The sequence below is a fragment of the Sciurus carolinensis genome, chromosome 6, assembly GCF_902686445.1.
Source record: "Sciurus carolinensis chromosome 6, mSciCar1.2, whole genome shotgun sequence".
Taxonomy (NCBI): Eukaryota; Metazoa; Chordata; class Mammalia; order Rodentia; family Sciuridae; genus Sciurus; species Sciurus carolinensis.
Window position 1 is genome coordinate 46,309,206 of NC_062218.1, and position 144,179 is coordinate 46,453,384.

The window sequence follows — 144,179 nt, forward strand, 5'->3', positions numbered from 1 at the left end:
CTGTTCTAGCCAAAAGAGGCGATTCATTGGTTGAGCAAATAAAAGAGCTTTATTGAAGAAATTCCCTTCTCTCCCTCGCTCTTTGAACCTCCTCATGAATGTTTGGGCTGTGTGTATTATCTGCCATATGATATTCTGGATTAACAACAATAAAAACTGGCAAAACTGAGAAGTTTGTCATGCATAGTCCTTAGAATCCCTTAAAGGAAGTATTCATATCTGAAGAAATTCTTGCTGCTTCTGCCTGTCTCCTATTGCTCACCTCTCTCCTCTATTTTCTGTGACCTTGGAAACACTAAATATGTGACCTTGGCAAGACTTCACATCACAGCCACGAGGCTGGAGGGCAGAGGCTGGCAGGAGTAAAGTGTTGCATGTAGGAGGAAGAACTCTTGCTTAGAAACTAGGGCACAGAGAAGAAGCAGGGGTCGAGATGTGCTTTGCATCACGTTTTGTTGGTTACCCAGCTTAAGGTGCAGGGAGAGTTGGTGGCATAGTTCTCTATGCCCAATGAAGAGTCACAAAAACAGGGCAACCCCCGGGGGCCTCCTAGGGTTGAGCCTGCCAGGCATCTTCCATTCCTCCTTGCTTCTCTGAGGCTTTTCCCCCTGCTCCCAGCTGTGACTTGAATGGAAACATGCAAGAACATGACTTCTGGCAACCAAAAGAGAGATACTGGGCTCTCCCAACAATTACGTGAACTCCTTGGGGAAAGACCTTGGCCTGCCAGGGATTGGATACCTGCCCCTGGTATGCCGCCTTGTGGTCTCAGTGGGGGTTAGTTCAGTCCACCTGTGTCCAGAAGCATAGGGCCTATTTTCAGGAAGCCACCCTGATTTGGAGATGGTGTCCCTTTCCACAGAGAAAACAGGGGGCTCACTTTTATCTCCCTCGTATTGCTTCTATTCTTTGATCCAATAGCCCCCTTCCAGCTAGCAACACTCTGACCTCTGCTTCCACCACCCCTCCATCCTCATTTCCAACTCTCTCTTTTACTTACAAGGGCCTCTATGATAATATTTGGACTACCCCAATGATCCAGGATAATCTCCCAGCTGCAATTCTCTTTTGCCATGTAAAATGATGTAATCACAGGTTCTGAATATTGGGACATGCACATTTTTGGTCGGCGAGGGGAGGGCTTTATTTTGTCTACTACAGAGGGTTAGATTGTCTTGAAGTTCTCATCGAAGTCGAAAATTCCGCGGGTCGACTCGAGCCATGTCAGCACGATTTGTTTCATTTAATTACCAGCCTGACTCTGTGCTGTCATTGTGTTTCCTTGTGCTCCATGAAGAGACAACTTTGTGGAGTTCCAATTCCTTCTTTATATCTTGACCTTTGGGTTGCCACAGAAGGAGTCATGTGGGGGAATTAGAATATTCAACACTGAGGGTTTCAAAACCCAAGCTGTTTTTGTGATAAACACAACAGTAACTGAAGGACATCTTTTGTCTCCTGCTCAGTCACAAACCAAACCCTGAGCCTGCAGTCTTTCTCTACCTCTTAGATCGTGACCCATCTGTAGCAAACAAGGCTCGAACGGTTGGCTCAGAACACACTTGCACCAAGGTGGCTTGAACCAGCGTGGGGTAGTTGAAGGCAAAGAGGTGGGCTAAGTATGTCGCTGAGAGTGGAGCAGGCGACTGGGTGAGGGTGACTGGATTCTTAACCATTGCAAATAAGCAGAGGCAGTGGTGGTACTGATAATACTAAATGGCAGATATTTTGAAAATCATTAACATTCAGCTTTGAAATAAAATCTTTGTTTTTATGAAGTTTTAAATTTCAGAGTGACCTATTGCTTTGGCCACTTAAAATTAGGTGGTTTCCCCTCAGCCCAAGCCAAGGATGTGGGGCTGATGGGAGCTGATGGATGCTGGCCCAGAATTGAATAGTTGGCTAGAAATAAAATTCTCTTTGTGTGTGTGTGTTTTTAAGCTTCCCCTTATTGGCTTCTTCCTTTTTGTATTTAAACACAGTTATGGATACTGTGAGTTGCTTATCCAGCAGAATCTCTGGCCTCATCTTTCCTAACAGAATGCCAGTTCTTTCAGTTATCTACCCTCAGCTCTGGAAAAGGAAGCCTGATTGTCCAAGTGTAATCCCAACACCCTGGCCAGTGATTGGTTCCAGAAGGGGCATGCGGCCCAAATCTGTCTGATGGGACACAAGGAGAGTTTGCAGGTAGCCATGGAAAAGTGATTTGCTTTTTAAAAATTTGTTCTTTTTAGTTATACATGACAGTAGAATATATTTTGACATATTATATATACATGGAATAAAACTTCCCTTTCTTATTTGTACATGATGTGAAATTACATAGGTCATATATTCATATATGAACATAGGAAAGTAATGTCCAGTTCATTCTACTGTCTTTTCTCTTCCCATTCTTCCTCCCTTCCCTTCATTCCACTTTGCTTAATCCAAAGTACTTCTGTTCTTCCCTATACCCCCTCCCCTCCATTGTGAGTTAACATCCACGTATCAGAGAGAACATTTGACCTTTGATTTTTGGGGACTGGCTTGTTTCACTTAGCATGATATTCTCTAGTTCCATCCATTGACTGGCAAATGTCATAATTTCATTTCTCTTTGTGGCTGAGTAATATTCCATTGTGTATATGTAACACATTTTCTTTATCCATCTCTCTGTTGAAGGGTACCTAGGTTGGTTTCATAGCTTAGCTATTGTGAATTGAGTTTCTATAAACATTGATGTGGCCACATCACTATAGTATGCTGATTTTAAGTTCTTTGGGTATACGCCCAGGAGTGGGATAACTAGATCAAATGGTGGTTCCATTCCAAGTTTTCTGAGGAATATCCATACTGCTTTCCAGAGTGGCTGCACCAATTTGCAGTCCCACTGGCAATGTATGAGTGAACTGTTTTCCCACATCCTCGCCAACATTTATTACTACTTGTATTCTTGATAATTACCATTTCTTTTTCTCCCAAAGCTTTATCGAGGTAAAATTGAAGTACAATAAAATGCAAATATGCAATTTGATCAGTTTTTACATGTATGTAACCAATACAATTAATACACAAAGCGTTTCTATTCCTTTTTTAAAAATTTGAAATCATAGACTGGTTCCTGCATGATTCATTACATTAGAAATTAATCACCTTTCTAAGTGAAGTAAGATGAAATCTTAGAGTTGTTTTAATTTACATTTCTCTAATTACTAGAGATGCTGAACCCTTTTTCATATATTTATTAATTGCCTGTATGTCTTCTTCTGTAAAGTGTCTGTCCAGTTCCTTGACCCACTTATTGATTGGGTTCTTTGTATTTTTAGTGTAAAGTTTTATAAGTTCTTTATAAATTTTGGAGGTAAGTGCTCAATCTGAAGTGCATGTGGAAAAGATTTTCTCCCACTCCGTAGACTCTCTTTTCACATTATTGATTGTATCTTTTGCTGAGAAAAAGCTTTTTAGTCTGATTCCATCCCACTTATTGATTCTTGCTCTGATTTCTTGTGCTTTGGGAGTCTTGTTAAGGAAGTCTGATCCTAAGCCAACACGATGAAGATCTGGGTCTACTTTGTCTTCTATTAGGTGCAGGGTCTCTGGTCCCATTTCTAAGTCCTTGAACCATTTTGAGTTGAGATAGAAGCAAAATGATGTACTCCATTTGTGTACAATGAATTAAAATGCAGTGTTGTAAAAATTAAAAAAAAAAGAAATTAATCACCTTAAGATATATAGAGCCCCATCCCAACATGTCAACTATTTCAAAATTAAATGGCACACTTATAAATATCTCAGAGGTCAAGGAAGAAAGCACAAGAGAATAAATAAAAAGTGCTTTGAACTAAGTGATAATAACAGTTTAAAATATCAGGATGTCTGGGATGAAATAGTATTCAGATGAACATTTATATCTTAAAGCACTTGTATCAGAAAGAAGCTAGAATAACAAATTATTTTCAAATTATATAGTAGGAAGCAAAAAGTTAGGAACAGAAATATATTAAGTAGAGAAGAAATAATACAGATAAAATTTGATAAAAATCAAACACGTTTAATCATATTTTGTTGAGAACATTCAGTACTTCCTTAAAAAGACTCCTAAAGTACAAGAAGTAAAATCAAGAATCAATAAATGGGATGGAATCAAACTAACAAGCTTCTTCTCAGCAAAGGAAACAATCAATGACATGAAGAGAGAGACTAAAGAATGGGAGAAAATCTTTACCACACACACCTCAGATAGAGCACTGATCTCTAGGATATAAAAAGAACTCGAAAAACAAATAACCCAATCAAAAAATGGGCTAAGGAACAGAACAGACACTTCACAGAAGAAGAAATACAATTGATCAACAAATACATGAAAAAATGTTCAACACCTCTAGCAATTAGAGAAATGCAAATCAAAACTACTCTAATATTTCAGATGACTTCAGTCAGTATAGTTTTAATGTCCAAGCTATACCTATCTGCTGAGCTGTATGTCCACATGATAAATTGCTGACTAGTCTATACTCATTTGAATATCCTCCAGGCAGCTCAGACTCACCATTTGCACAACTGAATTAATTACTTCCCCTCCTCTAAACTGGACCCTGTGCCTTGTTTTCCATTTCACTAAATAATACAACCAGTCTTTCAGCTGACCAAATCTGAAACTCATATTCTAAGGTAAATCCCTCTCCCCCTCCCTTTCTCTTACCTTTCACATGTAATAATCTGCAAGTCCTTCTGATTCAAATTGTTGTATATCTTTATTATTCATATATTCCCCTCATTTCCAGCGCTACTGTTTTTTCTTTTCTCAGTTACTTAACCTCTGACTAGTTCTTTGCCCTCACTCTTCCTTCTGTCAATCCTTCTTGCGTTTACAGGAGACTTTCTCCAAAAGTACCAGTCAAGGGGTTTCTTTGGCTTACCTCCCTTGCAAATTATACAAGGTCCTCGTGGTCTGGCTTTGACTTTCCTCTCCCCTTTTTGCCCCCGTATCCTGTGTTCTCTTTACATTGATTTTGCAGTTCCTGTTGATCTTCTGGGTCTTTGTAGATGCTGTACCTCTGTCTTGGACAGTCTTTCTCCAACTTTCTTCTCCTGGCAAACTCTATTCTAGTAATTCTAAAACTTATAGGTTTACAACTTTTTTAAGCTGTAAAATTATTGGGGACCCCAAAGACCTTTTGGTAGAGGTTATATTATCAACAGTTGCAATATTAGAATCCGAAAGATAAAGATAAAAAAGTAGTTATCATTGATATCATTAATTAATTTTCAACGACAGTAGTGACAATACATAAATAACATGCTATAAAAATGACTGTATTTGACAAGACAAAACTGTAGTGAGAAGAGTAGTATTGCTTTGCATTTTTATAAATATCTTCAATGTTTGGCTCACCAGTAGATACCAGAGTCTCAGAGCTGCTTCTGAATTCAATCTTTGCAATATATTGTTTGGTTGAAGCACATTAAAAAGATCTGGCCTCAAACAGAAATGAAGTTAGGATATTATTTTGTTAGGATTGCTATAACACAGTGCCACAAACTGAGTGGCTGAAGCGATGGAAATGTATGGCCTTACAATTCCATAGTCTAGACGTCTGAAATCAAGGAGCCAGCAGTTGGTGCTTCCTCTGAAGGTGGGAGGTGAGACAGTCTTCTCTCCAAGATTCTGGTAGTTCCTTGGCTTGTGGCAGCATAACTTCAGTCTTTATGGGATCCTCTGGTTGTGGGTGTTTCTCAGTGTAAAAATTCCCCTTTTTCATAAGGATATCAGTCACATTTGATTGTGGACTATTTTAATAATCTCATTTTTAATTGATTACCTCTTTGAAGAACCTGTCTCCAAATAAGGTCACTGAGATACTGGGGATTAGGACTTAACCGTGTTTCTTTTGGAAGATAACAATCCAACATGAACCTATGGAAATAGCAGGACTTCTTAGGCCCCTTCTTCAGAGGGTCTCAGTCTCCCAGCTGTCCTTGGCTCATACTTTGAGAAACACTGCTCAAAGTCACCCTCTATGTCTCAGTGTAGGCATCCCTACTCTGCAAAGCCCTTTCTGACCCAAGCACATTTTGTTGCTTCTCCTGTGTACTCTGAAGTACCCCAGGCTTCCTCCCTTTTGTAGAGCATTTATCATGCTGGTTTAGGATTCCTTGTTAGGGGATCTCATCTCTCCTCTACTGGACCTAACCACAGAAATTGGCCAAAATTAATCAATGGTCAAGAATCATTATTTTTAAATTTTTATTTTGAGCAATATTGGCCAAATATAATTTAAATGGACTTTTGTAGGTTTTATCTTAAAAAATTTCTAAACTCTCTTCAAGAGATTATTTATAATCATCCTCTTAGTACAGAATTTTTCTGAGGTACATCCTTTTCAACAGTGGTAATTCAAAAGAGTAAATTCTTAATACATTTGTAAAAATGTGTTAAACCATCCTGTGGCAGATGTATTTGGCAGTCTTTATAAAAAGAAGTTTTATAGCTTCATTGGAAGTTCCTAAAATATAAGCTGCTTAGGGAAATGCAAAAATCTCTAGCTCTGAAAGGACTCTAATTTTGTATAAATCATTGGGATGTCTCATTGCTAAGATAATGTTTATGCATTTTGACTGTGGGCTAATGGACATTATAGACCCATGAAATAGAAGGACCATGGTTTGTCTATTCTGAACCAAAATGGTGGAAGAGATTTTGTCTGTATGTGTACAGTTAATGCTAAACATTCTAATCTTATTCTCTTGCTTCTCTTTTACTTTTGAATGTCAAAAGTAATTACATTTCCGTGGCAGCTCAGTTCATATAATGCAATGGCCACCCTCCTCCCCCACTGCATGCATGGGCCTGCCTGCCTTAGAGATAAAAGTCCAAGTGCTTTTTCCAAGCCAAGAATGTCAACATCAGTGAAGATCTATGAAAACACACTTTGATTAGAAACATATTTATTTTGAAGTGAACTTCAAGTGATTTAGAATTTGTTGGCTGTATTTGGCAAGATGGTCACTACTGAGGTTATAGCTCCTTGGCTGATGCCTTTTGAAGTCAGGATCCGTCCTTGTGGCTAATGGGGATGGAAGAACATTCTGCACTGTATCAATTCTAACTTTCAAGAGAGGAGTTTTAACACATGTGTTTATGATAGAATGTGGTACAGTACTCCATCTTGTCCACTGGATTGATTTGGATTCCTTTTTTGTTGCTGCAACCTACAAACATAACGGGGGAGAATTCTGGAAAAGATTCCATTAAATCCCTAAAGACTGAGTCATTACATATTCCCTCTCTTTTCTTCTCCACTTCAACTCCCTGTAATACTCTCTGGTATGTAAATTTCTTTTCTAAAAGTATTTGTTTCTCTATCTACTTGGAGAATGCCTGAATGTATGGCAATATGATATGGGTGATTTCTATTTTAGATGCTTGGATTTGGAAACATTTTTGGAATTCTTTTCTTGAACTTTTGAATTGGTTGAATTTAGAAAAACAACTAGAAAACTTAAATGTGTTTTTTTCAAGCAATATTTACTCTAAGTTACTTTATTATGTATGAGTCCTTGAGATTGGTTGGAGATATAAGCCATCTATACTTAGAAATATTGAGACTTACTAACCTATGATTTAGAAAGACTTAATGAGAATATTAAAGTAATTAAAGATAAAATAATAACCATGCAAATGGCAGTTAAAAAGATTTCCTCAGTCCTTTCGTGGGATTTTATTTATTTAATTTAGTAACAGCAATGATTATGATAAAATATGGTCCTTTATATAGAGTTCCTTTGGTGCTAGGCATAAAGGACCCACAACCATTTCCTGAGACATATTCTAGCATTCTGTCCATTGCACTCTGAGGCCGAGCACAGGGTGGTTAAGTGATTTGCTAAGGTCACACAGCTAGCAAATGGTAGGGCTGTGCTTTAAATCCCAACAGCTAGGCTCCAGAGTCAGTGAACTACTAGCAAACTATTAGGCATTCTCCAGAAGGACATTTGTAAGAGTTAAATTTTGTATTCAATACCTCATCATCTCAATTTTGGGGGTTCTTCCTTTTAAGTCTTTTCCTCCCCCCATGGATTAATCCCAGGAGTGTAGTTGCCTTATTATAAGACTCCAGTGAGTCGTAGTGGTGAAGTGCAGAGTCATGGAATGCTAGAGTTGAAGGACCTTTGGAGATCATTCTAGGCCTGTCACCAAACAGGAAAGTATTAGACTTGGAAGTTCAAGATGAACTGTGACTCTGGAGCTCCACTCCAGGAGTCCTCAGTGGACTCAGTTTATGTCAATACTTCTATGTTCTAAATGCCTTTATTTAAATTTTAACAGGATCTTCAAGTTTTTTAAAACTGAATAAACATTCATATCATCTCCCATGACTCTGATTTTCTTTGTCTGGGCTGAGAATAGGAAACTACTGTTAACAGGTCCAGGCAATTATAATGATTGGCATATGTTGGAAAACTGCCTTAAATTCAAAGGATAATTAGTAGCATTGTACATTTCAGCTAATGGACTGTACAGTTTTAGAAAATTGAGCTTTTCTAGCTCAAATTTGTCTACCCAAGAAGGCCTGTGTTGATTGTAAAACAGAAGTAGTTACTTCTTACTGAAAACTGGAAATTCAGAAGAGTTTCTGAAACTCAGAGGACACCCAGATAAGCATTTGTTGACATAGAAAATACTAACATAATCATGGAACTGGGTGAAAAGTGTCTTTCTAGCTTGATGTAGAATCCCTCATAAAGAAGGGGCCATCTTCGTTTAGAACCATATCTGGGTAAAGCACTTCAGGGAAAAGGTGAGAAGGAAGTTATGGAGGTTAACAAATCACTGTGCTTTGGAACAGGTTGGGAATTTCAGTTCAGGAAGAGCAAAGAAGAAAAGGGAGGAGAGAACAGGAAGAGAAAAATGATTAAACAATATGGTGAAGTGATAACCACCATCTTGAATAAGGTTCTTCACCTTCAATCTTCAGTTGTTTGTGTTGCTACAGTGTTAACTTCCCCACCTTCCTCAGACCTTCAGCAAAGTTTGCTTCACCCACAAGGGTTTTGCATTGCTTTTGTGGACACAGGACAGGAGAAATGTGCATCTACATTCATGTATGCAGAATATGTGAGGTTGTAAGATTTGGTGAAAGAGAAACAGAGTTTGGATTGAACGTGCTCATGGGTCACAGGGTTGACAGGCATTCTGTATACACAGAAGAGGCCTTTGTATTTCAGTAGATTGAATCAGGCCACCTAGATTATCTAGGATAAGCTTCCTAACTTAAATGCAACTGAGGATGGACTTTCATCACACTTACCAAATACCTTCTCAACCACACCTGGATGTGTTGGATTGAACAATCAGGTCTAAAGCCCAGCCAACAAGTGACCATCACACCCACTTCATACTTTTAGTCCTTTCCTAAAAGTCACATGCAGTTGCTAGACAGCAACTAGTCCAAAAAGAAAGAGGCCAGACATTGAGGCAACTTGGCTAAGGTGACTTATTGTTATCACTTTTTCAGCCTCTGTGATGACCCAGGAATGTCAGGGAGACTCAGGCCTGTCTTTCCAATTTGTGGTGGAAAGATGCAAGGAGAGAAGGAAAGACATACCAGGAAATAAGGGACAAAGAGCCAAGCTTCTTTCAGATCCTGTGGATTCTAGAAGAAATAGGTGCTGTGAAAGTAGTGAGACATCCATTTATATTCCTGTTTGGGCCGTTGGGTGTGAGGCCCTAGTTTCTTTTTATTTAAAACATACTTACGGGCTTCTTTCTTTAAAGCACAGGTGGTGATAATGAAATCAAGGTTGTGAGTGTGATTTCTCTGAGTCATTTAGCTTTAGGACTTCACAAGAACAGATTGCACCCCTAACCCTGTAGAGTCCGCTTAGAAACTGCCACAGCTGCTGGGTATGGAGGAATGCGAACAGCTCTATCCAAAATTTATTCCTACTGAATAAAAAGTCTTCCCCCTATTCACAGCCTGCTGATTATGTGCAGTCTTTGCAACATGAAAAATACCCTGGACCAAGAGTTAGGAGACATCAGTGCCTGTGTCTGGCTCCGTTATCAACTAGATGTGCCTTATATTCCTCATCAGCAAAATGGTGGAGGTGCTTGAATAGGGAGATCTCCTCTAACCAAAGGCTCCATGATTCTAAAGTGAAGGCTCTCCAGTCCTGTAAGACTTTAGGGTAAAGTGTGGCAAGGTGGTTTGTTGGCTCTTCAGATTTTTCTAAAGTCCTGGGTATGTGGCTAACAGAATTGTGGTTGGAGAAGCTACTGTTCAGCACAGGAATGAACTTGAAGGTAACAAGTTTCAGCTTTACTTTATATTTGAATAATAAAATTCTTGTCCAAACCTGGGACACCTGAGAGTGCAAGGAGAGTGCTTTTTTTAAGAATTGTTCTGGAACAATGGATGCAATTTGGAACAAACTGAAACTCAAGGTCACCTTCTATATAAACAAACCAGATAAATGTTTCTGGAGATATTTGGTCCTGAAACAGTTTTGATCAAGGGAAATATTTAGTTTTTTGTTTTTTTTTTTTCAGATTACTCCACTAAGTACATGAAAAAAATACACATTAACATGTGGTGAAACGAAGTATATGTACCAGTTCTGCTGAAGGAAGATTCATTTGCTGCCAAGTGTTAAATGAGTGGTGGGAGAAAAACCAGAGCCAAGAAGACCAATTAGAGACAAGCAGAAAAATCTAGGCAAGAGATGGTGGGGGGCAGGAGAAGGTCCAGGCATTACCGTTCTTCAGCAGTCATTAATAATGGTAGCAAGAAGGAAAACTGAGACCTACCTTGGGCATTCAAAAGAAAATCATTAGTTGAAGGTAATGAATTAACAGAGAACAGTCTGGTTATTATGAGCATTTAGTGACTCTAAATGCAGGTTTTGATTCTGTATTGCTCAGCAACACAAAAAAGGCACGGACTCTCTCAACCCTGAGATTCTGTGCTTGCCTCTTCTCAAAATAGGAGCCCTTGGTAGTTTTTTCAGCTGAATGACCTCATGTAAAGCCAGGCCTGTCTGGGAGATAAATCGGATAAATGTTTCTGGAGATATTTGGTCCTGGGGTTGTATCATTAGGACTTGTAAAGCATGTCTAATTTACCTAATGGATTATAATGTCTTGGAAATGGCTATAATGATCTATTTACAAAGAATGCCTGAGTGCACAGACCATTTGTATAAATAAGCAATTATGTTCCCTGCTGTCAGGATATTTTGGGTCTGCAGATCAGTTACCTGATGCTGTAGTCTAGAGTGTTAATTTGGGTAGTGATTATATCATGCATATTATAAATCTTCAAATAATCATTATGAATAGCAACAGCTTGAGTCTCAGCTGGTTTTGCCCAGATCTAAAAACCATTCGGCAAAATCTCATTTTTAAGATGGGAAGTAATATGGAGAAGAACATTCCCATGTGCAAAGTTGAACTTGACCTGAAGTATCTGTGGGTTCTTTTCTTTTTATGGAAAGGAATGGAAAACTTAGGCTGTAAATACTGTCAGTGCTAGAGATCATATCTGAGTATATTTGTCTTCAACCTGGGATTTTCCAAGTTTTAGTCATATTTCACTAGCATTTCTCCTTTACTATCTGTCTATAGTACTACCCAGAGAACCAATGGAGACCTTTGTACATCTCCCTCAAGAGTACAAAGGAGTACTCTTTCCTCTTACCTGACTGGTACACTTGCAGATACAACCTGACCTAATTAGAAAGAGGGTCATCCCAGTAATATGAAATTCACTTATGACTTCATTCAGTCTTGGGATATTTATCATTTATAACATTCTCTTCTTCCATTTTCTTCTGCTAGTAGCATCCATTATTGATCATTGATTGTCCATTCATTTATTTATACCCTAACTTGTTTGAAGAGGATCTTTATTTTTTTTTCTAAGTATGTATGATAAAGAACAAATAAATTTAAAGCAAGACATTCACGGAAAGGTAAAACAGGGGAGAAAAATACAACATATTCACAGAAGTGAGTTTAGACCACAAAGGGCATAACATAAAATTGTATACTATTATCAGAGATAGGACATGATTTGGGCCTCAGATCTTTTACCAAGCAACTGGAAAGGGGAAGCATAACCTGAACAAGCTTCACAGAATCCACTAGGAAAACATCAAACCAAACAGGTGGAACACAATTATTCCTGATAGTCAACTAAAAAATTCCCCTTGTGTGAGGTGGTAAAATGCAACTTTGATAACATTCTTATGCTCCATTACTGATAAATTATGTGCTTTACTGGACATCTAGTTTGTGCAGGAATTCTTATCATTCCAGAATTTATATATGGACCCCCACGTCTGTGCTCATTGAGACCTGGTGTTGAGACTGGTTGTCCCTGAATAAACAGGTCTCTTTTTCTACCCTTTCTGCTCCTCCTTGAGCACATGATGCTTTTTATTTTTCCATGAGCCTCTATAATTTCTTTTAGTGTTTTCTGCTCCCTAGTCTTTTATCCTCTTACTAGATCACCTTTGAAGGATGTATTAGCTCCTTGTTGCTGCTAAAAAAATTAGTTCAAATTTAGTCTTAAAACAATGCAAATTTATTATCATACAATTGTGAAGGTTGGAAATTCCAAATGGGTTTCACTGGGCTAAAATGAAGGTTTTGGGGGTGGGGGGAGCAGGCTTTGGAAACTCTAGGGATGAATCTGTTCCCTAGCCTTTTCCAGTTTCTAGAGGCCTCTTGCATTCCTTGGTTCCCAGACTTCTTCTAGCAACCACATCATTTTAAGCTTGGCTTCCATCATCACACCACCTTCTTTGTCTCTATCTTTCCTGCCTCCCTCTTTCATTTGTAAGGTACCTTGTGATTACACTAGATTACTTGGCTAATACAAGACAATCTCTACATCTCAAGACCCTTAATTTAATTGCATCTGTAAAGTTCTTTTCACCATGTAAACTAAGATGTTCACAGATTCCTGGATGTGTAGGATGTGGCTGTCTTGGGATTGGAGTGGAAATTATACAGTTTACCACACAAGAGAATTGAGAAAAGGAGGGATGGACTGTGTGCTCTACTATATTATATGAAACTTGCTAGGTAAGTATAACTATCATACGGGGTCCAGGAAGCAAAGTTGGGTGGTACCAGGTTGTTCAGTAGGGGGAACTGAACAAGGAAACCTAGTTACATAGAGAATGCAGAAGCTTAAAACAAAGGAAGGTGAGGCCACTCAGAGAGTCCTGCAAAAGGTGGTGTTACCTGAGCCCAGGGGTCAGGGTCTCCCTGCTGAAAGAATGGAGGAGGGATCTCTCTCTGGGAAGAGATGAGCTCATGGAAGAGGCCCAGCCACAGTGGAGATGCTGCCTCCCAGGAGGAAAGGGAGGGGGAAATACTCTGGCTTCTCCTCTTCTCCACTGCCCATCTCCCAGCAGAGCCTGCTATTCATTGGCTAACACAACCAAAACTAGTAGGTGAAAGAAAGTTGTAGTTTGTGGGTCCCTGTGAAACAATGACCATCAGTGGATGTATGAGGAAACAGGTAGAGGACCTGCCCATCTCAGGTGATGAGCCAGTGCAAATGAATATGACATCTGGCACCCTTTGCTTTGAGCTCATCTCTAAGCACTGCTGTGTCTGTGTTGAGGGGGGATGGGAGCAGAAGCAACTGATGTTGATGTGGTAGGAGTTCCCCAAGGAATAGATCTGAAAAGAATTTTAGCCACTATGAAAAGGACAAGAGTTTTTTCTTAATGAAATCCTATGTAATTGTTCTTCTGATCATTCATCTCGGGTTCCTCCTGCCTTTTCTCCCCCTCCCCTGTGCTTGCACATCTTCCCTTCTCTTTTCCCTTCCTCCCCCTTTGTTCCCTTCTGCCTCCTATTTCTCAAAGCTCCCATTGTACCCTTTCCTTCCACTCCTTCATCCTTTTCTTACATTCATTTCTCTCTCTCTTTTTGTGGTGCTGGGAATTGAAGCCAGGACCTTGTGCTTGCCTCGCAAGCACTCTACCAACTGAGCTATCTCCCCAGCCCCTTACATTTGTTTCTCCAAGCTTTTCTCAATCAACAGGCACATTCCTACAAGTGACAATTTTAGGTGACTGTCTCCTCCCTTCCTGCTCAACTGACGTCGACCATTCCCTTTGTTGATTACAGTATCATCAAGACCATAGGCTTCAGAATTATTTCAGCAGTATCTCTTGTTTTACATTTTCATCATTTTTAGGACCATTCTTAGGATCCAAATCAATATGTGGTATTGAACCCTCCTTAAACTCAGTTACCTACATTCCTCTCTACCTTTGAGTTCCTGTCATTTCTCCCGGACATTCCAAGGTGTCTTACTTGTTCTTGTGAGCCCCCATCTCTAGGGGACTTTATGGGGCTCATATGGAAGACTGCATACAGTAAAAGATCATGACTTTGATCTCACATAAAAGAGATGCACAAATAGAAGACGGCAGGTTTCTGCTGGGATTCTAATCATTGCTCAGCCTTTATTGTTTATGCATTTAATAGTGTTCATGCCGAGGGGAAACGAGGAAAATATTTTTCATAAAAGATGAGCTTCTGTTGGAAGAAACTGAGACCTTAGATGCAGTCAGCCTTGCTCAGATATCTGCATTTGATAACATATAAACCAATTGGTTGATTAGTTTTGGGACCCCGGGGCAGAGCTTTGAATTGGTTACATTCCTGAGCATCAGTATGGATGTTGAAATGACACCTCCCAGGGAGGCCACAGACTCTCATTCCAGATTTCCTAGGATTCAGTCCTGGCTCTACCACTTTCTAACTGTGTGACCTTGAGCAAGTTACTAAATCATTCTGTACTTCAGTTTCCTCAACTGTAAAATAGGGTTGGTAATAGCATTAGCCTCTTAGCACTGAGAGTATTAAGTAATTTAATATAAAGTACTTAGAGCAACGTCACGTACCTAGTAAGAGCTCTGAAAAAAAATTCTCATTCTTTTGCTTTCCCCCTTCCTTCCTGAGAGCCACTTCCTTAGGACCTGTTTTTTAATATGTTCATGTTCTTAAGTATGTATATATTCTTCTAAAATATGCAATGTGGATGTGTCTCTGTGTTTGACTTGGCCTTAGTCCACACATTTTGTATTGTTTCTTGCTTTATCACCCAGCACTGTATTTTTGAAAGGTATATGTCATCTGTATTTGCATCTGTTTCATTGTTTCCACCTGCCTCATGGTGCATCTGCCTCACAGTACGGTGCACATCTCTCACCTTTACTTAGCCACTGGCCTAGTGATGATCACCTATGTCACCTCCAGCTACCCACTACGAGCAATGCCATGGCAAGCACACGTGCATAGAAGGGGGATCACCATGTCCAAGAACATTCCCCATCTTCCTGTGAGGATGCCAAGCTGCTCTCCAGTACGACCGTGGTGGCGCACACTCCTACCCACAGTGCACCAGAGTTCCTGATTTGACACGTCTTTCCTATCTCTAGATATTAAATACTTCTCAAAATTGGGTGCAATGTGGTATTTAATCATATTCATTTTCAATTTTCTGATCATTTGTGAGATTCTACATGTGTCCTTTTACTCTTCAGCCAGTGGGTTTCCCCGTATGTAAATTGTTCACGTACTGTGAACTTCTGCTTTCAGCTACGGTGAGTGTCCACCCCCCAATGCTTAAAGAGATTTAGAAAAGGTTGATTAAAAAACACATGTGTATATGTTTAAAGGCTTTGGAGAGCTTCTGAGCAATTAATACTCAAGGGACAAAATCCCAGAAAATGGGGAGGTTAGTTATTGTTGTGTAGCAGCTTTTATATTTGGGGCATTTGGCAATTCTAAGTGTGGGGCAAGAGGTTGAAAATCTGGGAAAAATATCTTTCAGAGGGTTTTTACTAAGAGAGAGAAAACATCAGTCTAGTGGATCTTGAAAGGCAAAAAACCCCCCTTAGATCCTTGAGGGAACAGAATGATTTTTGGGAGGGAAGGGTACAGAGCACACTGCCAACGGTCCCCTGGGGGCATTTGTTGAGTACTAGTGCTAAGTGGGCAGGTTTCTGAGATATTTTCTTGAAGGAGAGTGTAGAAGGCAGTGTTCATCAGCCCTGTGGACTTAGAAGACAGGGTGCGGTTATTGGTGAACCAGTGGGGAGGCTCTGGAGAACACAACAGGCTTCTGCGTGGAGCTCCTGGGGTGCTGTACTGCTCTGCAGGGAAGGACAGAACGCCTAGTAACCAACCTTGATGACAGGACCGTGACAGCTAGCCTCTATTCACCTGCCTAGAGAAGAAAAGGGCCTATGCTCTCCGGAAGAAGACAACATGGTTCACAGGCTACACAGGTTTTTTTTTTTTTTTTCTTTAAAATATTTTTTTTATTTTTATTTTTTGCAGACTGCATTTTGATTCATCATACACAAATGGGGTACATCATTTTGTTTCTGTGGTTGTGCACAATGGAGATTCATACCATTCCTGTAATCATACACATTCATAGGGTCATGATGTCTGTCTCATTCCACCATTTTTCATACCCCCTCTCATTTCCCTCTATGTAATCTAAAGTTCCTCTATTGTTCTCTCACCCCCACCCCCCACCCCCATTATATATCATCATCCACTTATCAGGGAAAACATTCAGCCTTTGGTTTTTTGGGGATTGGTTTATTCTCCAGCTCCATCCATGTACCTGCAAATGCCATAATTTCTTTCTTTTTTAAAGCTGAGTAATATTCCATTGTGTATATATAACACAGTTTTTTTTTTTATCCAATCATCTGTTGAAGGGCATATAGGTTGGTTCCACAATCTAGCTATTGTGAATCGAGCTGCTATAAACATTGATGTGGCTGTGTTACTGTAGTATGCTGATTTTAATTCCTTTGGGTATAAACCGAGGAGTGGGATTTCTCAGTAAAGGATACAATCAAGAATGTGAAGAGAGAGCCTACAGAGTGGGAGAAAATCTTGTCCACACGCACTTCAGATAGAGCACTTATCTCCAAAATTTATAAAGAACTTACAAAACTTTACACCAAAAATACAAAGAACCCAGTCAATAAATGGGCCAAGGAACTGGACAGAACTTTACAGGAGAAGATATACAGGTAATTAGTAAATATATGAAAAAGTGTTCAATGTCTCTAGTAATTAGAGAAAGGCAAATTAAAACAGCTCTAAGATTTCATCTTACTCCAATTAGAATGGCTTTTATCAAGAACACAAACAATGATAGATGTTGGCCTTGATGTGGGGAAAAAGGCACACTTTTCCATTGCTGGTGGATTTGCAAATTGGTGCAGCCACTCTGGAAAGCAGTTTGGAGAATCCTCAGAAAACTTGGAACGAACCCACCTTGACCCAGTTATCCCACTCCTCGGTTTATACCCAAAGGAATTAAAATTAGCTAAACAGGTTTTTAGTACAGCATCTAAAGATCTAGCTTTCAACTGAAATTTACTGGGCACCCCATGAATCATGAATACATGATTTTGGGGGGAGAACATTGGAGGGTATATGCAAAATATCAGGAATTTCCTTCATGATATAAATGTAAATTACATTAACATAATTGAACTTTAATTTTTGCAGCCCAAGAGCTCAACTCTTGGTTAAAAGATTTAAGATATAGCTGGGTTATGGCAGAGTTAACTGAGATTGTCATCCTTTGGTGGATGCCTGAAGTAATCATTTTGGATTGGTTCCAAGAAGGAGTGGAGTATTCTAGAATTCATATGGAGCACTTAAATCTAAGATTGCTCCTGAGCTATATTCTGGATCCTGTTGCTGTGTTTGTAAAGTCTATGTAGCCACTAGGAGGAATATAAAAAGTAGAAGAAGCAAAAGAAGGAGAAAGAGGAAGAGGAGAGGAGAGGAGAGGAAGGAGAGGACAAGGAAATAGACTAGAACTGGATTTCATGTTTTCACTTCTGCTTTCCATGTCTGAAGGGGCATAGCCCTTCAGGAGGCCCTTTTCACATCCGCTCCCTATCTCAGCTTCTCCTTCCCTTTTTCTTTGCTCTAACATTTTCAAGAGTTGAGAACAATGCCATCGTACTCTTCTTACTACCTAAACCACTTTTAGTTATGTGGTCAGTGTTAGAATCTAAGAGCCCAGGTAGCGAAGGATACAGGGTGCTCAGATCCCTCTTCATGTCCAGATCAATGATTTCCCTTATGTTCTCTAACCTAATTGCTATGCAACTTCCATCAGAACAAACCACCTCCTATTCTCTAGCCAACTCAGAACTATTGACTACTTTTTTAAACCATCCCAAGGGTTTCATGATTATTCTACATCATCAATTCAGCTCTTACAGCACTTACCTAGAAACTTTGTTTTGCCCTTGTCTGTGAAACCAATTACACTTAAATATTTTTTGTAGAATTTGTTTAGACATTTATTTAGGAAACACTTTTTACTTTTGCAACTATGTACCAGGCTCTGCACCAGATCTCAAGATTCAGAGAGGTATAAGACAGACCTTGTAGTCAAGAGACCACAGTGAGCAGTCATGATCAATACAACATTGTTAGGGAGAGGCACTGGCTATCAAAAGCCCACAACCTTCTTTTGGATCAAGGGATTCAGAAAAGCCTCCTTGGGGTAGATGATGTTCAAGTGGAGTTTTGGAGAATGAAGGTGAAATATTCAAGTCAGAAGTAAGAAAGTGAACGAGGGGCATTCTAGGCAGAAGACCTGGAATAAAAATTGTGTTCTTGTGAGCATGCTAAAGGTATAAGGAAGAAGTGGTGTAAGTGGCCATTAAAGAGAGCCAGAGGTAAAGTTGGTACAGGGAGCTCTGGTGCTGAACCTGGGTTCAGAGAATCAGGGCAGGCAAAAGCTGAGGCCAAGCATCCTGCTCAGAACATGAAGGAAACAGCAAACAACTTTTCTTTGTCTGGAATATTAGTGAAAGGAGACAGTGAGATGTGAGGCAGGTGAGGTCCATTGAGACCAGATCAGGGAGTACATGTCCGTCCTGTGGAAGAACTTGGACTCTCGACTTATGGCCACAGAATCCCGAAAAAGGGTGAATAGGAGAGGAAATGGTCAACTTTGCATTTTAGAAACTCTCTCTGGCCACATGGTTTTGAGGCTAATGAGCTGGAGTGCAGAAGGTAAGTGTGAAGTGATGTGGGGCTGGATCAGGTGGCAGTGGCAGAGTTGGAGAGAAAATATTAAAAAATACACAGATAATGTGAAATTGGCACATGTGACCGGGAGTTTTATGCCGGGGTCTGAGGGCAAAGGGATCAAGCATGACCACCAAGGAGAGAAGAAGAGAGGTCCTGTGGGAGCAGTTCCAAAGCAGGATGGTTGAGATGGTTCAGGACCTAGGTAAACAGTTTGCCTCAAACAGGACAGTCAGTGCTGCCTTTGGGGTTCTACCCCTGTCCTTTCTCCTGCCTGGTCCCCTGATTGTGAGATAATGGCAGACTCTATTCTGTTTGCACATAGGAGCCCCAAGTCCTGTCTTTCTGATAAACTTGGATCTGCTTTTTATAAACCATATCTTGTTCTGCTTAGTCTCACATTATAGAACAGGGACTTGTGAATAGAACTTTTGGAGAAGTTTTAGTTTCATCTCTTTGTGGTCTGATTTGGGCTTTTTTGAGGGAGAACTGGTCAGGGCAGGATGAGGAAGAAGTTGGCAGGAGTGGACACAGCATTTGCCTATAGTTTCACTGCTATCTGGAACCAAAGAGCAAATAAAAAATTACATTCCTGTGAGTGTACTAAGGGTATATGGAAGAAGTTGTCTAAGTAGCCATTAAAGAAAGTTGACCCAAGGAGCTCTGGTACTGAACCTGTGTTCTGAGAACCATGGAAAGCTGGTCTCTCAGCCCAGGATAAGTGCCATGGGGGTGGGTAGATACAGGGCACCCTGTCTCTGGCAGTGTAATACATGGATACTATAGATCCTTTGCTGGATCAAAGACAGCAAGGTCATATAGAAAACCCTCCAAAATCCCAGGAATAGTATGAATGACCCATGGGTATGTCATCACTGGGATTCTTCAGCATGGTCTGGATGGTCCTGTACTGGGGTTATTGGAGAGGGCTCCATGTAGCAAGGTGAATGTTGAGACTTGATGACAATCGAGTCTCCACTGCAGAGAGATGATCTGATTGTTATGCTCCAGGAATAGCTCAGGGTGTGGCACTCACAGCATTATTGACTATTATTTCCTTTAGATCAGGGTTGTCACTAGAGACTGGCAGCAGAAATTTGGACTTGACTTTCCTTATAGCTTAGGAGGAGTTACATCAACTGAACTAAGCCTTAGTTCCTTAAATCAACATTAGTCTAACAGGAAAATAAAATGTTTTAGATTTGAAATTATGTATTCCAGAAGAACTCTTAACATTTGCTAGAAATGAGGATTTTTTAAAATTTTGGCTCTTCTGTCGGCATTACTTGAATTGCATTTACCAGAAGTGGAGATTGGAGTAAACGCTATGTTTAAAGAACATTACTGAGCTTTATTGCAATTTCTTAAAGTTAATGAGTTTATTTCATAGGTAGTTAGAGGTTTTAAATTTTTCAAAGTGTCTTTAAACTTCTGGGAAATTACTTAGCTAATTTATTGATTGCATAAACGTGCTGAAGCATTAATCCCTTAAGCCACTTGTGTGTGTGTGAATAAGTGTATCTTAAGTAACTCACCTTGTCCCATTAATTGAGATATTCTGATAAATGTGAAGAAAACACTTATTTACATCTAATGAAACTGGTAGTTAATCTTGAAAGATTATATATATGGTAATATTTATAAAAAGAAGCAAACATAAGATAAGCCCTTTACCTGAATGGTAACAAAAACAAGCTCAAGAAACTTTTGATCCAGAGACGTATTTGGGAGACTAATATTTTATAGCTAACTTGGAACACATTCTCATTCTTGTTAACTTGGCACAGAACACTATGGCCTCTGAGTATTATTTATTGTGCATTCTCTGACGATGTCACTGTATTAAGCAAGATGAAGGCATTAGAATTTTGTATCGGTCCTAATTCCCCTCCTCGAGGTACAGTGTTTGCCTCCTGGAGCAACATGACTGCCATGGTAGCACAAGAGCATTTGGCAGAGCTTAGAGACCTGTGCTCTCCAGTGAATTTGAATTATAAAACTCTCACTGAATTATGGCTCAATGAAGGGGAAAGTATGAGCCTAATTTGATTTGACATTTATATACTGAAAGTTTCTGAAATATGTCTCCTCCCTGTTGCCAATTCTGTTTTCACACAGAGGTGGTCCGATCTTTTCTGGAGTATGGAGATGCTATTGAAGCTTACCTTTCCTTCTGGTAATAAAATAAAAATTCCCTGTAACCAGAAACTTGTGTAAATCTGAGCTCTTCTGCATGCTGTTTGCTTTGGAGCATCAGTACTTATCCCTACGTTTGGATGTTGCAAGTCTGTCTTCTATGTGATTTTTATCTTTTTTGAGGACCCACCTACAAGCAAAAGTTCTGTGCTGCTTCAATAGGGGACTCATGCTCCAATCCACAGCTGTCTGAATGTTTACTTCAGCCTACATACAATTTCTCTCCATCTGTGTGAGACTGCTGAGTTAGCAAACATCTGTCATTCTATGAAGTTTCCAATAGGATTTGAATTGGTTTCTCCCAAATTCAGGTATTAAAACTTAATGACCAATATGCAGTGGGCCTTTAAGAGCAATTAGGTCAGGAGGGCCCTTCCCTGTGGTTGAGATTAAGGCCCTCCTTGAGGAGGCTTCATGCAGTATTCAGCTCTCTTGCTCTTCTGCCTTCTGCCACATGAGGATGCAGTGTTCTCCTCTGGAGCTTGTAGCAACAAGGTGCCATCTTGGAAAGAGAGAAGTCCTCACCAGATGACCAATTTTCTGGTGAGCTGATCTTAGACTTCCCAGTCCATGGAACTGTGAGCAATACATTTATGTTTTCCGTAAACTCCTCAGGTTGTGGTATTTTGCTATGGCAGCACACGTGGACTAATGCAGTTTATTCTCATTCTGATCTTCTCAACATTGGAGTGGACAGCTAAACTTGGAAGTACACACTAGACTTTAAAAGTTCTTACAAATATATGTGGTTCTTTTTCTTGCATTTGCTCATTTTCATTCTGTGACAAGAAATATTTGAACATGGCTACATGTTCTTTGAGTTTAATCAGTTTTGTTGATTCACCAGATTGATTTAAAGAGGTTAACACCTTTGCACAATTAATTATTCCCTTTAATTGCCTATTTAAATTAAGTTTCCTGATCTAAAATCCAGAGCAATAAGTATTAGTCCTCCTCATCTTTGAGCTCAACTGATTTATATAGGAAGAGTGTGTTTTGGTCAACCTTTTCATCACTGTGACCCAAAGACCTGACAAGAAAACTTAGAGGAAGAAAAGTTTACTTTGGCTCACAGTTTCAGAGGTTCAGTTCATGGTCAGCCAACTCCCTAGCTTTGGGCCCAAGGTAAGATAGAACATCATGGTAGAAGGGCGTGACAGAGGAAAGCAATTGAGGTCATGACAGCAAGGAAGCAGAGAGGGAGCTCCACTCACCAGGGACAAAATATAAACCCCAAACTCACGTCCCCAGTGACCTACTTCCTCTATCCACACCCCATCTGCCTATAGTTATTACCCAGTTAATCCAGATCAGTGGATTATTCCACTGATTAGGTAACAACTTTCAGAAACTAATCATTTCACATCTGAATATTCTTGCATTATCTTTCACATAAGCTTTTGGGGGATACCTCATATCTAAACCATAATTATGGAGATCATATTATATATTAAGGTTAGTAATACCATATCTTAGGACTCTAGAACCCCATTGTTAAGACCTCCTTTTCAAAATATGTTTCTGGAAGAATATAACTTTACCTATACTTCATATGCAAATTAATTAAAAATCCTTAGTATTGGGCTGGGGATGTTGCTCAGTTTGTTTAGTGCTTGCCTCCCATGCACAAGGCCCTGGGTTCAATCCCCAGCACCACACACACAAACAAAAAATATCCTTAGTATTGGACTTCACTTTCTGGTTCCTATATATAAGGAGCTTGGAAGTTGCCACTTTGTTCTGACAAGTGAAAAGTGAAACAATAAAAAATCAACTCTCCTTGGATCTATGAGAGGTCAGGACACAGGAAAAATCACTGCCACAAGACTAGAAAGACAGACTGGCCAATATAGGAGATCACAGCTTACCTGAGCAGAGGTCACAAGTGGAAATTGCTTTGGGAACCAGTGCTCAGGTAGAAAAACCTGAATTGTAATTAGCAAATTGCTGGAGGCTCAGTACGGTTAAAGATTCCAGGGAGAACTAGTCATAGGAGGTCACAGAAAATTTCCCTCTTTCTTCCAGTGGCAGCAGCTAGGGAGGGTGAGGTGGGAAGAACAATTTTGAAATATGCCAAAATACTGTTTTTTCTTAATAAGCTCTTCCCTCAGGAGAAAGCATTTAACCAGGAGTTAACCTGATGACCTTTATAAGAGAACTGACCTGGAGGGAAGGAAAACATCCAACTCCAGCCAGCTCTAGTCATCTGTTATGGTTTGGATGTCTAATATCCATGAAAATCTCATGTGCTTAGAAGTGGGGATTTGGGGAGGTGATTGGATCATGGGAGCTATGATTTCATAATTGGATTAATTGATTGATGGCCAAATGAACTTCTGAGAGGTGGAACCTAGTTGGAGGAATTGGTCACTGGAGGTGTGCCCAGGAAAAGTTTATCTCTTTTCAGTCTCTCCCTTCTCTCTGTTGCCTGGCTGACATGACTCGGGAAGCTTCCTCTGTCATGCCTTTTTGCCATGATGTTCTTCCTGACCTCAGGTCCAAAGCAATGGAGCCAGCTGACCATGCACTGAGACCTCTGAAACTGTAGGCTGAAATAAACTTTTTCACCTCTAAGTTGTTCTTGTCAGGTATTTTGGTCACAGCAATGAAAAGCTAGCTAACACACATCCTGTCCCACCTAAGGTAGGAAAACTAAGAAGCACTTATGAATTTAGCAGTCCAGAGACAGGTTCATTAAAACACTGAGTCTTGATTACTGAACTATAGAATGCTTCCCCTTTCCCATACCTACCTATAGGTGCCTAGGTAGCAGTTTCATCTACCTAATACATTATGCTCAGCTACCAAGAAAAATGTGACAAGGCTCACTAAAAGGCAAAATACATGATCTGAAAACATAGAAGAGGCATTGGAACCAGTCACACCAGGGATGTTAGAATAATCAGACCAGGAATTTAAAACAAGAGTGATTGATATGCTAAGTGTTCTAATAAAAAAGTAGATAGTATACAGAAAAGATGGACAATGAAACAGAAATATGGATATCATAAGAAAGAAGCAAAAAGAAACACTGGAGATTTAAAAAAAAAAGTAACAAATGAAAAATTTACTTGATGGGCTTATTGGTAGACTGGGCACAGTTGAGAAAAAAATAAATTTTTTTCTAAGCTTGAGGATATCTCAAAGAAGAACTTGCTAAACTGAAAATTAAAAAGAAGCAAAGACTGAAAACAAAAGAACAGACTACCTTAGAGCTGTGCAACAAATGCAAAAGCAACATCTTTTGTATAATGTATAATGGGAATACCAAGAGAAAAAAGAAATATTTTTTAAAAATAACATAATTTTTCCAAACTATAAGTCCTAATTTAGAAAATACCAAAAAAACTCATATAAAATTATATGTCCCGAAAATTCAGAAAACCTAAAGCAAGATATATGTCAAAAAAGGAAAAGAAAAATGACAAAAATAAATGAGAACAAAAAACAGAAACAAAACTTTACATACTACACTAATCATCATATTCAAACTTCAGCAAATCAAAGATAGAGCAAGAAAAAATATCCTGAATGAAGTCAGTGGAAATAAACATCTTGCCTATAAGGAAACAGAATTTGATCCCACTTTGAGCATCAATGGAGTAAATGCATCAATTAAAAGACACATATTGTCACACAGGATGAAAAAACCTGAATGATATGATGTCTAGAGAAAATCCACTTTAAATATGAACATATAAAAACTAAAAGTAAATGATGGAGAAAAACATACCCTGCTAACACTAATAAAAAGAAAGCAAGAGTAACTGTTAATTTTAAGGATGGAACTGACTTCATGCCAAGAAAAGTTATCAGCTATCTTCTTTAACAACTGGTGCTGGAAAAACTGGAAATCCATTGTAACAGAATGAAATTAGACCCCATCTCTCACCCTGTACAAAAATCAACTCTAAGTGGATCAAGAACCTAGGCATTAGACCAGAGACCCTGCACCTACTAGAAGAAAATGTAGACCCAACTCTCCATTATGTTGGCTTAGGAACCAAATTCCTCAACATGACTCCTAAAGCACAAGAAGTAAAATAAAAAATCAATAAATGGGATGGTATCAAACTAAAAATCAAGAATGTGAAGAGAGAGCCTACAGAAAGGGAGAAAATCTTTGCCACTTTCACCTCAGATAGAGAATTAATCTCCAGAATATATAAAGAACTCAAGGAACTTAACACCAGGAATGGGGTTGTGGCTCAGTGGCAGAGCAGTTGCCTAGCATGTGTGAAGTACTGGGTTTGATCCTCAGCACTGTATATAAATACATAAAATAAAGTTTCATTGTGAACTAAAAAAATAAAAAACAGCACCAAAAAACCAAATAACACAATCAATAAAGGGGCTAAGGAACTGAAAAGACACTTCACTGAAGAAGAAATGCAGTTGATCAACAAATATATGAAAAAAATGTTCAACATCAGTAGCAATTTAGAGAAATGCAAATTAAAACTACATTGAGATTCCATTTCACCCTGATCAGAATGGCAATTACAAAGAATACAAGTAAGAATAAATGTTGGCAAGGGTGTGGGAAAAACATACACTCATTACATTGCTGGTGGGACTGCAAATTGGTGCAACCACTATGGAAAGCAGTATGGAGAGTCCTCAGAAAACTTGGAATGGAACCACCATTTTACCCAGTTATCCCACTCCTTGGCCTATACCCAAAGGACTTATAATCAATGTACCATAGTGACGCCACATCCGTGTTTCCAGCAACTCAATTCACAATAGCCAAACTATGGAACAAACCTAGGTGCCCTTCAATAGATGAATGGGTAAATAAAATGTATATATGCACAATAGAATATTACCCAGCCATAAAGAAGAATGAAATTAAGGCATTTGCTGGTAAATGGATGGAAATGGAGACTATCATGCTAAGTGAAGTAAGCCAGTACCCCAAATCCAGAGGCAGATTGTTCTCTCTGATGTGCAGATGCTAACACACAATAATGGTGGGGAGGGAAGAACAGAAGTTCATTGAATTAGACAAAGGGGAAGGGATGGGGTTTGGGAATAGGAAAGAGAGTAGAATGAATTGGATATAACTTTCCTATGTTCATATATCAATACATGACCAGTGTAACTCCACATCTGTACAACCACAAAAATGGGAGATATACTCCATGTATGTATGATGACATATCAAAATACATTATTACATATATGATTACATGACTGATGTGATTCTATGTCTGTACAAACAGAAGAATGAGAAGTTTTTACTCCATTTATGTATGATGTGTTAAAATGCATTCTACTGTCATATAACTAATGAGAACAAATTAAAAAATATATTTTACTGTCATGTATAACTAAAAAGAACAAATAAAAAAGAGAAAAGCTATCAGGGATAAAGAGGAACATTACAAAAATATACAGGGGTCAATTCTCTGAGAAGACATAATATTCCTTAACATGTCTTTGCCTAACAATAGAACATCAAACTACATGAGGCAAAAACTGATAGAAGTACAAGAAGGAATACATGAATTCACTAGTAAAGTTGGAGACTTCAACATTCATCCCTCAGAAATGAACAGATCTAACAGGCAAAAAATCAATAAGGACATAGTTGAACTCAACACCACTACATTCAACTGTATGCAACGGACATGTGCAAGCTACATCCAATAATAGCAGAATGCATTTTTCTCAAGTTCACATGGAATCTTCACCAAGATAAAGCACATTCTGGGCTGTAAAACACACATTAACAAATTTAAAGTAATAGAAATCATACGATGTCTGTTCTCTGATCATAATGGAATTCAAATAGGAATCAATAACAGAAAGATAACTAGAAAAGACCAGAAATTATGGAAATTAAACAACACACTTCTAAATAACATGAGGTCAAAGGAGAAATTTATAAACATTTTTAACTAAATAAAAATGAAAACATGATTTATCATATTTGTAGGATGCAGCAAATTCAGACTTAGAGGAAAATTTACAGTACTGAACGCATATATTAAACCAAGAATCTAAGCTGCCACCTCAGGAAATTAGAAAAAGAAAAATAATTTGAATCAAAATTAAGCCCCAGAGAAGCAGTAAAAAAAAAAAATTAAGTCAGAACTCAGTAAAATAAAAATAGGAAATCAAAAGGGAAAATAAATGAAACCAATCAATAAAATTTATAAATATCTAGTCAGGTGCAGGAAAAGGAGAGTCTTTACTAATATTGGCAATGAAAGGGAGGACATCAATATAATTGTATGAATGTTAAAGGGATAAAAAAGAAATGTTATGAGCAACCCTATGCCCACAGTTTGATAATCCAGATGAAAGGGACTAATTCTTTGAGAGATGAAAAATCACCAAGACTCACATAAGAGATAGATGATCTGAATGGACATGTATCTGTTAAAGAAATTGAATTAATAATTACTTAGCATCCAAACAAAAAAACACCAGGTCCATATAATTTCACTGATGCATTCTACCAATAATTTAAGAAAGAATTATGCCAATTATCTACAATCTCTTTCAGAAGATAGAAGTAGGGGGAAGACTTCTTAACTAATTTTATGTGTCCATCATTGCCCTAATACAAAAACCAGAAAAAGTCATTAGGAGAAAACTACAGACCAAGTTGTCTCCTACACATAAGCACAAAAATCCTCAACAAAACATCAGCAGAGTAAATTCAACAATGCAAAAAAGAATTACTCACCATGCCCAATACACAAGGATGGTTCAGCATAATGTGAATCAATGTGATGGAGTCTATTGACAGAAGGAAGGATATACTCCACATGATCATCTCAATACATGTAGAAGACAATTCTGATCAAATTCAACACCTTTAATAATAAAATCTCTGAAGAAATTAAACATAGATGAAATATACCTCAGCATAATAAAGGCCATGGATGACTAACCCACAGGAAACACATGATGAACAGGGAAAAAAATGAAAGCTTTCTCTCTAATATCTGGAAAAAGGTGAAGGGCCCACTTTCAACATTTTCATTCAACATGGTACCGAAAGTCCAAACAAAGCAGAGGCAAGAGAAAGAAATAAAGACCCTTAAAATTCGAGAGGAAAAAAACAACTTGTCATTCTTTGCAAATGACATGAACTGATTTTATATACATATATGTATAAATATGGAAATACATAAAAATTATGTTACATATAATAGGAAAAATATATAATATATGAATATTTAAACATCCCTATGCCTTTTGATATATAATTATATAAAATATGACATGTAGAAATATATATCATATAAATATACATACATATATATATAGAGAGAGAGAAAGAGAAACTCCAAGAACTCCATAAAAATCTATTAGAACTAGTAAATTAATTTAGACCAAGATCTTATATTTTTCCCCCAAATTAACTCAAAATGGATCTTAGACCTAAACATAAAATACAAAAGTATAAAACTCCTAGAAAATAACATAGAAGAAAACCCAGGGGACCTTGGGAATTGTGGTGAATGTTTAGATGCAGCATCAAAAGCATGATGCATGAAATTAATAATTGATTAACTGAATATTATTGAAATTAAAAGTACTCTGTGAAAGCATCAAGAGAATGATAAGACAAGCCATAGACTGGGGAAAATATTTTCAAAAGTCAGATCTAAGGACAGTTAAGAACTCTAAAGACAACAATAGGAAGACAAGTCAGTTAGAAAAGGGGTGAAAGACTTGAACAGGCACTTTACTGAGGAAGATCTATACCCATGGCAAGTAAGTATATGAACAGATACTTTGTATCATATGCCATACAAAATGTGAAAACTAAAACAGCAATGAATACCATTTCTCAGCAACCAGAATAGCAAAAATTCAAAACAATGACAATATCAGATGCTGGTGAGTATGTGAAGCAATAAGAGCTATAATTCACTGTTAATGGGAGTGCAAAATATTACAACCACTTTGACAGATAGTTCAGCAGTTTTTTACAAAATGCAACATACTCTTAAAATATAATCCAGCAATTGTTCTCCTCGGTATTACACAAAGGAATGTAAAACTCACATTCACAAAGAAACCTACATATGGATGTTTGCAACAGCCAAATTCATAATTCTTCAAACTTGAAAGTTACCAAGATATCCTTCGGTGGTGATTGAACAATTATACTCTTGTAAATTCAGGCAAGGAAATATTTTTCATCAATTAAAAGAAATGAGCTAAAGAGCCAGGAGGGATGAATTGGCAGAGCCCAGAGGATTTCAGAACAAAGAAAATATTCTGTAGGATACAATGATGGTGGATACATATTTTGTATTTGCTCAAACACATACAATATACAACACTAAGAGTTGAACCATACTGATATCTATGGACTTTTGGATGTTAAGGTGAGTTAAATAGGCTCATCAGTTCTAACAAAAGTACAATTTTGGTGGGGGTGTTTACAATGCATGTGTAGGTACAGAGTGTACATGGGAAATCTCTGTACTTTCTTCTAATTTTGCTGTGAACCTAAAAATGATCTGAAAAACAAAGTGTGCAGTAAAAAACTAATATCTATTCAGTTTTCTTCCTAACTCTTGTTTCAATAAGACACTTCTACCCGAACTCTCATTTAGAACAGAGATACTAAAATATAAAAAATAAACAAAAATAAAAAATATTTTTCTATATTTTTCCTTTCCAATGATCACATTAATGATCTGTCCTTTCAAGTTGCATCTATCATGCTATTACAGCCATTAGAGACCTCAGTCTTCTCCATCCATTTTCTCAGTTTATCATGGAAGAGAGAAGCATGAAACAAAAAATTCAGCTGACCACCATCAGATTCCAAGTTCTGAAATTATACTTGGAGGATGACCATAATTGGAATTGGAAACAGATTTGAGGGGAAATTAAAGCAGAGAGCATGATTCAGCCTGGATGCTTTTGATAGTGTCATATATATGAAAAACGATTTCAACTCTGCAAATGGTTTTAAGAAATCAGGGCAATGCCAAAATTGTATTCGACCTAGAAAGTTTGCATTGGCTCCTTTCTAAGGTGTTCTTTCTCTTGCTTTCTATGCTTTCCATCATTCTAAATCAGTTCTCACATTTCAGTCTGTTCCTTTGATCTTCTTCTGGAAAGGCAAGTGGCCTACAGGGCCTGGGACATGGCTACAGGGTGGCTGGCAATTGACTGGATCCAAAGCTAGACTAAAGGGATGAAAAATAAAAAGAAGAAAGGGAAGGGAGAGAAAATGAGAGGTAGAAGCAAGTGGGGAAAGGAAGGTAGAGGGAAGAAGGAGAGGACAGGAGGAGGGTGGAAGAGAGAGCAAGGGAGGAAAGGTTGACTGTGGGTCTCTCAGATCAACTGATTCTACCTCCTTTTTCTTCAAAAGTAACTTGTAGAGATTTCATATCTCCCCAGAGCCCACAAGGCCAGAAACTCTAGGAGTCTATTTGATACTATTTCAGTGATGTCTCATATGTGGGGAAATGGTATAAATCAGTTCTTCCAGAGCACCAGTCATTCGATTGTTCCGTGAGAGAAATAAGGAGTCTCGGTTCTTATAGGAAGACCCTGAACATGGGGCGAGCAGGAGGGCTATGTTGGGGTATGGGTAGAGGAGCAGAAGACAGGGCAGGCATGATCCTAGGTTGATTCTATTTTAAGGGTAAGGTATTAGGGAATTTTACTTTTACAGGCCACATGTCATCCTTATAGTATCTTCTTTGCCTTTTCAAAGTGCTGTCAATCATTTATAGTGATTGACATTTATTTATAATGGCATATTCCAGGCCAGCCTTTGTTGTTAGGGTCATATTTGACCTCAAGCTACTCCAGAGCCTTTGGCATTTTCTCAGTAATTATCTCATACATCTCCTTCCAAAGAAGGGATACTTGTGTTTTTTTTTTTTTTTTTTTTGGCAGGGGGAGGGGGATTTCCATGGGGGGTGTGTGTGTGTGTGTGTGTGTGTGACACAAGCACACTTTCAACATGGATGAATAGCCTTGGCAACATCTTGCATTATGGGCACTTTTGGCAATTGTGACTTGTGTTTATTTATATCTGCGCATTTCTTTCTTTTTTTCTAAAGGCCGATGCTCTGTTGTGGAGAAACTCAACAGAATCCAATTTGTTTTATGTAGCTTCTTTAATTGGAATATTGCTGACTTAACAAAATAGTGAAAAGAGCATTGGGCTAGAGTAAAAAGACTTGGAGTTCTAGATCTGTGGCAAACTAGCTATTTGACCCTGAGAAGTCACTTTACCTGAATTACAGTCTTTTTCTGAAATGATGAAGATGTAGTAAACGCAGAGTCCCTCAAAAGTTCTATGACTAAGTTCAGTGACTCTGTGAACTTAGACCATCAGAGGAGAATACCTCCACATTCTTCAGCATGGGTTGTATATGGTAAGTAGAAGGTTGAAGTGTGCTATAAGATTATTTGTATGAGATTAAATTTATGCACTGATTTAGGGGTGTCAGTTTCTTGGGCCTATGATAGAGAGGAATTTGGGGACAAGCCTTTATTCATTGAAACTGTCCCTGATTATCCATAGCTATTTAGAGTTTAGAGTTCAGTGGATTTTGAACTTTATGAGTAAAGATATTTGATATAGAAATTATAGATAAGTATGATTTGAATAAATCAATGTATGAGGAAAAAAGTGGGATGGGGAGAAAGAAAGGAAAGCATTAGTTGATCTGTGTAGATTAGGAGAAGGACATTAGCTAAACACATGTTGAACTTCAGGTGGGAGCTCAGATGGCATCTGGAGAAGACAATAGAAGCTGTGGCCATCTGCTGAGATAGGGACTGAGAGAACAGAGCAGGTGGATTGGAATAGATGTACAAGAAGATGATCCTCAGTCTGGGTGAAGGTCTAACAGGTGACATTGATATTTCAGGCTTCTAGTAATCACTTGGTTAATAAATGAACCATATCTGAACCATATTGAGACTTTAAGCAAGTCACCCAAGACAGAGCTGCTCCAGAGTCCACTTTAATCATCTTGTCATTTGCTGAGGAGTCCAGAAATTTCTCAGACCTGTTTTGTGATGCCTGAGAAGGCATAATTTCTTCATCAACATCAAGGTAATAGAGAACCAACCAAGAGCATATATATTCTCCTTCCTCCAGGATAATAAAGTTTGAGAGAGAGAAAATATATCTTATAACCTTTTTAAAGAGACAATATCCTATGAATATGTTTCTTCAGATGTTTCCAAATACCCTCATCAACTTATTGAGAAATCAAAGAATGAACTTTAACTGTGTCAGAAATCATGAGATCTCTAGGCAAATAATTGCACCCACTAGAAAGGAAAGATGATTTTTCATTGAGGTGAAAAATAAAATTATGAACATCATTTACTGTGGAAAGACAGCTGCCCTAAACATTTAACTGATTCAGTGCAGAGATGTAGGGTGGGTAGTAATCTTCAGAGCTTTTGATTTTAGTTTGCTGCCATTTTTCCTAATCTTAGCACAAGTGGATCTATTTTTTGTAATTGTTATGTATCTTACTGATGCTGAACTGGAATATAAATTGACCATGTGTATGTTACTGATAGAATTGGTTTAACAAAGCTGCAAGTCATAAATATATAACTCAGTGGAAGACAGGAACTGTAAAGATAAGGAGAAAACTGAATGCTTGATGTATTTAATTTGGAATTGACCTTTATGATATTCTAGTTTGGACAGTAAACTTGCCAAAGTAACATCTGAAGAAATTCAAAGTTAGAGTAATAAAAGTTGCTTTCAAATCCAGGCACTGCACCAAGCATGTCATAGATGTGTTATTATTTAGAGGAGGGGAAATTTCCATTATGAAGTAGAATTAGCAAAAGAAAGCTGCTTGAGACAGAAATGTTTCAAGTTTTGAAGAAATCATAGGGTAGAGCTCCATAGGGGCTTGAAGAGTAGCCTTGTGGATTGGGTGAAGGATAATCTAAAATCTGCAAGCAAGGAGAAAGGAATAGAGTTTATATGTGGAAGTGGAGTGTCCGGGGCTGGGACAGGCTGGGAGGGAGGAGTGGAGAGGTGGATACCTAAGGTGGGCACAAGTGATCAGCCTAAAGATTTGCAGTTAAGTCTAATTCAGAATAATTCTGCAGCCAAAAAATATCATTTTAAAAAATGTCAGGACTTTTACTTGCCTTCTCTCTTTTGCTATGAACTGTTCATCATGAAAAAATGTGTGAGAAAACAGAATTGCAAAATAATGATTTTTCTTGTGAATATGTCAATCAATAAATGATGAATAAGTGACATTCTAAAAATCTTATCAAAAATCCATAGTTATTACTTTGGGGTTTTTATTTTTCTTAACAATCAGCACAAAGGCTGCTATTTTCTTATTTTCCCTCATAGCACTATGCAATAGACCTTCATTTCCTTGGAGAGATTGTCAAACTTTTCAGTCACTCATTTTTTGTTCTATCTTATTCCTAGGAGGCATTTAATACTTTATTTGGAATATTTATTTATGTATTTATTTTCTCCTTTCTGGACAAAAGATAGAGAAGGGGGGGAATGATTGAAAGACATTTTTAAGAAGAAAGGGGACAAGATGATCTGAAATGGGAAAATAGATATATTACATAACTGCTTATTGTGCTATAAAATAGCATCTTTAGAGTGACATTTGCCCAAGTACTGGGCACAGGACCTGCACTGGAGAGAGAGAGAGGCTACTTCACAGAAAACAAAACTTGACATATCACTGGCACTTTGTTTCCAAATAGTTCTGTGAAGAACATGCAGCCCCAAACCATTTTTATTCTTTAACTTTGCCTTTTGATGCTTCATTCTTTTTTACTTCAAGGCTGTTTAGTGTCTACTCATTTCTTTTCTTTTTTATTTTTTTGAATTATGAACACAATATCCAGATGACTGTGGCCATTAAGTTTCTTTTGTTTTTCTTAGATGCAATTAGTTCTGTAATCTATTTTGCAGGTTTAATCATAGAGCTTCAATGGCATTTAATCTCCAAATCACCTTTATTTGGTTTTAAGAAATTAATGTGTTTCTTACTAGTGCTTCTGCCTTATCTTCCTCCAAAAAGTTTGATCTGGCCTCTTTTGTCTTCCATGTTTTTTCACTCATTGGTAATAAAGTCGATCATCTGTTGGGTATTGTGTGTTTTCTCTGTTTTGAAAAGGTAAAATACAACATGTTATTAAGAATTGTTATAATATAATAATAAAGTGTAGGAAAGGCAAAAGATTTTCATCTTGACATTTTCTGAGACATTTTTAAATAAATTTCAACTTGCTTTAAGTCATTTGTTTCTTTAAACCCTAGAGATTTGTTTTCTGAATTTGAATTATCTGCAGTACAGTGTGTGCTGACTCACAGGTCTGCAATAAAATAATTTTAAAAACTAAAAACAGTTCTAAGAGATATCATCTGTGAATATAATGTCCTGATCATCTAGAAAATTACCTTTTAAATAGAAATACCATTTCAAATTAATGAGCATCAAGTAGCATAAAAATATTAATATTTTAACTCTGTGCTCATTTCAATTTATAGGCAACATCCATTTTCCTCCAGATTATTTCCTTGGTTCTAAAGCTAGGCATATAAAATTTGAGGATAGATCCAGATTTTTTTTTTTTTTTTGAGCAAATTCTGCATCCTGGAAAACACATGGACACTGAAAATAATGATGCAAATCCTCAGAATTATAATCTTTTTGTAGCTACTTAGAAATGACCTGGACTGAAAATTCTAACAGTAGCATACACCATAAAATTAGTGTTTTCTTTCCAATCAGTTTAATTGAATAATGAACAGATTCAATATCCAGATGGGATATTGTCAATAAAAGAGCAAAGTAACCAGGCTTCAGGGCACAATAGCTCTAAATTGTTTCAGGATGGGACGCTCAGTGATAACATCATAAAAGCTTTCAGACAGCACATTGCTTGTTGCAGTGGAAATTTAATTATACCATGTAGGTGTGCATACTGAAAAATAAGATAAAAAATAACGACATGTAGATGAATACAGAATTGAGGACCCTCCAAATACAGACCCACGTTTTGTATAATGTCAAAAGTAGAATGATGTGTGGTCTGCATTCCTAACAATTGCTTCTGCTACCCTGTTACTGATAGTTGAAATGCAGTGCATTAATTAAGGTAGTTTGGAAAACAGATAACAGAAAGCACAACTCAAGCTGTGTAAATGTTTTATTCTATGTAGAAATCCCAGTGGAAGGAAAGGCATTATGGTTGGTTAATTCACAGGTTAGTTGTGTGATTGAAACCAAGTTATCAATATCTTTCTGTCCTGCTTTTCTCAGTCTACCCTGTCTTATTATTGATGTGAGATTGCTATCTTTTGATATGCTTGCCTTTGGAACCCAATCACCACGTGAATGAGAAAAACCACTTTATGTGTATGAGGAAACCCAGGTTCCATGGAGAGGCCACATGCAGTTGTTCTAACTCACAACCTCAGTTAGGCTGTAGTTAACAGCTGGCATCAGCAACTAGAGTGAATGAGCCTTCAAGGGAATCCAACTCCCAGTCTTGGAATCTTCTAGTTGAGGCCCCAGCCATCATAGAGAAAATAAAAACCATTCTTGCTACACTATATTGAATTTCTAATCCACAGAAACTCCAAGAGATGATATGTAATGTTGTTTTAGACCCATAAGTTTTGGCTTAATTTGTTATGTAACAATAGTTAATTATAAGTATATGTTTAAATGTTTGTATATAGCATTTATGCACATGTGTGTGTATATATGTGTGTGTACACATGTCAATGTAAGGGAATCCATTCTCCACTATAGAATAATAACCTTTCCCTTCTGTCTGATTAGCTAGCTTGGTCTTACTCCTACTTCCTGATCATCAGCACTGATCAAAGAAAGCCATACATAGGTTGGTCTAGAATAGTTGGGATTTCTTCTTTGAAACTGAGAACAACACATCCAGCTTCTCTGATATCATGTGAGCTGACTAAGGCTTAGCTACATGCTTGCACCAAATACAGTTAAAAGGGAGAAAGGGGAAAGGAAAGGAAAGGTGAGTTAGCAGAAAAGAGTATCCATTGTATGCAAAGAGAAAATGATTCATAGATGTTCAAGTAGCCCTGTTGAAATTACTGCATTAATAAATAATAAAAATATAATGACAAAGAGACTTTTGAGTAGTAATATTTATGGAGTAATTTCTATATCAAAGGCATTGTCAAGGAACTTATGCTGTAGTTATTTGGTGAAAAGTGAAAGTAAAGTGCAGATTAAGTGGGGTGGGGAGTCAGAGAAGGGAAGAATTTTAACATGGGACAATCAGGGAGACAATATTTGAGAGGCTGGCATTTGACCTGAGAGAATGAGACAATTTGGAAACATGGAGAATTATGGGACAGAGATTCTAAGCAGGGAAGAGCATAAGCAAAAGCTTGGGAATAAGAGATGAATGGGCAAAGTCTGAGAAGAGCAGAGATAAAAGTATTATGTTTTTTATAAGTGGGGCCTCATTCCATAAGATGCACAGACAACTTACAGAGCTAAATAATTAAATAACTAAATTTTTTGTAGTATTGACACAAAAAGGAAGAAAGAGATGAACAAATGATCAAACAAGCTAATCAATTAAAAAAGGAGCAGGACACATAGAAAACCCTCCACAGATGTATGGAAAGATGGTATATGATGGAGGGCATTACATTTTCAGAGGGGAAGAGAAAGATTCTACACTTAGAGTGCTGGAAGAGTTTTCTGGTTATGGAGAAAGATACAATTAGTTTCCTATCTCTTACCACATGGAAAAATAAATTTGAGGTCATTTAAAGACCTACATATGACAAACAAAACTGTGAAACTTAAGAATAAACACAAGAGAGACTCTGGACGATCCCAGGGCAGGAAAACATTTTTTTTTTTAAGAATTCACAGAAACTAAATTATGAAATAAAATATTGGTAAGCTAGATTCAGAATACAAAGTAGAAACCACAAAGTTCACTTGCAAGCTACTGATGGGAGAATTCATCGGAAAGTATAGAACTGATTAAGAATTGGCTTTTAGGATATATTAAGAAACTTTAATGTCATTGTGGAAAAGTTAGTCAACTTATGTGTAAAATGAACAAAAGCAAAAAATAGGTAGCTCATACAGGCATAAATTGAAATAGCTAACTAATATTTGAGGAGAGACTCACTCTCACTAGTAAACAGACAAAGGTAAATTAAAGTTAAAAGTTTCTACTACAGTCTTACCATATTGGAAAAAATAAAAATACTTGGTAACTCCAAGTGTTGGTGGAGATGTGTGGCAAACAGAAACTTAAAAAAAGAAACACACATACAGACTGCAGCATAATTATTAAAAACACTCTGGAGTGCCTTTTACTAATTATCCATAAAGATCAAGGTATGCATTACCCATCACTTCTGGCAATTCTACTTTTACATAGACACCACTGAGCTTATCTCAAGTGTGTCCTCAAGAAGACTTGAACAAGGACATTCACTGTAGCATCATCTGTAAGAGTAGGTGTGAAAGAGGAGGATAAAGAAGAAGATGCAAAAATTGTTTGATTCATACAATACAATACAATAACATAGAGCCTTTAAATTACTGCACTAGATCTACAAGTGTTGAATTTTTCATATCTCAAAAATATAACATTGGTTGAAAAAAATATCAGTTGCATGTTCAGGATATATTATTTAGTAAGTTATAAACATTAAGCAACACCATATATTGCTTATGAATACATATATATTTGGTAAGGCACCAAAACAAGGGTGGGAATCAACCACACCAACTATAATATTTACTTCTTCATTGAAGGAAGGAGAGAGTAGAGGATATTTGCATGTATGTAAAAATTGATCTAATTATGATGAAACATTAATATCCACTAAATCTGAAGTTATATTTTCTGTATGCATTTCTCTGTGTTTGAAATATTTTAAAGTGAAAACACATTAACAAGAAAAAAGAATATTTTTGAGTATACTTTTTGTCTTCTTCCAAATGACTAGTAAATGTACAGAGAAATTATTCCAATATAGAACATTTAAAACCATAAATAGTTCAAAATATACTATTGAGATGACTGGGAAGTAGAGTAAATCCTTGGATACTGTATAAACTGGGAGCCTGAACAGAGACAATGGGCAAAACTGAACACTGACTTTTCCCCGGGGGCATCAGTAGGCTCTACAGTCCAGAGATTGGGTTTTAATACCCTACAAGGGGCTTGGGAAGCTAAGATTGGACCCACAGAATGTGCATGGTTGTAAAAGACCCTTACATAAATGTAGGGATCCCTAGCAGATGTGGCCGAAAATAGGTGGTCCAGATAAACACTTGCCCTACAGATGAAGTTAGTGAGGATTCAAGTCTATCACAGACTTCCCCCAAGTTCACAAATAAAGGCAGGAATCAGATCTTCAAGGTTCAGTGTGAGAGCTGACCAAGAATGTGTGCATGAATGTGTGCACAACAAGCAATGCGAAGAAGAACAGATGGTGTTCCCCTGAAGAAAGAAGAGGCCGGCCTGAAGACTGAGTAGGGTAGGGCGTGACATCTCTTCCTGAGATGGAAGAGCCAGCAGGCCAGCCAGGAGCCAGGAGGCTGGCTCTCTGGTGTTCCCGGTGGTTGTCTCTAATTGGTAGGAGCCAGAGCAAGAGGTGAAGGGCCAGCCAACCCAAACGAAGGGAAAAGATGATGCCTCCCTTTGAACCTCAACTTAGACTTCTTGATCTTCATGTTTTCCTTCATCTTCCTAAAATTTAGGCTTATACTGTAGACTCGCTCCCTTCATAAAAGCTTCTCAAATGACTCGTCTTTGACTTTATATTCTCAGTCACATTATTTAGAACTTAATCATAGTCCCTCTTATTTTTAAATCTATCCTTAACTTAGTTTGTGGTTTTTTGTCTTCTTATTGGTATTACAAGTTGTTTTGACGTCACATATAGCTCACAAAATTCCTAGCCCGGTGTTAATAACAATTCTTATCGAGTGCTGGTGGATTATAGTTTCAAACACAAATGGCAAATCTAAGAAGAGGGTTTATATGTAGAAGGTATAAGAATTTCTGCTATGAGTTCTGACTTTGAAATTAGGTATTAATGTCTCCCTTTAATCTCAGTTCCTACCCACCACCCTCCCCACAGGGACCAAAATCTATGGATGCTCAAATTCCATAAATAAAATGGTATAGTATTTGCATATGACCCATGCATATCCTCTTGTATACTTTAAATTATCCCTACATTACTTATATTATCTGATACAATGTAAACGCTATGTAAGGAGTTATGATGCTGTATTGTTTAGAAAATGATGACAAGAAAAGGAGACTGTACATGTTCAGTAAAGGTGCAATTTTTTTCAAATATTTCAATCTGCAGTGGTTGATATGGAGGGTTGACTGCACTATAATAATGAAATAATAAGCATTTGCCGTGTGTGTATGTACATTAATTTCTTAAATTTTTTTTATTTTTACAGACTGCATTTTGATTCATTGTACACAAATGGGGTACATCATTTTGTTTCTATGGTTGTACACAATGAAGATTCACACCATTTGTGTAATCAGACATGTACATAGGGTAATGATGTCTGTCTCATACATTAATTTCTTTAAGGTAGTATGGTCATCACTATTATTTGATCTCAGGCTATATCAGCTGAGATTTTAGAGTATAAAAATTGGAATCCAATTGGGTTAAGTAGAATCAGATATTAATTGAAAAATTTAGGATGACTCAAAGAATTGACAAAGAATTTGGTGAATTCTTATTCTGCCTGAACCACAGAAGGTAAAACCAACCCAAGAACTTGTGATAATGTCCCGTTAGGGTCTTTTAAGCTACTATGTATACCACTGTGGCTGGGCTCTCACCAACACACCAATGGACTGTTGCCCATCTTTATTCCACACCATGGGCTTCTCAGTTCTGTGGAAACCACTGGCATATTTAAGTCATTGACCCTCCGTATTTTTGAATCTCACCCTTAACATGAAAAATTCTGACAGAATTTGGTTGGGTGGGCTGACATCAACTCTTTAGAAGTTGGGGGACAGATAATATCCCCCCTTTGCTTTTACAGTGGGAGATGGTTCCCATCTATCTTGGAGTTGTCTCCAAATTTGAAAAGTGCTTAGATATTGGGTAGACAAAATGACAAATATCTATTGCACAGGAAGAAGGGAAATTGAAATGCAAATGCAAAAATGACACTTCCAATCCATAATATATATTGAGTCTTTTATACTGACATGCTGTTTGCATTATGAGGTACATTCAAGTAAATGTACATTCCTACGTATTTATTCAATCAGAAACCAGGTTTGTAATCCTGTTGATTTTGTCACTCTTGGGTAGTTGCAATTTTGACTGAACACACTACTTTCTAATTTTTCCCACATGCCTATTATTTTTTGTGTCCCAAACTTATTGGGGAGGGAAATACTGGTTCTATGAAGTCTAGGATATGTGTTATGGTGATGTAAATTTCAGTATTTCAACAATCAAATAGCAATTATAATAGCAATCTACAAATAACATTTAAAAGATTGTCTATCTCCAAACAACAGACTTGTTTTTGCTGCTGATTCAAGTATGACCTTGAGTAAATTGTCCCACAACTGAATATCAGTTCAAGACTGTTCAAAAGGAGGGACTCATGAAACTCTGAAGTGCTTTTTTATTATGTTTGATAAATTAAGTCATTTGTTTTGTCAGGGAAAGATATGACCTTTAGTCTTCTTAAATGGTCTATTAATCAAATATAACAATGATATCAGTTTATTTTTTCCTTTATTCAGGCCACCTCTTAGTGAAGACAAAGCCAATGATGTAGAATAGATGATGGGCAACCACAGCCTCCCTTGCCAAATCAGCACTGCTGGTAAATATAGTTTTATTGGCACACAGAAACACTTGCTCATATACATGTTGCCTGTGGCTGCTTTTGCACCCAAAAGCAGAGTTAGGGCTGGCAGATAAAATACAGGGTCCCAGTTAATTTAAGTTCAGGTAAGCAACAAATATATATGCTGCATACATATCCTTAAAAAAAATCATTTACTGTTTATTTGAAGTTGAAATTAAACTTGTGTTCTCTGATTTTCTTTGATAAATCTAGCAATTCTATGTATAAACTATAAGTCCCACAAAACCTAAAATATTTGCCACCTGGCCTTCTATAGCCAGGATACCAACTACCAACATGGAGGAGTTATTTTCTGAACTAGTAGGAAAAGCATCTCTGAGTTTTAGACCTGGATTATTAATAATTTGCTTTGTAACCTTGAATTAGAGTAGTTTTCACAAGTATAAGTGAATTTAATAATACTCACCTGCTGCCCTGGGTTGTTTGGAGATAACTGGCACAGTGAACTTGGGGAAGGGGCTAGACATGCTCAGGTGGAATGGAGACAAGGTGTGGTATGCTGCTAGTACCACCCTGTGGGTTCTTTGTGCTCGGCTCCCGTTGATCCCTCATGTTCTTGTCTCACTTTTCTGGGTGCAGAGCCAGGAAGAAATACTAGCACAAAGTTTGGTGTAGTTAAAAGAAAAGGTCATAAGACATTATTCATGAAACTGATTTGCCAAAAATATACTGAATGCAATTTCAAACAGGTATGTTTCTCTTTTTATTGCTATGGCTCCATTTATTCTGTGGATTAGGAATCAGTGTAACTTTTTTCCTCTCTTGGAGAAACTGTCACTCTTTAGGGATCACATACAGGAGTGATCAATCCTATTTTCTATTTTGACAGCTCTAGTGTTAGTGAGAGCAGAGGTCATGTGTCCACAGTGTAATGACCTTAAGAATTTGCTTCTGTGCAGAGACAGAATGAAACAATGTGAAGCACAGAAAAAGAGAAGGAAACAATGCTACTCTTATGCTACCTTTAGAGAATTTTTCTAGTCTACCTAGCATTCTGCTGTAAAACATTTGACTAAGTGCTTGCCAAATTACTGTTGCATACTGCACTAAAAATTTGGGACTGCATTTCATTTTCAAAATCCGTCCTATTGGGAACTTTACCCCAGGCAGAGTTGAGTATGATCTTCTGTCTTCTGTAACACTTTAAACATAATTCTATTGTGACCTAAGAATTTATTGTTCATTTGATTTCTCAGTGGGTGGTGATAATCTTGATGTCAAAAGTTTTTAAACATCTTCATATTCCCATGATGTACTTTGTGCTGGTAGACTCTAAATAAATGTCAATTGAATGAATTCAATACAAACAAAACTGATGGAAACTTTTTCCTGTCCTAAAATTCTGTTATGCTTCACTTCAGTTCATGTTTTTTGAAGTAATTTTTCAGTGATTTGATTATAATTTGTTGTGAGGTGTTTGCTTGGAATTATAATCTGATTTCTATTGCTCCTAATTCTTTTCTCTCCATTTTGGCCATTTAATCTATCAACATGGATTCCATTCTTGTGTCAATGTGAATAACTCCAAATTTGGAAACTCTAAAATCTACCTCCTTTGCAAATTCCAGTCCTGAATATCTCCACCTAGATGTTCTATCAGCATGGTATATTAGATCTGCAAGTATCTGAAACAGTCAGGTGAACTGCAACAGGTAGAAGATTGATTGCTAATGCTAGCTCTTGCACTGCCTGGCTGGGTAAACTGGTGAAGCCATTTAACCTCTCTGAAAGTCAACTTCCTTTACCTAACATGAGGCAGTAGCTGCAGTGATGTTTTCTAAATGGTGTACAGTGCAGTTCTGTAGAGTTCTGCAATATAACCATGTCATCAAATGTTTAACCTTGGCTGTGAATTGCTTATATAAGGTTGTGAAAATGTAGAACTTAAAGGAAATGGCTGAAAAGCAATGAAATTCTCCTAAGAAGTTCTTATACACTGTAAAATGGAGGCTTTGTTTAGAAGGAAGAAATGAGTTTGGATTTTGCCATCACAGATCCATGTTACCATGGGAGTGCAATGGAAGCCAATGCAAACCATGCAGCTTACTCTTCTGGGAGTGACTTATGTTCCTGCTCGGGTTAATTTTCAAGAAAATCTTGTGTCAACACTTTCTGCGTTGCTCACTGTGCCTTTCTGAGCAGGCTCATCTGGGATAGTCTGCTTTATTTATGTCAGGACACTCCACTCTTTAGTTCCCAATAGCCCAGGTACCAAAGCCAAAAGATAATAGAATGTGAACACAGGGCTCACTTGCCAAGGAATGCATGCTAGCAGAGCTGGGGCCTGAGGTTACACTGTCTTTAAGTCAAGATGGGTGGTCTGACCTGTATGGGACTTGGCATCACAGCATGCAAAGTCATTGACTTCCTGGAGTCATTATTAGGAATATGAGACTATGTTTTGATACCAAATACATCAAAATGTACCATTTGTTTTTATGTAAAAATGTTAAAATTCTACTTCCTGATTTTGTTGTTTTCTTTAAAGACATGAAATGGAACCTTTGTTCACAGGGTTAACTTCAATGTTCAAAGCATGATTTCTGCCCATTTCATATCTGGTCTTTATTATCAGGCCAAACCACCCCACACACGCGAACCCACAACCTCATGAAGGCAGATCAGAGACACATTCTAGTGTTCATGGGATTATAATCCCAGAGGGTTTGTAACTCCACTTATTTCTCTCTTTCTGAATAGTTACCATTCTGTTCCCTAGTAAGACCCTACTCCAAATTTTCATCTATGTGACTTGAATTTGAAAACTGATCTGGCTTTGATGTTGTTCTGCACATGTAGATTTGAAGCATCTATGAGATTTACAAGTGGAATACCTGTTGGAAATTGGAAGCACATACTTGGAGCTCAGGGAGGAGATCTGGGCTGCAAATATGAAATTGCATTTCTTCAGCACTAGATAGTTGTTGAGATCATTTAAAGTGGATGAGACAATCTAGGACAGGTATAAAAGGAGAAAGACATCTGGAAAAACTTTGGCAAACATTTAAGGATGGGTTGAGCATGAGAACACAGAGTCATTGCAATTCACATTTTGAATGTGGAGGTTTAGGTTTATCATGTAAGAAAAGGTGTGGTTCTCCACCAGGGATGAATTTGTTCCCCATGAAGCATTTGTCGGGGCCTAAGACATTTTTAATTTCACTGCTGTGTGTAGGGGCTGCTGCTGACCTCTGGTGAGTAGAAACCAGGGCTGCTGCTAAACCTGTTACAGTGCACAGGACAGGACCCAGAGAAAAGAATTGTCTGGCTCCAAATGTCAAGAGTGAGAAGGTGGTGAAAACCCTTATATGAAGAGATACTTCTGAAAGCTGGAAGTTGCAACCCCTGATTTGTATTTTAAAAAGCACTGACTATTGTAAGAAAAGTAGATTGGTGCAAGTTAGGGAGAAAAGTGGCAACTGTGTAGGGTGCTATTGCAGAGTTCCAGGCAGGAGGTATTAGTGACTTCAGTGGTAGCAGTGAAGGTGGAAAAAAGCAGATGTAACTGAAACAGTTTGGGGGTGAAAATGTCAAGACCTTTCAGTGACTGATGTGAATCAGGCTGTACTCTCATATTTCCATCTTGAAATTCCAGTAGGTTACTTATCAATGAAATGAAGAAAATGGGCAGCAAGTAAATTTAGGGGCTGAATTAAGAGCTCACTTTTTAGTCTATTAAGTTTGAGATCTTGTGTGAATTTCAAATGAACAATTAGATATATGAGTTGGAAAGTCAGAATAATTAGAATGTGGCTGCATAATGCCATATTTCTATGTTGTGAAAGAAAATATAACATATTTAAGAGACAAGAACCTTGAGTAAGAGGTGGCTTCTACTGCTTCCACTTACTTGGGTAAACCTGGAAAATTCATTTCCCCTTTCTGAAAATGCCAGTTCCCATATGTGTGAAAGAAAGGCATTAACTAGATAGTTTTAAACAATTTTTCACTAATAATTACATCTATTAATTTTCTCTCATTAACTTCATGTTTTGCATTTTTAATCATCCTAATGTATTGCATCCATTAAAAGATCAAATATTAATTTCATCTGTGTCATCAATGTTTTTCCATTATAATAGTGGCTCATATTTGAAAGCCTTGATAATTTTGGCATATTGGCTATGATGGTATGGGATTCCAGAAATGAAATTTAAAGAAAGACATATCTTAGTACTGTTGACTTCCACTGATCATTAATTTCTGTTCTCAGGTTCTTTTTCAGTCCAGGATCATTTATATACATGATGTATTCAGCTTGGGTCTTGAGATCTCCTGGCATACAACTATGTTAAGAAGTAGAACAACTGTCATATATAACAAATTAAACATTCTGGTTATTGATAGATAACCAGCAAAGCATTACTGTACTACATGGTACTATATGGATGTGGTAAAATTTAAAGCAAAAAACAAAGACCCTTACATTTTAGTAAGTCTGACACCCTTATTATGTGCAAATATTTCCATTATTTTAAAAAATATTGAGAATGCTCCTGATCATTGTTACTATATTCATTGGCTCAAGATTGGAAACTACTAGACTTGATAATATCAGCCTTAACACAACTTTGGTTCATGTCACTTTTTATAGTGTATCCCGGTTCCTGTTCATGTGACATGAATGTAAAATAGAGCAGCCCAACCCACAATAACCAAGTTATGGAACCAGCCTAGGTGTCCACAAATAGACAAATGGATAAAGAAAATGTGGTGTACATACACAATGGAGTTCTACTCAACCATAAAGAAGAATTAAATTATGTCATTTGCCAGGAAGTGGAGAACTTTATGCTAAGTGAAATAAGGCACACTCAGAAAATCAGTGGTGAATGTTTTCTCTCATATGCAGAAGCTAGAGAGAAAAAAGGAATAAAAAATATGTGGTCTTGTGAAAATAGAAGGGAGATCAGTAGAGTAGAAATGAGGGATCAAGGAGAGGAGAGGGAAAGGGGAAGAAGTGGGTAATGAAGTTGACCAAATTATACTAGATGCAGTATGAATATACCATGGTGCATTCCAGTTTTATATATAACTGTGATGCATCAATATTAAAAAGATAGTGCATCATGATCAAGTGGGGTTCATCCCAGGGATGCAAGTTTGGTTCAACATATGGAAATCAATAAACGTAATTCATCACATCAATAGAATTAAAAAGACAAGAATCATGTGATCATCTCAATAGATGCAGAAAAAGCATTGGATAAAATACAGAACCCCTTAATGTCTAAAACACTAGAAAAACTAGAGATAATAGGAACATACCTTAACATTGTAAAGCTATCTATGCTAAATACAAGGCCAACATCATTCTAAATGGAGAAAAATTGAAAGTGTTCCTTCTACAAAGTGGAACAAGACAAGGATGCCCTCTATCACCACTTCTATTCAACATAGTCTTGGAAACTCTATCCAGAGCAAACAGAAGAAAGAAACTAAACAGATATCAATAGGAAAAGAAGAAGAACTCAAACTATCACTATTTGCCAATGACATGATTCTATATTTAGAAGATCCAAAAAATTCCACCAGAAAACTTATAGAACTACTAAATGAGTTCAGGAAAATATCAGGATATAAAATCAGCACTCATAAATCAGTTGCATTCCTATACATCAGTGATAAATCCACTGAAAGAGAAATTAGGAAAATTATCACATTCACAATAGTCTCAAAAAAAAAAAAAAAAAAAACTTGGGAATCAACCTAACAAAAGAAGTGAAAGTTCTCTAGAATGAAAACTATAGAACATTAAAGAAAGAAATTGAAGAAGACATTAGAAGATGGAAAGATTTCCCCTGCTCTTGGATAGGCAGAATTAATATTGTCAAAATGGTTATACTATCAAAACTGTTACATAGATTTAATGCAATTCCTATTAAAATTCCAATGACATTCTTCTTGGAACTTGAAAAAGCAATCATAAAATTCATTTGAAAAAATAAGAGATCCAGAGTAACCAAAGCAATCCTTAGCAAGAAGAGTGGAGCAGGAGGGAGGCATCACAATACCAGACCTTAAATTATACTACAGAGCTACAGTAAAAAAAAAATGCCATGGTACTGGCACCAAAACAGACATTTAGACCAATAGTACAGAATAGAAGACACAGAGACAAACCCACATAAATACAGTTATCTCATACTACAGAAAGGCACCATAAACATATATTGGAGAAAAGATGGCCTCTTCAACAAATGGTGCTGGGAAAACTTGAAATTCATATGTCGCAAAATGAAATTAAACTGTTTCTCTCACCCGACACAAAACTCAAACTGGTTCAAAGACATAGGCACTATAATAGAAACCCTGAACCTAATAGAAGAAAAAGCAGGCCCAAATCTTCACCTTGTTGGCTTAGGATCTGACTTTCTTAATAAAACTCCTAAAGCACAAGAAGTTAAATCAAGAATCAATAAATGGGGGGCCAAGATGGCGGACTAGAGGGCGGCTGCATTTCACGCTGCTCCAGGACGCAAGATTCAAAAGAGGAGATAGTGAGAGACTTGGGACCAACTCAAAGCTGCCGGGTGAGTCTCTCCTGTTGGGGAGGCGTCCCGGATGGGGCGGTAGCCCCGGAACGCAGGGAATTTGTGAAGTGGAGTTGCTCGGCGAGATGCCCCTCCCCCCGCTGGAGTGGTAAACACGGACAACTGGGATCATCGTAGAGGAGGCGGCTCAGCACAGCGCTTGGACTCGAGCAGCCGCTGGGGCTCCGGGCGGCTGCCTGGGGAGGAGCTGCGTGGCGAGCTGTTTGGACCCAGAGTGACCGCTTCCGAACACCGGGAGGTTGCCCGGAGGAGGAGGAGAGGCCCGGCGGGTCGCTTGGGTCTAGGAGTGACTGCATCAGAGCCACGGGCGGTTGCCAGAGGAGGAGCTGCGTGGTGAGCTGTTTGAACTCAGAGTGGGCGTTCCTGAGCGCCGGGGGACTGCCCGGAGGAAGAGGAGGAGCGCAGCAGGACGCTTGGTCTGGGAGTGACTGCATCAGAACCACAGGCGGTTGCCAGAGGAGGAGCTGCGTGGTGAACTGTTTGAACTCAGAGCGAGCGCTCCTGAGTGCCGGGAGGTTGCCCGGAGGAGGAGGAGGAGCGCGGCGTGTTGCTTGACCTGGGAGTGACTGCATCAGAGCTGCGGGCGGTTGCCGAAGGAGGAGCTGCGTGACGAGCTGTTTGAACTCGGAGCAGCTGCTCCAGAACACTGGTGGCCTGCCTGGAGGAGGAGAGTGGTGGGACGCTTAGTCTGGGAGTGACTGCATCAGAACCACAGGCAGTTGCCAGAGGAGGAGGCGAGTGGTGAGCTGATTGGACTAAAAGCAACCGCTCCTGAACACCGGTGGCCTGCCTGGAGGAGGAGCGTGGTGAGTCACCTGGTCTCGGAGCCACCGCTCCTGAACACCCGGGGGGCTACCCCAAGGAGGAGGAGGAGGAACAGGGCGGGTCACTTGGACTTGGAGTGACTGCCTAGGGCTACGGGTGGTTGGCGGGAGGAGGAGACCCGAAGTGAGTTGTTTGGACTCCTAGTGACTGCGTCGGAAACCGGGCGGCTGTCCGGAGGAGGAGGTGTGTGGCGGGTCTCTGTGTCTCAGAGCTATTGTACGGGGCTCCAGGTGGTGGCTCAGGGGAGGGGCTGCATAGCCAGGCGATTGGTGCAGAGCAGGGTCCCAGGAGCTAGGTGGCTTCTTGCTGGAAGAGCCGCACAGAGACACGCCTAGGGGCGGAGCGAAGTTTCCAGGGCGGTGGGCAGATTCTCTGGGAGAGGCAGCCTAAGGAGACTCGCCTGCGAAGGGTGAGGCTCCCAGGCCCAGGACGTAGGTCCAGGCCCCTGGGATCGTTGCAGAAGAAGACAGCCCAGCCCAGGTGGTAGTTGTAGATTGAGGGGAACCTCTAGGAGGGCAACTGACTAGCGAGACGTCCCCACCGAGTGACTCTTCCCGGCCGGGGGAGGTTTTCCCACAGGGACGGTAAAGCCAGAGACATAGGCACAAACAGGCCTTGCCTCAGCCCACAGTCTACTTCCCCATTGGATGACCATTGGTCAACAAGTGGAGGCACCTCCGCCCACTAATAGGGAATATACGCCACCTGAGGGTTACCACACCTAGAGAGGCAGCTTCTTCGTGGAGCTCTGCATTATCAACCTCCTCCAAGACTTCAGGCTACTGAAGGATAAGAGGGGATATACTAGCAATCTTCAGGGACATTATAAGTTGATAGAGGAAATCTGCAATATCTTAATGACCCACTGATCCCTGAACAATATGAGAAAACAAGGGAAGAAAATGCCCCAAACAAATCTAGATGTTACATCAATAAAATCCAACGACAGCATGGCAGAAGAAATGACAGAAAGGGAGTTCAGAATGTATGTACATAATTAAAATGATTAGGGAAGCAAACGATGAGATGAAAGAGCAAATGCAGGCATTGAACGATCGCACCAATCGACAGTTAACAGAGCAAATTCAGGAAGCAAAAGATCATTTCAATAAAGAGTTAGAGATATTGAAAAAAAAACCAAACAGAAATCCTTGAAATGAAGGAAACAATAAACCAAATTAAGAACTCCATAGAAAGCATAACCAATAGGATAGAACAGCTGGAAGACAGAACTTCAGATATTGAAGACAAAATATTTAACCTCGAAAACAAAGTTGAACAAACAGAGAAGATGGTGAGAAATCATGAACAGAATCTCCAAGAACTATGGGATATCATGAAAAGGCCAAATTTGAGAATTATTGGGATTGAGGAAGGCTTAGAGAAACAAACCAAAGGAATGAACAATCTATTTGAAGAAATAATATCAGAAAATTTCCCAAATCTGAAGAATGAAATGGAAAATCAAGTCCAAGAGGCTTATAGGACTCCAAATACACAAAATTACAACAGACCCACACCAAGGCACATTATAATGAAAATACCTAACATACAAAATAAAGACAGAATTTTAAAGGCTGTGAGAGAAAAGAACCAAATTACATTCAGGGGGAAGCCAATACGGATATCAGCAGATTTTTCAATCCAGACCCTAAAAGCTAGAAGGGCCTGGAACAACATTTTTCAAGCTCTGAAAGAAAATGGATGCCAACCAAGAATCTTATACCCAGCAAAACTTACCTTCAAATTTGACGATGAAATAAGATCATTCCATGATAAACAAAAGCTAAAAGAATTTACAAAAAGAAAGCCAGCATTACAGAACATTCTCAGCAAAATATTTCATGAGGAAGAGATAAAAAACAAAGAAGCAAATCAGCAAAGGGAGGAATTATCCTAAAGGAACTGTCAAATAAAGGAGGAACCAAGATGTGTCAAAAATTTTAAATATGAACCAAATGACTGGAAATACAAATCATATCTCAATAATAACCCTGAATGTTAATGGCCTGAATTCATCAATCAAAAGACATAGACTGGCAGATTGGATTAAAAAGAAAGATCCAACAATATGTTGCCTGCAAGAGACTCACCTCATAGAAAGAGATACCCATAGACTAAAGGTGAAAGGATGGGGAAAAACATACCATGCACATGGGCTCAGCAAAAAGGCTGGAGTATCCATCCTCATTTCAGATAATGTGGACTTCAAGCCAATGTTAGTTAGAAGGGATAAAGAAGGACATTTCATACTGCTTAAGGGAAGCATAAATCAGCAAGATATAACAATCATAAACATCTATGCCCCAAACAGTGGCTCATCCATGTATGTTAAACAAATCCTTCTCAATTTTAGAAACCAAATAGACCATAACACAATAATACTAGGTGATTTTAACACGCCTCTTTCACCACTGGACAGATCTTCCAAACAAAAATTGAACAAAGAAACCATAGATCTCAATAACACAATCAATAATTTAGACTTAACAGACATTTATAGAATATACCATCCAACCAAGAGCGAATACACTTTCTTCTCAGCAGCACATGGATCCTTCTCTAAAATAGACCATATATTATGCCACAAAGCTAATGTCAGCAAATACAAGAAGATAGAGACACTACCTTGTATTCTATCAGATCATAATGGATTGAATGAAATTGAATTAATGAAAGAGTAAAAAACAGAAACTACTCCAACACCTGGAGATTAAACAATATGCTACTATATGATGAATGGATAACAGAAGATATTAGGAAGGAAATTAAAAAATTCTTAGAGGTAAACGAGAACAAAGAAACAACATATCAAAATCTCTGGGACACTATGAAAGCGGTACTTAGAGGAAGATTTATTTCATGGAGCGCATTTAATAAAAGAAGTAAAACTCAAAAATAAATGACCTAACACTACAGCTCAAAGCCCTAGAAAAAGAAGAACAGACCAACACCAAAAGTAGTAGAAGACAGGAAATAGTTAAACTCAGAGCTGAAATCAACGAAATTGAAACGAAAGAAACAATACAAAAAATTGACAAAATAAATAGTTGGTTCTTCGAAAAAATAAACAAAATTGATAAACCTTTAGCCACACTAACAAAGAGAAGACGAGAGAAAACCCAAATCACTAAAATTCGGAATGAACAAGGAAATATCACAACAGACATGACCGAAATACAAAACATAATTAGAAGCTATTTTGAAAATCTATACTCCAACAAAATAGAAAATTTTGAAGACATCAACAGGTTTCTAGAGACATATGAATTGCCTAAACTGAACGAGGAGGACATACACAATTTAAATAGACCAATTTCAAGTAATGAAATAGAAGAAGTCATCAAAAGCCTTCCAACAAAGAAAAGTCCAGGACCAGATGGGTTCTCAGCCGAGTTCTACAAAACTTTTAAAGAAGAACTCATTCCAATACTTCTCAAACTATTCCAGAAAATAGAAGAGGAGGGAACTCTCCCAAACTCATTCTATGAAGCCAATATTACCCTGATTCCTAAACCAGACAGAGACACATCGAGGAAAGAAAATTTCAGACCAATATCCTTAATGAACATCGACGCAAAAATTCTCAACAAAATTTTAGCAAATCGCATACAAAAACATATTAAAAAGATAGTGCACCATGATCAAGTGGGTTTCATCCCAGGGATGCAAGGTTGGTTCAACATCAGGAAATCAATAAATGTCATTCACCATATCAATAGACTTAAAGTCAAGAATCACATGATTATTTCGATAGATGCAGAAAAAGCATTTGATAAAATACAGCATCCCTTCATGCTCAAAACACTAGAAAAAATAGGGATAGTGGGAACATTCCTTAACATTGTAAAGGCCATCTACACTAAACCCATTGCTAATATCATTCTAAATGATGAAAAACTGAAAGCATTCCCTCTAAAAACTGGAACAAGGCAGGGATGCCCTCTTTCACCACTTCTATTCAATATCGTCCTTGAAACTCTAGCCAGAGCAATTAGACAGACCAAAGAAATTAAAGGGATACGAATAGGAAAAGAAGAACTCAAACTATCCCTATTTGCTGATGATATGATGGTATACTTAGAGGAACCAGGAAATTCCACCAAAAAACTTTTAGATCTCATAAGTGAATTCAGTAAAGTAGCGGGATATAAGATCAATGCACATAAATCGAAGGCATTTTTATATATAAGCGATGAATCTTCAGAAAGAGAAATTAGGAAAACTACCCCATTCACAATAGCTTCGAAAAAAATAAAGTATTTGGGAATCAATCTCACAAAAGAGGTGAAAGACCTCTACAATGAGAACTACAGAACACTAAAGAAAGAAATTCAAGAAAACCTCAGAAGATGGAAAGATCTCCCATGTTCTTGGATAGGAAGAATTAATATTGTCAAAATGGCCATACTACCAAAAGTGCTATACAGATTCAATGCAATTCCAATTAAAATCCCAATGATGTACCTTACAGAAATAGAGCAAGCAATTATGAAATTCATCTGGAAGAATAAAAAACCCAGAATAGCTAAAGCAATCCTTGGCAGAAAGAGTGAAGCAGGGGGTATCGCAATACCAGATCTTCAACTCTACTACAAAGCAATAGTAACAAAAACGGCATGGTATTGGTACCAAAATAGAAAGGTGGATCAATGGTACAGAATAGAGGACACGGACACAAACCCAAATAAATACAATTTTCTCATACTAGACAAAGGGGCCAAAAATATGCAATGGAGAAAAGATAGCCTCTTCAACAAATGGTGCTGGGAGAATTGGATATCCATATGCAACAGAATGAAACTAAACCCATATCTCTCACCATGCACGAAACTAAACTCAAAATGGATTAAGGATCTCGGAATCAGACCAGAGACCTTGCATCTTATAGAAGAAAAAGTAGGTCCAGAGCTTCAACATGTCGGCTTAGGACCAGACTTCCTCAACAGGACTCCCATAGCACAAGAAATAAAAGCAAGAATTAATAACTGGGATAGATTCAAACTAAAAAGCTTTCTCTCAGCAAAGGGAACTATCAGCAATGCAAAGAAAGAGCCTACAGAGTGGGAGAAAATCTTTGCCAATCATACTTCAGATAGAGCGCTAATCTCCAGAATCTATAAAGAACTCAAAAAACTCTACACCAAGAATGTAAATAATCCAACTGACAAATGGGCTAAGGAAATGAATAGACACTTCACAGAAGAAGATATACAAGCAATCAACAAACATATGGAAAAATGTTCAACATCTCTAGTAATAAGAGAAATGCAAATCAAAACCACCCTAAGATTCCATCTCACCCCAATTAGAACGGCAATTATCAAGAATACAACCAACAACAGGTGTTGGCGAGGATGTGGGGAGAAAGGTACACTCTTACATTGCTGGTGGGGCTGCAAATTAGTGCAGCCACTCTGGAAAGCAGTGTGGAGATTCCTTAGAAAACTTGGAATGGAAACACCATTTGACCCAGCTATCCCACTCCTTGGCCTATACCCAAAGGACTTAAAATCAGCATATTACAGAGATACAGCCACATCAATGTTCATAGCTGCTCAGTTCACAATAGCCAGATTGTGGAACCAACCTAGATGTCCTTCAATTGATGAATGGATAAAGAAAATGTGGTATATATATACAATGGAATATTACTCAGCCATAAAGAACGATAAAATTATGGCATTTGCAGGCAAATGGATGAAACTGGAGAATATCATGCTAAGTGAGATAAGCCAATCTCAAAAAACCAAAGGAAGAATGATATCGCTAATAAGTGGATGATGACACATAATGGGGGGTGGGAAGGGTTAGTGTTGTGGTTGGAGTTGGGTTTAGGGAGGGGAAAAAAAAAAAAAGAAAAAAAAAAGAATCAATAAATGGAATGGACTCAAACTCAAAAGCTTCTTCTCAGCAAAGGAAACAATCAATAATATGAAGACAGCCTACAGAAAGGGAGAAAATCTTTACCACATACACCTTGGATAGAGCATTAATCTACAGGATAGACAAAGAACTCATAATACTCAGCAACAAAATACCCAAATAACCCAATAAATAAATGGACTAAGAAACTGAACAGATACTTCATAGAAGAAGAAATACAATCAATCAAAAAATATATGAAAAAATATTCAACATTTCTAGCAATTGGAGAAATGCAAATAAAAAATACTCTAAGATTTCATTTCACTCCAGTCAGAATGGCAATTATCAAGGATACAGGCAACAATAAATGTTGGTGAGCATGTAGGGAAAAATATACACTGTCACATTGCTGGTGGGACTGTAAATTGATGCAACTATTTTGGAAAGCAGCATGGAGATTCCTCAGAAAACTTGGAATGGACCCACCATTTGACCCAGTTATCCCACTCCTTGGTATATACCCAAAGGACTTAAAGTCTGCATACTACAGTGATACAGTCACATCAATGTTTCTAGCAGCTCAATTCATAATAGCTAAACTATGGAACCAGCCTAGGTGTCCTTCAACAGATGAATGGATAAAGAAAATGTAACATATATAAACAACAGAATATTACTCAGCCTTAAAGAAGAATAAAAGTCTGGCATTTGCTGGTAAATGGATGGAGCTGGAGAATGTCATGCTAAGTGAAATAAGCCAATCCCCTAAAAAACAAATGTTTTCTCTGATATGTGGATGTTAATTCATAATAAGGGGTGGGGGTGCCTAGGGAAAAATAGAGGTACCTTGGATTAGGCAAAGGGGAATGAAGGAAGGGGAGGGGGTATGGGGATAGAAAGGATAGTAGAACAAATCAAGCATTATTATCCTATGTATATATATGATTACCTGATCGGCATGATTCTAACCATATACAACCAGAAGAATGAGAAGTTAAATTCCATTTATGTATGATGTGTCAAAATGCACTTGATTATCATGTATAGCTAATCAGAAAACAAATATAAATAAAAGACCAAAGGATGAATGATCTCGCTGATAAGCAGATGATGACACATAATGGGGGGTGGGAGGGGTTAGCGTTAGGGTTAGGGTTAGGTTTAGGGTTAGGGTTAGGGAGGGTGGCAAGAATGGAGGAAGGAAGGACTGTATAGAGGGAAAAGAGGGGTGGGAGGGGTGGGGGGAAGGGAAAAAATAACAGAATGAATCAAACAACATCACCCTATGTAAATTTATGATTACACAAATGGTATGCCTTGACTCCATGTACAAACAGAGAAACAACATGTATCCCATTTGTTTACAATAAAAAAAAAAAAAGAACACCAATAAGAATACAGGAAGGGAATCTCGGGGAGGGAGGAAGGGAGGAAGGGAGGAAGGGAGATACTGGGGATTGAAAGGGAGAACACTATGCTATATGCATTTATGAATATGTTAAAAATTCACCCCACTATTACGTACAACTAATGCACTAAATAAATTTTAAAAATATTGTCACACAATTAACTTTCAGCACTGCAACTCTAGCAGTGTGAATTTATAATTTGGGGGTAGTGTGTCAATATCTTTTCAAGTAAGGTTTTGTGAAGTAAAGTTAAATAAACTTCTTTTGAAAAGAATTATAGAATAGTGTATATTATATATCAAACTGGTGTGGAAGAGGTAACGGCAGAGTGAGGGGCCAGAGTTTTAAGGCTATGGTCTGGAAATAGTCATTGCTAGGGGAAGAGGCAGTTACTGGCAAGATAGCAAGGAATCACAGATCTTGCTGTTGCTGAGAAGAGGAAATCTAGATAGATAGCAAGATAGAAACTGATAACAGGCAAGCAGGTAGCACAAAAAATTTCCCAAGTCAAGTGTCAGAACACAACAAGAAGATCTTTGGAGTTTCAGGTGAATGTAGTCATTCAAGGTATGTGTGGTGCAGTTATCAGGATCAGGAGTAACTGACCTCTAAGAAGTTATCAGCATGGGGGTTTAGGCACTATCAAACAAGCTGGGGAACAAGCATGCCAAGTGACACAGCCTGAGGAGGATGCAACACTTATTAGAATGAGGGATCAAGGTCGAAGCTCACAGAGGAATGAGTGTCATGCTGCCAAATCCCTGAGTGTTGGTAGCAAGTGGTAGAAATCTGGTACAATGTAGCAAAATAAGCCAAACCCCAGAAACTAAAAGTCAAAAGTTTTCTCTGATATGCAGAAACTAATTCACAGTTGAGGAGGTGTTAGGGAAGAATAGAGTGACTTTTTATTAGGTAGAGGGGAGTGAGGGGAGGGGAAGGGGCATGGGGGAAGGAATGAGAGTAGCGTGAAAGACATTATTACCTCATGAACATGTATGACTGCATGACCGATGTGATCCTGCAATATGTATAATCAGAAAAATGAGAGATTCCACTCCATTTATGTATGTATCAAAATGTATAAATGCATTATACTGTCATGCACAACAAATTAGAACAAATTTAAAAAACAAAGAATTCATGTGTTAGGAAAAAAAAAAAAGGAAACATGGAGATTGTAGGACCATATGATGTGGAAGTCCAGGGCTGGTGTTTTAGTCTCAAATGTCCACAAACTCCTTACGGACATTCCTCTCTGGGAGGCTGGATCGAGTGACTCACTCCTAATGAACAGAATGCAGAGGAAGTACAGTGTGTGAATTTGGAGATCATGTCATAAAAGGCACTGAGACTTCTTGCCTGCTCTGTCTTACACCAGTCACTCTGGGGAGTCCTGTGATGAAGGTGCTCAGACAGCCCTGTGGCAATGAACTGAGGCCTTCTTCCAATAGCCATCTTGCAAACAGATTCTCTGTTCCCAGACAAACCTAAGATGACCATACTGCATGAGAGCCTGAACTCGAGTCACCTCGCTGAGCCACCTAGGTTCCAGACTCTAGAAACTATAGGAGATAATGCGTCGTTGTTTTCAATTGCAAAGTTTTAGAGTAATTTCTTATGTAGCAATACACAATTAATAAAGTAGGACACAGTTTCAGGCATGGACTGATCCTGGGACTCAAATGTGATCGTCAATGGAACATACTATTTTGCTTTCTGTTCTGCTTTTCCTAATCATAGTCCTCAAGCCAGTTCTCTGTGTGTGGCAGAAGAGATGGCTTCAGGAATCACAAGTTCACATCCTTATGGCTCATGGTTTAGCACAGAGGCTGTATTTTTCCCAGGGTCCATGTATGAGATCGTAAGAGGGAATTCTTATCGGACTCTTCCATGTCAGGTGTATACTGCAGGCCCACTCTGTCCAGGGTGCTCTCGTGGAGCAGTTACCTCAGTCTGCACCTGGACACGTGCGGGGCTGCATTGTTATCAGCCGTCGCTGTTACCAGTCCCAACCAAATGGACTGTGAGAGACCAAATGTTCTCATCCTTCTAGCAGCAGGATGTTACTGCTAGAAGAAGGGTTAGGGATGCTGGTGAGGAGAAAAATAAAAGATGTCTCACACAGGTGGGATCAAGTAGAATTCAGAAAGAGATTCTCATTTTGTTCACCTGCAACTACCCATTTAGAAGAATGAATCACTTTAAATAACTAACCCATTAAAAAGTTCTCAATATCAATTTTTAAATTTTTTTTTAGTGTATATAGGTATGTCTTTCACTCTACTATCATTCCTTTCCCCATAACCTTTTCCCTCCCTTCACTCCCCTCTACCTAATATAAAGTAACTATATTCTTCCCTATCCCTCCCCCTTATTATGAATCAGCTTCTGCATATCAGAGAAGACATTCAGCCTTTGGTTTTGGCTTATTTCACTTAGCATGATATTCTCTAGTTCCATCCATTTACCAGCAAATGCCAGAATTTCACTCTTCTTTAAAGTTGAGTAATATCCCATCATATATATATGGAATATATATATCACATTTTATTTATTCATTCACCTGTTGAAGAGCATCTAGGTTGATTCCATAGTTTAGTTACTATGAATTGAGCTGCTATAAACATTGATGTGACTGTGTCACTGTAGTATACTGATTTTAAGTCCTTTTAGTATAAACCGAGGAGTGGGATAACTGGGTCAAATGGTGGTTCCGTTCCAAGTTTTCTAAGGAATCTCCATACTGCTTTCCAGAATGATTGCACCAATTTGATTTCCACCAGCAATGTGGGTGTACTTTTCCCCCACATGCTCATCAACATTTGTTGTTGCTTGTATTCTTGATAATTGCCATTCTGACTGGAGTGAGATCGAATCTTAGAGTAGTTTTGATTTGCATTTCTCTAATTGCTAGAGATGTTGAACATTTTTTCATATATTTGTTAGACTATAGTTGCTTTTAATTCTTTTGAATAAATACCAAGAAATGGGATATCTGGGTCTTATGGTGGTTTAATTCCTAGTCTTTTGAGGAATCCCTCTACTGCTTTCCAAAGTGGTTGTACTAATTTGCAGTCTCACCAACAATGTATGAGTGTACCTTTTTTACATACATTCTATTCAGCATTTATTAATATTTGCATTCTTGATGATTGCCATTCTAATTAGAGTGAGATGAAATCTCAGTGTAGTTTTGATTTGTTTTTCCCTGATGGCTAGAGATGTTGAATGCTTTTTCATATATTAGTTGACCATTTGTATTGCTTCTTTTGAGAAGTGTTTTTCAAGTTCTTTTGTCTATTGATTGGATTTTTGTTTTTTGTGTTAAGTTTTCTGAGTTTGATGGCTAGGGATGTTGAATGCTTTTTCATGTATTAGTTGACGATTTGTATTTCTTCTTTTGAGAAGTGTCTTTTAAGTTATTTTGTCTATTTATTGATTGGGTTTTTTTGTGTTAAGTTTTTTTGAGCTCTTTATATATTCTGAATATTAATCCCCTGTTAGAAGAGAAGATAGCAAGCAAATAACTTCTTCCATTCCTTAGGCTCTTTCTTCATGCTCTTAATTATTTCCTTTGCTGTGCAGAAGCTTTTTAATTTGATGCTGTTCCATTTATTGATTCTTGGTTTCATTTCTTGAGCTTTAAGTTCTTGTTAAGGAAGTTGGTATCTGACCAATATGTTGGATTGTTAACCCTGTGTTTTTTCTAGCAGGTATGAAGTTTCTGTTTCTAATACCTAGGTCTTTGTTCCAGTTTGTGTTGACTCTGGTTCAGAGTAAATGATAAGGATTTTAGTTTCTTCCAAAATCAGTATCAAGACAAGGATGCCCACTTTCACCATTCCTATTCAACATAGTTCTTAAAACTCTAGCCAGAATAGTAAGACAAAAGAAGGAAATTAAAGGCATGCAAATAGGAAAAGAAGAAATCAAATTAGCTTTGTTTTTTGATGACAAGATGCTAGATCTAGGAGAACTAAAAAACTCCAGCAGAAGACTTCTAGAGCTGATAAACAAATCAGCAAAGTAGCAGAATGTAAGATCAACATAGAAAAACCAATAGCTTCCCTATACTCCCATAATGAACCTGCTGAGAAGGAAATCGGAAAATCTATCCCATTCACAATAACCTCAGAAAAATAAAATACTTGGGAATAAATCTAACCAAGGAGGTGAAAGATCTGTATGGTGAAAACAATAGAAAACTAAGAAAGGAAATAAAGAAGGCCTTAGATGATGGAATGATCTCCCATGTTCTTGGATAGGCAGAATTAATATTATCAAAATGGTCATACTACCAAAAGTATTATACAGATTAAATGCAATCCCCATCAGTACCAATGATATTCTTCATAAAACTAGAAAATATCTAAAATTTATTTAGAAGAATAAAAGACCCAGAATAGCCAAAGAATATTGAGCAAGAAGAGAAACGCTGGGGACATCGTAATACCTGATCTCAAATTATACTACAGAGCTATCATAAAAAACAAGCAACCAACCAACCAGCATGCTATTGGCAACAAAACAGACATGAAGATCAATGGAATACAATAGAGGACAGAGACAAATCCACATAAATACAGGCATCGGATACTTGACAAAGGTGCCCCCAAAATATGTGGAGAAATGACAGTCTTTTTAACAAATGGTGAGAGGAAAACAGGATATTCATACATAGAATCATCAAAATCAACTTTTTTTGGTGGGGGGAGGTAACAGGGATTGAACTCAGGGGCACTAGACCACTGAGTCACATCCCTAGCCCTATTTTGTATTTTATTTAGAGACAGGGTCTCACTGAGTTGCTTAGCACTTTGCTTTTGCTGAGGCTGGCTTTGAACTCTTGGTCCTCCTGCCTCAGGTTCGAGTTGCTGGGATTACAGGCATGTACCACCACACTCAGCAAGATCAGCTTTTAAAATTTAGTAATACCACTGCTGTACTCTAACAACTTGCCTATCCCACTGAAGCTTAAGAACCAAATAGTAAATAGGCGTAAATAAAATGGGTTTTTATCAGTAGATGCACTCTCTGGTCTTCTTTCTGAGGACTGCTTTTTTTTTTTTTTTTTTTTTTTTTTTGCATTTATTTTGAATCCATTTTTCCTGGAATCTGACTGAATATCTCAGAATAAGGCAGCCTGAGAACTCACCACACACATAACCAGTGATTCAGAGAAACAGATGCCAGTGTCTACTTATGCATGGTTAATAATAATAATGATGATGGATAAAATCTGTTCAGCATTTGTCTTTACGCTGCAGGCATTGTACTTAGTTCTTAGATTAGTCAGGGTTCAACCAGACAAGTGTACTTAGTAGGAGAGTACATACATACAAAATATAAAGATAATTTCAATTAATTGGTTTATGTGATTGCAGGGGCTGACTAAGCAAGCACAGAGGCTACAGAGCTGGTGTTCAGGAGGGGAACATTCTAACCTGAGCAGGTTGGAACCCAGGCACAGACCAAAGCTGTTGTGCACAGGCAGAAGTCTCGTCTCCAAAGGAAACCTGAGTTTCCTTTTAAGGCCTTGCAATTGATTAAGTCCTCTTCCTAGGACAATTTCCTTTCCAACGGATAATTCAGTCCTGAACGGGATAATTTCTCTAACTTTGTCAATTGATTAAGAACTTTAATTGTATCACAAAATTCCTTCACAGCAGCACCTAGATGAGTGTTTCATTGAAAAACTGGATGCTATAGTTCAGCCGAACCAAGGTGACACGTCAAAAAGCCATCATGCCTTAAATAAACTATTCCCTTTTACTCCTTGCAATGATATTTCCATTTTGTAAGTGAATAAATAGGAATCCAGAAATGTTAGATAACATTCCCCGGGGGCCATCATAAATGGCTGTGCTAATTGGCTTTATGTTACTGTGACAAATACTTGAGAAAAACAACTTAAGAGGAAAGATTTGTTTTGGCTCACAGTTTCAAAGCTTAGTCCTTGGTCAGCTGGCCCCATTGCTTTGGGCCCAAGGTGAGGTTTCTAAAACATAAAGTAGAAGGGCATGGCAGAGGAAAGCTGCCTAGCTTATGGCAGTCAGGAAGGAGAGAGGGAGGGAGGGAGGGAGGGAGAAGGGAGGGCGAGAGAGAGAGTGAGGGAGAGAGAGAGGCAGTCCAGAGAGAAGGTAAACTCCTTGAGAGCATGCCTCTAGTGACCTACTTCCCCCAATTGGGTCCACCTCCCTGTAGTCCATTCAGCTCTTAATGGATTAAACCATGGAGGAGATCAGAGCCTTCCTTATCCAATCACTTCTCCAAACCAACATGTCCAAACACATGAAACTTTGGAAGAGGTTCTAGATTCAAACCACAATGATGGTATAACTATGCTACAAAATTAGCCTTTCTGCTTTTCAAATGTGCACTTTCTATCATGATATTTGGAACCAGCCATAGCTAGTTAGCACTTATTTAGAGACCAGAACTAGAAGCAAGAGTAGCCACATACAGAGAACCAGTGACTGAGGAGGTGGTCTTGTGCAATACCCCTGTTCAGATGGGTTGGCCCAAACTGGGTGGTGGTGAGCACACCCAGATTCTCTGTGTTGTGGTGACAGGAGGGTGTTGAGAATGAGACAGTGAGAGAGAGACAGGCATAAGGGGTTTGCAGAAGCCCAGATGCACATAATGAGGAAAGTATTAGCAAGAAATGTGGGGCAATAGAAGCCATGTGCAAGCAGAATAAGAGAAAGAAGAAAGAGGAGGTGGATAATTTGGTAGCAAAAGGGAAGTGAAAGGGAAAAAAGAAAGCAATTGGGTCAACAGAACTGGGTCAGTCAAGGTAGTGAAGACTTACTGCCAAAGAAATAGACTGGAAGTGCCTTGGATCAAAGGCATATGCACTTCCCTGAGCTCAGTCAGTACTGGCCTGGAAAACATGTCGACTTCACTTTAAAAACAGGGGATCAGAGTCCTAGGAAGAGGCACTCCAAGGGTATTCAGCAGCTGGAGAAGCCACTCATAACATCCTGACAGTGCTACAGATCTATCCCACATCTGTGTGGTCTCATCTAGTCCCTGAGGTTTCTCTGAAGTCCTTGCAAGGGATGTAAGTCATCTCTTGGCCACAGCTGACCATGCCCAACAGCCTTGTTATCAGAATTGTCTGTTATGGGCATTGCCTGGGAGCTTGCTGGTCATGTTATCAGAATTGTCTGTTATGGGCATTGCCTGGGAGCTTGCTGGTCATGTTATCAGAATTGTCTGTTATGGGCATTGCCTGGGAGTTTGCTGGCTATGTGGACCCTCAGACCCCACCCACATCTACTGAATCAGAATCTGCATTTTAATAAGCACCCCAGCTAATTTAAATACACACTAAAGTATAACAGACTATTCAGTTACAGAAGCTAAATGCGAACATGTTCCAAAATCTTTTACCTGGTGGCAACTGCACCAGGGGCTTCAGTTTCATCCTACTCACTCCCGTTCTGTCTCCACCACAGGGAACAAACTAACTGGGTCAGAAGAGCTGGTTTGTGTACCCTGAGCAACGTTCTAGTTCTCCATGGAAACTGGCTCTGTGAATGATGACTCTTGTTAAATGTTTTGTGTATTTTTATATTATCCTCTGCTAACAGCGGATTCCGAGAACATGACTGCTCGTTGCAAACTAATGGATCGTAACAAATAGCCTCTGTGATTTAATTTGCAAAGCTACAGGGATTATAACAATTGTAAATTAAACATGAGAAAAAGGGCTTTTAGAAACAGGTACACTGAAAGCAACAGGAAGCTATTGACAACAGACAAATGACCCCAAAATATAACAACGTGTGCCATTTTATGTGGGTGAAAATAACCCTGTGGCCCAAAAAGGATTAGAAGCTCTTTCTGTTCAATACACCATGATGATGAGGACAGCTGAGTCATAAAAAAAAGACTTAGATGCCCAGAGCATACTGATTAGGAAGTTTCAAGAAACTTGAAATGTATGTTTTAAAGATTTTCAACAAATGTGATGTCGATTATACATAATTTAGGGTTTATACAAAATCTCAGCACTATCAAAGTAGTGTTCCAGAATGACTCATCCTCTGGGCTTCCAGAGTGCAAGGCCTTTTAGAGATATGCATTGCTCCCTCCCCCTCCCAAGGAGCATGTCTCTCCCACAGCATCACAGAAATCAGCCAGAGAAGCTACATAATTCTTGTCTTGTTGCTGTGCTTGATTTTACCAGGCAGAGTCCATTGAATTCACTTCCCCAAGAGCTTGGAATTAGACATGATGGGTCTAGGTCTGCTAAGATTTGCTAAAGCAAGGAAAGTCGGTCTCAGAGAGAAGCTGAGACAGAGGACACACCAAGGCCCATGAATCTGGAAAGTTGAACTTGATTGTTTTCTCCTTCCTAAAGCTCTATTGTCATACCTGCTTTGGGTACCATGAAATACCCTGTACCCTTCCAGAAAATCCCACTGTTTTTGGTTAAGCTAATTTAAATGGTGTTTATCCCCAGAAAACAATAGTTCCTTGTTGAAGGTAAGTGGTTTCTTCTACTGAAATCCATGGTAGTCCCTAATGTTTTACTGAAAACATAGGACAAAATGGAATACAGGTGACAGAGAATAGAGGTGGAGCTCATCACAATCATCTGTGATGGTCAGTCTGTCAACAGAAGGGAGGGTAGCAGGACAAGGGTGCCAGGCTGGCACCAGGCAGTAGTCAGAGACTGAGGGCCTAACTTGGGTAGGGAGGACCCAGCAGTATGTCTGGGCTCAGGGCTCAAGCCAGGTAAGGCAACAGGGGGAGGAAGACTGGAAACTAGATCTCAGGCTTGATTTGGCAGCTGCACATCAGGATCTGACACAGCCCATGAAGGTTTACTGCTTCAGCAACCTGAAGCACACAGCCCTTCCCTGATCACACAAGTGTTCTAGTGCAAGCCAGGGAGTAAGGGGACTTCGGGCACTGGCAGGCATACCGAGGCCTGGGTCCTCTGGGAACCAACGACGAAAACTCCAGAAGCCACAACTTCTACTTCTGGCTTCATTGTTTAGTCATTCTCTTTGGAGAACAGGTGTTTTCTTTCCAGGGTAGCTAGAAAGAAGTCATTCATTATGTGATTAGGGTCTACTCTGGAGCTTTGAAAATAAGGAAAATGTTGTTTCTGTACCTTTTTCAAAATAAACCTTGTTTTTAACTCTTTCCTATTTATTTGATGGTGTGGTCCAATTGGTATTGCTCAAGCCACAGCTAAAGATAATCAGCTTTTTTTTTTCTAAAATGCTTGGAATTATTCCAGGTGAGTTTCGGTAATTTTGAGAATCCTTTTAAATAAATTCTAAATGGATTCTGAAAATTATCAAATATTTTTTCTGTGTTTTGCTCCATAACAAAGAGAATGTGTATGTGCTGGTGACATGTTTATAACATGTGTGTTGGTACGATATTCAGAGAGCCCAAAAAGGTACTTTTTAAAAGTTTTTCAGAAATTTCACATTTATTAAATTATATGGGAAAGCTCAATGTTATGACAGTTATTAAGGGGGACTAATTTTAGCTTTTCTAATGTGCTATTCAAATACTTTAGAATTTGTGTCTGCCTGATAATTTTTGACTTAACACTTATTACTCTGATTTTTCATGTGTTAACAAATTATATTGTGATGATTTCTGTATTATCTTTCTCTTCAGAAGCACATATTTTTGAAACTCATTAGCAAATCATAGTAAAGTGTTATATGTATTAATATCAAACACATATAGAGAGAGGAGAAAATGATTTTCCATCTACATTATTGAAAGGGTATGCCATTTCTTAAATTTTATTGCAAAACATTCATTTGTTTATCAAGCATGTATTAAGTACCTACTATATTGACAGTATCAGTGAAGACTGGGCTAAGACTTTTTAAAGTATAATATACTTAAAAATAAAAGTTTTGGAGTTTTTGCAGGGTGGGGCTGCCCCAGATCCTGTGGCAAGAACTTGTTTGCAAGTGTTTTATGAAGGAAGCATTCTCATAGGAGACAAATAAGGAGGTTAGGAATAGGTCAGGGAAGGGAAGGAAACCAAGGAAAAGTGTAAGTTCAGACAAAAATCCTACACAGCTAGCTGCATCCTGATACCTTCCATCCTCCACAAAGCAGTAAAAGACATCTCCAGGGAGCTGAACAAATCAACATTACTTCTTAAAAAACCAGACAGAGCTTTCGTATGAAGGGACAGCCCAAAATTAATAGTAGAAGAAAACCTCTAATGTAAATGACAAAATATAAAGCAAATAAAACAAAATAAATCAAAACAGGAACAGAATAAAAAAAATTTACCTTCTCAATTAATATTTTCTAAGAGATTGAGGAAGATATTATATCCATGGAACAAGAACAATAGGCAATAAAAAGGAATATTCAAAAATAAGAACACTTTTAAATTAAATAATACAATGGTTCAAACGACTTAACACAAGTGTTGCAAAATAAAATTGAGAATATTTCCCAGAATGTAAAGCTTAATGTAGAGAAAAGTAGAGAATCAACTTTGATTGTCTATCATTTAATGAATTAGAATTCTAAAAAATATGAAGAGAGAAATAAGAAAAAGTTTTAAAGAATATGATAATTTAGAAAAGCAGAAAAACATGAACCTGAGGTTCAAACGTTCTTAAGGTATGCTCAGCACAATGAATAAATTTATAAAAAGTATATATAATTGTAGATTTTCATAAAATTCATAATAAAAAGAAGTAGAATTTTTTTATAAGAAAGAGGGAAAGGGTCACACCTAAAGGATAATGAATAAACATTGCACTGAGTGGCAGTGGAGCAGTACTTTGAAAATTTAGAGGGAATGTTTTCCAGTCTTTTTCCAGACAGGAATAATACATCCAGCCAATTCATTAATCAAGTATGAGGATAAAATAAATTGATTTTTCAGATATGCAAAGCTTCAAGAAATATGTCTTTAAGGCACTTTTCTCAGCTACTTGAGCATGTGATCTTCTATAATAATGAGAGAAGATTAGTTATCAAAAAAAAAAAAAGTATGCAATGTAGGAAACAGGGTAAGGAAATCTCCAGGTTCCTGGTGGTATCCTGAGTAGCAGCTGTGCAGCAAACCTAGAGCAGATTGGAGAAGCAGAGTAGAAGTTTCATAGAAAGAATATCTCTCCAAGAGATGAAACTCATAGAATGTCTGATGTGCCTAAATGTACTGAAAAGATTCATATTTTTGACAGAGAATTTGGGGATAATGTAGGGATAGGTGTATGAAAAATAAAATTAATAAAAAAAGATAGGCAACTAATAACTTCAGAAAAAATAAGCAGGTTGTACAAGAAAAGAAATACAGTCATTCTACACTACCAGGCTCAAATATTAATAATATTGAGGTATTATCACATATAAGTGTGCATATTATATGTAATATGAAAACCAAAGATTGACTCAACAAAAACAACCAATCTGTGATAAAATTACTTTGAGAAGATGTGGAGAGATGCAGGTATGTTTGCATATTGGGATAGAAAGGAGAGAGGTAAAATCACCAAATCTTTATCTTCTAAAGTAAGAAGTCAAAATAAAATGTCTAAATTGTCAAATTAAGCACCAGCACTGTGAGCCTAGTCACTAATAATGTGGAGGTAATTACTAAAAAAAAAAAAAAAAAGAAGCTGACAGAGCTTAAATCATTTGCTTCCTGTGGTTGTAAGTCAAAATATAAATGGATAGGGCGGAAGTCCACAATTTTTATAACCCTGGTGGTACACTATAGTCTACTGCATTTTGCACTTGGTGCATGTTAGTGTGGGGCTGAACACATTTTGTCACAGCAGGACCTTGTGTGACTGGTTGTCATCATTGCATGGGTCACAATCCACTCTCACTACCGTTACCACTAATGCCTAGAAATTATTTTCCATGTTTCTAAGGCTCCTATCATCACATAGAACAGCATTTGAAGTAGGAGTCCCTCTTTGCCCACAGGCTTCTCTTCCTACTCTTGATTAGAGCTGAGAAACTTGAACTTCCCAGCTCAAATCTACTGACATAGAGAGAACAGGTTTTTAAAAATAGATTCTTCAGAAAGGCTCTGGTTGTGGGAGGCGGGGGAGAGGTGCGTGGCTTCCAGAACTTAGGGGAGAAGACTAGAACACCTCTCTGAGAACAGAAGAGGTAAGGTTGGCTATGAAGGAACCTAAGGGGATGAAGAATTAGGTTGGGGGCTAAAGAGAAAGTTGCAGTCTTTTCTTCTTTCTCTGCTTCCAGTTTCTGAGACCTGCCTTCCCTTCCCCTCCTATTCTGTCTCTATTCTGGGATAGAGAGGCAGAGCTAGGGGCTCTCTAGGGTATTAGGATGGGATTTGCCTCCCTTTCCCTTTTCCCTTATCTTACGTGGCAACAATGAAGTAGGCCGTAAGAAGGAGGTCAGGGTTGAGCCTGATGCCTGGAGAGGGAAGATGTGGGGGCAGGAGCCGGATGTGGGAGAGACATCTTTCTCCCAACCACCTCTGTATTACAGATCTGTTCATCAAGCAGAGCAAGATGGCAGAAAGGAAGGCTGATGCTAACTTGGCTAGAGGTACCTGAGGAACCTGAGACTCTGCATAATGCACGAGAAGGTGGATCCCTCCAGTGTTTGGGTGACCATGGAGAGATGATTAAGGAAAGGCTAGTTCTGGTTCAGCCAACAGACTAGGACATGCATTCGTACAAAAATAAGGCACATCAAGAACGTACAGGAAACTCAAGATTATTTTTCTGAACTTCCCCATTGTTGTTGTTCTCCTTTTTAATCACTAGTAATATGGCTAATTTCAGGTTTCTTCACATGTAATATCATATGAAATCCAGTCTGGATAAAGGTATTCCTCTTTTTAATGTAGTTGCCCAAACCACATATTAAATTCTTAGGTTGCTCCCAAACACCTAATTGCTTAAGAATTAGTTTTTTATTTTGTATTCAGCTATTTTCAGTTATAAATCATTGTAAAGTTAATCCCCCTGTTGTAATTCTTCTCTTCTTTCTCTTTTCTTATTTTCTTCTTTGGCCTTGGGCTTGTGACTCTGGTTTAGGATGGGGGTGAGAGTGGGCAGGTGAATTTAGGTGGGCGGCATGGGAGGTCTAGGATTTAGTACTTTAAGCATTTAGTATTGCTAAGTGGGGGGATGCTCCCACAACAGGCCACTTCCTTGTTCTGCTCAGCTTGTGAAAGAGTCCAGAACACTTACAGGTCATAGTGGGGATGGGGTAAGGGGGTAATAGGTAATAGTGTACCAGTGCCCTTCAGTGGCCTGCAGAAGGGTTTCAATGTGTGTGTGTAGATGCTGGGTGAAAGGGATAACAGGACTCTTCAAGGGCTGAGTTTCTCTGTGGCTGAATGATTTGGTTACACACATGGCTACCTGAACTCTTTCAGGCAGGAAGGTATTATTTGAGCTGTGCCTCTTGGACTCTCCTTCCTTTGCAATGCTTTTATTTTCGAGGGGTCATGGGTGACATCTGAAAAGACATCCCTTTCAAAATAAAGGCATCTCATCACTAAGGAGGCACAGTACCTGGTAGGGTTCCTTGGGTTCTGAAGGCAACTTATTCCATGCTAGGAGCTTGAAGTTGACCTGTGATTGATAGAGAGGCTTCCAGATTTGAGTAAGACTCAGAAGAAAAGCATTCTCTGCAGTAGAAGCATTAGGAGCTGCCATCTGTCCTGACTTTTTGATGGTATGCATGGCAAATCTCTGTGTTGGAGATGTCTGCAGTGGAACAGATGTGTGGGGTTTACAGCAAGCACAGATCCCAGGCTTCTAGGGCAGGACCACACCATCTGCAGCAAAGAGTTCCTTACTATTTGAAGAATAGTTTCTAGAATCATATGGGGCCTTGGTGAGAAGGAGTGACTGAATATGGGACATTCAGTGACTTGTGTCCTAACTGTGTGTTTTGAGTTTTGTCTTGACAGACATACCAACTAATAGGTTTAGGAAAACCCAGAAGCAACTCACTGTAAGATAAAATTGGTACATTTAGAATGGGACAGAGGACATAATGAGTTGCATGAACAATTGACTCAGATTCTTTATCATGTATAAAGGCAACTAATAACTTCACAAAGTTATGCCTCTGCTTTTCTGTCAGCTCACATCACAAGGGGATGGGAGAATCTCTTCAGAGAAGCTATCAGAGATTGCAAAGGCTAAACTTGATTTAGGGTTTGTAGGCTTGACATGTAGGTTCAAGTGAACACTGGCTTCCACCCCTCTTCATCCCATTGCAGGGATGACCCCCAAAGAAAGAGGTGAGTGGAAATCTTCCCAGTGGATGTTAGAGGGACCCTACATTCAAATGACCTGGTGAATCATAGCTTTCTACAGGCCGTAGGAGAAAGCATGTCTATCATGGATTGGGATTTGGACAGATAATTTATGATGGCAACTAAGGGATGGGAGGGCTTCAGCTGGTGAGAGAGCACCAGAAACTTTGTTGGACTGATGGCAGCTTATCATAAAGAGAGGTGGTCAAAAGGGTTGTGAAGGTTAATGTCTCTTCCATCAGATTGGTGCACATAGCCAACCTTGTAATATAAGCCCTAGTTATGATTCTAGCTCTCCTAAGTCTTTGGAGAAGCACAGAGAAGATCAAGTAAAATCTCTTCTTGGAATTATGTATGTCACTTGACCTTACCTCTCTTATTAAATAAGGGATTTAGGAAACACAAAATAATGTGAAAACTACTTAGTAGTGAGGACAGGGTAAAGTAGGATAAATGAGAGGAAATAAAGAGAGAGAGAGAGAGAGAGAGAGAGAGAGAGAGAGAGAGAGAGAGAGAGAGAGAGAGAGAGAGGAAAGTAGAATTTAGGTAGTATGTAGCACTCATGTGTGTACTCACATGTGGTAATGGTTGGATCCTGTCTGGAAAAGTCAGTAAAGATTTTAAGATTTTTTTTAAAGATAAATAATAAAAACAAAGAGGGAATCACTTATTCCCTCTTATGAATGGAGATAGCCATATATTAGAAAATAGGAGACTTGTACTTTTTTCTTGACTTTGACACTATCTTTATGACTTTGGGTTCTTTTTAGCTTTGAGTTTATGGTTTTTAGTCTAACCAGTTGAATGTGATAAACTCTGAGGTTGCTCCCTTTTTTCTATATACTTTTCTTTGGATAAAGACTCTTGGACAATCAAAATACCAAAACAAATAATAATGGGAGAGAGAAGAAAAGTAACATCCCTGAAGGGATGACTCACATTGCAAAGGAGAGGAACAGGTCCGTGAGAAGTGGGGGCTAAAACTCACTTCTTTATATTAACAGGGAATCAGTATGTGTCCAGTTGTGTGTTTATAAAAACATTTGGACTTGAAGAATAGTTGCAAATATAACTAAACGGATATTAAAAAGGAATTCATTCTATGTGACGGGCCCCAACTCTCTAAAAATGTATTTGGCAAATTGTCAGCATGATGGGGACTTATCCCTCACTCCAGTGCTGGAGAGTGTGGGCTGCTTCTCCCTCCTTTCAACCTGGAAAGAGGGGTTTTAAGTAGACGCATCAGAAAGTTTGTCCTGTGTCCTGTGCCCCTGAACATAGGTGGACATGCAGGACTATTGTTGGAAGAATCATGGAAAATAGATTTGAAATGAATGACTGACTAAAGCCATGCACAAAAGCAGAGTAGGAAGAGCATGGAGCCACTTTTTACCATTGGACAAGAATTTTACTTTTCTCTGGGCAGCATGGATACCATAAAAGGGATTCAAACTGGAACTTTCTGGAATGGACTCTATAAAGACAAAGGGCTCAGGAAGTATGGGGCTGTGGCATTATTGACAAGACAGAAGCTCATGAGGAATATATGAGGTAAATACGTCGGCTAAAAGAGTCATACCAAGGACCTCTGAGGGATACACAATGAGTCAGCTTTGGCTGTCCATCAAACAAGAGCAGTCACACTGAGGAAGCCAAGTAGGCCTTTTCCTGCCTAATCTTTCCTCCCTCTCCCCTTACAATGCTGGGGTTTGGGAGTGAGGCTGAGAGGAACTGACAGAGGGGCTGAATTGTCTACTCCACTTTTACCATTGCAGGTTTTCAGACCCACGGAGCCCCAAGGTGGTGGGGAATAAAGGTTTAACACCCCAGTTGTCCCTTTGTCCCAGATGTGGAACACTTTAAAAACTTAGATTGAGTAACAAGTATCAGCCTATTTTAATGCACCTGTCATGTTGAAATATTTGTAGAATTAAAAACTTGGAACTTAGTGGGTTAAAATGAACTTTAGAGTTTTAACTACTACATGTACCTGAACATTTGAATTAGTGAAATGAGATAGTTCTTGCATCTGCAAGTGACTGGAGAATTTTTTATTGTCCAAAAAATGTGGGCATCTCCATTATTTTATCTCAATGTGAGGGGAAAAAAACAAAACAAAACAAAACAAACTAACCCTACCCCACAGAGTAGCTAGGTGTTGGCATCGGAATAGAAATAATTATGCTGCTCACGTGTCCATATGATTAAGTTTTCTGCAACTTACTATTTAGTTAAAAAAGGGAAGCATTTTACCAAACCATTTCAAGGTTCATTTATACCATTAAAACATTCAGGGACTGGTGCATTAGTCAGGGTTCTCTGCAGCAGCAGAAGCAACAGGGTAAGCACGTGGGAGATTATAAAAGGGGGTTGATTCGATGGGGTCACACCATCAGAAGCTCCATATTCCCACAGTGGTTGCCTGCGGATGGAGAGTGGTCCAAGAAACTGGAGCAGCAGAATAAGAGGGACCAGAGATGCAGCCCCAGTCTGAGGCGGAAGGCCTGTAAACTCCCCAGAAAAAGGCTAGCGAGAGTTGACCTTAAAAGAGTGAGGAAGCTGGAGTCCGTCACCCAGGGGCCATAGACTCACAGGCGCAAGAGGAATGCAGCTTGCATCCACGGGCACCTCCTCCTTGTTCTGCTGTTCCATAGGCCCCAGCCTATTGGACAGTACCGCCCACAATTGGGGTGAGTCTCCCCACTCAGTTTGCTGTCCCATATGCCAGAGTCTCTGGAAAATACCTCGTAGACCCACCCAGAAGTCTCTAAGTCCTGGGCCTCTCTCAATCTAATCAAGTTGATGATTCAAATTAACCATCACAGTTTGGGGTTGCTGTGTGGTAGGGCACTTGCCTAGCATGCAGGAGACCCTGAGCTCGAGTCCCAGTACCACAAAAGATAAAATGAAACAAAAAATAAAAATTTAGTCTGTAATAAAAAACAGAGGGGACATTTTTTTGAAGGTGAGATTTTAGAAAGTTCTGAAAGAAGAAAAGATAAGTGAGAATAAGTGAAGAAACTTAAGGAGTGAGAAGATAACCATAATTAAAGTAGGGGAAATAAAGAGGCAGATTTAAGGTGAGATTGGAGACTAGAGGGTCTTGGGCGAAGCATTAAAAAGGAAGAGGTGTGTGTGTGTGTGTGTGTGTGTGTGTGTGTGTGTGTGTGCGCGAGCGCTGATAATGTAGGAGCATGGCATCTTTCCCTTCAAAGCTAGTCTATCCTTTAGAATAAACTAACTTGCACCAACATATGCCTCAAACTTTGGGAAACATAAAATCTGAAAATGCATTTTAGCAGTGTTTAGTGCTCTTCCCTGCCCTTCTACATCATTCAGAGCTCTCCTCTGTGGCCCAGAATGGCTACAATTTGCTTTCTTTTATTTTTTGTACTGGAGATTTAGCCCAGGGGTGCTTTACCACTGAGCTACATCCCCTTTTATTTTTTATTTTGAGACAGAGTTTTACTAAGCCCTTAGGGCCTCACTAGTTTGCTGAGGCTGGCCTCAAACATGATCCTCCTGCCTCAGCCTCCCGAGGCCACTGGGATTACAGGCATTCACTACTGCGCCCAGCTTGCTGTCCTATTTCAAACAATGATCTCAGATTATTATGAGCAGGGTAAAGTAGGAGATAGCACAGGACTATCTCTTAAATTTTCTTCTGGAAAACACAAACCAAGCATGCACAGGTAATGGACCTAGTTCCACAAGTTTGTCACTGTACTAGGTGGCATAAAGCACTGATCTATTAGTATTAAATCTGAAATTAGCTACTGGGGTTTTGGGACTGGAGGAGGAGAGCCAAACAAAGATGTTCCTTCTGAACCTACAGAGGCTCCAGGCAGCAGATGAGCTGCCAGCACTAGTCTTAGGAACAGATATTCTGGGATTCCTATTTATAGGGGCCGTCTGTCATGTGGGCCAGCCGCGTTGCCTGGCATTGTTCTCCACTGTGTGGTGGAGCTTTACTTTTGCAAAGACCAGCTCCTTTTAGTGAGTTTGAAAATGTCTTTAACCAGACCAGCAGTGCATCCTAGAATGCAAAACTGAGAGTGGTATTCAGAACCAAACTCAATCATTTTAACAGGGGACCATTGTATTAAAAACCCATGTAGTTACAGAGTTAGAAACACACCTCAGGTATCTTGACTCCGAGTCTAGTGCCTGTAACACAAACGGAAATTAAGGATTGTATTTCATTTTGTTTGGAGGTGGGAGAGTTTTGGATATGAAAAGGAGCTGAAATCAGTTTTTTTTTTTTAAACCCATTCAATTAAATAAGCTAACAATTTTATTATTTCTAAATCTTCTGTATAATATGCATAACCCAGAAGAAGAAGAAGAAAAAAGATCTTTATTCTATAAGCACTCACCACTAATATTACTAAAAACAAATTTTGGATGACACAATCTGAGGAACTTCAAGAGAGGCTTGATCCTGTCTGTTTAGGTGTAGTCATGTAAATGTACGTATACCCAGTGGGCCATGGGTACACAACCCTGCATAAGTCTCTAAGCTTTCCCAAAACTGTTTCCTTTGATGCTAAAAGTCAAATTTATTCATATGTAAGATTTAAAACCTGAAAAACATTTATGAGACTAAAGTGCCAAATCGGTTCCACCAATTACCATGTGGTAGTTCTAAAAAGGCAACTTCTTCCATATACACCTGTCACCAGGGCAACCGCACAGGTGATCTTGGGAGGTGTGCTTGGGAGTGCAGTTAGCACGGGCCACAGTGCAAATGGTGCTTTTACTGGCTTTGAGCTTTGTGGGGACGCTGATAAGTCTCTTGCTGGGCTCTCAGAATGTATGTTGTGTCATGTAGGCATGCTCTGTAGAATATTACCCTGAAAAGCACTGTATTGATAAAATGACTCTTGGTTTTTAAACTGCAAACTTTTAAGGCAAATTTAAGTCTTAAATAGATATTTGTGACTAATGTTTATGAAAGTTATGTTCATAAGTCCTATAAACAGCAAAATAAAAAAGTCAAAAATTTGTGTGGATACTTCTGGATGTATACGTTAAACTCAACTGACAGAAAGTCAAATCATATGAGAACAACTTGAAATGTACCAAATGTGAACGTGGGGGAGTTTGAATGTCTTAAAAGAGACACTGTGTGTCGATTATCCTAAAAGGGTGCCTCAGTATCATACCTAATGTGAAACGATTATCACCATGTGCCAGCATGTAGTTGACTGGTCCTGGTCCTCTTTCCATGGTGATTGGCATTGCCAATCCAGTGGAACAAGTTCTGCACTTAATTCCTCTGCATGTAGTTTTCAAGAGCTCCTGAACGAGCTTTTAATCCATCTCTCCAAAACCAGTCTACTATGCAAAAGCAACAATTTTCACTTTGACTTCAACTCTTGCTTCAAAGCCTTTGACACAGACCACAAATTATAGGGTGAGTTTCTTACATGAAACCTTAATCTTTTGTGGAGAAACTTTTACTGTTTTTTCCTTATTGAAATCTACATAAATATTTGATCCTATTGCTTTAGCAAAGTACCAGGGTAAACAGCTATGTTCTTGAGCTTCTTTTACAGGTAGTGGGTAGTCAGATGACAGAATTTTAGTCACAGAGATACAAATGTAAGTTATTGGAAAAGGTCCTCAAAAAGGAAGCCTATGACTATTTGCCTTAGCTTTCCTTCTTCCTTTTGTTTGAAACATAGATATGATGGCTGGAGCTCCAGCAGCCATCTTGAGGATGCAAAAATATGAGGGTCGTGCCCAAAGGATGGTGAAGGGAAAACTAGAAAGATCCTGAATCTCTAATGACAATAAAAAGCACCACATCAGACCTGGATGAGCTCCCTCTGGATTTCTCTTTTATGAGAATAAAATTAACTCCAAATGTACTCAACGTACTGTTTGGGGGGTTTGCAATGTAATTTCTACAGTGATGAATAAATCTTATCTGTTTTTGTTTAACTTTTCTCAGGTCCTCCTCCCAACCCTATCTTGAAATGTTCTGACCCACCCCCATCAAATTAGATCTTCTATTTCTTTCAGATCAGACTCACATCATATAAGAAATCTTTTGCTTACCTCCTTCCTCTCTGGTCAGTCTTATAATTAATTAATAATGATTTAAAATTTTTGATGTTTCTGTCAATATCTCCTACATGTAATTTTTAAAAAATCTACTCACTTTTGTGTGTTTTGTATCCCTCAAGATGGAAAGTCACTGGGACCAGGTAGCTATTCTAGTTCCTTCTTCTACTTCCCATTACTCTGCAGCAAAGAGCTTAGCAAAGCAATGAACCCCAGACCCCAGTATTCCATGCATGCTGACTGAACATGCTTTGTCAAATGCAGAGAAACACAAGGTTGAGGTCAATAATTGTGGAATTCTTGGCCTTGTTTGTTCACATGAATCAGACTGGGATTGTGAGCAGGTGTGCTCCTACCACCTCACCCCGCAGTTGACTTTAGCATTCCACGTTTCCCACACAGGAGGACAAGGACTCCTGTTCTTTCTGGAGTGCCCACCCAGTCTGTCTCTGGGCTTCTCCCAGAGCTTTTAGAGCAAAATTTTTAACTTTATAAAATTCTTTAGAACAATATTACAAAACAATATTTCCAAAATTTCTGAAAAATGAATTATAAACCCAACCCTTTCTAAGCTGTTTCCCTCCTTAGCAAACTCCAGTGACTGAACTTGTTCATTGTCTTGTATTGTTGTTCAAAGGCTCTTCAGACTCTTTGTTCCTCAAGGAATCTTCTTCAGTGAATTGACCGTGCACAGTGGAACCCAGCAAACTTGTGTCCAAGTTTACTATGTGCTTGGTACTCCAAGAGGCTGCTGGGAGTGGAAGTCAATTGCAAAATGAATTGTGATTTTTGACTTAGAGGATTCACTCTAAGACATATACATCCATGGAATTCAGCGAGGCCATTCATCAAGATGTAAAGAGATTTGAGATTAAGTGCATCCTCTCTTTGTCACCTCATTTAATCTCTATCTCTTGTCCAAAGAGACCATCAGTAAAGTCACAAAATGCTTACTTAATTGCCTTCTTACTAAGCCAGTTTACTTCCCACACTTATTTTTCAATTGCTTATGCTATAACTCCTACATTATTACTCAGTAATTTGTAATTGGATTATTGACTCAAGTATTCATGCATTTATCGAAAGAGCAGGTAATAAGCACTTATTGCATGGTTAACATTGGGTTAGATATTTGGGGAGTGTAAAACAAAGCTGACTATAGGTTATGGTCCTGCTTCCTTTCTTCATCACCTCTTCTAAGAAGGCTTTGCTAATTTTGCCTTATCTCTGATGTAGTTATTTGTTCTATAGCAGAAATATTGATGATTAATGTTAAGATTTAGTAAGTGCCAGACTCTATGTTAAATCCTTTATTTTGACCAATTCATTTAATCTCACAGCAAGCCTCATAATATGTACTATACTATTCCAATTTTACAGATAAGGAAACTGAGTTTCTGTTAACCAATACAACCTAGGCTGTGCAACCACTGAATGGGAGAGGAGAATCCCAGTGTGAGCATTTAGAGTCATTACCTCCAGTTTAGAGGTGAGGGAACTATCTCAATCTTCTTGGGCTGCCACCAGAAAGGCTATGTAGCTTAAGCCTTGCCAATTATTTCTCATGATCTGGAGGCTGGAAAGTCCAGGTCAGGGTCTGGTAGGATTTGGTTGGTGAAGGTTTTTCTCCTGGCTTTCCTTCTCAGCGTGTCCTCATGTGGAGAAGTGTCTATTCTTCTTAGGGCCTAATCCCATCATGAAGGTCCCACCCTGATGGCCCTAGTAACCTCCCAAAGACCCATCTCCAAATGCCATCACATGATGGATTAAGCTTAAACATGTACAGGGTGGGGAGACACAGATATTCAGCCCACAACAGGAACCAAGGCTTAGGGAGATTATGTAATGTCGCCAAGGTCAAGATTATTAACTGGCAGAGCAAAGACAGGATCCTAGATTTCTGGAGGCATAGGAGCTTCGGTGTTACTCTGTGTCAGAAAGACCAGAGGGAAATAAAGAAAGAAAGGAGAATCCCTAGTGCTACCAGACATTCTGGACTTAACACAGCAATGCAGGTCAGGACACCTTCTCTTTGACACATACAATTAGCCAGATTCCTCCTTTCTCTTCTCCATTATATTGACAATGTTTTTACTTATGTGAAAAGAAATAGACCTTCCCTTTTCATCTAATTCAGAGTCAATGAGTAATTTGATCTCCATAAATGAAAGCCTGGTCTCAGGAAAGGAATATCTCTTGCAATTTTTGAGATTGTATCTTTAGGACTTTTATATGAGAGGGATTTTTTGTGAGTCTTGTAGGTTCTGGCCAGTATTTAAGATATTGTATCAGTTAAGACTGTGACAGGAAAAAGATGGCACATCAAGACTGGATAATTTGAGAGGAGTGTTTACACAGTGTATGGGCAAATCACAGGGATGGTGTGCAAGCCTGTGGCAAGAGGGCTTCCTGTCAACACTGCTAGTCCTGAAGGGACAAAATGGCAGGGACCTGGAGAAAGAGCAGTCTTGGCAGGTTGCCTGACAGGCACTATGGTGTTCAGTGAAGGAATGTGGACACCCCACAACCAGCCACCCTGACTCTCTTCCTGTCTCTGGTGTCCTGACTCTACTCCCCATTGGCTGAATCTGCCCAGAGCCAATGGCACATGGTTATAGCGATGCCCTCCAAACTGTGCGTCTTGTGGTGGAGGGTAATCTGGAGGGATAAAGGGAGGATGTCCAGCACGAGTACCATGTTCAAGGTGGTGGAGCTTGGGATGTTCTCTTGACTGCCATTTACGCTGTTCTGTCTTTCTGTTAAGCCTACGTGGGAGGTAACTTCCTGATGGGCATGGTTCATTCTAGCATATGCCATGAGAGAGAAAAGGTGGTAGGATGAATTTAGATATCTCCTCTGCACAAAGGAAAGGAGAAATAGCCTCCTTCATCCTACTCTACTTAAGATTTGGGTTTAGAGTTGCTATAAATCAAGAATATAGTTTAAAATAATCCAATTTATTTGATTGATTGATAGTGGAATTCGATCAAGTTATTGATAAGAAATTTGAACCATTTGATATGAGATCATTTTGTGGGAACTCCTTTGAGGAGAATGGTGAGCTGTGGCCTCTGTTTTTTCTAAGAAGTGACAGTCTTCTCAGTCAGGGCATGAAAGATCGATGTCCAGCTCTGCCCCTTGCAAAGACACAGCTGGTGATGCGAGATCATCTCCACTTCTTCGTGTTGAGTGGAGGAGGAGAATCATGCTTCCCCCAAGGGGTGTTGTGAAGACATTTAGCAGTGTCTGGCGCACAGTGTGTTCCCAAAATTTAAGATATTCTAACTTGGATGAGTTAGGGAATCTGGCCGACAAACATCAGAGAACTTTTTCTAAATAAGGAAGTGATACTTCTGTTAAAATGCTGGTTTTTTAAAAATGAAAATGAGCTTTCAAAGAGGATATATGCTTTCTCCAGGAAATGATTAATTACGGGTATTTCCGTGATCTGTGATACAACACAAATAGTCAAATCCCAGTTTTCCTGGAGTGTGTGGAAACAGACCCAGAAGTGCATGGAGGTATTGAAGCAGGGTGAAGGGTAAGAACCAAGAAGCACGGGGAGGAGGGGAGGAGGGGAAACTGCCCTTTGCTGGCCCAGGAAAGTTTGCTAGAACTATGGGAGCTCTGAGGATCAGGTGCAGAGAGGGTGTGCATAGCTGTGACTCTCTCCAGAGACTCAGTTAAACCCAGGAGTAGTTGTCCTTTCTGACAGTCCCCCACAATAAGCCAATGGCGTAGTTTTGATCAAGTGGCCCAGACCCTGTGAATGTAGAGACAATTGATCAACATAGAAGAGAGAATTCCTTTTTTTTATTAAAAAAAACTTTACTAAAAGATCTTTATTAAAATATACCTAACTTCAATAAATCTCAAAACTTTAAATAATAAAAAATAACAAGACAATTTAAAATCTCTCACATTGACGGTATTTCTGTTTATGTAATTCCCGACTATTTTTGAGGAATACCAGGAATATTTTTTCTAGAACCCAGGGAATGGATTTTTCCCACTTTAATTTCCTCTTTTTATTTCTTCTCAAAGACTCTGGTGCTTTCCTCTTACCCTGGCTTTTGACCTCCTTGTTTCAGGTTTGACAGTCATGGCTTTCTGACTGTGTTTGGATTTTCCACAGGAGGCTGGACTCTTTCTACTCACATCCGTCTCTCTTTATCTTAAAATCAAGTCCAAAGCAGCTCACCATCTTGAAGACACAGGCAGATGCTCTTTCTTCCTGTGGTAACGGGACTTCTCCATAATGAAGTCTTCCCTTCTCCTCCCTGTTTCCAAATTAAATTGGTTGATTTGTTCTCTACAGAATGAGTTTCATTACTTTCTGTACATCTCATTTCTTTCTTGGAAATTGCTTTTCTGTGCAAGGAAGATTTAAAAAACTTTATGAATTTATAAAACCAGAAACAGAACAAGATTTTAACTTGTTTCAATATCATTTATCTTCTGAAGAAGTTGAAAATGAAGCTTCTTAAGAACATACAATGGGTAAGGATATTTTAGAAGGGCTCAGAATGAGTGGTCTGAGAATCTTGCCTGCATTCCTGTATGTGATGAGCAATGCCAAATAGGTCTACAAGGGCAAATGTCTCCCTTGAGTCAGACACTTCAATGGTGATATTGTATTAATGGTGGTGTATTTTAGGAAGGTGGGAAAAACATTTCTCTTTCTCCTAGAGGTAGTGAGATTCTCTCCCTCCTAAGAGAAAATGAATAAAAGAAGGAACAGAACTTCTTTGTACTTCTTCCTGGGATGAAGAGCTGCTATCTGAGGAGTATTTGAAGGGAGGCTGGAGATGGCAAAGGTAGCTGAGTAGTTGGACTTTGTACAGTCAGATTTCAAGCCTGTATTAACAAATAAATGGGTAATCAATAGCTTTGAAATGATTTTCCTAATATTCTTTTTTTGAACCAAAGAATTGAAGAAAATGTTCACAAAAGAGAGTCATATGATTGATTGATTCAAAGGTCAATCTCTTCCTAATAGGTTTAATGAGCTGGTCATAGTCAGTGCAGACTGAGGTTATAGAGATATCTGGTGCCAGTATATTCTCCTTCTTCTTAACTGCCTTCAGCTTCCAGCTAGTGTTACTGGCAGTGCCTACAATATGTGCTCTATGATCTGGTCTCTTGAAGATAGGTAAATTTTGCTTTGTTGTCAGTCAGTACAATAACCATGGTGGACCCACCTATTTTAGTTACCTCTTACTGTATAACAAATGGCATCACAAATTAGTGGCTTAAAACAGTGACTATTGTTTCTTATAATCCTATGGGTTGGCCAGGCTCAGCTGATGTATTGTTCTCTGCATAGTGTTAGCTGGGGTTACTTAGGTGGTTACACTTTTTGAGGGGCTCAGCAACTATGCACAATGGCTTTACTTGAGCATTTGGTTGGTCTGAGTGAGATTTCTTTTTATACATTGTATGTCTATTGGAGTGCTGAACTTCTTTATGTGTTGGCTCTGGGGTTCAAATTCAAAGAAAAGGAGAAGTTGCCTAGTCTCTTAAGCCTAGAACAGCGTGAATCACTTCTTGTTAAATACTGTTGGATAAAGCAAATTACGCAGCCTGCCCAGGTGCAAAGGGTAGGAGAACTGGTCTTAAACTTGTGATGGGCCTTGTACTACACAGATGGGAATATCTACTGGTTCTCTCCTTCGCATTTGACATGACATACTACTCATGGCAGGTAAGTGACATCGGAGCTGATAGAATTATTCATTGATTGTTTTTGAACATCTTTCTACATATATACATAATGAAAATAGTAAATTTAGAGAGTATTGTTAGTGCCACCTTTTGCTGAAGGTCAGACACCTGAGGAGGTAGACTCTGAGAAGATAGTGTGCAGGAAGTTTATTGGGGTGCTTCTGGAATCAAGGTTTGTGGGAGAAAGAAAGGAAGCAAGGTTGGACAGAGAAGCTGACCTGGAATGCAGTCTCAATGTGGGCCTCATCTGGCCCTATAGACTATTCTGAAGCCAGGATGATGTTTCAGCTTTTGCAGAGTTAGGATCAGGGGCCCAGGACTTTATACAGCTGTGGCAATCAGCCATTGAATGGAGGGTAGCCCCAGGAAAGGAACGCAACTTGTTTGAGGCAGCTGTCTTCAGCCTAGGACGATTTGGGGCAGTGCATCAGTGTTCAAGACACTGAGATCTGGGTAATTAGATCCTTGCCAAGCCTTAAATTTTGAGCTCCACTATTTCCTTTGGCATAGTCACTCCTCAAGGATCAAGGAATCTGAATGACTGAAAAGATGTCCTTATCCAGAGTCTGTATCCCTCTTCAATGAGCTTTGTTTATTTTCCTCTTAAGACCCTTGAAATGCCTAAGTTTTCAACCTGAGGCCACAGGGATGGATGAGGGGCAGCTATTTAGAAGGGAAGGGGAAGGAAGGGAAGGGTAGGGTGTCCACAGCATCCACTTGAGGTGGGTGGTGTTAGAAGAGCAGAGCATCTGAAGGTGTCCATTTATGCTTGTATTGTAGACCCTGCAAATGTTAAGGTCTTTCCCTTTTGATAGTTTCCCTAAACTGTTCCTAGAGATGAAGCATTGGTGATCATTAGGGGATTGGTCCCCAGTTATGGAGAAGCATGGACCAGAGACATGATGGCACTCTGGTTATTGCAACTAGGCTGACTACTCTTCTCACTGGAAAAGATTTAGCCAGATATAAAGGATTAAACTTTTCCTCATTCTTGCTTCTCAGGAAAAGTAAGTGGAAGAATTCCTGTCTTTTACTTTATCTCTGGAACTATTTGGGAGGATTAGAGTAAAAGTCTATAAACCCGTCACAATTCCCAAGAGAAAGGTGTTATGAAAACACAAGATTTTGTAGTGTAATCCTCAGAACACATTAATCCTGAAGGCCTGGGAGCAGCGGTTTAGAATCATAGGTTCTGCTGGCTTGCTCAAATGTCAGACTTAGCATCGAAGCCCTCTGTGATTGACAAGCCAACAGTAGTCAAAGATTATAAGCTTTTGTAAATGGTTGACTATATCCTGAAGAAAACCACATCTTTTGCCTAATAACAGTGAAGCAAAATAGTTCTTGTCACTTTTAGAAATTTTGCCATCCATAAATCCAGGTGTTCTGTGTTCCAATACTTGGTGATGCAATTGCTCTTTGCTGTCACTGTTAAAACCTCTATTAACTGAAACACCTTGCAATGTTCTCTGGAGTTAGCTCAGTAATCCAAGCAATCCATAATTAGCATCCTCTTGTTCCCAAGTAACATTTCACAGAAGACTTCTCGCCTAACAGATGACTCCTGAAAAAAATTAACAGAAGGCTGGGTGACCTTTTGCATCTTTTGACAACTCTACCCAAATAGAAATAAACTACTTCACTCCAGACCAAATATCCTGCAATTTATTTTCACATCTACCTCAGAACATTATGAGATCTGTGATTTATAATCTCCTTTAAATTTATTATCTTTTTAACTTCTCTGTTTACTGGTGTTTTTTGAAGATTTTGTATTTTAAAAATAAGCAAATGATCTGGAGTTGTGAAGAAAAATGCCCTATGAAATGTTGTCCTTGCTTCATCTAAACAGAAAAATAACCATGCATTCCATTCTATGCCTCACTTCCTTAACAAAATTGAACTAATATAAGTTAAGGGTTTCAGAGGACAGGTCTATATTCTGTGTGTATTTAGGAATTTAAACAAATAATTGCCTCGAGAATTATTTGTAACTGATAAACTGTATTTACTTATATAAGCAGATCTTTGATGCTTTCATGAGAATTTCTCTGCATGTAGCAGTCAGAGAAAGTGGCTCTAATCCTGTGTTGTCACTTGCAAGCTGTCATCTTGGCTTTTAGTGTCCTAAATATAAAATTAAGAATTTGGGGATTTGAGTAGATCAGTTATTTCCAACCTGAGTATGAAATTGGAGTCTTTAAGTTATTTCAATATTTCCAAAAGGCTAATTGAAATAGAGGTTCTTTAAAAATAAAATCGATGCCAAGTCAACAGAGGCTAAACTATTATTATTTTTTTTTAGTGAACAAAAAGAAAACTGGAAAATTCACAAATATTTGGAAATTAAACAACAAAATTTTAAATAATTTGTCAAAGAAATCACAAGGGAAATGAGAAAATACTTTGAGATTAATTAAAATGAGAACTCAATACACCCAGAAACATAAGATGCAGCAAAAGCAATGCTCAGAGTGAAATTAATAAATACCTACATTAAAAAAGTAGAAAGATCTCTAAACTAACTTTTTTAAAGAAACTCCTTTGCTTTTGACTGGAATATTATCAACTTAGTTTTTTTTTCATACTAAACAGAATAAGAGAAGCAATTAATCATTGCATTGCATTATATAAAATTAATATTCAACTGCTTTAACTTAAAAAGATAGTAATGCCTTGTGATTTAATCTAATACATTTTCATGCATTATAGGTATGTCATAGAGTAAAGAACTTTGACTTTGAAAACAGACATACCTGTGTTCAAATCTAAATTATACTGGTTGTGTCATTTTAGGCCACACAACCTCATCTAGCTTTTGTTTCCTCATATATGAAATAGTGATTGATAGTATTTGTCTTACACTCTTAAAAAATAATCAAATGAAATACTGTATGTAAAATGCTTATCAAAATACTAGGCACAAAGTAAGCCCTTAAATAATTCATTGTTGTTACCTCCTAACAATAATCAAATGAAATACTGTATGTAAAATGCTCATCAAAATACTAGGCACAAAGTAAGCCCTTAATAATTCATTGTTGTTACCTAATGCATTGTTGACACAGAGTGCATTGTTAGGAAAAAAGAGGACTTATTGGTAGCCACGACTGGAGAGTACTGGGTTTAATAACATCAAAGGCATCCTTTGATTTATATGTGTATGTTTAGGTGTAAAAATGTTAAAAATCCATAAGTCATTATCACTTGCAATGATTCTTTCATATTTCCATGAACTTCTTGGCAGTCATTTCCAGCGTAAGGTAGCTTTTTAAAGTTAAAGATTCTAGGTATTCAATACCAACATTATTAATGGAAGGCCCTGTTCCTTTCAAGGCACAAGGATCTGTTATCTTCTGTTGGAACCTATAAGACACTTTTCTTTCACTACAGCCAAAGGGAATAAACCTACATCTATTGATAAAAATTACATATTAAAATTTATTATGTATGCATTTGTGTATGTGCATATGAGCATTTGGTGCCAAACTTAAGAACCCCTTACTTAATCCCAGGGAATCATGAAGATTTTTCTATAATATTTTTTCTAGAAGTTTTTTGTTTGTTTGTTTTATTTTTTGCTTGTTTTGTTTGGTATTAAGGATTAAACCCAGGGGCACTTAACCATTGAGTCACATCTCCAGCCCCTTTTTTAATTTTTAATTTTGAGACAGAGTCTTGCTAAGTTATTGAGAGCTTTGCTAAGTTGCAAAGGTTGGTTTTGAACTTGGGATCCTCCTGCCTTAGCCTCCAAAGCCTCTGAGATTACAGATGTGTGTCACTGCACCTGGTTCTAGAAGTTTTAGTGTTGTGTTTTAAACTTAAGGACATGATCCGTTCTTTTTTTTTTTTTTTTAAACTGTGACAAATATTCAAAACTAATTATTACATAAAATTTCAGAACAGATATTCCAAATATAAATGTCTTCTAGTCATTTCTAAGGCACATATGCTAATTATAAAAAGTACTGATCAATTAAACATTGGATAACACATCAAGAGGCCACTTACTGGGAAGTGAATTATTGATTTCTGAGAAGGAATTACCTTGATTTTCCACTGAGTATCTTTGCCTGGAACTATGCTTGAGGTTCTCAAAATAATATAAATACAACAAAGCTTGCTAGGGGGTAAGATGCTCAAGGCCAAAATGGAATGTGAACTCAGTGATTAAAACTCAGATTTATTTCTGTCTAACACAGGGTTTCTTATCATAAGTGATATTCAAGAAGCAAGATTACAGAGAAAGTCATATATGTATATAAACTACCTATAGAAAGTTATGCCAAAATTTTAGTAATTAATGAAACCAACATGAGGTCATCAAGTTTAAGGTTCTAAAGAAAACACATGTATCCCATCATTTCTTGTCCTCAAAGTGCCACTATTATTTTAACATTTTATTTCTTTCTTATTATTTTCTGTTTATATGATTATTATATAAATCACATTTCTAAGTAATTCTATATTAAAGCAAATAAACTATAATAAAAGGAAAAGAAAAAGAAAAACTGGGTGAGGGAACAATATATTTTCATTTCTATTTTATATCATTCTTGCTTTCCTGAATAATAATTTTTGTTTCCCTTTCTTGCTTGCTATATAAAAAAAGACATCATTTTTTTGGGGGGTTGGATAAATTCTTCAGAGTATGTGCCATGAAGTGACCATTCTGAAATCTGATAGTACCAGCACCAGTGATCAATACATAGGCCTCCTTTAAATAAATATCTACTATTGGTGAATGGCCATCTCCAAATGAAGGTGCAGAAATATATCCTACTAAGATTCATTGTACTTAAATCATGATCCATTCTGAATTAATATTTTGTGTAAGGTGGGATAATTAGGTTGAGGTTTATGTTTTTGCCTTAGGAGTTCTGATTGATCTAGCACCATTTATTGAAAAGTTAATGATTTTTTTGCACCTTTATCAAAAATTAATTGGTTACATTCATATAATAGTTCTTACAACATCTTACTAAGATTTTGGTAGGAATTATGTTAAACCTATAACACAAGAGAATTGACATCCTAGTATGTTGGATGTTTTGATCCATGAACATGGTATGCCTTTCCAAGTATTTAGGTCTTCTTTTCTTTCATTAACATTTTGTAATTCTCATTATCTAGATTTTATGCATTTTTGTTAAGTTTATAGGCAAAATTTCTTTGGAGAAATTATAAATTGTTTTGGTTTTTAAATTTTTTGGATTCCATATTTTCTATTGCCAACATGTAGTGATGCAGTGTGTGTGTATGAATCTTGCCTCTTGTGTCTTTGCTTAACTTATGTATTATTTTGAGGAATAATATTTTTATTTTGCTTTGTAAATTTCTTGGAATTTTTTACATAGCTACTCACACCATCTGTGAATACACACAGTTTAATTTTTTTCCAATCTGTAGTTTTTAAATTTCTTTTTCTTTTAGGGGAGACCCTCACAAAAATCATCAGGAGACCAATAGAGTCAAAGAAAGGAGATCAAGAGAGTGGGAAGAAGAGGGCATGGGGAAGTAGTTTGGAATGAAATCTACCAAACTATGTTACATCCATGTACAAATTTACCATAACAGATCCTATATACAATTTTGTAGATAGATAATCTGTAGATTTATATCTATAGATAAATCTATAACTGTAGATAGATAGACATATATACAAATTAAAATAATAATAGAAGAGAGAACAGTATACTAGAGCAAATAGATCTGGGAGGAGAAAGGGGAGAGAAAGGGAAGGTGCTGGGAATGAGTTTGATCAAATTATGGTTTGTACATGTATAAATAAGATGTAATAAATCCCATTATTATGTATAATTACAATGCACTGATAAGAAAACTTTTTTCTTGTGTCACTGCAATGACTAGAACTTCAATATGATGAAAACTTGTGTTGAAAGCAGATTTCTTTACCTTGCTCCTACCTTAAAGGGAAAACATTTAGCCTTTCATGATTATGTGTGATACCGTTTTTGTTTGCTCATTTGTTTTGTAAATGCTCTTTATGAGACAAAGGAAGTTCCTCTCTATTCCAAGTGTACTGAGAGTTTTTACAATGGAAAGTTTTTGAATTTTGTCAAATACCTTTTCTGAGTCAAATGATTTGATTATATGAATTTTTTTCTGTGACTTGTTAATATGGTGGATGATAATAATTTATTTTCAAAAGTAAAATTTCCCTTGCATGAGAAGAATAAATTTCACTTGGTTGCACTGCATTATTCTTTTAATGTATGGTTGAATTCAATTTGCCAAAATTTTATTGAGGATTTCTGTTCTGCTTTTAAGTGACTTTTTGTTTTGCTTCTTAACATTTCTTTCTGTGTATTTTGTAGTTTGGCAGATGCCTAAAGGGAAAACTCTTCCATGTGAAGAGCTTAGATTAGATTAATTGATTGCCTATAACTACATTTAGTTTAGCTAGAAAAAAATCACATAAGCAAGTAACCTTAACTTTTATCAAGGGAAAGAGAGAGAGAGGGAGAGAGAGGGAGAGAGAAATAGAATTGGAAAGTTAAAAGCTAAAGTGGTACTTATAGAAACATTCCACATACAACTTTTTCCATTTATTTGTAGGCAGAGTTTGAAGAGTCAAAAGTGAATCCATGTTACATGCCCATGACATACCTGTTAATTCATTTATAATGAGCAATAACTCCATGCAAAGCAACATCCTAAGAGAAACAAGTATGAAGTATCTTTAATAACTTCCTTTTATTATGTAGCTGATGGAATTTTCCATAGCCTTTGGAATGAGGATATGTCCCTCATGTTTTCCTTCAAGCAAATGAATTCATGTAAACACAAGTCCAAAAACATAGGAGATGAATGATCAGATCTATTGTTTCTTCTAGGGACCTAGGGAAGAGAGTGCTATAGGACACCCTCAATCTGAGTCATTTCACATGAATATTACACTGATGGAATCATATTAAATGGAAGGAGTTAAGGTTCAAAAAAAGCCTACAGTTTATGGTCTTCACCTACTGTCTTGACTTTGCCTTATTTGTTTATAATTCTAGGACATAAAATTCAACGAGCCTCTACATGTGAGTTGGAATCCATTCATATAAACAGAAGATCTCTTTGGGGACTGGATGATTTACTAGCAATTATCTTAATTAACCCATGAAAATATAGGTTTGGGGGTGAATTGCTGGTCATTAAAAGAATTCTTTTACTGATTTGGAATTCATGGGAACATTTTGTGTTTAGAAGATCTGATATAAAAAGAAACTATATTTTTCTTTTTATGCAGCTGGAACTGTAACCATACAAAGCTGTAGACTTTTCAGTGATATATGTTCCATTGATTGTGTAATATTCTATTTGTCCTCTTGAAATCACTAGATCATTCCTAAGCAGAATAGGAAAAATGGCTTTGGCTACACTCCATTTTCCAGGATAATTTTCTTCAAAGAAGACTGATTTCAGATGGCTCTGAAAGCTCTTTTCAAAGTGCTTCCTGGATATTCTCTTTAATGTTGGTGGAAATGATGGTTGAACTATGACCAACACTTTGTATTATATTCATAATAGCGCTACCATTTAAAAAAATTGTTCCATACTTATATTCTTGAAATTCACCATGTTTGTTACATTTTTAATAGCACAGATTTCTTTGCCATTTAAAGACAATTAATCTAGAAATAAAACAACAATAATAAAAAAAAAACACCATTCTATTAATTTGAATTTCTTCATGGTGAGTTAATGCCTAAATTCTTATTTATGTTTCTCTGCCTAACATCTTTGCCTATAGACTACACAGCAATGAAGTAAAAACTTTCCAATTTACCAGTGATGAAAAACCAAGAGCAGTTGAACTCCTCTGTAGATTTAGTTCTCTTCATAAATTTTAATGAAATTATTTCAGATATCTCTCAATGGAATGACCATTCTCACTAATGAAACTTTCTCCTTGTTTCTAGGTTAACTTGTCTTGGAGTCTTGCACCTATAAATAGACCTCCACAAAGTGGATCTCACCGAAGTATCCACCTTGCTTTCCTAAGAAACCAAAAATGAATGCTTTTTTCAAGATCCTGAGCTCTTTGATTATAGATATTCTGTCTTCAACTGCAAACATGGTTCTCTGCAGAATATTGGTTGGGGGTCATATTATAATAACCAGGGCTGTCACCACTCATCCTTGTTTAGCAGTTTTAAGGGCCAAGGAGCACATAGAAACAATGCAGTGATTGTGCACTGTATTTGGATAATACTTTGGGTAAATATGCTTACATTCATCCATGCACTGGAAATTATCTTTCTCTTGTCTAGTTTTCTTTCAAATGAGAATAGAAATAGGAATACAAGTAAAGAACAAAAAATAGATTTATTTATGAATTAGGTAACTTCCTTAAAATCCTCAAAGTAAGAAGTTCCTGGGAAAGTTGAGTTACAGAATAAAGTTATTTCTTGTTCTAAACCTAGGACAGAGTTGATTTTTCATAGCCAAAGTTACCTGAGAAGGACAACTGAGGCCTGTTCCAAGAAACTCTGTTTGCCTAAGCAGACATGATCTACTTATCCTTTTATAATGCTATGGTCTTGCCTTAGGTTTGCTAGGGAGGATATAGGACAGGAGAAAGGGACAAAAGGGCAGAAAAGAGGTTACCATCCTATAGAGCCCTCAGCTCCACCTAATACTCTGCCTGAAGACCCTACTTAGGGGCAAATGGGCCATTTTTTTTTTTTTTTTTTTTGCAAATGGGCCATTTTGAGGTTAAAAGGAGGAAGCTAGATGACCACAAGGAGAATTCAAACCCCTCAAGGGAAAGTCCCAAATCTTGGGATTGTGTAATAACCCCAGGGACTGACCTAATGTTAACCTGATACTAGTTAACATATTATGATCATTGCAATTTGCTTTCCCTCTGTGCATTTTCCAGGGGAAAAAGAAACTTATACATGGAATGCTATCGGCTGTCAATAAAAGTGCCAGTCAACCCCAAATCCACCCAGGGGAGAAGGGGCATAACTAGCATAGCCCAGTGTCCACTGTATAGATGAAACCTTGAGCTACTTCTCCAGGACCCTCTCTGCTTTCCCAGAGTGTACTTTGACTTTCAATAAACCTTTGTTTTGCTTACCAACCTCTCACTCATTTCTTTAGGATGTCGGGAACCTGGACTTGGAATTCACTGGGGGCCCTTGTTCAGGACAGGTAACAGGTTAATGGCCCAGCACCTGCTAGAATTTCCTTGGTCTCACCAGTTCAGTAAACACAGAAGGGTGACTGAAGAGAGGATGGGGGATCAGACACATTAACAGTACTTCGGTGCTCTTCACCTGCAGGTGAAAAGGAGGGCACTTCCCCTCAGGAAGCAGGAGGAGTGTGCTAGCAATGAAAACACACCCCTTAGACCACCTCCTGCTGAGAATGTCATTGAACAATTGGCACATATGCTCTGCTTTGAAATTCATCACTGCATTTGTACCTAAGTCTCATTTTCTGAAGGTTGTTCCTAGCTAATGACGGAATGTTCTAGGAATATAAAAGTAGCACTATTTGGGGAGATAGGGAACTCCTCTGACAGGTGACCTGGGCTGAGGAGGACTCTGTGCCAGTCTTGTTGGACCTTCTTAGAAATGCTCTGAGTTCTGAAGCATCTTTCCTCCCTCCTTCCCTTTTCTCTCTTCCCCCATTCTTTCGCTCCCTCTCCCTCCCTCCATTCCTTGTCTCCCTCCCTTCCTCACAAGGTCAGCCCTGGACTGCGGCTTGATGTTCTCCCAGACTCCTCCAGCTCCTTTTCCCCCTTTGCGCTCCCTGCTACTGCCCCCAATGCATGTCTTTCCTTTCTAATTCTGTCCTGTTTTATGCTCGTCTGAGGACCTAAACAAATTCAAGGAGCAAAGTCATAAGCTCGTCACCAACACCAAACATATGTACCTAAGTGGGAAGGAGATACTTGGTGAGTTTGCTCGTATCAAAAGCTATTCCTCATGACTAAGAAAAAATGGATCTTTGAGAATGAAACTCCTCAAATTAACAATGGCAAAGGACCCTTTCTTTGGATCTTTCCAGTCCATTGTAGTGGGATAGTTTTACGAAATAGAAGACAAATCAATTACTAAAAAGAGAATCAGAAGACATAAAATAAAAACCTCAATTCTATATAATTAGAGTAAATAGACATAAAATTATTCTGTAAAATTGCAATAACAGTACAAATGATTGTTGCCTGTACTGATCTTGTGATGGACTGGTAACAGTTCTTAGCCTGGCACTGGTCCCTGGGCCACACACTTTGCGTTGTCCTGTACTGAGGTTACATCTACATGGCACTGACTGTAATGGTAGAAATGTTGGAGATTCAAATCATCAACTTTCTGTCTCTAGAGGCTTTGAGGTTTCTATATGATCAGCTGCTCATTCGAGGAGGTCAGAGAAATGACTGGCTGATTCTGAGAGAAACTATATCTCTCATGATGTGGGCTTCAGAAGAGGGCTGGTGGATTAGACTCTTGTTACAGAAAAATATCTGGTTTGTGGCTGACCAGAAGCATAGTCGTTAGTTGTTGAAGTTTCATTCAGGGAACATACCTCAGAATCTCCTCAATTTTTAACAATTTCGGAACCTGAAGTAGGGAACTCTGACCCTGGATTCTCCCCTCCTTGCCCTGATTCCATAGATCCCTTCTTTGGAGTTAGAAGCTTTGTAGATTTTGTGTTCAAGGAACCCTCAGGTTTGGTGAACCCAAGCAGATATGGGCAGTTGAGCAAAACATACCCTTGCCCTACTTCTACTGTTGCATTGATTTTAGAAGTCTGTGTAAGTGGTTAGAGGCAATTTAGACAAACATATAATTTTGACTCTTTACCTTGTGGTTAACAAAAATTGCAAGTAGGAAGATCGAAGTTCATGGATTGTTTGGCATTAAAGTGCCTTCACTAGGGCTTTGTTCTTTTGCTTCCTGTGTGATCGTACCACTGAGTGGTCTCAGCATTTGGTTCATGTTCAATTTTCACAGTCTTTGCAGTCGTTTTTACTAGTTTTGTCCTTTGTCTAAGAGTAGACTTGTGTGTGCCTATTTGTCATCTGCTGTATCCGTTGACTGACTCAAGCACTCCAAACCCATCTCATCTAAATCAGTCAAGCAAACAAAGTAAACAGGGATCTGGGGAGAGGTAGAAAAAAGATGTGGTGGGATTTGGTTAGAAAGAAAAAAGTACCATCAAATGATTTTTCTGCTGTTGAAAGTACACAAGAAAAAGAGCGGCCTGCAATTTTCTTTTGGCTTCCAATATCCACAGGAGTGCACTTCTTACTTAGTGCCCGGAAGGGTTGATGGCATCCTGAATCTCGTAGCTTGTAGTGCTCCAACCTGGAATGCAGAGAACTGGTCTCCACTAAAAAGCCATTTATTAGTGCAAGGTCAATAGGCAATTTGCAACCTAGACAGACAGATTGCTTAGAAGCTCCTGAACTTTGGTAGACCTTGCCTTCTACCTGCCTTTTCTGTAAAGATTACATATCTGGATAAAAACATTTTTTTTTTCATCACACACAGATAGCTGATGCTATTAGGCTGCATGACAAAAATCTCTTCCTTTCATCATTTTGGTGGATGACCCTACAAAAACAAATCACACCCGATAAAACATAATGTATCTAGATGAGTGCACCTTGAACATCTGAGTGAATGTATTTCACTGTGGCTTCTTTATCATGAGCAAAGATAACAAGAACTTGACTGGTTATTGACCTTAGAGTATTTTATAGAGAATCTCAGGGGACTTATCTATATTCAGAAATAAAATGTCAAGAGAAGAGTTGAATAATTTCCTAGCTTGCTAATTTGGAGCATCTGTTTCGTGTATAATAGAGGTAAATCTGTATAGTGTGGTGACCTAAAGATATTGAACAGAACAAGGGCTAATGAAATAACATAGATCATAAACTGGCCATATGTCTAGTATGGGTTATTGTATTTTTCCTTTTTTAAAATCCAGTGATTAAGAGACTGAACTATGCATGGTGTGTGCATTTGTGTGTGTGTGTGTGTGTGTGTGTGTTAAGAGTATATATTTTGCTTGAGGCTTGATTTTCTGTTGTCCTATACCTAATGAACTGGGTGACTTGGATATAAAACCTAAAATTTTAGAATGAACTTCTGGAAAATGATATAAAAAATTACTAACAGAGAAAATGGTTTTGAGAATTTTATTTCTTTTCTTTTTTCTTTCTTTTTTTTTTTTTTTAGTTTTTACACAAAATGTTTATTCTTTGTAAACCAGAATAACTGTGGTAAAAGAAACGTGAAAATGAAGATGCGAAGAGATTACATGAGAGAATTTTGCTTATCTAAAATGAGTTTTAAAATTTGATTCAGAGAAATTATGTTTTGAGTTCTTAGAAAACTTACAAATAAAATTGAAAGAATGTCAAACATGGGAAAATGTTTAATAGTTTATAAGGAAGAAGATATATTCTGTGCATTGTGTTTTAGTAAGCACTATATTTCGATCAATCCTAACAAAATTTTTTTTTTTGTTAGAAATAGCTTTATTTTTTTCTGGATTTTCATAAACATTCTGAAAATAAAATCTTTCTTCAGGTTCTTCAGTTTTTTCAAGCTAGATGCCCTTCAACAGATGAATGGATAAAGAAACTGTGGTGTATATATATATATATATGTACACACACGCGCACACACACACACACACACACACACACACACAATAGATTATTATTCAACCATAAAGACAAATGATATTATGGCATTTTCAGATAAATGGATGGAATTGGAGAATATCATGCTAAGTGAAATAAGCCAAGTCCAAAATCCCAAAGGCCAAATGTTTTCCCTGATAAGTGGATGATGATACATAATGAGAGTGAGGGAGGGTGGGGGGTAAGAGAAGAATGAAGAAACTTTAGATTATGTAGAGGGAAATGAGAGGGAGGAGAGGGAAGGGGTAAAAATAAATTGAGAATTTTATTTCTACATAGTCTCCCCCAATTTTTGTGTTGGGAGGTCAGAGGTACAAAAGAGATTGTAGTGTATGCCTGGGAATTGTGTTCCAAAGTGTCTGCTTTGAAATTTATTTTATTAATTTACTTTATCTTATAGAGGAATCATGGAAGCAGTCTTTCAACAACAATAAAATAGCACTCTGCTGGTACATCTCCCTCTGATTTCTCTGAAGGTATCCTCCAGGCTCCTCTTCACACCTCTGACCTCTTGTTTTCATTCCACTGAGGAGACTTGGAAGGTGGTTCTTAGCCTTCTTGCTCTTCTGCATTCAGACACTGCTCCATACCAGTGTGATTTGGGAAAACAATCAAGGTTTTAAACATTCATGTGAAAATCTGTAAATCAAGTCACTGAACAGTAAAATTAAGTAGGAAAAGTGAGTAAGTAGGAAATCAGTGAAGAATGATGGGGAAAGTGGTGAATAGGCAAATTGCAGCCTAACCAATCCTTCAAAATATGGCTATAAAGACTTCAAGATGTTTACAACCTTGGATGTGTCAAGTCCCAGGCCTTTCAAGGGCTACTTTTAATTCTTTCCCCACAGCATTCTTTAAAGCAGGAAAGAATGGAATAATTTCCCTCTTCAAGTTGAGATTTTAAACTACCCTTAGATCTTGATCAGAATTGGAATACATGTTCTCCTTGACCCAGCACAGGAATTGTGATTCTCCAAAAATAACAAGTTGTTTTCTTGCAGTTCACAGAACAAAGCTCAATCACACCTTAAAGTGTCTGAAGAGAATAACTTCAGAAGACAATTTTGAAAATAAACAGGAACTTCCTTGATAATAGGGAAAAAGATAGATCTGGATCAAGTACGTAAATGCGTGCTTGTGGTGGGTGTGTATGCGTGCACACACATCTGCGTGTCGCTCTCTTCTCACATTGCCTCCCCATCACGCCTTTGCTTCATTCTCAGTTCTCCAAAAGATTCAGTATACATTAATTGCAGTACTTCCATTTGTGATGAGAATGAAGTTTATATGCTATGAGCTAATCATGCTTGATACCTTGAACCTAAAAATTTTAAACAAAGGGCATCAGCATTAGCAGACAGATATCTTGGCACTCCCATTGATTTAGATTTCTATTTTCAGATAAACAGATTTTCAGAAACTGACTCATTGTGCAGAGTATGGAAGATAGGGTTTTCAGCAAAGAAAGGTAATTATTTGTCTTCTGTCAAGCCCAGGAAACATACTAAGCCCTACCAGAAGCTTAATAGAAAAGAGAGAGGTAGAGAGGGGACTATTACTAATATTCATCAACAATTTCCTTTTTTTCAAAGCATACAATCTACATTCCCAGGCTTTCTTTTTCCTGTTTTTTTTTTTTTTTTTTTTTTGGTACCGGGGATTGAACCCATGGACAAATAACCAATGAGCCACATCTGCAGCCCTTTTTTATATTTCCTTTAGAGATAGTGTCTTGCTAAGTTGCTTAGGGCCTAAGTAAGTTGCTTAGGATGGCTTTGAACTTGTGATCCTCCTGCCGCAGCCAGGACTCCTGAACTGCTGGGATGAACACTGTGCCTGGCTTCCCAGACTTTTCTTGCAAATCATGATAACTGTGTGACTGGTCCTCATCAATGGGATGTGGGTGGAAGTCTTACAGGCCACTCCCAGGCCTGGCTCACGTATTCCCTCAAAATCTTCTATTTTGTCTGTTATCTGACAGCAGAATGCAAGAGAGTCAATGGAAGACTCTGGGTCCTAAGGAATAGCAGTGTTACTACTCTACAGAATCTGAGTTTCTAGATTGCAATGTCTAGCAGAGTCTCTGCTAAACTAGAGCTACTCTGATGTGAGAAAGAAGGAAACCTGGATTGTACTGAGATCTTAAAGTTTATGAATTATAGCAGCGAACCTGTCCTATCAGTTTGGAGGAAATGAAATTTGTGGAGTTTGCTTATAAGAAGGGTTATTTCACAATAGCCCCAATGATTTTTGCCTCTTGTTTCTCCCTGAGTGTTATATTGCATAACCAAAGGGATTTTGCAATGTATTCAGGGAACTGATCAGTTAACCTTAAGATAATGGGATTCTCTAAATAGACCTAAATTTACCATATGAGCTGTACAAAAGCAGAGAATTTGGGGGGGGGGCTGGAAGCAAAAGAAGAAGTCAAGACACTTGAAGTACAAAGGCTTCAAGTGCTAAAAATGGAAGGAAGCTGAGAGTGGTCCTCAACCAACAGTTAGCAAGATAACGGAGCCTCAGTCCTAGATCCTCAAGGAGATTGAGTCTTCAGCAGTGTGAGAGAACTTGGAAGTGAATCTTCCAGTTGAACCTCCAAATAAGGATTCAGCTGCTTGATACCTTGATTTCAATCTTGTGTGACTTTGAGCAGAGGACCTAACTTAACTGAGTAAGGTTCATGACATCACGACACCTGGTCATGATGACATACTAAATGTGGTTTGCTTTTAAGCCACTAAGTTTGTGGTAATTCTTTTTTCTTTTTTTCTTTTTTTTTTTCTTTTTTTTTTTTTTGGTACTGGGGGTTAACCCCAGGGGTGCTTTACCACTAAGCTACACCCTAAGTCCTTTTTATTTTTAATTTGAGACAGGATTTCACTGTGCTGCTTAGGGACTTGCTAAATTGCTAGGAATTGTCTAGAACTTGCCATCCTCGGCTTCTTCAGACACTGGGATTGCAGGTGTGTACTACCATGCCCAGCAGATGGTGGTTATTCTTTATGTAGCGTCTGAAAGCTACTTCAGAGGGTGATAAATGCTGTGTCTAAGATATGTGGCAGAATCAGGGTTGGCCCATGTTGGGGTCAGCATTCAATTCATACTGATAGGCAGAATGTGGGAGAAGGAAGAATATTCAGTGGCTACAGCTACGTGTCTAGATTTGAAGCAGCTGCTGTGGATCCAAGATTGAACTGAAACTCAGGCAGAGAGGAGGAGGTCTGGCAAGATAGGGGCAGAAGGTTTTGACCCTAAACAAATGCCCTGGGAACAGGTATCAAGTGCAAATCTCAATGACAAGAATTGAAGCTCCCTAAAAAAAAAAAAAAAAAAAAAAAGGAACTCCTGTTTTAATAAAATGGCTATTTCCAAGATATTTATTTATTTACTTGTGGTTCCTCAGAATTATCTCAGAGGGGTCAGGCTGAGCAGATCACCTTGCATCCCCGTCCCTGCTTTAATCAGACAGTCCTTCATGGAGGAATTTTTGTTTGAGATTCCTCATGACATTGCATTTGGGAAAAGGTCTCCATCACTAAAACTATTAGAAGCCCCCTAGTTTAGGGGAAAACTCTGTATCTTTAAAGAAACATTGGGGCCTATTATATAAAGGCAGCAAGACTAAATGTAGATCCCAAAGGAGGACTCTAGATCACTAGACTTGATTCTCATTGGTTCAGGATCTGACTGAACTGAGTCTGAAGGATAATGTTCCTTGGACCAGGCTGCAGCAATAGAGGACTGACGATGTTTTACTTTTAAAAAATCATGTACATGATCCTTACACGTAGAAGGACAAGGACATAGATATATAAGAATATTGTTTGAAATGAATATTTTATATGTTCCTATAAAATATTCATTTTTATGTAATATATTCTGGAACTGGCTCATCTTGTGTAGCTTTCAGTATTTCCATTGTTAATAAATATTTATTAAATATGTATGTGTTCCAGACCTTGAGTGAAGAAATAGGGATTCAAAAGTAGCACCAAGGAGATCACATGCAAGGAAAGAGAGAGAAACAAGAAAACACACGGACAGCAACAGGTTCAGGCAAGAAAACTTATTCAGCATTCTGATTTTGGAAATTCCATGGAAAAGGAGCCCTTGAATCTCGTTTGACATGGTGTAGACATTCTGGGACAACACCCTGAAAGGACCAAATAAAGGCAGCAGACACCTGGACAGTCTAGGCCTCTGTCTTTTAACTTTAGCATAACCATGAAGAAAAATGAAATTTTCTCCCCTTCCATCATGGGAGGCCCTAATTGTGCCTACTTATTTATCATCATGATAATCAGTACAATTCAGTCTAAATTCGTTGCCACTGTACTTATGCCATGAATTAACCTCATGGGTGACTTCATAGGAAGCAGACTTGTTACCATGAGAATTGTACAGGAGAGAGACAGGGTGACACCTTGCAGACTCCCCTCTCATGGAGTCTTCACCCTCCAATGTCACCATCATGGTACTGGCCATGTCATTTTCTTGTGTTAGTTACTTATTATTACCCAGTGACAAGTAACTGTAAAATTAAGTAAAACCAAACTGATGATATCCTAAAGTGAAAGGTATCTTCAAAGATCATTTCCAGAGACCTAGGTCTTAGTGGACAAAGAGCTATTTTCAACTTATGTGTCCAGCTCTCCATTGATTTGGAATTCAGACTCTGTTTCTGGAGTCTTAGTCTACTTCCTCCTGGTTATATTATTCTAGTTATCTATTGCTACATAACTAACCACCTCAAAACATAGGGTCCTAATGCAGTGGTTTGATATTATCCCTTATGGTTCTAGGAGTTGACTGGTGTTTGCTTGGAGGTTTTCCACATGACCACAGTCAGTTATTTTCTAAGGCTGGAGTCATCTGAAGGCTTGACTGTGCTGGATGCCCAGATCGTTTCTCCACTCACAGGTCTGGTGCCTGGACAAGGATGATGGATGGCTGGGCTTGGAGGGGACTGTTAGCCTGAATACCTTCATGCTCTCCCCAGCTTGCCGTCTTGGGGTGTTCAGGCTTCTCATGTGGCAGCTCAGGGCTCCTAGAGAAAGCTGCCAATTTTCTTTCATTCAAACTTCAGTAGTCATGGAGTGTTATTTCTTCTACATCCTATTAAGTGAGTCATAGGGCAGACCGATTCAAGAGGAGGGGACCACAAGAAGGCACAAATATGGGAGAAATACTTGTATGAGAGGAAACATCTTTGCAAAGCATCTATCATAGGTAGCAAGCATAGCATTTTGTATGAAATCAAGTAAAGATTTGAGGGATCATAAAATCCCCAGATCTTATTGTTGGCAGCCTGATTGTGAGGGTTATTTGGTATAAAGTATTCAGCCCAGTCAGAACCTTCCAAAATGGGACTGATAATATCCACATGACCACAGTCAGTTGTTATCTAAGGCTGGAGCCATCTGCCAAGGTCATAAACTTTACGGTTTGTGGTTGAGCCTCTACTTTCTGAGAAAGTAGACAATCCATCTTAATGGGAAAATATTATCCATACTTTTACTGGGAAGCTTTCCCAGAAAGAACAAAATCCACACTTGATTAAAAATAACATATATATATATAATAAGAATCTCTTACAGCTACACAACTTAGTAGAGTTTTGACTTTGTCAGATCATCAATCAACAAATATTAGAGAAGCCCTCACGTGTATTAAGTATTGTGGGGGGCTTGAGAGGGAAAAGGGACACTTGAGGCAAGGTTTCTGTCCTTGATAAGCACCAGGACAGAAAGCTCTGAAGCCAAACTTAAGCACACACTCTAAAGCCAAAACCCAGAAGAACCAAGAAGTAAGGTGTACATGGACCGGCAGCCTAAAATTTAGTCAAAAAAGCAAAATAGTGCATATAGCTAATAATAAAGAGCATAAGTTGCTAAATTGTGCAGTACACCTTTCATGGATTTTATGACTCTATAATAGTTTTTATCCTTTGGACTATATAATTCTAGGTTTTAAGTAGGAGATAAACTTATTGAACATTTTCTTTCTGTTTTTGACACCCAGGAAAAATTTTGGCTAAAGCATTTGTCCTTGACATCTTCATTTATAATCTAATGGGGATCAGGGGTATAGATAAATTCATACTTAAGATCAATACATAGAAAGAAAATAATTTAATGCCATAATAACTTAGTCTAAGTTAACAACTGTTGATAGAACAAGACATTTTTTGCCCAAAAGGGAAGAGATAAATTGAATGGTACCCAAAATTATAAATAATTGAACCAAAAGTGAATTAATCTCCTCCATATGATAAGCTAGTCTCATGGGTCACAAAAATAAGTAAAACCTAATTCAGCATGGAGAAAAGCACACATAAATGAATGACATGCTACTTCAGAGTTCCTCCATAAGAATATAGATTCTGGAAATTAGCACTCTATCTGAGGTATGGTTGGCAAAGATATTCTCCCACTCTGTAGGCTCTCTCTTCACATTTCTGTTAGTTTCCTTTGCTGAGAGAAAGCTTTTTAGTTTGAATCTATCCCAGTTGTTGATTCTTGCTTTTATTTCTTGTGCTATGGGAGTCCTGTTAAGGAAGTCTGATCCTAAGCCAACAAGTTGAAGATTTGGACCTACTTTTTCTTCTATAAGATGCAGGGTCTCTGATCTGATTCTGAGGTCCTTGATCCATTTTGAGTTGAGTTTTGTGTAGGGTGAGAGATAGGGGTTTAATTTCATTCTATTGCATATAGTTTTCCAGTTTTCCCAGCACCATTTGTTGAAGAGGCTATCTTTTCTCCATTGCATATTGTTGGAACCTTTGTCTAGAGAGAGCCTACAGAGTGGGAGAATATCTTTGCCAACCATACCTCAGATTGAGCGCTAATTTCCAGAATCTATAAAGAACTCAAAAAACTCTACACGAAGAATACAAATAATCCAATCAACAAATGGGCTAAGGAAATGAACAGACACTTCACAGAAGAAGATGTACAAGTAATCAACAGATATATGAAAAAATGTTCAACATCCCTAGTAATAAGGGAAATGCAAATCAAAACTACCCTAAGATTTCATCTCACCCCAATTAGAATGGCAATTATCAAGAATACAAGCAACAATAGGTGTTGGCGAGGATGTGGTGAAAAAGGAACACTCATACATTGCTGGTGGGGTTGCAAATTAGTGCAGCCACTCTGGAAAGCAGTGTGGAGATTCCTCAGAAAGCTTGGAATGGAAACACCATTTGACCCAGCTATCCCACTCCTTGGCCTATACCCAAAGGACTTAAAATCAGCATACTACAGAGATACAGCCACATCAATGTTCATTGCTGCTCAATTCACCATAGCCAGATTGTGGAACCAACCTAGATGCCCTTCAGTTGATGAATGGATAAAGAAACTGTGGCATATTTATACAATGGAATATTACTCCGCAATGAAGAATGATAAAATTATGGCATTTGTAGGCAAATGGTCGAAATTGGAGAATATCATGCTAAGTGAGATAAGCCAATCTCAAAAAACTAAAGGACGAATGATCTCGCTGATAAGCGGATGAGGACATATAATGGGGGGTGGGAGGGGCTAGCATTAGGTTTAGGGTTAGGTTTAGAGTTAGGCTAAGGAGAGCGGTAAGAATGAAGGAAAGAAGGACTGTGTAGAGGGAAAAGAGGGGTGGGAAGGGTGGGGGGAGGGGAAAAATAAAATAAACATCATTACCCTATGTAAACGTAAAAAAAAAAAGAAAAAAAAAAAAAGAATATAAATAAAGCTCTGGAGGAAAGAATAACCAACTTACCAGGAGGTCACTGATGACCTAAGAAGGAGGTAACATTTAAGAGCTCTTGAAAACTCAGTAGGTTATTGTCAGGCAGTGAAAGAAGTGTGTTCCAGGCACAGAGGAGAGCATGCCTACAGATCTGAAATGGTAAAAGGACCAGAATGTGAAGGAATAGAGTCTCAATGGCTATAGCATGGGATGGCTTTGTGGAGTGGGGTAGGTTTGGGTTGCGAGCAAGATAATTGGTGTCTGAGAAGGAGTCTGAGAATAGGCAGGGGCCAGATGGGATGTCTGATGTGTTTGCCTCAGTCAGAGTATGGTTTGGAAAGTTGTGAGTTGATTAAAACCTAAAGAGAGAAATGAAGAGTTTGACAAAGTCCAGCTGCTGGAAAATGTAAGTTAGGCCAAGATTTGGTAACTGATCACAGATTTTCCACATCTGGAAGATCAGTCTAGGGGAACAAAGGACAAGCAGGATGTGAGTACCTCTAGTCAGAGGTTGAAAATAAGTCCAGGTTCAGGGTCAGTAGCAGAAGCAATGCTCAAGGGGCAGACAGAGAAATCAGATCAGCTGCCTTTAGTCATGGTCTAAAGGGCAGGAATCCCAATCCCTCTAAGAGGACAGGGCTGCTTGGCAGGGAATTGATCAGCCAGGAACAATCCAGAGTTTTGGTATGAGATAATTTAAGGTTCATTCAGGTTGATGGTCTGACAGTCCAGTGAGCCCCTGATTTAAAACTTCCTCATAATCCTCACATTGAAAGAATGGCTCAGGGCTATGTTTAAAAGCTGAAGCTAAAAGAAAGACATTAAGAATCCCAGTCATCAATGTCTAGAAGTGTACAAAGTCCCACAGCAAAAACCAGTTTTTCAAAGGCAAGGGTATCAGTCAGGGTTTTCTAGAGAAAAAGAAGCAATAGAATGTGTATATCTAGCCACCATTATGGAGGCTAGCAAGTTCAGAATCTTTGGAGTATGCTGGCAGGCTGAAGACCAGAGAGCAACCAATGTTGTGGTTCAAGTCCAAAGACCATCTGCTGAAAATAAAAACAAAAACAAAGACCATCTGCTGGCAGAATTTCTTCTTACTTGAAGATCAGTCTTTTGTTCCATCTAGGCCTTTAGTCACTTGGACAAGGCTCACCCTCATTATGGAGGTCAATCTTCCCTACTCATAGTTCTCCAATGTAAAATGTTAATCTCATCCAAAAGCACTCTTGCAGAATCACTCAGAATAAGGTTTGACCAAATATTTGAGCATGATGGTTCAGGCAAGCTGATACATAAAACTAACCATGACAATAGATGAGAGTTGATATAAATACTAGATATCTAATATTTTATGAATTAGTTTTAAAAATGGGTAATATATTTCTTCTGTGAAGGGTCTGTTCAGTTCCTTAGCCCATTTATTGATTGGGGTTTTTGTTTTTTTGGTGTTAAGTTTTTGAATTCTTTATATATCCTAGAGATTAATGCTTTATCTGAGGTGCATGTGGTAAAAATTTTCTCCCAATCTGTAGGCTCTCTCTTTACATTATCAATTGTTTCTTTTGCTGAGAAGTGTTTTAGTTTGAATCCATCCCATTAATATATCAAAGTGTATAAATACATTCTACTGTCATGTATAACTAATTAGAACACATTTAAAAATTTTTTAAAAATGGGTAAGATAAATAGGAAATAGAGAATTCAAATAAAATTCATTCATTGGCCTGCCCTTCACTCATTCTAATCCCTCATTTAATAGAAGATTAATTTTATATCTGTAGTGTGTGTGTGTGTGTGTGTGTGTGTGTGTGTGTGTGTGTCAGAGAAAGAGATACAGAAAGAGACAGAAATCAAGAGGAAAAGAGGGATTGTACGTTTTGGGTGTCATGTTCACAAAACTATCATGGAGAATTATTTTAGTTTTTGTACATGTTGGATCACGATGTTAGATGAGAAGGATCAATGTAGTCAATCAATTCCTTTCAACTATCTTTAATGATGATGCAGGTTGCTTCCTCTAGTTGACTGACTGAATGATATACTAGTGAAAGTGTCAGTAATTGAGTCAGTCCATCTGACTGGTATGGAGACATGAGCTTTCCATTCCATTCGAAGTATAGTTCATGGATCAGTAGCTCGAATTACAGATTCAATCACTTCACTTAAATCCCCTAAAGTTGGTGAAACACAGTATCCTGAAAAAGCAGGATCTTGTGGTCTGCAAATCAGATCTCCATTTTCATAAGAACTCCACATAATTCATACCTCCACTAAAATTTGCAATACAATATTTAAATTAACCACTTAGTGCATTTCTTATAAGTCCAGTTCTGGAAAGCATCTTCCTTACTTGCAGAAAATTGGGGAAAGTACTGTTACAACTCCATCTTTACAAATCAATATATGATTTCCACTAACTCAAGATCTCTATTGACAAATCTAGCCCATGGCAGAGGTATCTTGAACCTGAAATACTCTATTAATTATTTTATATCATATAGTACACCATTTTGCTCTAAATTGCATTCTATTTTTTAAGCTATTTTATGCAGATCTCTTGAAAACCATTGACTTACCCATGTCATAGTACCATTGTTCAAGGCATTCCGTGGTGTTCATCTGGCCTGCAGGAAAAGCCTGAAATTTCTCTGCCTCATCTGCCTCATCTAAAAGGCCTTCTGTAGTTTATGCTCTCCTCAGGTTCTCCCTTATACTCTCCGTTTGAAAATTCCTTCCATATTGTTTGCCCTATGCGAGCGCTAACCCACCTTCACATAGTTCACTCATCCTTGAGATTTTTTCTTTCTCATTTCCCACACTATCCACCTCTTTTTCTTATTATCTCTGTTGTTTCTCTGACAATCAGCTCAAGCTCCCTTCAGATGTATTTATCCTTTGATGAATAAATGCTATTCCTTCCCACAGAATTTAGGACCCGTAAAGACAAGGACGCAGCCACACTTTCCTCCATTGCCTAGAGCTCTGTACCCAGTAGGGTTCAGTTAACATTAATTTATAGTCTAGTATAGTCTGTAAAGAGCAGGCCTTTGCTTCTCCACACCCAAAGGAACCACATTACAAGGAGACCCTGAAGAAAATGGTTTTAGTGGAAAAGCTTCACATGGCATAGAATGATCAAAATCATGATAATAGCCCAATAACCAAACTCTTTTACTGAAAGAAAAAAATGTCATTCTGTGTGTTTTATGTTACAGTTTAACCTACTTCTCATTTTAATTTTGTTGAAAGGAAAAGCAAAAGTTCAAGGCAGATGTAATTTGAAGACACTATGAAATATAAAGGCCTTTCTTATAAGATTTCCCCTTGAAAATATATTTAACATTTTTCTTTCAATGTCATTAATTTCCTTTTCCCTTTCAGGGCTGTACCTCTGACTATTTAGGCTCTCAATAACACGGAACATTCACTTTCCGTGAAGATCAGATTACTATACATTTTTTCTACTGGGACAAAACATAACATTTTCAAGATATGATTTTTGTGATAGTTTCCCAGAGGGGAAACTATCTATTTAAACAGACTCAATAAAAAGTCTTCTCAGATCACTTAGGGACACAAGACCTTCTTTAATTTCAATAACTAAAACCAGATTATATGATAGGTTTGAATTCTAGCAGGTCCTTTAAATATGTGAATTCCATTGTAATTAGAAAATACTTGAAGATCACTATGTGAACTGCCAATATGCTCTCTGTTTTTTGTCTTTGGTACCAAAAGATTTTAGAAACATATAATTAATCTCCTCAAGGACATAACCTCACTAATTATTGAGCACAACATATCAAAACAAACAAAAAAATGCTAGTTTAAAGATTGCATATCTTTAAACATGACCTTGGGATAAACTTGCTTTTAAAAGAGAGTTCTAGGCTGTAGGTGTAATGTCTGGATTTTAGCACCTGCTCCTACTTTGGGCCAGTTAGGAGATTAGTGTAGTAATCTCAGAAAGAAATAATGGTGGCCACCAAGGGCTCAGTAATATAAATAGAGAGAAGTGGAAATAATGGAAGCGTATTTTGTAGAATCAGCAGGATGGGCTTTTGATGGACTGTGCGTGAACTATGGGGAGGCAGACAGAGGTTGTGGAGGACTCTGAGATTTCTGAGTGAGGAACTAAGTGTGTAGAGATATTTCCATGAAAAACAGAAGAATGGGGGACAAACTAACTTGTTGATTAGCTAAATGCAAAAATTCATTGTTGAAAATTTCACATTGAAGATGTATATGAGAAACTCATGAGGACATTCCAAGTAGGTAGTTGTCTGTATGGGTCTGGAACTCGCAAGAGATTTATATGGGGAAATACTGGCATATAGTATGGAACAGTAATTGAGTATTTACCTCTCTTCCCAGGTTTTTTCCTCTGGACTAATCATTATTTGAAGACAGAGATTGCTTTCTGAGCACCAAAGATAACACCCTTTTAGTTTAATAAATTGCTGACTAGTCACAGTGGTAGTAATGAGTAATATTAAGCATTTGAGTTGGTTCAGGTGTTATCTCAGCACTCTACATATGCTGCTTCATCCATTCTCTCCACACCTCTATGCGTTAGGCAGACCATCTTCACTATAAAGATGAGAAAACAGGCACAGAGAAGTTTCATGAATTGCCTGTGGCATAGCAAATGTTTAACTGAGAAAACCACGTTCAAATCTAACTAATCTGGTTCCAAAGTCTGTCTCTAGAGCTCCCTGCACATGATTTACAATTTATTAAAACTACAATGGATATGGCATAGATGCTAATTTAATTGAAAAAAAAATACCTTTCTGAAACATTCTTCCTTGATAAAATTTTTTTGTCATTGCTCTCGTTCACTTATGAAGTCTTGAACAAGTTATTTTCAGGGCATGGACTGCATTTCTGTTTCCCACCTCTTCCAGAGGTTTCCCATGATCCTCTAGCCAGTGCCATGCCACTGCTAAACAACTCAAATACCGCATAGAGAACATGTCTTTTCTCTTTAGCTTGCTTTTATTTATGTATTTCTTTTACTCTGTGACATTCAGCAGAGTAGAATATTGGGTAATTGTGAATTTTATTATCAGCACGTTTTAATGATTTTTTGAGATGGTGATTGCGGCATAGTTCCTTGGGAGACAGCAAACTTTCAGTGATTGTCCTATTTAGGAGGAGGGTAGAAAGACCCTGCCCTTTTGCCTAAAGAGGCATAATTTTCAAGGGTCATGCCAGCTCTAGAACTCCTCCTGAGAAGCACCCTGGCAAGTGGATTCCATGGGCACTCCTCAAGAAACTTCCTACAAGAAAACCTCCACCTCAGACTCCCTTTTCCCTGAGACTCTAGCCACACCACTAGCAAAAGTCCTTTCCTTAAGACTTCTTTAAGCATCACTTTGAGTGTTCTCTTTTCTGCCCAGACCAGATAGAGGTACTCATTGTTTACAAATCAGAGTATATGATAAAATCTTAATTTTTCTCCACTTGAAGCTTCCTTTTAGCAAAATTTACAGAAGCAATGGGGGTGGTGAAGATTATTATTTTGAGTTAAAAAACTAGCTAACAAAATAGAAGGGGCAGAAACCTGGAAAAAAATCACCTGACCATCTCAAAATTTATACCAATAATTATATGAAAAATAAGTGCTAGATTTTGGGGAATGACTTTTAAAGGTAAGCATTTTCATATAGTCATAGGCCCAAAAGTAGAATGATCTTAGGAGAATTGACAGGCAATTGAAAATCAAATTCTGGTACTGAAATTCTAAACCCTCACTGTGGGGAAGAGAGGAAGCATTTGCCTAAAGAAGTTGGGACAACGACTATCTCATACTAGGTACTCAGCAAATATAGAAAGAATATGTGAATAAAACCCATGCTCTTGGTAAGGGGGTCTTTGAGAAACTCAGATGACTCAAGAAACATAATCAAGAAATAAAAGAAAATCATCCAACAGTGAGTAATATAAAAGACTGACAAGGATCCATGGCTTAAGAAAGATGGTACATGGATAGGAAGGTGGAAAATCCAGAATCACTCAAGTCTTATTCTTTCTTTTTCAGCAAAGAAAATAATCTTTAACATCAAAATTATAGCATGTATGTGTTTAGTTTGTGAAGTCTAAAATAGATAAATGAAAAACACATTTACTTTCAATATGTTCAAATTTTAAGCAGAGACACATTGCATCTAAGACTATGAACTTTAGCTTCAGGGGAGAACTAGAGTGGCCTTCACATAAATATTTGAAAGTAATCTTAGTTAGGTAATAAGTTGAATAAACAACCCACATTATCCCTTCCAATGCTTTATTTCTATTATTATTCTATTACCCCTCCTTGGGTAGGAGATATTATGCAATTATAAGGCACTCTTTTTACCTTAAGATATAACTCAGAAGGTTATACCACTGGAAATGAGGAAAGAGATTTGGCAAAGTATGAGAAAAGGATGAAGAAGTACTACTGGAAAAATAGCAAGACCAAGTAGCTAGCTATCAATCATCAGCTTACCAACATTATTCCTATGAAAGATTCAATTTAAAAACTCCAAAACATTTTCATTGTGATGATGACTTTTAGAAACAGGATAGGTATGTCTTAGACTGAGTCATCATGATTATTACCCTATTTGGGCAATATAATAACAATACATAATAATAGTACCACCAACAACAAATTCTACATGCTTGTTTACTTAAAACTAAGTAAAACATGTTTTTATTTAATTGTGTGGATTGAGTCAATATTGGGTATGTTATGAACACAATTTTTAAAAAAGTACAATGTTTACGGCAGTTCAACTCAAGCCAAGCTATGGAAACAACTGAGGTGTCTTTCAACAGATGAATGAGTAAATAAAATGTGGTATATATACACAATGGATACTCAACCGTAAAGAAAAATAAAATAATGATATTTGCTGGTAAGTTGATAAGCCAATCCCCCAAAACCAAAGGCTGAATGTTCTCACTAATTTGTGGATGCTAATCCAAAATGAGGGAGGTTGGATAGGGAAATAATAGAAATACACTGCATTAGACAATGGGAAACAAATAAAAGGGAGGAGTGGGGAGTAGGAAAAATAGTAGAAGTAATCGAACCTAACTTCCCTAGCCTTGCATTTCAACACACGACCAGCGTAACTCTACATCATATACAACCACAAGAGTGGGATTCCCAAATAGAATAAGTTATACTTTATGTATGCATAATTTGCCAAAATACATTCTACTGTCATGTATAACTAAAAGGAACAAATAAAAATGAGAAAGAAAACAAATCAGGAAGATAAATTTTGCTAACGGATCGTATGGGGTTTTTGAATTAATAAAACAATGAACTAGTTAATTTTTTCACATTTGAATTGGTTATGACAACAATTCATAAATTATTTTCATCCAGTGTAATGACCAACTATTTTCCATTCTCATCTGGGAGCACAAGAAGAATGAGCTTCACTCGCACTAGGCAACTTTCCAGTCAATGCAGACAAAGTTCTGAGATCTAGACGACATTAAAAGAATGTCTGCAAATGCTTTCCCTGGGTACCTTAGAAAACAGACAAATGTCTGTCTGTCTTGGACAGCATAATTGCAGTGCTGTGCTACCCTCAATGGGGTATGAGCTCAGTGACCTCACAGGTCTCTGGAGCCAAGACACAATAACTTTATTGGAAGGATAGAGAACCAGCCTTCCTGATTATTAAGAGGAAAAAGTGAGCCCATTCTTGAGTAGGTGGCTTGCCTAAGCTAAAATTAATGTGGAGGCAAGTTCCTGCTTTCCCGTGGTGGGACTGGTAGTATGTTATGCTTCCTACTTGAGAACTGCAATCATCATCATGAGCTTAGGGTCTTCACTCCTCATCTCTGTTGCAGTTCATCTTTTGAAAGAAGTAGAGTTATTTCTTTTTTTATAAGGCATCAAAATGATCTTAATCCTTCTAGATAGACATTCCCAGGATATTTAAGAGGTGGTCAGGGAAGGAGAATATGATTTTTGACAGTCTGCTGACCTCAGAATGACCCACGCTGGAAGCCCCCATGGAAATGCTGTGGTCTCATTACTGTGCCAGGAGCTCAGCTGGTGACTCACCAGGGGCCAGGCAAACATGAGTAATTGCAAGTCCAAAATGGCACTGCATGAATGTGAATCTCTGTCTGCTCTTTAGTTTTGTTCTAATCATTCTTTACAAAAGTAGAATAGCACCCATTCTCTGGTCACACTTTAGCCATAAATGAATCTTGACAAAAGATGTGTCACTGAGGATAAAACAAGCTCAAGTTACGCATTTATCCCTAAAAACTGCATATTAGCAAGCAGGAAAAAATATTTCAGATAGGAACTCAAATGCACTAATTTGATTCTTCTTGTTCCATTTCTGGCTTTGACAAAGCCAACACATTTATACCTGATATGCAATTTTAGATACACTGAATTCCTGTTGTTCCTAATAATGGCTTATAGCTCCCTTCACCTTAAATGATTTCTTCCTCCTCATTATTCAGAGTTGACAGACTTCTACTTATGTTTTGAAACCTACTCTACAAACTGATCACAGTCAAATAAGATATCACCAATCAGCAACACTGTGCTTTGAAAGAAAAAATAAACCTTCTGCTGTTTTTTGGAGTATGTAAGTGTGTGTTTGTGTATGCACATGCATAAGGGGTACGGCCTATACACCAAAACAATAAGAGATTCATCTATTTAAATGAGATTTGGGATGTAAAATTCCTTATTGGAATTTGCTTGAGCCAGCCAAGCAAGCTAACAAGGAAGGAAAGTTTTTCTCCTTACTCTTAACAAAGTATGTTATTTCCATTATAGAATAATATATACATATTTCAACAGTTTCAATAAAAAACAGTGAAACTGGTCATCTCTTTTCCTTTGTTAATTCAGGTCCCTGTATACTTTATTGCGTGTCCCAGTGCAAATACAAATACTTCTGATAATTTGGAAGGAAGCTTTTCCCACTTTCCTTTTATAAGTACATATATGGGCAAAATTTCAAAATGAAACTGGGATAATATTATACAGATTATACTATAAATTGCTTTTTAAAAATAAAATATACACATCTGAACATCTTTCCAAATCAATAGATATAAATCCCCTTTCTTGTTTTGAAATTTGTATGGTATTCCAATTTATAAGTATACTTTTATTTTATTAAATCATTTTCAGATTGATAAACATTCAGTTTGTGTTCAGTTCTACCAGTTACACACAACCCCCTAGGTGTGTCTATGGATCCTGTAGCTTTATTTCTCCCAGCTATGTTACTAGCATCAGGATGGAATTAAAGGATTGCCCCTTTCTCATGACCATATTCTCAAAAGACTATAGAAATTAATAATTCCATCTATAGTATTTGAGAATCCCAATTCCCAATGATCTCTCCAACCTTGAAATCTATTAGTCTTTTAAAATTTTTATCCATCTGAGTGGTAAACACTATTTCTTGGTTATTTAATTTGCAATTTCAGTACTTATATTTACTGCAAGAACTGCTTTATTTTAAAAAGGAGTGTGACACACTGAAACAAAGTCAAATACCATGGATGTCATTTAAAATACAAAGTAAAATAAATGACACAGCTTTTCCATTAACTAAATAGATGTGAAAAATAAAGCTAAACATAGCAAAACATGTAAAACCACAATTTACATGGAATTAAGAAATCCCTCATTGGTGACACAATTGCCACTATATCAATTCTTTTATTGTGAAACTTACTTTGGAAAATGTGTCCTATATACTAGTAAAAGCAATTGTTTTGTTTAATAAAATATGCTGATACATTTCATTAGTGAGGTACCTTAAGATGAATACGCAAAAGTTAAGGTAGTATCAAGAAATGTTTGTCAAATACATTCTTACTTTAGTTTTCAAGTCACATATCTTGGTTTCAAAGTGAGACATACAACAGTAGCCTTCCGTTGCCTAAGGCAATAGCTCTCCATCTGAGCTGCCTGTTGGACTGACCTTGCAAGCTTTAAAGACTCCTGATGCCGTTGTCCCACATCCCAGAGCTTCTGTTTTAATTGGTCTTGGATGTAGCCTGACTGAGGAATTTTTAAGAGCTTCCAGGTGATTCTAATGTGCAGTCACTTCAGATCCACTGGTCTTAAGGTTATCTTTATTTCCTTCCATCTCCCACCCTGCAAGAAATTAAGGAAACGGTGAAAAGAGGATAGCCATTATTATTGAAGCAAAGCAAAATACAGTTTATGACCTAAAAAAATGATTCTATCTTTGACAACTTCCAGGGAATCAGATTATTAGTGCAAAGAAAGAATACTTCTTTGATACACACATGTGTGTGCACACATATGTGCACACACACACTATACACAATTTACATTCAATTATCTTGATAGCCTATAATTTTCTTTCCATCTTGCCCTGACATGAATAAACTTTTTTTTTTTTTTTTTTGTAACCAGAGAAAAGGTACTGTTTCTCTGTCTAAAGAGGCACTGGAAAAATGTCTCAGCTAAAGGGAAAACATTTATAGCAACATATAAGTTTCTGATGTGGAATCCCCGTGTCCCTGCTTTCCTCAAGTCTAGCCGGCAGAATAGTGTCTCTCTTTCTTGCCAGAAATTTCAGGAGAAATCTGACTCTAGAACATGCTTTGGGTAGGTAAGTAGTGCTCTGGTGCCCTCTCCAAGGTTACCCTCTAGTGTTTTATAAGCCATGAAAGTGCCTTAAACTAGGAAAACACTGGGGTCTCTGCATGCTGTCTCCTCACTATCATAACACCAGCCCTAGAAGAGGTAGACATCCAGGGATGCAGAATGAACTGGAACAGGTGATAGGTGAGTATGGCCAACGGAAAGAAGAAGGCAGAAGAAGGAGGACCCCCCAGCTGTCAAGGTCACTTGTGCTGGGGCCATTCACAGATGACACCTATGCCTGGGTCTTTTCAGTTCCAAGTAATACATTTCATCATGTTTAAGTGACAGGTTTAACCTGTCAAAGGAGATTTTTGCTTTTGCTTTGGACAGGGAAGCCTCATGATTTGTAGAACAGAGGTTAGGTTTACATGAAATCTACTACCAGAATCCTTTGTATTCTTTCCATGTCTTGTTCTTTTGAGGGTCATCTGTGAAAAAGAGTCCTTGCATCTCATAGGTAAAACCTTGGCTCCCAATTAGATGGCTTTCCCACCTGTCTCTGGTACAGCCAAGGCACACTGTAAAGATAATCATCCCTCTGGAGTCCATTGGTGAAATACATACAAACCAGAGACTTCACTGCCTACCATTTGCTCTCTGTGCTTCCTAACTGGGATGATACTTCTCATGACCCCTCTGTCTTGCAATTTCTGGAAGGGTAGGTGGTGACAACATTGATACTTTGGACACTGTTGGACTGCTGAAAATAGACCTCATCAGCAATCCTGTGGCTTAAACCATTTGGAGAAGATTGCATATCAAATTCATTTGGGAAAAGAAATTCTGCACATAACTTGGGAAGTAGTTAACATTTAGTTAAATGGATTTTGTTCCTGATTTTCCTACAGACTGTTTAAATGATTTTAGGGAATATCTTTCTATCAGTTGAGATGCACTTTCTCTCTGCTCCACTGTGCCTTTGTGAGTGACTAGGAAGGAACACAGCCATTTGCATGTGTGAGCTGTGGCTCAGCCAGGGTTAGCATACTTAGCCCTTGGCTTCCTTCCCACCTGCTGCTGCCCTGGAGGTTCACCTTCTGGGTTGAGATTGGCTGCTTTTCTTGTTTATGTTGTTTTCTTGTATCGAATTAAAATTATTTTGTTTTCTTCCTGACTTATGAATTATTAATAAACTTGGCTTGCATTTAAGGAAGCTAAGCAGCCAGGACGAGTGTATATTCAAGTTTGGGGCCTGTAATTTTGTCTTCTGTATACACTGGGCTGACATCTCACAGGAGGGATGAATCTTCCATATGCATGATTGTATAAATAGCAAGGCTTTGTAATATGGGAGTGCAGTGGCCTCAAAATAGCGGAATTGGAAGATGTTATGATAATGCTATTTTTTAGCCTTATACATCTGTGTAGAGTGAACAGCATCTTATTATGTGTACATAATGTGCTAACCAAATGCCTAGCAGACAGCATTTGGCTTTGCTTGGAGGAGAACAAGCCTAGTGACAAAGCCTCAGCACGTTCCTATGCAGAGAAGCAGACATTAGATAAGGAGTCATAGCGCTGGGGAGGCAAGATAACATCCTGAAAACAGTTCAGCCTGAGAGCTGGCAGGCCATGGAAACAGGGAGAAAATGAATCTGAAAGGCTACGTGCCAGATGGCAAAAGTCTAAATAACAGTTTTCTATTGTCCAAGGCTATTCATTTGTCAGCCCTAGAAATTTATCTGTTGAAAACTTCCTACCCAGTTAACTTTTGCTTGAGTTATTTTTTGGGGAGGAGGGAGATGGAGTCTAGTGTCCTGCCAGCTATGAGATAGTGTGAGTGTGTTTGGATGGAATACAGAAGCCAAAGTAAAATTTTAAAAAATAATAGGTTACTGGTTGGAATGAAAAGGCAGGAATCATTATGTTAATATTATCTTCTTAACCCTTTAAAACCTTGAAGATTAACTTTATCCACTGGGTATTATTTAATAGAATATCATGATGAGCTCTGTAGTAAGGTATCCATTTATCACTGTACTGCTTTCCTAAGTGATTCCTTCAGTTTCACTGGTGAGAGAATCCACATGCCATGCTATCATTTTGACTGGAAGAGTCAAGGTTGTATCTTCCTTCCATATATCCCACTCATCCAATCTTCTCAAGATCCAGGGGCAACATCTCTGACAGATTTGAGCCTGGAATCTAATCTAAACACAGAAAGGAAATTGCACATCAGAGACTAGACAGCATGTCAGTGTGGCAAATAGAGCTTTATTCTCTAAAGTCACAAGGTCATGGGGTAACCCTGGAACCTCAAACTGAAAGTCAAACTGAAAGGTACACATCCCCACTATACCTTTTAATCCTGGAATTGGGTCATGTCAATGAGAGCAGATGCTTAGATACTAGTCGAACTTGTAGATCCCATGGCTTAGAGAACTCCTGAATCCAATGATGAAAAACTAAGTTTAGATGAAAAAATCTGAGACTGTATCTTGGAGGTGTTATAAGGACAGGGGAAGGAGTGATTGAAGAGAACTGTGAATAATACTTGCATTTTAACAGGAAGTCCAATTAGATCCTGGTAGCTTTTAAAGATCAAATTATAAATAGGAAATGTAGCACCTTGTGAAAGAGAAACCCTAATCTTTCTTAAAGAAATGAACTCAGCCCTAGAAAACTGCAGTTTTAAGTTTTGGAAGGACAGATTGTCTTTTGTTTTTCATAGTTTTTATGGGGGCAATTTCCTCTGGAACTTTATAACTTTTGGGAAAAAAATTTGAAGCCATTTTACTTATTAGCCACAATTAGATGCTTGATGTCAAGGCAATCCTCAATTATACACTAAATTAAGAAAATCCTAAGAACTATTAACTTTTGGAAAGGTCCACAGAATATCATAAAATTTGTTCAAGATTCTAATTATGTTCAAACAATTGTAATGTATTTTGAAGTTAAATTAAGTTATGCCCTTCATGTTCCTGTGAACATATGGCAGTGGAAGGCAATTACTCCAGGTGAGGATGCTGCTCAGGAAGAGACAGGTTAATGCTCTCACCTGTACACACAGTTTATTCTCATGAATCATTTTAATAAAATGGTAAAACCTGGCTGTCTCATGAATCAGCCTGGATCCTCTTCCCAACTAATTTTTTCTTATGGTATATGAAAAGTCATATAAAGAGACCACAGTGACATCCTACACATTTGACTCATAAGTTTCCAGTGTAGTTATTTTCTGAATTGGAAGTGGCCAGTTGTATGAACAGATGAAATTGATAGAAGTCTATATGACTTAAGAGAACCAAAGCTTGGAGCTTTATGTGATATTGCACTTTGGAATTGATGATAAAAATATGAAAATGAAGAATTGTACCAAGTACAGTTTTATCTATCATTAAGTCTGAAATTAGTTGCATAAAGAATAAATGCTTTGGAAAAAAAAGCAAGAGGGTATTTCATCAAAATAGAGAAAAATCAGTAGAGTAGATGAAGGGAATTGAGGAGGAGGAAGAAGGAACAGGAAAAGGGAAGAGCAGTGGAATGGATCTGACTGAAATTTTGTATGTGCGTGCATGGACGTGGCATGGTGGGTCCTGGCATCCAGTGTATCCACAGGACACTAACTAAAAAAAAAAAAAAAAAAAAGTAGTAAACTGTAAATGGGTTGAAGAGAGATAGGTATAGTGGAGGGAGGAGAGTGGGGTATGGGGAAGTGCTGGGGACCAAATTGGAACAGGCTGTGTTTCATGCTTTTGTGATAATGTCAGGGTGTATCCTGGTATTGCATATAACTAAAAAGAATAAAAATAAATAAAATAAAATTACATGCCTGTAATCCCAGCAATTTGGAAGGCTAAGGCAAGAGAATTGCAAGTTCAAAGTCAGCCTCAGCAATTTAGTGAAAACCTGTCTCTAACTAAAAGTACAAAAAAGGGTTTGGGATATGGCTTTGTAGTTAAGTGCCCCTAGGTTCAATCCCTGGTACCAAAATAAACAAATAAATAAAATTTAAAAAAATAATAATGATAATTGATACTTTGGGATTTTAAAGAGAGGTTAGATAAGCAGAAACAATTGCCATTCAGGGAAGGCTTCATGCAGTGTTATTAACTCTTGCAGGCCCTTTTTACTGGAAAAAACTACAACTCGTGTGTGTGTGTGTGTGTGTGTGTGTGTGTGTGTGTGTCTGAAAGAAAAAAAGTGAATTGTGAATACATATTTTTATTTATAATTCAAGTATGAGAGCAAAGGGTTTATTTACATTTTTGTTTGTATGTTTTAACTCTTATACTGAAAATCTTGATTACACATGATATTAATATGATTAATAGTTTTTTAAATTTTGGTTTACCTTTTTAAGTTGCACAGTGATATAGTAATTCCAGGGTCTAGCCCTGAGTTCCTTTAGTTTGATTGTTGATTTTAGTGGTGTTCAGATGCAAAAGTTACATCACAAAGGTAAGAAGAATTGGAGTTGGGATGTAGTTTGGTGGTGGAGTGCTTGCTTAGCATGTATGGGGTTCAAACCCAGCAAGGACAAAAAATTTAGATATGGAAAATCAAACAGAATCTTTAATGGTACACTAAATAAATAATCATTTGATTTTTCGATCTTATCTACCAATTTTAAGAGAATCTCTCTGTTCATATTTACTTTGTGGATTTACTTTGTCCCCAACATCCTCAAAATTGTCAACAAATTGTCTTATATTCTAATGAAATGGGATTCCAAATATGTAAATATATGTTTTATATATAAATACACATACATACATATGTATGTAAAACAAACTCAGCACATACATTCAGAAGACTTCAAACACATTAAAATATTTCATTTATTTTTTAAAAATAAGGTAAAAAATTTAAACATTTGTCCTTTGAAACATAAAATTGGAATATTTTTAAGTTTTAAAAGTTCTAATTAATAATGAAAAGCAGTTCATATTTCAAATAGTTTTGTTCATAATATTATTATCTAACACCTTATTGAATCTTATTAGGTATGCATTTTAATTTGTAATGTGGTGGAAAAGAAGTTAGAATTAAAGGTAGAAATGTCTTCACCGTCATTTTCTTGAGTTCTCATTTTATTTTCAGTGTCTTTTTCAATCTGTGGTTTCTTTTCAGGAATCTTTATAGAGTACTTATATTTCTGTGAGAGTAGGCTATGTTAAAAACAGCTTATATGATCTATAAATCCACCTTAATGGACATACAAATTGTGATATATCTGGTATGGTGGGAATGAGCAATTGCGTATAAATTGCATGCTAGTCCTTTCATATCTGATATGTGGACATGTGTGTGTGAATAAATATATATGCACTTTGTGTAGATGCATTATCTTTATATGAAATATCTCAGCTTAATTTCTTTAATATTCCTGCAGAATAAAATATATTAATGAAAAATTCTAATGTTTTCCCTGTGCTTCAGCTGATCGTTGTTCATCTCTTAGGTGCTGCAACTCCACTGTGGAGATTCCTCTGTAAGGGGTGAGGCAACTTCAAAAAGAAGAGCTGTTGTTGCAGGAGATGCTTGCTGATGAAAAAGAGTCAGTGAGTGACAAATTAAAGAAGTAGGAATGGAATGGTCAAGTTCAGAGTGCGGTAACCATGAAAGAGGAAACTACAGGGTACCTGGAGAAAGCAGGATGTGGAAAATTCCTCCCATCTACAAGCTTAGGGAGATTTTTCTGCATGTGAAGACTGAAGGGAATGAGAAAATGTAGGGGGCAGAATGATAAAGTAGAAAGTGAGGAGGGGGAAGAAGAGGGGTGAGTTATTTCAGTGGACAGGGAGGGTTTACCTTTTGTGATTCAAGGAGGCATCCTGGAGAAGCAGACCAAGAAGAAAGAAAACTTGTAGCTTAGATAACAAGAACAAATTTCCTTTGACTTTGCTTTCCTCACAGAGAATGATTAGTGGGGGAAATTTTTGTGAGAACAGACACACAGTGACCATTCTGAGAAGGACAATAACATGAGTGAAGCAGGTTGTAGGATGAATGATCTGGCCACAGACAATGGGCAGGATGGAAGAATGAAAAGGAAAAGTAGTATTGCAACAGATTAGAAAAAAAGTCATAAAAACCCAAATAAACATGGTTAGAGGAGAAGAAATGGGGAAGTTGGGAGGTTTTGGAAATGCTTGAAGAAGTTCCACAATATGATTCCTCCTTGGTGTGTTTTATTTACCCTCGTTGTTCTAGATATCTGTTTTCAGCTTAGTCAACCTGCCAAGGAACCTTTCTGAGGCACACTCATGACCACTGTGACCTCATTTGAGGAAAAGTCATTCATGGATTCCAGTCCTCTCCAGCAGGGCTATACATAGGCTGGGGATAAGTTACACTCACAAACTGACTTTTGTATTTCCAAAGAACATGGTTTGAAGGACACTTTCACCAGTTCACATCCTTTAAATCAGTTTTTTTTTAATTTTTATTTTTTACAGACTGCATTTTGAATCTTATTCTAAATGCATCTATTTGACTTCATGAAGTGCCCATTCAATAGTATTTAAGTTTGTGGAATGCTTGCAAGTTTATCTCAGTAACACAAGAACTAACCAGCTGTTTTCATGATCACAAGCACTGAGATTGTTGTCAAACAGAAAAGAAGGCATCCTGTGCCAACATTTTTTAGCCAGGAGAGCCCAATATCCGATGGAAGTGTATCTGTTTTCTTTTTAGTAGTTGGTAGCTTTTTAAATTAAACCTTGGCTTGAAGGACTATGATCAGAACACAGTTGTGAACTCACTCATCATTTCCATTAGTGTTTGGGGATGCGTGGAGGCAGATGTTGGAAGAAAAACAATGCTCATTGAACTCTCTGCTGTTTTGCTGAGTCTTTCTAACTGCATGACTATTATTTATGTATCAGAATGTTAAAAATATACTCATATCTGGTCATGCAGCCAAGAAATGCAACAGAAATGTGGGAGGATGGCCCTCGTTCTCTAAAATAAACATGGTTTTATATTCAGCTTTAAAGAAATTATAATTTTGAATTCAGAAAATCTATGAAGTTAATTGTTTGGAAATTATTCCTCTACCAGACTTCAAATTTTTAATAATTAGGATTTAAATTTATTTGGGGTTCTGCTAATTCAACTTTTTTTCCATCAAAGAATTAAGAGTTGAGAATCAAGAGTCCTAGATCCTAGGTAGGTTTCACCAGTGATTTATTCACTAACCTTGAGACCTTAGCTCATTTGCCATATGTAGTTTCCCTTTCCCTGTCAAATTTTGAGAGTCATTTTTCACACAACTCTTAGAAGATTTAGATGATACATGAAATTTGACTTGAAAAAATATGTACACATATTTTCTGATAAATGACTGTGTAATAGTTTTAAGTATGAATCACATATCATTATATGGATTTACAGTGAGCTAGGTAGCCTCATCTGTTCTCATGGTTACTTTTCTTAAGAAAAAGAAAAAAACAACAAACTAATTTTTTAAAAAAATCTTTCTAGCAGTCCTGTAAAATAAGATATGACTCCTTGAAATGAGGAAAATGTTAAACATATATTACTCAAAAACTTTCAAAGAATACTCAAGTTCTATTGCTGACATGATTTTTTGTGTGTGTTTCTTATTTTTCTTTGGGTCAGAAATAAAAACTTCCCATTCATCCTGTCAGAAGATTTCTTGGGAACCAAGATAAGAGCAAATCTAAGTCTCTTATCAGGGGTCTTGTCATTTAGTTCTGTGGCACACTTAAGTTATCTGATGGCAGGCTGTTATTTATGACTATGGTTTGGCTTGTGTTTGTGCAGGGTGTTATGGATTAGCCTAGGGTTTTTTTTTTTTTTAAGTTTTAAAATGAGTTTTGAAGTAGACCTAGATTTTTAAAAATGGCCAAAATTATTTCACAGAGTATAGTCTTTTACTTTCTTTGATTAAATGGCTTTAGAAACTATTTTCCCCAAGATCCAGTTGGGAAAATTTCAGATTGTATTTGCAAATCTAGATAAATGTCTCTGGACATAAATCGTGTGTACTAGGACTTAAAGGTCTATAATCAATCTATTATTTGGCCCACTTAAGAACTTTATCAAAGTCCAATCAAATCCAAAGGGGACAAAGCAAGAGTATGCTTTAGTAATGGTGAATTTAAGAGGAGAAGGCTTGGAACAAATGGGTAACAGATTTAATTCAGTAACTTATGGGAAAGAGTTAACAGTATAACATACACAACAATCATATTATTGTAGTTGGTCATGAGAATGCTTGGGTTTCAGTTTGATATGCTATTTTCTTTAGAAATGCTCATTCTTGGAGACCCTTCTTTATCCTCACAGTCTTCAAATATCCAGATGTCTTGGATTTTTCCTACACTCTGGTAGGTACTCTGATAAATGGCTCTGACGACCACCATCACTGCTGAGACTCTGAAACATGGAACAGCCTCCACCATGAGGTAGCTCTCCTTCACATCACTGATTCAGGCTTCAGCTTGGGCTTCCGTCTCTCTTTTTCCTTTGTCTTCATCACTTACCCCATTATTCTAGGTAAAAATGCATTGCCTCCCTCAAGGTGGAATTTTCTGAGTCCCATCCATAGTTTCTTTGTTTTCTGGGAAATTCTACCTTGGATGCTGGACCGGTGCCGTGAGGCAGTAGCGTAGGAAGTGAAAACTTCATAGTGCATTTTTCTTGTATATTTTTAGAAATTTCCTTGGCTTTCTAGGCCAAAGTGCTGCTGTATCATGTCAGCCTTTACTCTTTCCTGTGCTAATTAGTGCTGAATTTTCCCTATCGGAGAGGCCTGTGGAGCTGACTTTGCAGTTCCTCCCATATGTGTCATCACTGGGGCCAGTTTTCTCCAGATGATTGTTCTTCAGTTCAGTAATTAGTTCTGTGTGTTAGTAAAAAATGATGTGGGGATGTTGAGATCAGAGACATGACCTTTGTCTGTGTTCTGGAGAGACTGCCTTCTTGCTGGTTCAAAGACGAGGAGGAAAATATGCTGAGAAACTTTGACCTTGGTTTTGTGGAGGCCAGATTCATTATGACTGTATCACTTGCTTTTCTAAATAATAAAATCACTCACTTCATATCTTTTTCTCTTACAAGTCTATTACTTTGTTTATAAGAGTTTCTATAAATGTAAAAATGATGTTAAACTTGGGAAATAAATGTATGTGCTAGCTACACTTAACTGAAGCATATTTATCATGCTGCTGACTTCTACAGTAGGAAAAAAAGCAAGCAAGCAATCCAACGGTCCTAGCTGCACTGTGCTATTGCTTTTTCATGTATTCAATATAGTGCATTAAAAAGTCATATATGTTCCAAACTATAATTATTTACTCTGCCCTGTGATATCAATGAGAATAATTTAACTTGGATGAAGTTTTTAACTTCTCTGCTTCAGTTGCCTCTTTCACAGAGTAGAGATAATTTCGTGATGGTTAATGAAGTAATACTAGCCCAGTATCTGGACATAAAATAATACAAGTTAGGAGCAGAATGATGAGAAGGAAGGTCTCACAGGGACTGAGGAGGTGGGGGCATGGGTACTGGGAAAGGCTCTATAGGAAAAATGCTTTTGTGCTGGATCTTGGAAATTAGTTTGACTGTGGAATGGCATCCCTGAGCAAAAGAAAGGTGATATGGAGGAAGCACCCTCAGTACCGAGGACCGGGCAAGCATGGTTAGTTTGGCTACATGACAGTGAGAAACCCTGAAAAGGGAATCTGGAGCCAATTTTTGGAAAACTTTAGATGCTTAAATAAGAAATTCGGACTTTGATTCAAAGATTATATTTGGTAACACTGCCCTCAAAAGCTCTGTTCGATTTTTTCCCTCCCATGGACTGAATTGCTACTTACAGCAACCTGTCACCAGGCATGGTGGCACACTCCTATAATCCCAGGAGGATCACAAGTTTGAGCCCAGAGTGATAAACTTAGGTAGATCCTAGCTCAACATAAAAAATAAAGGTTTGGGGAAGTAGTTCAATGGTAGAGCACCCAGCACCACAAAATAAATGAACAACAACAAAAATAACCAACCTGTCCCAGGACATGCAGGGGTTATCCTATCTGATTAGGATAAGTTTGGATAAATTTGATCCAAAATTCAGCTCTATTTTTTATCTAGCTCTTGTGTGCCAAGAGAAGATGAAGATGCATTTCTTTTTCTCACTTCCCAAGGATGAGTTTTCCTGTGGTGTAAGCCCTGGGCAAGGGGTCTATTCTACATTATGTTGATGAGGCCCTTCAACACTCTGCCATACTATCTGCTAAACAAAGCACTCTAGCAGTCAGATTTGCAAGTGTCAGGTTTCTGCTATTATCTACAGGAAAACCTCCTCCCTGTCCCTGCACAACCACTGTCTCTCTGTGAGCCAGCAGACACTATGAATGGGCTTTGTGCTGAGTTTACTCTGCTGGGGCACAACAGCAGATTAGGCTAGCAGTCCCATTAGCCTCTGAAGGAGATAAAGGGCCAGGTACAGTCTCTTCTTACTGAAAGGTCATAAAGCCTAATTGCTTTGACATTGTCTGATTTAAGGCTATTGACCTACTTTGTCCACAATTTACAGGAACATGGATTTCTTGTTTATCCTCATGCTCTTCTCTTATAATCAAGGAGACATTAGTCCCAAAGGAATAAAATTTATTGTTCTGGAGAAGTTTTTGGAAATCATAGCACAACTTTCCATTAACTAACCTACATTTGTGATTTACAGACAAGGGATATTAGATGACATTGTCAATTTTCCAGTCAAGTGACAATTTTTCAGTGTTTACTCGAACTTGGTCTCCTCTAGCTTGAAATGATTTTGTCACTGTCACACATTCTATTCTGTGGGGCAATTTCCCGTTCTGTCACTGTTGGTAGTGTTCTTTGTCTGGGTCAAGATTTGCTTGGGCCAACTCTTAACGTAGAAAACGGTAACTTTATAATGACTTCCAGGCTTTCTGAAATATATAACCTGCTTAATAGCTGTGAGTGTTAAACTGGAGAGCTACAAAATAATTAACATATTTGACATTCAACAAGTATTTTTGAGTGATTACCATAAGCCAGGCGTTCAAATATTGAGCCATATCATAATGGGCTATGGAATTTGAATTCCTTTTTTAGAATAAAAAATATCCACATATAAACACCTTTTAACAGAATCACAGATTTGGAAGAGATTTCAATACTCCTGAGACAGCATTCTGCACCCAGCTTGTCCCTTCCACCTCTACATCCAGTCTTTGTAGATGCAAGAAATATCCTCCTCCAGATCCGTACATATAGTAAATTTTCCTGGAACGTTTTTTGTCCCATCTGCTCATTCCACCAGCTAGTACCTACCCTGCATTTAGGTTTCAACTTTATTGTGACTCCTTTAAAAAAATCAGTGTATATTAATTTTGCAGAATATTGAGTTTCATTGCCATTGTGACTCGTTTAGAGAAAGTCCCTGATCTCTTAATATGCAGATTTCCATATGTTCCAGATCTCTTAGTTTCATGTTTTTTTTTTTTTTTCTCTTCCAGGATTTTATACTCCTATGAAATAATTTGTTTTAAATCTCTTTTCTCCATTAGACTATTATTTCCTGCTTTCTCACAGGACCATCAAAATTCTAGCACATAATACATTTTCAAAAGATATTTGGTGTTTGACTAAGAGATCACTGTGCTTCATTCACATCTGAATATTAAAGCTCAGAGATGATAAACAACTTGCCTGAGGATCCTGGCTTGTGGCTGGGTGGATGTTGATTTTTCTATTCCTGGTCCTCCTCTCCCAGTGGGTCAGTGGGAGTCAGGGTAGTTGGGCTGAGAGAAATGCTCCTCTAGGTGGCATTACGTGTATTGTTCTGGCCTTCCAGCCATGCTGAGTGAAAAAATATATTTTGGCCTATTTTGAGATTTACCAAAAAGTTGTGAGAATAGTACAAATAATTATCATATACTCTGCCCAGATTCTCCAGATGCTGATCTGCATGTATGTCACTGTTGTCATCATCATTGTTAGTTAAATCTCTAAGCAATTTTTTTTTCAAAACTATTCACCAATAAGGTGCAGAGATCATGCACCTTCTTTACCTTTAAATGGTTTAGTGTGTACTTTATAAAAACAAGAACCTTCTTTTACATGATTGCAATACAATGATCAAAACCAGAACATTAAAAGTTAACACATGATTATATGACCTCAGTCTTTATTTAGATTTTGTCAATTATCCTAATAATGTTCTTTCTAGCAAAAGAAGATCCGGGACCAGGTACTGCATTCAGTTGTCACTTGTCTCAGCCTTCTTCAAATCTGGATTGTCTTTTAGCCTTCTAAAAAGACTAGGTCAACTATTTTCTTGGATGTTTTTCCAAGACTGGGTTCAGGTTATACACTTTTGGCAGGAACTCTAAAGAAGCAATGTTTTGTCCAAATAAGTCAGATCAAAGTTTATGATAGCAATTTGTCCTGATACTGGCAACATTGTCTTTGATTACTTCAAGTGCTGTCAGACTTTTCCCACTGTAAAGTCACAACTTTTCCTGTTTTAATCAATAAATAACTTGTGGGGAGATACTTGGAGCTTATGTACGTGTCTTGTCACTCCAGAAACTTCCATCCACTCATGTTAGCACCTACTAGAGATCCTAGCTTACATCAATTATTATTATGATGATTGCTAAATAGTGATTCATAGTTTATAATTTCTTCTACATTTATTTGTTGCATTTCTATGGTAAAGAAGATATTTGCCCACTCAGTTTTTTGTAGCAATACAAACTCATGGTTTTCTATTTTATTATTTTGAAATTTATTTTTATGTCCAAATTATCTCAGATTCACCAAGTAGGAATCTTTCTGATGGTATTTTGTGTCTTTCTGGTATATCTTCATGTTGATGCTTATTTAATCATAATAGACTATATTGTGTGGCAGTAAGCATCAACTCCAAATCTTAGTGGCTGCATACAACAAAGGTTTAAATGTGACTCATAAAACCTGTTCATTATGGTCTAAATATGAGGAGTCCCCAAAAAACTCATGTATAAAACAATACAAGGAAGTTTAAAAGTGAATTGATCAGGCTATGACAGTCTTAATCTAATCAGTGCATTAATCCACTGCTATGGATTAACTAGGCAGTAATGTAGGCAAGTGAGGTGTGACTGAAGGAAATAGTTCATTGGGGACATGCCTTTGGGGTTTCTACTTTGTCTCTTGTAAGAAGAGTTCTTTCTGCTTCCTGGTGCCATGCCCTGAGAGCCTTTCCTCCTCCAAAAGCTTCTGCCATGATGTTCTACCTCATCTTGGGCCCAGAGCAATGGAGTCAGTCACCTATGGACTGAGACATCTGAAACTATGAGCCCCAAGTACACTTTTCCTCTTCTATATTGTTCATATCAGTTCTTTTGGTCACAATGGTGAGAAAGCTGACTAAAACACTATTGAAAGTCTGAGTGACTTCTCAGGTAGTAGTCCTTCATGTGGTCCTCAGTGACCCAGGCTGCTTTGATCTTATAGTAGAGTATAGAAATGGCACACATCATTTCATTTATGTTTCAAAGGCCAGAAGTAGTCAAATGGTCTCATATAATTGCAAGAAGTCTGGAAAATACAGTCTTCCATATGTCCCATCTTTGAGGTCTAGCTCCTTTCCTTTTTTTCCATGAAGAATACTCATGACGAGGAGTTGCTATGCCCCCTGTAACCCATCCATCTCTGGGCTTGATTACACTAAATTGGATGGCTAGACAATTGCCTTCCCCTTTCAGGAACAATTGTGTGTTTCCAGAAGCTGCACAACTGGAAAAAGAGTTCCTCCCCCTGGGAAGAGGGGCTATATGTTTTGGTGAAAGGTCTTATGCTTGTGAAGTTCATTGCAACAATATTAAACATATTCTCGAACTTCCTCCCCATAAGATTCCCTAAGAAACTGCAGCTCACATTAATTTCTCCCTTTTTTGAACTCCTAGTCTGAACTTCCAAGTCTGAACCACACAACTCAGCTTGTTTATATGCTTACATTTTCTGCTATAGTTTCAAATTTTCTATAATGCTTATTAACTACTTAAGGGAAAAGACAATTTCTTATGTGATAAATATGTATGCATCTATACATATGTATGATTTATCCTACAGTATTTGGTCTTATTTCATACACACTAACACACACACACACACACACACACACACACACACACACACAAGTTACTAGACCTATGCCTCAGACATTGATGTATTAATAAATGATATTTGAGGAAATGGTCTCTGATCATAGCATTCACATAGTAAATTAGAAGAAATGGGAGTAGAACTTATTTAGGTCTCATAACTTCCATGATTATATTTTCTTGACTCTTAATTTGGTATACCATATAATATCCACATTTTGCCATCATTAAAGAGAAATAGAAGAAATTCAACAGCTTGAAGTGAATATCTTCATATAGCTTTTTAACCTTTAATAGCTATTTAATAGGGTTTAGTAATTGATATTCATGAAAATGATCCTTTTCATAAAGAAAAAATTATATTCAGTGTCATGAAAGCAGAAAAGTTATGCAGTATATTTTGGGGAGACTTTTCATTGTACAATTATAAGTTCTTTTGGTAAAGAATCACCTTTAGTTATCCAGACAATTTTCTTTTTTATAAAAGATATGTGCTTATCCCAGGTACATCTGACTTACCTCTTGACTTAACATACCAGTATTCATTGTAATATATACATGATGCTATAAAAGTTCTATAAATATTAATACAAAGTAAATTTGATATCACATAGTTCCATTCTAGGAGTAGCTTTTCACTCTAAAATTGTGTTTTACATGTTTAATTTCTTTAAGAAACATCACTATTACATTTTCAATAATTGCATTTCATGACATTCAGCATGTTTTTGGAACATGCATAGTTCTATATAAAAAAAAGGATGCCCAATATTTGAAATGAAGAAAGAAAACAAAATTCTGGTGAGTTATGTAAATTCTGTGTTAGTCTATACCATGCATTTTTTCCAACTGGGTAAGTAAGATGGTAATGAGATCAGTGGTGATAACAAAAGTCACATGAGACAGAATCTAGGTACTCATATTCTAGAATGCAAGACAGAAAAAATTACTCAAGTCTACAATTTCAAATAGAGTGAAGAGTCCTGATTGGCCTCAGGAGAATGATAAGATAGATCTTGTTGGTGTCTCCAAAGAAACTCACTCTGGGTGATTTAAAGAGTAAATAAAACTACAAAATAATAGTGTGAATAAAAATCCCCCAAAGAGCCTGGAGAACCAGGTTCCAAGGCAACCTCAAACATACACAAAGTCATGTCACAAAACTTCCACCATCTCCTCTGAATGCTCCATGCCACGGCTTCCGCTTGCAACAGCCAGAAGAACTGAGAGTGCTCAAACTCATTGTCCTTGCTCTAATTCTTCTTCCAGTCTCTAAATTGAAAGTCCATGGTGAATTCTTTGAGCTTGCATAGCAGATGCATGCAATTCCTAGTTCAGTATCTCTGGGAGATGCCCCAGCTTCAGGCTGTCTCATGATAATTTATATCTATTCTGTAATCTGTGGACTAAAATTGAAAAGTTGTTATTTGCTTGTTTTGTATAAATTGTGAAAGAAAAGGAAAGTTAGTGGAATGAGTAAATTTAAGTCTGACAGAAAAGAATCTATGTAGATGCTTATGATTATTGGTTATAGATATGACTAATTTTCTTTATTACTCTTTTACTTTACCCAGGAACTTTGATTTCTTAAGGATCCAACCCCTGGTGGTAGCATCTGTAAGGTGTTGCTGGGACTGGCTATTGTTATTTTTGTTTCTACACTGCAGGTGCTGAAGGACCCCTCTGCTTTCCATCCATATTATCCCCTTGTCTCCATTAGGTTACAGTCACCTTACTTTCCACTGACAATCAGGATCAAGCAAGAAATGCATTTTTTTTTTTCATTTTCACTGATTATCCTCATACCAGAAGAAACCCAAAATGCACAAGTGAATTTCCCAAGTTTTAATTCACTACAATCAAACTTGCAATACCTCCGCGGTTGCTAAATCCTCTCAGCCAGCAGGGCTAAAGTAGCAAGAATTGGCGTCACACACTGTAAGTATTTTTTGCGTGTTTTGTAAGATCTGTCATGTCTGATCTTCAGGTCAGTGACTGCATCTCATATCCTTGTGTTTCTGAGGGTGTTAAAGTAAATATGATAGGAGCTCAGAATTGGGTTGGATACTGCTCAAGAGGCTTAGCACTCTTGAGAATGGGAGATTGAAATTGGGTCAGCTATATGCTGATTACTGCAATGGGGAGCCAGTGGTTCAGGGTGCAGTGTTCAAGATTGTCTTGTTTATAGCTACTTTTCATGCCTAATGCATAAAGATGTTTAGACTACTGGCTAGAATTTATGTCAGACAAATCTCTGTGCCATGTTCCAATGCAGTTAGTCCATTTATAGCTGGGGTCTGTAAAGTAGCTAGAGGTACAATGGATAGGCTTCAGCTTTCCAGAGAAAAGTGCAAGATGCCAGATCTTATTATGGTTTAGATATGAGATGTTCCCCAAAAGTTTGTGTGTGAGACAATGCAAGAATGTTTGGAGGTGAAACCTTTCAGTTATGAGAGCCTCCACCTAATCAGAGCATTAAACTTGTACAGATTAACTTGATGGTAACTATAGGCAGGTAGGGTGTGGCTGGAGGAGGTGGGTGTCTGGGGGCATGCTTTTTTGGAATATACGAAAAGTAACTCACTGCTTCCAGGTGCCATATCCTGGGCAAAAAGTTGACTAAAACCTGGGGACACCATTCTTCTGCCATTGGATATCAGAACTCCAGGCTTTCCAGGCTTTGAACTCCAGGATGCTGAGAGTTTGCCTTGAGTTCCAGAGACTTTGGACTTGGACTTTTATGCAACACTAGAACTGTTAAGACTATGAAGACTCCTGAAAATGGACTACATGTATCTTGTGTTATGAGATGGGCAGGAGCTTTTGAGGGCCAGGGGTAGAATGTTATCTTTTAGATATATGGTATCCCCCAAAGCTCAATGTATGAGACAATGAAAGAAAGTTCAGAGCTGAAACAATTTGGTTATAAGAACCTTAACATAATCAGTGCTTTGATCCCCTGATAGGAATTAACTGGGTGGTAACTAATAACAGTAACTGTAGAAACTATGGTAACAATGGAATAAATAAAAACCTTAAAGAGTCTTGAGTAGGTACATATCAGATATTGACTTTATTTTTTATTCTTTATGTTTATTCTTTATTTTTCTTTATTCTTTTTAGTTATACATGATGGTAGAATATATTCTGACATGTCATACATACATACATGGAGTATAACTTGCCATTCTTGTGGTTGTACATGATACGGAGTTAAACTAGTCGTGTATTCATATATGAACATAGGGAAGTTATGTCCAATTCATTCTACTGTCTTTTCCATTCCCATCCCTCCTCCATTCCCCCCACTTCCCCTTGTCTAATCTGGTGAACCTCCACTCCCCCTCCTACACCTATTGTGAGTCAGCACCCACATATCAGAGAGAACATTCAGCCTCTGTTTATTGGAATTGGCTTGTTTTACTTAGCATGAGAATCTTCATTGCCATCCTTTTACCAGCAAATGCCATAATTTCATTCTACTCTATGAGCTACTGCCTTTATTGAAGTCAAGTTTTGCCAACAAATGAGTTAAGACTTAGTGTTCAAATTGCCTGTCCTTTTATGTGTCATACCCAAGAAATTATCACTTGAATGTTTTCCACTGTATTTTCTTCTATGAGTTTTAAGTTTCAATCTTACTTTTAGTCTTTAATATATTTTGAGTTGACTTTTTTGTACATGGTGAAGGTTAAGGGTTTAATTTCATTCTTTTGCTTGTGGATATTCAGTTTGCCCAGTACCATTTGTTGAAGAGAGTGTCCTTTCCCCATTGCGTATTCTTGATATCCTTGTCAAAAATCATTAGACCATAAATATATGGGTTTATTTTGGGACTTTGTATTCTATTGGCCTATATGTCTGATTTTGTGTCATTACCATACTATTTGATTACTGTAGCATTGTAATATGATTTAAATTCAGGAAGTGTGAAGCCTCTAGTTTTATTTTTTTTTCAAGATTGTTTTAGTTGTTCCATAAAAATTTTAAGTTTTTTTTTTTATCTTATTGATGCAAAAAATACAGTTAAGATTTTTTTTTTAATAGAGATTGTATTGAATCTGTTAGCTTGGTTAGTATGACCATTTTAGCAATATTAATTCTTCCAATAAATGAACATGGGACATTTTAAAATTTATTTGTGTCTTGACTTATTTCAGTTACGTTTTGTAGGTATTAGTGTGCAAGTTTTTTGTCTGTTTTGTGGAAGTACAAAAGACTAAAAATCTGTTCAGCAAAAGAAACCATTAGCAGAGTGAAAATTCAACCTATATATGTAATGAGAGCAAACATTTGCAAAGCATGCATCTGATAAAGAATTAATTTCACAGTATATAAGAATTCCTATGAGGAGTCAATAGCAAAACACACACACAAACAGATGCATGCACATACAATTCAACTAAAAATGAGCAATGAACCTGAAGTTGCATGCAAATGTTCAGTAAATATTATGGAAAGATGCCCAATATCACTAATTATCTAGGTAATTCAAAACAAAACCATACTAAAATATCACCTCATGCCTGCTAGGGTGGCCATTATGAAAATAAATAAAAAATTAAATACCAAATATTGGCAAGAAAGTGGAGATATTGAAACTTTTGTTCACTGTTGGTAGGAATATAAAATTGTGCAGTTACTATGAAAAATAGTATGCAGTTTCCTCAAAAAAATTTTTTTTGAATAAACTGTCATACAATCTAGTCGACCCACTTCTCACTGTTATTTAAGAGAATTGAAAACAGGATTTTTATACCTAGATTTCCATGTGCATTGAGGCATTATCCTCTGGAGACAAGATGAGGAAACAAACTAAATGTTTATTGACAGATGACTATATGAGGAAAATGTGATACATACACACAATATAAAGTTATTCCACTTTTAAAAAGAAGGAAATGGATAAACCTTGGGGATATTATACTAAATGAAATGAACTAGTCACAGAAGGATGAATACTGCGGGATTCCACTCACATGAGGTATCAAAAGTAGTTAAACTCATAGAAGCAGTAAGTAAAATGGTGTTGCCAGGGCTGGGTGTGGGAAGGAGAAATAAGGAGTGTCTATTTAATGGATACAGAGTCACAATCATGCAAAAAGATAAACAACTTCCAAATGTATACTATATAACTACAACAATGTGCATGTAGTTAACAACTCTGTACTATATAGTTAAAAATTTAGTGAGAGATCTCATGTTTTGTGCTCCCACTTTTTGTTATTGGACTGGGGATTGAACCCAGGGCCTCGCACATGCTAGACAAGTGCTCCATTACTGAGTTACACTCTTAGTCCAGGTTATGTGTTTTTTTACCAACAAAAACAACAAAAAATTTCCAGTATTTAAATTTATTTTTAAGTTAAAAATTGAAAATTGAGAAATGATTGACCTATTGATCCAAGCATATTTTTGCTGGGGGTGGTGGCACATGCCTATAATCCCAGAGATTCAGGATACTGAGACGGGAGGATCACAAGTTCAAGGCCAGCCTCAGTAACTTAATGAGGTCCTAAGGAACTTAGCAAGACCCTGTCTCAAAATAAAAAATAAAAAGGGCTGGAGATGTGGCTCAGTGGCAAAATGCCTCTGGTTTCAGTCCCTAGTACCAAAATAAAAAAATAAATAAAAAATAATGTGTATTTAATTATTTCATAGATGTTGAGTAGAAAAGGAAGGTGGTATTTATTGTTAATTACTTTGGAAAATAAAGGTTCAGATAAAATTGATTAGATATTTTTACCATAGCATTCCTCAGATATCTTAATATGCTAAAGTCTGGTGAATCCCAAGAAAGCTAGCATGCTATCCACCTTTCCCTAAGGCTTTCTGAAATATCTTATTGATCTTATGTTCTAGAGATGCGTTTTAGAAAGGTCTTAGAAGGGTGTCCAGAAAATAAATGTCTGGGACATTTCCTAGAGAAATTGGATTTCTCCTCCAACTCCAACCACATATTCCCTCAGGAAATACTGAAGAGCAGAACATTGTGTTTGAAAACTGACTAGGGCGCACCAAGGGAGTTCAAGTCCCCGCCCTCAGCAACATCCCAGACCAGTGACAAGAGAGTGAGGAAAACCACAATAAGTTTAAAAAGTTAATATAACAATGATACGAAACAAGTCCTAGGATTTGCTCTCTGATAATTACATATTAAAAAGCAAATCAAAACGATTTAGTGTATAGGTTACCTAGTCATTTTATAGTGATGTTTTTGAATTGAGTAGTTGGTTGCTCAATCTCAGAAACATAGAAAAAATTTATTACATGAACCAGACTTGTCATCTAAGCATTATCCAGGAGGGAAAAATCTTAAAACTCAGGTTACCTGCCCTGTAGTTATGATGTAACTAATGAGGGTGAAGATACATAGTGTTAGGATCTATCAATTCTGCTGTCTTATCAGAACATCACCTAATGTCTGATGAACATGTATGTCTACCTTATTTTGGTGCCATTAACATTTCCTTGGCCTAGATTGCCTTATGTTCATACCATGCTCACAAAACATTGTTCTAATGGTCTAATGCATTTTATAATGCAGCTATAGGAGAAGGTAGTGCTGTCTAACAGATTATTCTTATCGCTGTGAGAATAACACACCATTGGCAGGCGGTAAGCCGGTGTTAGGTAACCTCCCATTCCTGTTTGCCTGGGAGTAAGGTTTTTCTCCAGACACTGGACTTGCAGCACTGAAAGCAGGATAGTCTTGGACAATTCCTGGATGATCTGAGCACCCTAGTTGATAGCATTCTGATTTTGTACACTCATCTCAAGAGCATACTGCTGTTGAAAGATGAATCCACCTTGTTATGCTGACCCATCCAGTTCTTAAACTTGTATTGCTGAAGGGGACTCTGACTGAAGGCAAATTCACTAAGGTAATAAAGGTCACACAGCAACAATCATTCTTGTGAGTCACCAACTTTGGTGGAAGTACAATTACCAGGAAAATTTCAAACTACCTGTCTCAGAAATTGGAAACCTTCAGAAAGGAGACTGTTTTTGATCTGATGAGACTTATGTGGGAATTTTTCAGGCAGACAAGCAAGGAGAAAACATTCCATTCATTTACTTGTTTATGTAACAAATTCAATTAATTCTTTTTCTCAAACAATTCTTTGACCACATACTTATGCACCAGTATGAGTCTTTCAAAAGTGAAATTCCATTCAATCTTCAGAAGAGATGAAAAAAAATCTATGTACTCTTTTTCTCCCCCTTAGACTGCCAGATAAGGAAATTCTACAAACTACATGAAAACACATCTCCTGCCCTTAGCAAGAGTTCTAATCATGAAGATCGTCCTCATCTCTGGATAGCTTTTGCGCTGCTACTAATTTAGTAGATTGTTAGCATTTTTGGCATGATAACTTCGTGTACAGAATCACAGATCATGGAGTCCCCCATGAATACGTAGCACAAATAAAAAGATTCTGTACTCATGGACTCTTGTCTATGAGTTTAACGAATGGCAAACTGAAAATATTCAAAAAAGAATTACATCTGCATTAAACATGTACAGATCTATTTCTGGCATAATATTCTAAACAATAAAGAATAACAACAACTGTTTGCATTTACGTTGCATCTAGTGTTATAAGCAATGTAGAGGTGATGCTGAATATATGGGAGAATGTATGAAATTGATATGTAATACCATTTTATATGAGGGATTTGAGCATCTGCATTTTTCAATATCAGCAGGGATTCCTAGAACCAATCTCTCATGGAAGACAAAAGAGGACAACTCTAGTCCCCTGATTCCCAAGATATTTGAGAAGTAGCTGATAGCTGGAATTTGTTATAGGAAGAACTGAAAATCAATTGTGAGTTAGGGACTACTACTCAACTATATCCCAAAGATTAGAACTCTTGGCATAAGAGTCTGCCTTTTTACAGGATCCTCAAGAGATTCATATGGACATTAAGATTTAGGAACTGCTACTTTGGGGGTTCTTTTGAACCACTGTACGCGGTTACTGGACCTTAGAAACTTCCTTCTGCAATGGCTGACTCTTCATGGGTAGTGTCTTTCTTACACACTTCTGTATTTTTAGTGCCTAGTCAAATGTCTGGCACATGGCCTTTTCATTTCCTTTAGTGCCACATCTTAATTCATGTTTACTGAATCAGAGTGTTATAAAATCAGTGTGGTACCACAAGTGTAATCTTAACAGGACCATAAGAAATTTATATGAACACATTTTTCTGACTCTACCTCTGACTGTAATCAATATTTTAGGTCACATGTCATGAAACAGAAAACTCCACTCTACACTGATGACCTTTTTGTTTCACTTGTGAATAGTCTCTCTCTCTCTCTCTCTTTTTTTTTTAATTCAAAGCAGCTGTGCTTCCCCCATCTCCATTTTCCTGGGGTTCAGCTTATCTTGTGCTGTTTAACAAATCTGTTCTTTCATCAATCACTCTCAATTCTTCCCAAGTGAGTGCTGCAGGTGGGGGGAGACATTTTTTCAGGTGTCCAGTGTCCTTGCTTCCCTCTTTCACCTTCATCAAGGCAACACTTCAGAGACTTGGGGAGGATAACTGGGAGTACAGAAGGCTCTCTTCTCTCATCGTGATCTTCAGGACTTTCCCCCCGTGCAACAACAACATTGATTTTACATTTAGTCTACTCTGAGCAGGATGCTGCATAAAGCCCTGGGATGATGGATAGTGTTTGCTTATTTTTAGGACATTTATATTTTTCATTTCATGAGCACTCTGCCTTCGCATGTTTTTGAAGGGAAAGTGACAATCTTTCCTAGCAACATTTCTGCTTTGTCCTCTACTTATTTCCCTTTGGCTTGCAATATAGCTATACTGCAGGCTGCTCAAGTGCAGAATGTTTTGTGGAGTGATAAAGATGAATTATTCCTGCCAGGGACAAAGAAAGTTATTTTACCTGTTACCTAAATTGAAAAAAGACAAAAACACTGCTTAATTTTAACCTGTCAGTAGGCACTTGGGAAAAAAGAAGTTTGTTTCTTAAAAATTTGAAGAAACTTTTCTAAAACATCTATCGACATTAAATTGAGGCTAAGATTGGTACCAGTGTAAAATAGCTCACGTTTGCTCCAACTCTACTGAATGAGTAGGCAAGGCAAATGATAGGGCACTAGTAGTTCTTATCTATTGGGGAAATAGGTGAAATATCTGAAAGACCCTAATCTTTAATAGAACCTGATGTAATCTTGTGCAAGTCCTCTGTATGTGGGTTTCCTAAGGGAGTTAATGTAGGTCTGAGATGAAAATCTCCTACAACGACTCACAACATTGTCCCCTCAGTGACCACCTGAAAGACAAATTGATTCTTAACGGAAAACAAAAACAAAAACAAACCACCTTCTAGAATGCTAGCAAGGCATATAAGTTAGTGAGGATTCCAGAAAGGGTTCCTCAATCCTGAAATACCTACGCCAAGAATGAACAAATTTATGCAATAAAGTCAGTGTGGCAGTGACCTAGGGAGAGGTAAACTGACACCTCCTTATGTTTCTAATTCATGCTTTTTCTGTAGAAAGGAAAAGCATGGTGTATCTCCACATATATGCAACTTAATGAACTTTATTTTCTTTTTATCGTTTTGTGTGTTTGGAGAATGATTTGGCCAACCTTAATTGAATATATTTGGTCCCTCAGAACCAGAAAAATTTCCCATTCACCAAAGATCAACCATCTCTTAAACCCTAGCAGTGGGAACATTAAAACTACTCTTTAGGCTTGGTTGATTTTAGTCATGTGATGGTGTTTTAAAAAAAGCAGTACTAATGTGTTAGAGGTGTGGAGACCAAGGTATATTCAGTTAAATTTATTATCAACTTTAAGCTAATTAGAGGTACTTGAGATGAAAAGGAAGAGATGATGTCAACAAAGACTCTTAGAAGTTAGGATATAAGCTTTGATTTCTAACTCTATGCCTGTTTCCCTGAGAAGTATCTGATGTCTGCCTGGAAAATTGCAAATCCTTTCTTCTTTTCCCCAACCCCACACATTCCTTTTTAAAGTTAACTCTTGTCTTTAAAGCCACAGCTCAGGTGATCTATGATACATCCTTATTTCAAGGTTCATTCCTCTGTAATTCACTAGACAAAAGAGATTCAAGTCTTACAGGGACCTTTATCTTCTCAGGGAAGAAAGAGAAGGCAAGGGTTCCCCTAAGAGAGTAAATGAAGAGATTTGTGGAGAGACAAAGATATTTTTTCAAGGCCTTTTCTGTCACTTAGATCAATTTTAAGGCTACTAATCCTTTGATTTATGTTTGGGTGTAAGAGAACAAAGGAATCAGACTTGACTGAAATTGGATTCCACATGGATTATCAAATAGAGACATCAGAACATGTGATTTATAGAACTGTTTTGTAACTCCACAAAGGGAGAGGAGTGTGCTGAGATTTCCCCAACTCGTGCCTGTCCAAAGCCCTGTTACCAGCTTCTTCCAGCTATGATTTCTCAAATGGATTCTGTCACCTGTTACTTCTCAAACTATATGAAGTATCAAAATGATCTAAAGATGGTTAGTAGCAGTGAAAGTGGTCAGTGGCAGGGACTTTTGCTTGTTTTCTTCACTGGCGACCACTCCCTCCCTTCCAGCTGCCCTCTAACGCACTGTGCTTTCTCTTAATGTAGCCCTAATCATGCTGCCATTAAATAGCCTGGTCATTACCTTTCTTCTCTAGCTCCACGTAGGCCGAGCTTTCCTCAGGAGCCTGGCATGCCAGAGGACTTCAGTTAACACCTACTTGATACCTAAGGAGAAATCAAAGAAACTGAACTGATAGAAGAGGCTTGTGAGGCATGTAGATCTTGAAGATGTGCTTAGTTTATGTGAGAAGTAGGAAAAGAGAGAAATAAGTATTTGTTCTTTCAACATAACTATGCCCACAAATCTGATTCAGTGATCTATTTGGAGGTGATGAGAACAAGGATATTTGGAATCCATTATATGTTTAGTTGCTGGTAGCCTATCAACTAAGGGAAAAGCTTGTGTACATGCCCATCATATCTTAGTTTGACATCGATGGGTTTTTTTTTTGGATTAAACAAGAATAAATATGATTTTTTAAAGTATCACTTTTTACCTAGAGTAAGCAATGTTTTAAAATATTTTTTGATGAGCATACATTTTCCTAGTGAGAAATGTAGGACCTTGTCTTTAACTATCAATCAGAGACTATTTATTAGGCAAACATGTTTTCTTAGTCTGGTCCAGAGATGTGCACAGATACAAGAGGGTAGAATTAACAGTTTCTGGTCCCAGAGTCAGTAATGCAATTAGGTTAAAACATATCTATAAACAGAGATATGATGATCCCCTTGCAGATTTTCAGGGTGATTTATGTAAAACTATGTTTCTTAATAATTATATTCAAATTCGCTGACTTTGGACATCAACTAAAATGAAAAGATGAAAAAAAATAAAAATTTGATTGGTCAAAAGAATTTATTATTGAAGGCCAGAGATTGAGGTCTGGAGTTTTGACCAACAGGGATTGGAAACTAGAAATTAAGGCATTTCCTTCAGGTCTTTGACTGCTGACTACAGAGAATTCTAGATTCCTTGAAATTTTCAGATGACTGAATCTTCTAAACAGCAACCAGTGAATAAATAGCTGGTCTTTACATCAGGGCATATTTACCAGTCCCAATGCTCAATGTTGACCTCACTTGAAGAGCTGGTGAGGGTGAATCAATCAGGATGCAGCCAATAGGACATCTGTAACAAAGGCAGAGAAACTGCTGTCCTGCCCGGAAGCTTCTCCTTCCCACCCTGGCCAGTCAGCCTTCCTCATCAGAACCCTGGGCTTTGTGTTATCTTCTTTCTCACTTCCCACATTTTTTTAAAAGACACCACACTTAATTTTCCAGTCTTGGTATTTTCTTCTGTCCAGGGCTGCTACATTCTAGTCTGGTTCTCAAAGTCCTTGTCTGCTTTGCTTCCTCTATGCTGTTGTCCCTCTCTCTAATTGCTTTGATCTCCTCAATCACACAAAGGTCATTTGTCCATTGCACTTCTAGCTGTCTCAAGTCTCTATGTTCAAGAATGCTGTACAGTAGACCCACTTTTAGAGTGAGACAGAAAAACACATAATTCCCTGGCATATTTCCTGAATTTCCATAGTGAAACTTCTTTCTCATTAATGGTTCTAAATGATTATTACTGGAATTTTAAAATTCTTCTCCCTCTCTCTCTCTCTCACTTTCTTTCTGTATATGTGTGTGTGTAAGGCTAGAGGCACTGGGACAATAGAATTTGGGCTTGAGAATTTTCAGCTCTGAACATAAATGTGACAATAAGGGCACTTCAAGGGATAAAAATTTCAAAGGTGTTATGGTTTGGATATGAAGTATCCTCCAAAGACTCATGTGTTGAAGGTATGGTGTCCAGTATAGCGATGTTCTGAGGTGGGACTTTGGGAAGTGATTGAATCACAAGGTCTCTGACCTCATCAATGAATTTACCTATTGATAGGGAAATGGATTCTGGGAGGTGGTGGGAACTGTAGGTGTGGGGAATGGCTGGAGGAAGCAGGTCACTGGGGTGCCCCTTGGAAGGGCATTTCTTGTCCCTGGTCCCTTCCTATCTCTGCTTTGGCTACCATGAGCTGACTGCTTTCCTCTACCATACCCATACACTACGATGCTCTGCTTCACCTCAGGCCCAAAGCAATAGAACAAGCTGACCATGGACTGAAGCCTCTGAAACCATGAACCCAAATAAATATTTCCTCCTGAAGTTGCTTATAACAGGTATTTTGGTTACAGAGAAAAGCTGACTAACACAAAAGGTTATGACTCTTAGTTTGATCCCGAATGTACCCCAAAGGCCATGTGTTAAAAGAATGATTGCCTTTTGGAAGGTGGTAGAATCTTTAGGATGTGGGCCTAATGGAAGAAAGTTAGGTCATTGGTGGTACACCCTTGAAGGAGATATCAGAATTTCTTCCTCTCTTTTTATGTTTTCTATCCACCATGACATGAACAGGCCTTCTCTACCATGAGTTCACACCATTAAGTATTATGCTTCTACAGCCCCAAAAGAACAGGGTCCATCCAGTAGTGGAAAAGAGTAGACTAAGCACAGTGCTAGATGAATAAAGTTATGAGAGATTATCTATGATATGACACCATTTACATTACTTTAAATTTCAAAGTCATACAAAATATAATAATATGCCATTTGGAGATGCATAAAGACATAGTGAAAATTAGCAAAATAGTGAATATATTTTTCTTTGATCGGTTAGAATATATTGGTGGTCATTAGGTTGCGTATTTTTGTGCTAAATGGAAGCATAGAATGCAATTTCCTATAGACAAATTAAACCAAAGCTTAGATACTTCAGGACTTATTAACCTATCATTTGCTTTTGCCCCAAATTTAAATGATATCTCAGGTACGTTTCATTTGCCACAGTTCTTTAGTAGAACTAAGACATCAAGCTAAAGGCTTCAATGACAGATTTTTTTCTTTGGCTCTTTATAATCAGGGTGAACTCCCTACATAACTAGGTAACTAGTAGTTATAGTGTAACAAAAAGGAGAGTCAATATCAAATGATTAGCAAGTAGTTTTTTAGTTTATACTAATTATAACATTTTGGGCAATAAAAATCCAAGTTTAAATGTCTAAAATCTTAAGTGTCAGGCTCTATCCTGTTTCTTTTCCTCATTTAATCTTTTTAAAATTTTTAAAAAATACACGAAAGCTGTATACATTATGGGGTACCATATAAAGTCTTATTCAATCTGTGTTCCTTTTAGAGTGGGCATTATTATCCTTGCATTACAGTTAAAAACATTGATACTTAAAAGGGTCAAATTATATGTCAAAATTTGTAAACTTGTGACTTGACAAGGTCAGTATTGTAATTCAGGTTCATTTGACTCCCAACTGTTTTGCTATTTTCAAAATATCATTAATGGTGTTTATTGGGGAGAATGATATGAGCCTTTCGTGGCAAACTCTTCATTAAAACACTGAGAAAACACAAAAAGTGCCAATTTAGAAATATTGATATGTCCTATTTAAGTTATCATGTTGGTGGAAAAGTATTGCCAATTTAAAGATTTATATTTATCTGTAAATCATGGCACCAGGGTATCTTGAGACCAGGGGACAAGGAATGGGATGTGGGGTCAGAAGACCCAAGTTTGACTTCCTCTCTGGCAACTCTTTGTTGGGATCATGACAACACATTGAAACTCCAATCCTCATTTAACCATCTGTGTAAGGAGAATAATAATCCCTACCCTTACTGTTGTTATTTATCCCTTTTTTATTCTATCTTCATGCCAGTTCTGTTCCCCTCCCTCTTCTTCCTGTAAGCACGATTCTAATTTGTTTGAAGTTCATTTTTAAATTTGTAAGTGTCTTATAAAAAATGAATAAAAAGTGTGTATTTTCATTAGGACTCTCATCTGTATTCCATATTTCTCCTTCCAGGTTAGATCACACTTCTCTGCACCCTTGAATTTGGCTTGTTTCAGCAATGAAATACCAGTAATCCATGGAGTCATTTTGAGTGGAAGCCTTTCAGAGTCAGGTCATGATTCACTACACTTCTTTTTCCTACATAGATAGACCCCATTACTACAATATATAGCATGGGGCATATTTATTCTAAGAAACTGTTGACCTGAAATTTAAATCTAACTGTATTTTATTTGGCAATCTACCTTCAGCCAGAAGCTAACAGTTGTTACATTTCAGGATTTCCTAGTAGCAATAAGATCATTTCTCATCTCATGTCAAGTATTGTTTCAGAATTCAAATGCTGTGGTTTGGCAGCCCTTTTATTTCATGTAGTTGTTTAGAACATACACAGGGTGTGAAGTAACATTTGGGCAAGTGAAATACTGTCCAAAGGAAGTTCAAATAGTGTCCTAGTTTGTTTGGGCTGTTATAATGAAATGATATCAACTGATAGCTTGTAAACAACAAAAAAACATTTCTATCATATCTTACAGTTCTGGAGAGTGGGAAGTCCAACATCAAGTCCACTGGTAGATTTAGTATTTGGTGAGGGTCTATTTCCTGATTCATAGATGGTATCTTCTGTGTTCTCTCATAGTAGAAGGAAAAAACTAGCTTTGGGGGTATCTTATAAGGGCACTAATCCCATTTTTGAGAACATCACCCTCATCCCCTAATCACCTTCCAAAGACCAACCTCCTAATACCATCACTCTGGAATAAAATTTCAACCTGTGAAATTTAGGGCAACATAAACACTCAAATCACAATGAAAAGTAACCTGTGCATATGATGTTTCTGGCCTAGTTGATCTTAAAGAAGCTCATGATGGAGTAGACATCACTGTATGGACAGGCACAGCCTTAAAGTGTGGAAACATTGTCATTGACCATGTCATGTACTATAATACAATATCAATGAACTACTTATTAGGTTTATTCACCTATGTTTCCAGAGTTTATGAGTGTTTTTAAATTTCTCTTCTCTTCAGACTGGAAAGGAATAGGACCTTTCCTAGTGAGGTTCCTAAAGGAAATAACCATACAGAAGAGAAAGAAAAGGATATATGTGCTTTCTATTGTCAGAGGCTTTTGCCTCAAACCCCAGACTAGTCCCTTGTGAGAAAGGCTAGACTGCCTAAAAAAAAATCTCATTTTTCTCACCAGAGTCAGGCTGAGTATTACCCCCCAGTCACCACTAAGCTCATATTAAAGTTCTCTCTTTCAAATCATTTCAAATGTAGGGAAAATTTGGTCTAAGAAAAGAAGAAAAGAAACGAGGATTCCTAGGGCAGAGCTGGTCTCCATTCTCCATCCACACCAGGCCTTCTCACAGCAGTGTAGTGGTCCAAGCTGGTGCTTCAGCCCCCTGGTGGAAAGGGGTCTCCCAGAGCACACCTAAGAGGCCCCAGTGCCAGAGGCTTAGGGGTTCAGGGACTCTGACCCTTCACACAAATACTCCCTCTGGCCAGCACCAACACTTTTCCCATGGATGGCAAAATGTTTATTTAGCACCATCTACATTTTTTGTACCATATTTGTAAGAGGCCTAGGTGCATACTAAATTTACTGTTTTCCTAGGTAAACAAAGAAACAGTAGATTAAATGTATGCATTGACGATAAAATAAAGATTTATTTCTCAGCTGTTTGGTGGAAGGATAAAAGTGGTCTGGGAATTAGGATGAATGGAGCAGGAAATACTCCCTTCATGGTAATTAGTATTGTGCTTCCTCAGGATAGCATGTAGGGCAGGAGGTGGGAGGCTGTGGAGAGGGAAGAAAGTTCTGGCTTCTCCTTGGAGATGCGTTGCCGTCAGTCAGCCCTTATAGCTCTGCTATGTCCTGGGGCAGAGGGGGAAGCCTTCTTTCCACCCATCTGTTCACCTCTAATATTCATGCAGTTTTAATCTTATACCAGGCAATCTAGTTGCTGATGATACAGAGGTCAAACAGTTCTTTTCTTACAGGCTGCCATTGTGGTGTAGGGTACCAAAAACAGTAACCAGAACTTTTTAAAATTGAAGTACCTCTCTGTGTGGGGAAGAAAGAATTAAAAAAAAAAAAAAAATACAGATTAAGCTGGATAAAAAGAGGCCTGGATATTATCAAAATCATGAAGCAACACTAACCTAATCCCAGGGATGTCTTCTGCTGATGCATAAGCAAGATATGGATTTTCTTTGTTTTGTAACTAGTTAGTGTCCATTGTGACAGGCACTGGGCCCATACCAAGGAACTGGTATTTATTTATTTATTTCTGTAAGTTTACATTCACTCTGGGAAGACAGTGTTTCCAAGGTGAGCTTCTCTTTTAGTCTCAGCTGTTGTCCATATAAAGGATAAATGCATTATGCGCTTCTTACCCCCACTGGGCCTTTGGGTTTTCATTACATCTTGACTGTGTATTAGATTGAAAAGTTAGCTCATGTTCTAGACTGCTTCCTTGAATTCTTGCCCTCTCCTATGAGAAGAGGATGTTCAACAGCACAATCCTTGCTGGCTCATTTAGACATGGTCACTTGTCTCTGGCCACCTGCATGTGGTGATCTTCCTTACTCTCATCCTGCTGGGTTGGCCTCGAGTATTTTGATTGTCTGTAACTTGAACAACTACCATA